We start from the raw sequence: 144179 nt of genomic DNA on the forward strand, positions 1-144179 counted from the left end.
ATGAGAAGCCCGCGCACCTCAACGAAGAGTAGCCCCCTCTCACCATAACTAGAGAAAAGCCTGTGCGCAGCAACGAAGACCCAATGCAGCCAAAAATAAATAAATAAATTTTAAAATATATATATTAAAACAGGACTAAAAGATATACACTGGGGCTTCCCTGGTGGCGCAGTGGTTGAGAGTCCGCCTGCCAATGTAGGGGACACGGGTTCGAGCCCTGGTCCAGGTGGATCCCACATGCCATGGAGCAACTAAGCCTGTGTGCCACAACTACTGAGCCTGTGCTCTGGAGCCCGCGAGCCACAACTACTGAGCCCACGTGCCACAACTACTGAAGCCTGCGTGCCTAGAGCCCATGCTCTACAACAAGAGAAGCCACTGCAAAGAGAAGCCTGTGCACCACAATGAAGAGTAGCCCCTGCTCGCTGCAGCTAGAGAAAGCCCGTGCGCAGCAACGAAGACCCAATGCAGCCAAAAATAAATAAATAAATAAATTTATAGAAAAAAATAGATATACACTGAAAAATTCTTCCTTGATTACCAGACCTTCTCCCCAGAGATAAACCATTGCTCAGAGCTTCTTGTGTACCATTCATTATTAGGTACAAATGGATACATAAGACTACAATGTTCTGTAGCTTGCTTTTTCCCTCATGTATACTGTGTATCTTGGAGACTCTCATATCAGCACACATTGATTTACTCCATTCTTTTTTAAGCTTCATAGTATTCCATTGTGTAGAGGTACCATAATTTGTTTACCCTGTCCCCAAATCAGGGTCATTTATGTTTATACGGAGTCTTCTGCTTTTACAAACAACGCTGCTGTGGCTTCTCTTATAGCTCAGATGCTGGAGTCAGATTGACTGGGTTTAAATCCCAGTGCTGTCACTTATTTACTCTGTGACCATGTCTTAGCTTCACCAGCCTTAATTTCCTCAAGTGTAAAATGGTGATAATAATAGTGCCAAACTCATAGGGTTCCTGTGAGGATTAAATGTAAAGCCCCTTAGTGCATAGTAAGCTCTCAACAAATGTAAAATGCTGCTATTTTTTATTTTCCAACTTTATTTACATTTAAGTTTCTCTGTAGGGTGAATTCTTAGAAGTTGAATGGCTAGATCCAAGGGTGTTTATTTAAAATTGATAGATAATGTCAACTTGTTTCTCTGTTGGATAGTCTCTTTCTCTTCTAAATATACACTGCCTTTCACCACTCTGCTTGGTACCCCAGGAGGCTTACCTCCATGAAAACTCTTATCAGCCAGTGTCTTTGCCCACCAACTTCCAATCAGGTTCCCTGTGAGAAACACTAGCACCAGATGGAAGGGCAGGAGAAAGGAGCTCCAGGCTTGTTTGGCAGTGGCTGCATTCCTTTTCCAGAAGCCTGTTTGGCAACTCCTCCGCAGTGGCCACCGCTCCCTCCACGCTTCAGTAAAAGCTCCCTCCTCTTACCAGTTCAGGCCTGGTGGCAACCACTTCCTGCAGCTGCCTGTCCTTGGGTGCTTCGCCAACCCTGACACGTTCCCTCGACCCTTACATCTCTATAAATAATCTTTTCGTTAATCTTCCTTCAGTTACCCTCTTAACATGCCATCTGACTGGTACACTAGCCAATTTACACTCTCTCTAATAAACTGAGAATACTTGTTTTCCCATACTTTTGGCAATACTGTCATGCCAAACGTTTTTTGAGGTTTTACTTAGCATTTACCCTTATTTCTTTATTTTTTCTGAGCACCGATGTTGTTATTTATCTTTTATCACAGATAGTTTTTCCTGTTGAACTTCAGTTTCTTAAAGGCCATTGCATAAGTATGATCTCAGTCCCTTCAGGCTGCTATAACAAAATACCATAGACTGGATGGCTTATAAATGATAGAAATTTATTTCCTACAGTTGTGGAGGCTGGGAAGCCCAAGATCAAGCCCAATCAGCTGGCAGATTCTGTATCTGGTGAGAACCAGCTTCCTGGTTCATGTGGGTCTTCACATGGTAGAAGGGGCGAGGGAGCCCTCTAGGGTCTCTCTCTCTCTTTTTAAAAAAAGTGAGGTATAGTTGATGTACAATAGTCTGTAAGTTTCAGGTGTACAACATAGTGATTCACAATTTTTAAAGGTTATACTCCATTTATAGTTATTATAAATTTTTGGCTATACTCCCTCTGTTGTATTATATATCCTTGTAGCTTATTTATTTTATCCATAGTAGTTTGTACCTCTTAATCCCTTACCTCTATCTTGCCCCTCCCCCCCTTTCATCTCCTCACTGGTAACCACTCATTTGTTCTCTGTATCTGTGAGTCTGTTTCTATTTTGTTGTATTCACTAGTTAGTTTATTTTTTAAATTCCACATATAAGTGGTATCGTACAGTATTTGTCTTACTCTGACTTATTTCACTTAGTATAATGCCCTCCAAATTCATCCATGTTGCTGCAAATGACAACATTTCATTCTTTTTTATGGCTAAGTAGTATTCCATTATGTATATATACCACTTCTTCTTTATCCGTTCATCTGTTCATGGACACTTAGTTTGCTTCCGTATCTTGGCAATTGTAAATAACGCTGCTGTTAACGTTGGAGTGCATGTATCTTTTTGACTTAGTATTTTTGTTTTTTTTGGATAAATACCCAAGAGTGGAATTACTGAGTGATATGGTAGTTCTATTTTTATCTTTTTGAGGAACCTCCATACTGTTTTCCATACTTGCTGTACCAATGTACATTCTTACCAACAGTGTACAAGGGTTCCCTTTTCTCCACATCCTCGCCAACATTTGTTATTTTTGGTCTTTTTGATGGTAGTCATTCTGACAGGTGTGAGGTGATATCAAATTGTGGTTTTGATTTGCATTTCTCTGATGATTAGTGAGATTGAGCTTCTTTTCATGTGCCTGTTGGCCATCTGTATGTCTTCTTTAGAGAAATGTCTGTTCAGGTCTTCTGCCCATTTTTTAATTGGTTTTTCTTTTGTTTTTTTTTAACTTTAGTTATATGAGCTGTTTATATATTTTGGATATTAACCTCTAGGGTCTCTTTTTTTAAAAATTTCTTTTATAAGGGCACTAATCCCATTAATGAGGGCTCCACCCTCATGACTTAATCACCTCCCAAAGGCCCCCACCTCCAAATATCATCATGTTGGGGGTTAGGTTTCAACATATGAATTTGGGGGGGGCTACAAACATTCAGTGTATAGGAAGATAAATATTTCCTCAATATTGTATTAGTTAAGTTTTCAGAAGGCCAATTAAGAATATCACGAAAGTCAACCAAAATTATTTTAAGAATTATTGGAGACTCTAATACTTTAAAATATTATATGCTATAAGGAATCGTTATAAATTCTGTTGGGTGTGATGATGACACTGTTGGTAGGTTAAAAATAAAAAGTCCTTATCTTGGGCTTCCCTGGTGGTGCAGTGGTTGAGAGTCCGCCTGCCGATGCAGGGGACGCGGGTTCGTGCCCTGGTCCAGGAAGATCCCACATGCCGCGGAGCGGCTGGGCCCGTGAGCCATGGCTGCTGAGCCTGCGCGTCTGGAGCCTGTGCTCCGCAACGGGAGAGGCCACAGCAGTGAGAGGCCTAGCGTACCGCAAAAAAAAAAAAAAAAAAAGGCCTTAAAACACTTATACGTGAGATGATATGATATCTATCTAGATTTTTTTAATTTTTATTTATTTATTTTTATTGGAGTATAATTGCTCCAGAATATTGTGTTAGTTTCTGCTGTATAGTGAAGTGGCTCAGCTATATGTATACCTATATCCCCTCCCTCTTGGACCTCTCTCCCACCTCCCCGCCCCCCTCCCCCCACAGATATCTAGATTTACTTTAAACTACTCCAGATAAATAAAAAATAGAGTGTGAGGAATACATGGACCAAGATTGGGAAAATGTTGGTAACTGTTGAAAGTAGGTGGTGTTTCATTATATACACTTTTATCCATTCTATACCCATTTATTATCCCCACTCCTATTTGTATGAAAATGTTCAAAATAAGAAGTAAACAAATGGGAATTCCCTGGTGGTCCAGTGGTTAGGACTCTGCACTTTCACTGCTGGGGGCTGGGGTTCGATCCCTGGTCCAGGAACTAAAATGCAAGCTGTGTGGTGAGGCAAAAAAAAAAAAAAAAGTAAACAAACAAGAAAAGCCCATAGCAATAACAAACAAAAGGTAACTAAGAAATTCAAATAGGGGAAAGGATGGCCAGCACAGTCCCCAGGAGAGGCTCTCTAGCCTGCCTCAGCCCCTGGCTCTCAGCATCCGCAGGACCAGCCCTGCTCAGCCCAGGCGAGATAAAGGCGATCCTCATTTTCAGCACCCATGGTGCTGGGCTGCACCCTGCAGGCCTACAAACCCTGTACTTGCCCATCCTTGAGAAGGAGCCGAGAGTCAGCGACAGAGGCATCAGTGGTTAATGGGTAGGGGGATCTCACACGATGCTGGAATGACACCCCAACTGTGTGTGGCGGACGGTGGGCAGGACTTGGCAGTAGTCTTCGTTCCGGGGGAAGAGAGAGGTTACCAGTTACAGGGGGAATTGACTTAGGGTTGGCTTACCAGTTACCGGGGAAACTAGCAGAGGGACATACCTCTCATTGCCCCTTTGATAAACTATCAAGGTGTAGATGTTCTGATTTAAGATAAGAACAGTCACTAGCTGGTCATGTGAGTAGGGTGTAGGTGAAGCAGGCGCCGGTGGAGCAGGGAATGTACAGAGAGCGAGAGAACAGCCAGCTTGAGTGGCCTAATCATACACATGGGAACTTTCCAAGTTCTACCAGCCCTATGGTAAAGATACGCAACAGCGAATCATCAGGAGACTGTCCATTTGGTACCTAAGAGAGATGAAAATGTAATTTCCTAGAAGGAGGATTATTAATTGTAGGATCTAATGACAAACTGACATGTAGACATTATATAACATTATATTTTGTCTTCCATGTGGATTCTTCAGAGAGTAAACTTGGCATTTTAGATCTAATTCAAGTATTTTGGAAACATTAGATAAGTGTTTTTGAAAGTGTCTGTGAACTGGTTTTAATTTTCCATGTAGACAGGAATAGAAATGGTGATGGGAGTAATGACATTAGAGACCAATATGAATGAGATTATTACATAAATTGATGCACAAAATAAGCTGAAGATCTCTGAGACTAGCATAGCAGGAGCTCCAAGCTGTACTGTATGTATCAGATGTAAAAAAATCTTCCTGTGATCCAAGAAATGTCAACGGTGGTGATATAAGTATAAAAGTGCCAAACCTGCCTTCTTTCAGATAAAAAATTTTAAAGGTTACTCCCAGGTAAAATCCAGAGGGAAAAGTCATCTAAGTTTACCATTCACTTGTTCACCCAAAATAGGGGAGAGTCTTAGCTTTTGCTCTTGGATTGAAGCCAAGGTACTACACACAAGTTGTGCAAAATTAGTATGTGGAGTTCAATGTTGCTTTCCTTGCTCGGTGATTTTAAAGAAATTGAGTAGTTCCTGTATGATTTTTTTTTCCTTTTCTAAACTGCATTTCTATGCCCACCAAAGGCATGCTCTAGTATTGACTACTGTAGTATTCAATATTTCAAAAAGTGTGAAACATTTCTGTAACTATCAAAACCCAAAACATTGGCGTTTGAATGGGTATCCAGTGCAGCATTCCTTAATTCTTTCTGCTATTTTTCACAATTGTTATTTAAAGAAACAAATATGTATTGCATGAAGACATTGTACCCTTTTTCCCTTAGTTAAAATAAATGCCAAGGTACCTGGAAAAATAATTCAAGTGAACAATTCGGTAAGTCCTTATCTCAGTATGATCTGCATTCCATTAGGTATGACTATGAACATTTAATCAAAACTTTGCAGTTGTAATTTTATGTTCACATTGTATTTGAATACCTCCCAATATTTTTGAAAGAAATCTTTCAAACACACATATATGGCCTGTCCACAGATTTCTCATGCTCTTTTTATTTTGAAAAATTTCAACTATACATGAAAATGGAAAGACTAGTACTGTGAAAGCCTGTATACCCTCTACCCAGATTTAACAGCCATGTTTTTTATCTCTCTGCATATAGTTTTTTTTAACTGAACAATTTGCAATTCTTTGTGACACTTTTGCTCCTTCTATTTCTTCCCTTTCCTCCTGAGCTTTTCATTGTCCCTGCTCAGAACCCTTCACCAATTCTGCTTGCTGCTTGCCCCTTGAACCAGGTTTTCTAAATGACTCCAGCTCCATCCTTTGTCTTTCAATTAAGCACTAAAACATTTTGTCGCTTATTAAAGGAATATCAGGCATCAGTAAGAAGATGGAGAAAATCTGCTTTGTGTGGGAGAACTCAAGAGAATGTTCTGGCCTTTGGGTGTTGACTGAAAAACCATACCCCGAAGCTATTCAGAGGAAGGAATGTAGGTAAAAAGCAAAAATGATTTTGCATGTTAGAGGCTTAGGGAAAAGATTTGATGGCAAATAAGGCAGAATATCATCTTTCTCAGTTATAAAGTTGTGGGATGTCATCTATCCATGGTAAAGACCCATCTCCCCCATCTCCACACATAAAGTGGACAATTGCAAACCCCACTAACACAGTATACATGGTAACCCCAAATACACACAGTGCACCTTGATCTCAGGTCTTAGTACTTCACGGGGTTAATCAATCTGTTTCACTTGAAAGGACTGCATCTAATCCTTTAAGTATTAGGGAATGGATTGCTAATCCATAAACAAAAGAGAAAAGCAAGTCCCTGTGCTACCTGAATGATAGGTAAATCTTCCATTCAGGAGTTCATTGCTGTTAAGGAGACAACACCTGTGCTGAGAATTAAGCCTAAACTGAGGTAAAGTGGACCTTGAAATTAGGAGAGAAAAAGAACCAGTACACAGTGCTGATGTGTCAGGTAAAGAACAAGGAAGGAGGCAAGCTGAGTCCTTTAGTAAGGTGTGTGTGTGTGTGTGTGTGTGTGTTTAAATAGAATAAGAAAACTGGATGTTTAAATCAACAAAATGCAGAAGATAAATTAGTGTGTAAGATGGGCATTAATAAGCATCTATTTTACTATTGGAAAAAAAAGTTTTAAAAAAAGGAACTAGTTTAAAGCAAGATAGTTTCCTTTTTAGTTTTCTTTTATTTACCAAATATGGTAAAACTGTAGCAGCTACAGATTTAACAGAAGTAAAACAGATGATGTTATTAGGAAGTCACAAATGCACTGGTTTTAGACTTTGTTGGCTTTTAAAAATAAAACAGGGACTTCCCTGGTGGTGCAGTGGTTGAGAGTCCACCTGCCAATGCAGGGGACACAGGTTCGAGCCCTGGTCTGGGAGAATCCCGCATGCTGCGGAGCAACTGGGCCCGTGCACCACAACTACTGAGCCTGCGCTCTAGAGCCCGCGAGCCACAACTGCTGGGCCCATGTGCCACGGCTACTGGGGACTGCACACCTGGAGCTCGTGCTCCGCAACCAGAGAAGCCATGACAGTGAGAAGCCCGCACACTGCAACGAGGGGTAGACCCCGCTCGCCGCAACTAGGGAAAGCCCGAGCGCAGCAGCGAGGACCCAACACAGCCAAAAATAAAATTAATTAATTAAAAATAAAATAAAACAGTTGCCCTTTTTATTTTCCATTCCATATTACATATTAAATACTCTCAAATATCTAAAGAACCAATCAGAATTTTTTAATAATAAAATAATCTTGACGTGACTTCTTTCTTATGAATTTACTAAAATACTTGAGAGGGAGAAAGAATAGTTAAAAAGACATATCCTGTGATTGTAATCTACTTTTAATGTAACTAGAGACTAAATTAATTACTAATTTTTATGCCTGCTTTATTATAAAATGGTAGCCCAGTTGTAAACACCTTACTCTGATTTTATGTCAAAAGACTAGCACAAGTGAAAACAGAAAGTCTAGAGTTTAGTTAATAGTAGTGCATTATACCAATGTTGGTTTCTTATTTTGGCAGCCGCAATACAGTAACATAAAATGTTAACATTGGTGGAAACTGGCTGAGAGTAATATGGGAACTCCCTGTAAATAAAAGAGTAAAAAGAGTCTTTGTGACTCTTCTGTAAATATAAAATTATTCTAAAAGAAAAAGGTTATGGTTTTCTAAAAAGCCTATCATGTGATGGTATTTATAACAATGGGTGTAAGGATGTAAGGATAATGGCTTGCTCAATATTATCCAGATGATTACTGTAATCATGAAAATTATACATAAAAAGCTTGTTAATTAATATTTTGGACTTTTCTAAGTAAAATCTGTGTTTAAAAATTCAGCTCAGACTATCAGTTCTAAACAAGTAACCTATAAAGCACAGTCAGACTACGAACAGTTCTCTAATTTGGGGGATATTAGAGTACCCAGAAATAGTCTTTCTTGAGACCAAAATAAGTTGGATGAGACCATTTGAACAAAAGAAAGTTATTGTCTGCCAGTTTCTCCTGCATTTCTGGTTAATTTGGAAGGAAAAATAAAGAACTGCAAGGAATCAGATGTCCATATATATCTTCTTTTTCCATTTTTTTCTGATATTCAGATATTTCTGAAATCAGGGCAGTTGGTAAGATCTAAAAACCCAGGAGACAGAGCTCTTTTAATAAGTAATTTTGTAGAGCTCATTAAAGATATCACATGCCTTCTTATTAAATAAACTAACTAACTAACCCAAAGAACCTGTGTCCAGTCCCGCCACAGTTCTTGGCATTTATTAGTCTTAGAGACCAGGCAGCTGGCAGACAGTAGCCCATAGGCCAAATCTGGCCTGTTGTTGTTCTTATTTTTAAAGCCCATGAATTAAGACTGGTTTTTACACTTTTATTTTTTTATTTTATTTTATTTTTGCGGTACGCGGGCCTCTCACCAATGTGACCTCTCCCGCCGTGGAGCACAGGCTCCGGACGCGCAGGCTCAGCGGCCATGGCTCCCGGGCCCAGCCGCTCCGCGGCATGTGGGATCTTCTCGGACCAGGGCACGAACCCGTGTGGCCTGCATCGGCAGGCGGACTCTCAACCACTGCGCCACCAGGGAAGCCCTGGTTTTTACACTTTTAAATAATTAAAGAAAAAAAGACCAAAAGGAGAATATTTCATGACACATGAAATGAAATTCAACTTTTAGCATCAGTAAATAAAGTTTTATTAGAACACACCAATATCTCTATGGCTGCTTTTCTGTTACAAAGGCAGAGCTGAATAGTTGTGACAGAGATGATAAAATCTAGCATATATACTGGCCCTTTAGAAAAAGAGTTTGTCAATTCTATTATAGACATCTTCCCCCATACACACACACCTCCCTCTTGGTTTTCAGAGCAGTGTTCTCATTTGACTTTCCAGCTAACTGCCACTCTGGGATGTAAGCAGCCATACGACAGGCTTGGTCTGGTGAGGACAGGACAAGGAGTATGGTTAGCTAGGAGGGGCCTGGCAGACACTAATACAAAGGTAAGGTGTCAAGTACTGGAAGAGCTAATATATGGCTGAAGAGGCTGGGCAGGTCCTGGTGATCTGATAGAAAGGTCCCATTTTAGGAAGTCAGCCGAGGAATGAGGAGACAGGAATAGGAGACATGATGTGAGCGGTCTAGGAAGAGCCTAGGAGGTCAGAGTTTGCAAGAGCTGCATGAACAAGCAGGGTGAAACCAAACCCACATTCTAATCTTGAGACAAAGTTCACTGCCCCATTTTACATTGCTATCTGGGGTTGGATGGCATTAGGTCCAAAACTACTAATGACATTCAGAAGAAAATCAAGGATGTAAGGGGAACCCTACCTTCTCATAGATTCAACTCCTGTGATGGATGCTGAAGAAAAACCGCTTATCTCTCGACCACTAGACTTTCCTTGATACTGGTCTTCCTCCACTTACAATGGTGTTTCGTCCCGATGAACCCATCGTAAACTGAACATATTGTAAGTCAAAAATGCATTTAATACACCCAACTTACAGAACCTCATAGCTTAGCCTGGCCCACCTTAAACGTGCTCAGACACTTAACATTAGCCTACAGTTGGGCAAAATCATCTAACACAAAGCCTAGTTCATAATAAAGTGTTGGATATCTCATGTTATTTATTGAATACTGTACTGAAAGTGAAAAACAGAATGGTTTACCCTTGTGCTTGAGTGGCTGACTGGGAGCAGTGGCTCGCCGGCCGCTGCCCAGCATCACAAGAAAGTATCATACTGTTTATCACTTGCCCAGGAAAAGATCAAAATTCAAAATTTGAAAGACGGCTTCCACTGAATGCATATCACTTTCACACCATTGTGGAGTTGAAAAATAAGTCAAACCATCATAAGTCAAACCATCGTAAGTTGGAGATGATCTGTATACAGTTCCACAAAATATTGATTACAAGATATCTTTACTTTTATATCTTTACCTTGGGGCAGAAGCTTGTCCTTCTTTCATGACTAGGCCAGATATCTAGTTCCATTATCAAAGTGAAAAGCTATCTTACCCATCTCCCAATCAAGCAAATCTCCCTCATACGTCACTAGAAGTCCCCAGTGCCTACATTCATCCCAATTCCCATCTGACTATACAGGAAGTATATACTGTAATGAACAATAGTTGGGCGATGAAAAGTGACAAAAAGAGGGAAGTCATTAAGTTGTGCTGATTCAATCATTTAATAGCCAGGAATAAAAATAGATAATTTTTTGATTTGATAAATCAAGTGTAGTGGAATAAGTATGTTTTAAAATGTAAAGATAAATACTAAAAAGAGCAGAAAGAAGGAAGAAGTGGTAATAATTTCATCCATGCTGATAGTATGGGGTCAATTGGTCCTGTCTAAGGAGTAGAGGATTAAATGTATTACATAAATTTACATTTATAAAGAACCATTACGTTAGGAGTTTGGGATTAACATATATACACTACTATATATAAAGTAGTTAACCAACAAGGACCTACTGTATACAACAGGGAACTATACTCAATATTTTCTAATAACCTATAAGGGAAAAGAATCTGAAAAAAAAATATGTATATATGTATGTATCTATCTATATATATATATCTGAAACTAATACAACATTGTAAATCAGCTATACTTCAATAAAAAAATAATTAAAAAAAAAAGTAACTGCTGGGGTAAAAATGCAAATATGTATTTCCTTATAACCCACACTCATACCCACAGAAGAAAATACAGTCTGAGTACTGAAAGATTTAAACAGTAACAAAACAAAACACCACAAACAAACAAAAAACAACCAATCCAGAAAACGTTCTACAAAATGTGATGAGAGTTAAGACCAAACGTATATGTATATGAGCTTAATTAACTCTGACAGGCACTGTTGCCTACCCAACAGCCATTGCCCTGCCTTTTGCCTGTTTTTTTGTACCCTGCTTTTGTTTGGAGCATGTACCCAGCCCTATGGGATGAGTCACTATTGGCTAAGCTGGGCATGGGTATTCTGTGTCCTTTTGTCAGCATCCCTTACATCTAAGAGTAGCCAGGAGTTGACTGAAGGAAAATGTACAACCTAAAAGTTTCAAGTTATGTTTTAATCGGGGACCTTACTGAAGACTGTATAGCCCAGGAGACAACCTCTCAGATAGCTCTGAGGAACTGTTCCAAAGAGGAAAGGGAGGAGCCAGGGTATACAGGACTTTTTGTTGGGAAACAAAAACACCCCCTCGCCCAGGAAAAAAAAAAACCCATGTCGTCAAACACCAAAAGATTACTGATAATCACAAAAAAACATCTCAAGTTAATGATTTTAGTGCCTGTCTGTGTATGGGAAGATGCAAGAGTCTGGACTCATTGAAATTATTCCTTAGATGTGTATCTTAACTATCTAGGGCCAGTATCCTGTTTTTCTCCATCCTGAATTCTCCTCAGGGTGCACCGTTGGGGTGACTGCAGTGGCTGATGGCTTGATTACAGGCAACATTCATTGTTTACTGGAATAGCAGGCAATTTCTTTTTTTTTTTTTTTTATACACTGGTATATGACCCGTTTTTATGGCCAATGAGACTTGAGGGGACATCTACTGCAGGGCACCGGAAAATATAGTTTTTTCCCCTGATAAGAGTAGCTCCAGGAGGATAGAACCTTTTACCCTGACGATCCTTTGTTTTCTGCCTTTGAATGTGCCTGTGATGTTAGGAGCTGTGGGAGCCATCTTGTGTTCATGAATCAACAAGAATAAGGGCTGGCAGAGCAGAGGGAAGGAGCCTGAGATCTGATGACTTTGCTGAATGAAGGCCAGCTACCGAGTTGCAGAGTGAGTCATATCTTTCCTTGCAACTTTCATTTCTGTCTTCAGGCCTATAGTACAAGGAGGTCATGATTAATCTTGCTTAGCAAAATATTCCCCTCCAAAGCTTTTAACCATTTGCCTTTGCAGACACTTAGGTATTTCACTTGCAGCAGAGAAGAGTTGACTTTGTACTAAAAATCTTCTAGCAGAGAATCTTCCCAGCTTCAGATTACATAAGTGACCTTTAGCTTGTGGCATAGAATTCCAGATCACTGGAAATGGCAATGCAATAACGGAAAATGATTCAGAAGGAGCTTCTTGAGGTCACACACTTGTGTTACATAAACTGCTTCAAACAGCCTTTAATTCTTTATTCTTATACATGCTTAAGCTCCTATTAGTTATTGGGTATTACTACTGCTTGGTATCTTTTACTGATTTCAACAATGACCTCTTTTTAGCTAAATCCATTATTCTTCTCCGGTTCTTCATTTTCTTGACCTCTCTATTGCATTTTTAGAAAACAATTACTCCTACCCTCAAATGCTCTCTTCCTTGACTTCCGTCCTATTTGCTAGCAGTTTCTTCTCATCTTATTGCCTTTGATTCCTCACACCACCCCTTCACGGGATATTCCCTTTCCCCAGTCCTTTGCTCCCTACTTTATTCTTTCACTCAAGGTCACATCATCTTCCCTACAGCCATTACCTCTGTGCTAACAAAGGCCTGTGCTACTTTCTCACTTAAATTGTAGCCCCCCACTGCTTCTTGCTATTCACTCTTGGATGTTGCACTGGTACTGCAATTTGAACGTATCTCCCTTCTCAGACTGGCTCCTTTTTCCATTTTCCTGCCTGTGGTCATGGCACGGTCATTTTCTTAGTCACTGCTGTTGTTTGGTAGAAACGAAAGAAATTTAAGTTGGCTCAAACAGCAGAAATTTATTTTCTTACAGCGCTGGAGGCTAGGAGTCCAAGATTAAGGCATTGACGAGTTTAGGCCTCTCTCCTTGGCTTGTTGATGGCTGCCTTCTTGCTGTGTCTTCATATGGTCTTTTCTCTATCCACACACATCCCTCGTGTCTCTCCCTCTCTTTTTTTTGTCTCTCCCTCTTTTTGTAAGGACACCAGTCATATTGGTTTAGCACTCACCCTAATGACCTCGTTTAACCTTAATTACATCTTTAGAGGATTTATCTCCTGATGCAGTCACACTCTGAGGTGTGCTGGGAATTCGGTGGGGAGGGGCATAATTTCATCCATTATAGTCACCCAGGCCATAAAACTTTGTTCTCCTGTTTACTTATCTCCATTATCTTCTATCCAGACATTTAGTCTTCTAGACTTTTCCTATTGTGTCTAAATCTGTTTCTTTACCACCATTCCCAGTGCCATTCTCAGACCTTAATCAATTCTAAATTTCCTTGCCTAGTCTTTATAAGGCCCTCTATAATGACTCACCTAATCTTTTCTTTTGGTATTTTTGTCAAAGCCATTCATGTTTGTAAGAAATATAAATGCTAATCATCAAAAGGAACAGTCCTCTGCCCTAATCCCAGGCCCATCGCCCAGATGTAGCCTCCATGTAGAGCCAAATACTGTGCCAGGAGTACATTTTTTCCTTAAGATCCACTGTTCTTAGAGACTAGAAGCAAGATAGTTTGTGACACATATGAGTTCCAAAAACTAGAATAGATTTTTACTGAACAGTGGTATAACTGATGGTATATGTTTCTTAAAGGTCCAAATGTAATTTTAAAAATGGAAAAGGAAAAAAAAGACCCACTGTTAACAATCCCTGGGCCATCCGAAATAAACTGCTCTTAACAACCATACAAATACATCCTCTTTTCTGTCACTCCACCAGTTGCTCAAAAATCTTGCCACATTTAGTTCATTTCATATTTGGACATTTTCTAATTATCTTTAGAGCTTCTAATTATTATTTTTTTCCTTATTGAAAGGTATATTAGTTTCCTAGGGCTGCCATAACAAATTACCACAAACTAGATGGCTTAAAACAATATACATTTATTCTCTCATAGTTCTGGAAGCCTGAAGTCAAGGTGTTGGGAAGGGGATGCTCTCTCGGGGCTCTAGGGAAGAAGCCTTTCTTGCTTCTTTCTAGCTTCTGTGGAACCAGCAATCTTTGACATTCCTTGACTTGTAGTTTCATTATTCAGTTTCTGCCTCCATCTTCACATGGCCTTCTTCCTTGTGATTCTGTGTATGTCTCCTCTTCTTGTAAGGACACCAGTCATTGGATTTAGGGACCACCCTAAATCCAGGATGTTTTCATCTTGAGATCCTTAACTAATTACATCTGCAAAATCCCTATGTCCAAATAAGGTCACTTTTTTTTTTTTAAGGATGTTGTTTTTCACTTTGTTTCACGAAAAGAAATATTTACCAGGTTACCAAGAAAATGCATAAGGCAACAATAAGTACCAGAAAAAAAAAGACAGAATGTGCATTTGAGTTCAGCTAAATCATAGTATCTAGCATGTTGACTGGTACAACTTCCAGATTTGCAATGTATTCTTGATTGAGGATCCAGATTCCACTCTTCTTTTTCTCCATTAACTCTCATTTTTTAGGGTTAGATCTGTATTCCCTTACAGGTTTTCTTCTCTTTCCACAAAGGGACAAAAATTCAGGTCAAAAACTGTAGTCACATCTGGGGCTTGAGAAAATAATTGGTAGTTAAATAATGAAAGCGGTTATTCCTCCCCTACACATTCCCAAAAGAGAACATGAAGGCTGGAGAATTATAATTGGCTTTTTGACCATCAACCCCCAACAGGATTTTTCCATCCTACCATTAAAGTGTTGAGTTCTCAACACTGTCCAAGAATCTGGAGTGAATGTTCTTGTCTTCTGCTGAACTTAAAGCTTCTGTTTGGAGTAACATAAACCAAGACTAGTTTCCCTTTCATGCAACAGCCCTTCATGTGTTTGAAGATGGCTACTCTGCTGCCACTGAGCCATCCTCCCATCAACTAAGAAATGCCCCAGTTCTTTCAATCATTCTTCGAATAACTTGATTTCTAGTACTCTACCCAGCTTATCTGTGCCTTCTAGACAGTGCACTTCTTCAATATGCCTAAGTGTGTACCTAAAACTAAACACAATCCCCCAAAGGTGACATCCTATCCTGCCCAGAGAGATGTGGTTACTTCCCATCAGCCACGCAGTGTTTCCTTTAATGCAAACTAAGTTTGGGGACTATTTTAAAGTATCTGCATCCACTATTGTACCAAGCTTGTGATGAACTAAAGTCTTTATCTTTTATTTTAAGACTTAATACCATTCTGAGTCTTTTTTTTTTTCTTTTTTTTGTGGTACGCAGGCCTCTCACTGCTGTGGCCTCTCCCATCGCGGAGCATAGGCTCCAGATGCGCAGGCTCAGCGGCCATGGCTCACGGGCCCAGCCGCTCCGCGGCATGTGGGATCTTCCCGGACCGGGGCACGAACCCGTGTCCCCTGCATCGGCAGGCAGACCCTCAACCACTGCGCCACCAGGGAAGCCCCATTCTGAGTCTTTAATTGCACTTATGCAATTGATTTTAAAAAACCTAAATATGAGATTTTACATTTATTCCTATTAAATATATCTTGAAGCTTCTAGCCCATGGAGGCCATGCTGATACTCTCATGAGCTCTGAGGGCCAGGTCACATTTTGAGGTTCCATGTGGACATGAAGTTTCAGGGGACACTATTCAACCCACTATAAGGGGAAAATATGACTTGCTCAGTATATCATTAATGTTTTTCCCACCCTAACTACTTTGAAGAAAGAGGGAATTATGGTCCAGAATGAACCCAGGAGCACAAACAATGTCATCACTGCCTTGTTTCTCTCCAACACTATGGCTTTGTTTTCCTCTATGTTGGCTTCATTCCCAAGCAAGCTTACCTCATGTGCCAGCAAAGATAGGTTCTAGCATCTCTCTAGGCTCATCCTCTTCATAGATTATGATCCAAGAAAAAATACAAATGACTTTGCCAATAGTTCCAGCAAAATACCTAAGGAAGTCTCAGATACACCTTGTTTGGCTCATCTCTGAACCAATCACTGTGGTCAGGGGAATGAACAAAGCTTGCTCGGCCTAACCTGGGTCACATGCCCACCCCTAGTATGAGAGGTGAAATGACCGTACCTAAACCACAGGGAATAAGAATGGGGAAGGATGGTGCCCTAAGAGATCCTTGGTAGATGAAAATCACATTATTCCTTGCAAAGCTGAAAATAGCTTTATCAATAGCTTGATTGATAGTTTAACTGTACATAAAATTCTAGGTTTATGATAATTTTCTTCCAAAATGTCTAAAGGAATATTTCATTGTTTTCTTTTTCCCCAGAATTTATTATGAAAAAGTTCAAAAGTACAGAAAAATTGAAAGCATTTTATGTGAACACCCATATGTCTATCACCTAGATTCTAGGATTGTTGCATTTACATTATCAAATATCTATCCCTTATTCATCCCTCTATTCATCTATTGATCCATCTTATTTCCTAGGCATTTCAAGAGCAGTTTCCGACATTATTACATTTTACTCCCAAACACTTTGGCATGCATATCATTACCTAGAGTTCAATATTTGTTTATAACTTTTTAATTTGAGTTAAAATTTGTATACAACAAAAGGCAAAAATTTTACGGGTACCATTCAGTGAGTTTTGACACTGCAACCCAAATCCATATCAAGATACAGAACGTGATGTTCCTTCATGTCCCTTTCCAGTAAACCCCTGTACCTGCCCCTCGCAGAGACAACCGTTATTCTGGGTTTTTTTTCAATCATAGGTTAATTATGCCTGTTTTAGGACTTCATGTAGATGGATTCGTACAGTATTCATTCTTTGTAAGAATTATTTTATTCTACATAATGTTTTTATTTATTTATTTTTACATAATGTTTTTGATGTTCATCTACATCATAGTCTGTATCTATTCCACTGTATGAATGAATATACCACAGTTTATCCATTCCCCTATCGATAGACACATGGGGGCTGTTTCCAATTTTCAGCTATTATAAATAAAGCTGTTATACACATTCTTGTACACATGTTTTTGTGGGCATAGTTTTCAACTTTCTTGGACAGACACTTAGTCATAAATAGACTGTAGGTCATAGTCTACAGTCATAGAATAGCTGTAGGTTTCATTTTATAAGGACCTGCCAGATCTTTATGCAAAGGGGTTGTACCGTTTTATAGTCTTCCAACAATATATGAGAGTTCTAGTTGCTCCACAATCCTTGCCAACATTTGTTGTTGTCAGTCTTTTCAATTTCAGCCATATTGATGAATATGTTGTGATGTTTCATGTTGATTTTAGTATTCATTTTCTAATGTCTAATGATTTTGAGCACTTTTTCATGTGCAATTCATGTATTTTCTTTTAGGTAGTGTCTAAGCAAATCTTTGAACTTGCATATTTACTAAGCCCGTGCGCCACAACTACTGAGCCTGTGTGCCACAATTACTCCCATATGAATATCCAGTAGTTTTAGCAATGTTTAAAAAAAGATTCTGTTGTTTTTCTGACGTCTGATAATTTCATATAGCCTGTTGCCAGTCTGATTTTTTTTTTCCTTTGAAGTTGACCTATTTTCTCTCATCTCTGAGTGCTTTCTGGATCTTCTCTTTTCCTTAGTACATCTAATATTATCTTGCTTATCTTTCAGTATACCCTTTGAATCTGAAGATTCATGGCTATCTTAGCTTTGGCATATTTTCTTCAATGATTTCTATAACATCTTCTATTGTTGCACTTTCTTTGAGCTTTCTTTCTGGAATTCCTATTGGTTAGATCTTGGACCTGGATTGGACCTCTAGGTCTTTTATATTTTTGCTTTATTTTTGGTCTTTTTCTGTTTTCTAATGTCATATTACCACCGTTCTAGAAAAAATTTCAGTTTGGCAAGCATATTTTTAATTTCCGAGTGGCTGTTCTTGACTTTCTTGTTTTCCAAGTGTCTCTTATTATAGCACCCTGTTTTTGTTTTTTGTTTTTTTGTGGTATGCGGGCCTCTCACTGTTGTGGCCTCTCCCGTTGCGGAGCACAGGCTCCGGATGCGCAGGCTCAGCGGCAATGGCTCACGGTCCCAGCCACTCCACGGCATGTAGGATCTTCCTGGACCGGGGCACGAACCCGTGTCCCCTGCATCGGCAGCCAGACTCTCAACCACTGCGCCACCAGCGAAGCCCCCAGCACCCTGTTTTTTACATTAGGTGTTCACTGTCTTATAGAATACCTCTGAGAATATTAATTAGAGGTTTGAAAAAATCTTTTTCTGTTACCCAAGTTGGTTCTTGTGAGGTCAGCTTTTATTTTTGCTTCTTCTGTTTTTTGGGTTTTATTTCTTTTCTGTTTTATGTAGCTGATTTCCCTTGTGTGTCCAGTGATGTGAGGGTGCTTTTTTTAACATTTGAAAAAGAGGAAATAGGCTGATTTTTTTCTTCAACTGTTACATATCAGGCTGTTTTCTGCTAGTTAATTTCCCGGAAAAACAGAAGAGATTTGACAGAAAATTCTGTGTTCATGAGCAGAGCTTGCTAAACAGGGAGGCTTCTAGTTACAAGGAAAGGCTAGGGAGCCAGAGAGAGGAGGGTTTACCTGGACGGCTACCACTCACCTTAGCATTAGTTCATCAGTATTTAATTAAAGTTATTGTCTGCTTATTGTCCTGTCCCCGTTACTCTTAGCTTTTATGGCTTTATTCATTTAAAAAATTCTTTACTGCTCTTTAAAATTGTGTATTGTAAGGGAGGGGAGACAAAAGTTTTTGCTTAGACTGCTGTTTTGAACCTAATCTCCTATCTTTTAAAAATTATTTCCCGCTCTTTCTAAATGGGCATCTTCCACTATATTTAGGTTGTTACGTTTACTGTCTCATGGATATACCAGACTAGTAGCTACCTTCTTGCCCTCAGTTATTGTGTTTCTTTTCCAGATATTTCCTTCTTCTCTTCGCCCTCTTCTTCCACCTAAGCCTAATGAAATTTTTTCCCAACTTTTGAAGCTAACTTGAGCACACTTCCTCCATGAATCCCATCTGTTTAATCCAGCTTTCATTGACATCCCTTTCATCTTACTACTATCCAACTCAGTACCTGTCATTCACAATTCAGCTCTTTTTTAAAAAAATATTTATTTATTTGGCCGGGCCAGGTCTTAGTTGCAGCACACAGGATCTTCACTGTGGCATGTGGGATCTAGTTCCCTGGCCAGGGATCGAACCCGGGCCCCCTGCATTGGGAGCTTGGAGTCTTAACCACTGGATCACCAGGGAAGTCCCCACAATTCAGCTCTTAATTATACAGGCTAGTATTGCTCATACTTGTTTCAGATATTTATTATTATGTTGATAACTATTAAAAACTCTTTGGGAAAAGGTATTTATTTTTTTTCTGTCCTTCAAAACACGTAGCATAGTATGCAAGTGTAGTAGATATTCAGTAAGTATTTGTAATAACTTCCCTACTATTTGCAAGAAAGGAGGCAGATGACAGCTTTTTTTTTCCTTTCTTTCTGGAAACAGTAGGAGACCTGTCTTTGAATTGGAAGCTGAAGTGGGGACACTGCATTCCGGGCAGAAGAAATGCTTATTCTTCTCCACTAAGGAAAAAACAAGTTACATAGCATAAATGTTTTCTGAAAGCAATGGAGATAGAATGATCCACCAGAGTTGAATCAACAGAGGCAAGAGTGGTTTGGAAAAAAACCAAAGTAACAAAATGTGATTTAAAAATACATTTTACAGGGCTTCCCTGATGGCGCAGTGGTTGAGAGTCCGCCTGCCGATGCAGGGGACACGGGTTCGTGCCCTGGCCCGGGAGGATCCCGCATGCCGCAGAGCGGCTGGGCCCGTGAGCCATGGCCGCTGAGCCTGCGCGTCCGGAGCCCGTGCTCCGCAGCGGGAGAGGCCGCAATGGTGAGAGGCCCGAGTACCGCAAAAAAAAAAAAAAAATAATACATTTTACAGTCTAGAATTCCACAACATTTCTAACAGTGGGTTCTCACAACATTGCTAACAGTGTCATTTTCAGTTAAAAAGGAAAGAGGTCTAGTGGTGGAACAAGAGCAAGAGGATTAGTTATAAGTGCTGTTCACCAAATATATCAGCTTCACCAACCTTCTGGGCACATGCTAGGTTTGTACTGCCTTGATCCCATGAAGTTAGGGGTAGCCATGCAACTTGTTTTGGCCAAAGAAATGAGAGTGGGAGTGATGTCACTTCCAGGTGGAAGCTTTAAAAGCCAGTGAGGGATTTGCCATATTCCTGTTTTCTGCTTCAGTGGTCATGGAAGCATGTGATGCTCCATAATTCTGAATTCTTAAAAGTCCATAATGAACAGTCTCTCTGAAGACCTGTGATGGAAACATAGTGTGACAGATAAACCTTTGTTGTTTAAAGCCATTGAGTATAAATTATTGCTGTCCAGGGTCAAGCAAACCACAGCCTGCAGGCCAGCTGTTTTGGTAAAATTCTATTGGAACACAGTGATGCACATTTGTTTATGTATTGTCTATGGCTGCTCTCATGTTACAACTGAGTTGAATAGTTGCAACAGAGACTGTGTGGCCTTCAAGTCAAAAATATTTACTATTACTCTTTAAGAAAAAGTTTGCTGACCTCTGACCTAGTCTGTCTTGCCTGTGAGAGAACTAGAGGTCTTTGATAAGTGCCCTTATCTGTTTTGTGCACAACGCAAATGGTGTTTATAATAGCCAGCCTCCAGGATAGCCCGGATGATCCCCATCTCTTGGTGTTCACGCCCTTGTGCATTTCCTTCTCACACTGAATAAGGGCTGACTTGTATGACCAATGTGAAAGTGATGCAGTGTAGCTTCCAAGCCTATGTCATGAAAGACACTGTCACCTCCATCTCCCCCTCTCTGAGATCACTCTGGCGGAGGCCAGCTACCACCATGTTCTGAGGACACTCAAGAAGCCCTATGGAGAAGCCCATGTGGTAAGAAACTGCGGCCTCCTGCCGAGTCATGTGAGTCAAGCCTTCAGATGACTGCAGCCTTGGCCAGCATCTTGACTGCAACCTCATGAGTGACTCTGAGCCCAGATCACCCAGTTAAGCTACTCCTGAATCCTGATCCATGGAAATTATGAGATAGTAAATGTGTTGTTTTAAACCACTAAGTTTGGGCATAATTGGTTATGAAGAAATAATTAATGCAAGGTTCAAATGAAAACGTGTATTGGTACTCTATATGCTTATATATATATTTGTACATAGAACTTTATATACACACAATATTTTATTTTATTACTAGACAAAGAATTTATGTACTTTAATAATTAGAGTATACTTGTGTGAATATAGATAGGTGGAGTTATCCTGTGAAGGAAATTATTATACATATATGTTATCTTCCCCATTTGCTTTTCAACACCTTAATCTTTGTGGAATAAAGCGTGAAATGTGTTCTGGGAAAGAAGGGAAAAAATTCCCCAAATATTTAAATTTTCCTTGATATGTTAACTGTTCAATTTGCTTTAAGTTCTTTGTAAAAGAATTGGGTAGAATGAATGGAGCAAACTTTTTTTTTTTATTGGAGTAAAATTGCTTTACAATGTTGTGTTAGTTTCTGCTGTACAGTAAAGTGAATCAGCTATATGTATACCTATATCCCCTCCCTCTTGGACCTCCCTCCCACCCCACCCCTTCATCCCACCCATCTAAGTTGTCACACAGCACCAGGCTGAGCTCCCTGTGCTATACAGCAGGTTTCCACTAGCTATCTATTTTACACATGGTAGTGTATTTGTGTCAAACCTAATCTCCCAATTCGTCCCACCCTCCCCTTCCCTCTGTGTCCACATGTCTGTTCTCTACATCTACGTCTCTATTCCTGCCCTACAAATAGGTTCATCTGTACCATTTTTCTAGATTCCACATATATGCATTAATATACAATATTTGTTCTTCTCTTTCTGGCTTACTTTACTCTGTATGGCAGACTCCAGGTCCATCCACATCTCTACAAATGACCCAATTTCGTTCCTTTTTATGACTGAGTAATATTCCATTGTATATATGTACCACATCTTCTTTATCCATTAATCTCTCGTTGGACATTTAGGTTGTTCCCATGTCCTGGCTATTGTAAATAGTGCTGCAATGAATATTGGGGTACATGTGTCCTTTTGAATTATGGTTTTCTCAGGGCAGGGTATATGCCCAGTAGTGGGATTGGAGCAAACTCTTTATAATACTTTATTTCTAATGGTGATCATGTATTTCTAACAAAAGTGTTAGAAGCCAGATTTTTCCAATTGACTGCTATAACCTTCCTATATACATTAAATGGAATAGTTAGTAATAGCATTTGGAATTTGGGGAGTGACAGGGAATCAAGAAAGATCTTTGAAGTGAAGTTAATAGTGAAGAAGCAAAAGTCAGTGGGAGCCAGGGTTCAAGGAAAACGAAATTAAAATGTTTCTGATGGCATTTACTTTTTCTTTCACAAATTGAGACTAACAGACAAAGATAATGGGTAAAAAATTCCTTCTCAAATAGTATCAGCAGATTCTTCTGGACAGCAGTCTGTACATCTTTAACCCAAAGTATAAACAGGAGGGCGTGAAGTAATATTTTTGGATAATACCTGTAGACATAAAGCACGAGAAGTAGAAAAGAAAAAAGGAAAGTTAGGAGAGAGAAAGAAAGGAAGTGGGGAAAGAAGAAGAGGTTAAACAATAAAGAAAAAACATAGTGCGGTGTAAGTGCTCCCCAGCTTATTCGTCTGGTTCCAAACTTAGGATAATGCTGGTTACCTGGCCAAATCTTATTTTCCAAGCCTGTAACTTGCTTTAGGCCTTCAGGAAATATTCAACTATCAGGCTGCAAATAAGTACTGACCTCCACAGTTCGGGCCTACATGAAAGTAGGGTAAGCCTAGAGGAGAAATTAACTATCTCCTTATGTTCCCCCCACACCCCAGAAAAGGCCCAGAAAACAAATATAATTTTTCCTTTTATATCATTTTTGTTTAGTAACCATGTGACTGCTGTGGATGGGAGGGCTGTATGTGCCAGAGTGTGTGCTGTGAATAAACTCTCTTGGACTGTGGAATTTTATTGCCCCATATTATCAGTTACCTTAGATGGTACACCTGTAAGGTTGAAATCTGGAGACCAGGCTCTGGTGCTGCTGCTTTTAGGATCAAACTGGAGAGTTTCAGAACTAGTTCTCTAGGCCTGGATTGACTTAAGCATAAACTTGTTCTGTATAGATGTTTATCATGGTTATTAAACTGTAAGTCATACATACGACCAAAATCAAGGCCCATGTCTGATAAACTTAACAGCATTAATGAAGGGAGACAAAATATTTGAGAATTCCTGAAACAGCTAGTATGCTTACTGGCTATAATTGTAGTTATAGAGAAAACTGAGCTAGAATTGTTTTCTTCCTCCAGGGAACATTGCTGCTATTCCTTGGCTCGTGTCACTGAGACCTGACACAGACGCACAGCACACAGTGTCTTAGGATTGGTTCAACTTGTGACCAGGTGTCTCCAATTCTATTTCACAGGAGCTGAAACTGAAAACTTCATTTTTTACCTCAACATCTGCTCCATCCTGCTTTTTCACGATTATTATAGCAGTGTAAAAAGTTTTCAGTGGTTTCATAGCTAAGGCACCAAAAGCACAAGTAACAAAAGAAAAAACAGATAAAATTGACTTGAACAAAATTTAAAACTTTGTGTTGCAAAGACCACCACCAAGAAAGGGAAAACCCACAACCCATAGAATGGGAGCGAATATTTGCAAATCATATATCTGATAAGGGACTTGTATCTAGAATAAGGAACTCCTGCATCTCAATAATAAAAAGACAAGTAAATCAACTCCAAAAGAATGGGCAAAATCTCTGAATAGAAATTTCTCCAAAGAAGATAGAACAGCCAAAAGCACATGAAAAGATGTTCAACACCATTAATCATTACGGAAAGACAAATCAAAACCAATGTCAGATACCCACTTCACACCCACTAGGATGACTGTAATCAAAAAGGCAGACAACAACAAGGATGTGGAGAAATTAGAGTCCTTATACACTTCTGACTAAAATGTAAAATGATGCCTACACTTTGTAAAAACAGTCTGGCAGTTTCTCAAATGGTTAAAGATAGAGTTAACATTTGCCCCGTAATTCCATCCAAGAGAACTGAAAACAGAAGTCTACACAAAAACATTTACAGAAATGCTCATAGCAGCATTATTCTTTTTATTTATGTATGTATGTATGTATGTATGTGTGTACGTTTTGGCTGTGCTGGGTCTTCGTTGCTGCACGCGGGCTTTCTCTAGTTGCGGCGAGCAGGGGCTACTCTTTATTTGCTGTGTGCGGGCTTCTCATTGCGGTGGCTTCTCTTGTTACAGAGCACGGGCTCTAGGCACACGGGCTGCAGTAGTTGTGGCATGCGGGCTCAGGCTCGTGGGCTCTAGAGTGCAGGCTCAGTAGTTGTGGCACACAGGCTTAGTTGCATGTGGGATCTTCCCGGACCAGGGTTTGAACCCGTGTCCTCTGCACTGGCAGGCGGATACTTAACCACTGTGCCACCAGGGAAGTCCCAGCAGCATTATTCTTACTAGCCAAAAAGCAGAAACAACCTAAAAGTCTATCAGCTGATGAATGGATCAACAAAATATGGCATAGCCATTCAATGGAATGTTATTCGGCAATAAAAGAGTTAAGTACTGAAACATGCTACAACACAGATGAACCTTGAAAACATTAGGCTAAGTAAAGGACCGTGCATTGTATGATTCCATTTATATGAAATGTCCAAAAAAGGAAAATCTATAGAGACAAAACATAGATTAGTGGTTGGGCTGGGAAGAGGCAGAAGTGGAGTGACTGCTACTGGGCATGGGGTTTCTTGTTTGGGTGTTGAAAATGTTCTCAAATTCTGGTGATGGTTGCACAACTCTGTGAATATACTAAAATCCATTGAATTGTACACTTTAAATAGGTAAATTCTGTGGTGTGTGAATTTTATTTCTAATAAAGCTACTTTAAAAAAAAACAACTCTTCCAAGGAGATGATCTTGGATACAAATTAGGGCCAGATCAAGAAGACGTGAACCATTACTATTTTTTTATATCTTTTTTTAAAAACCAATGTCCTAAACTACCTGAAATCCTCAGTTTTACCCTTTGAGTTTTCTGCACAGTTATCATTATGTGATTGTGAAAATCAATCAGGGAAGCACTAGGAAAATGCTAGATTTATCTTTCAAGGTTAACAATAATTTGGAAACCTCAGGAATCTCATCTTTTAGTTGTGAACAATTTATTTTGAAGGGTGGGTTGCAATTATTCTTTTAACTCATGGGTGAAAAATATGTCATTCCAGGTAATCTATTTTGATTTTACCAAGTGAAGAGCAGTAATTTGGGGACCCAATAGAGTTCTAAAATTTCATCACAGAGAGTAGCTCATAAAGGATTATGTAGGCTTTGCTTTTGTTGAGTGTTGGCCTTTGCTGATTACTTATTTATATAACTGAGTTTTTATAGGCACACTGGAGCTCTGAAAAGTGGGACTCATTGCTTTTTCATGCCAAAGACCTGTGATTTGGATGTGTGGGTCCGTCCCACAGTACCCTCTTCATATTTTGAGGAAGACAGAGAACCACCTAAGGGACAGGTCTTAGGTCTAAGGTCCTGATTGACGGATCGCCATAGAAATTGTGTTCTCCAAACGTATGGACACCAAGGGGGGAAAGCCGTGGGGATGTGTGTGTGATGAATTGGTCGATTGAGATTGACATGTATACGCTGATGTGTAGAAAATTGATGACTAATAAGAACCTGCTGTATAAAAAAATAAAATAAAGTTCAAAAACTCAAAAAAAAGAAATTGTGTTCTCAAAGTAGGGTTAAAATGATCCAAGGGGCAGGTTCGGCAGTTTTTGTGCTAAGCCACAGCAGCAACGCTCCAACGGCGGCGTCTCTCACCTTCTTCGGAGCTTGAGGGCCGTCCTCCCTCCCTGCGCACATGGCGAGGTGGGGACAGAGAGCCATGTGCGACCAACGTGAGCCACTTTCTGCTGCACGCTGTTTAAATTCCAGGTATTGGAAATGAATTTTCAGCTGCAAGATACCGCGGGGCAGACCAGAAGGACTACCAATCAGTGGTTTAGAAATAAAACCACAACGAACTGAAATGGGAGTCTCCGCCTCCTCTTCCGACACACATTTCCCTTTTCCTCCCTTACTCCGCCTCCTTCACCTTCGCTTACTCTCTGCCCACCGGCTCCGCCCCGTCCTGCGACCCGGCGGAGTCTGAGGCGGACCAGCGGAGGGAAGAGTGAATCCATCCTGGTGCTTCGTCTGGGAGGGCATAAGGGCGTGCCTTTTTGACGACAGAGGGGGAGGGGCGAGGGGCCAACTCTGGAGCCCGGGACCTCCCAACAGAGGGGGCGGAGGGAGAATGGGTCGGCCCTTTCCACGCCCTATGGAAACTCCATACTGGACAAGAGGGGAGTGTCTATTCTCAAACTTCCCTTTGAGGCGGAATGTTAACTAAGAAGCTTAAGCTCGAAGAGTCACCCTTTTAAAAGCTTACTCACACCCTCTGCTCCAGCTTTTCTTTCCTCCCTTCTTTGACAACCATGTAAACCTTCCCCTCTTCCAGTTTTTTCTCCCTCTTCGCTTCTACGCGGATGGTGGCGGCCCGCCGGGTGCGCAGCCGCAGAGAGTTCGGGGCGGTGCCGGTGAGGGGCGGGTGACGCAGTGGCCGTCGCTGCCATTTTAAGTTGTTTGTTCTCGCTTCTCTTCTCAAACGCGATTCTGCCCCGGACCCGGGAGGCGCCGAGGTCGCCGCCGCCGCTGCCGCTTCCGCAGCCACCGGTGGGGGGGATCCGAGCTGTGCCACCGCGGAAGCCCACCCTGCGCTTCAGCATCTCTCCCCTTCTGGTCTCCTCGACCTTCTTTCCGAGAGCCGGAACTCGACCCGTGCGGAGAAGAAAGACTCCAGAGCAGATGCTTGAACTGAAATAACTTTATTTTGGGGGGTTTACTTCGCTGACAGACCCCCCCCCTTAGCGCAGGGCTCCCCTCCCCTTCCTCCCTTCCCCCTCCGCCGCCAGTACAAATCCGACCCCCCTCTTCCTCCTCGTTTCTCCTTCTCTCTTTCTCTCGCCGTCGCCGCTGTACCCGCGTCCTTCCAGTCAGCCGCCGCCCGGGGCGCCGAGCCAGACTATGGGTCCCAGGTGGGGGCTGAGCGGCGGCAGCAGCGCGGGCGGCCCGGTCACAGTGCGCACTGCAGCGGGGATGGAGGGGCTCAGTTGGCTGGTGGTTTTCTCTTGACATGGCTCCTGCCCGTGCTGCGAGCAGCGCCCCCGCCGCCGCCTCCTCTTCCGCCGCCGCCACCGCTCCGCCCGCGGGCTGCGGCTAGAGGGCCCGAACCCCACCCGAGAGTCGGTCAGTGAGTCCCGGTCTCCGCGGGGACAGGGAGGGGACTTCCCCGTCACCCACCCCCGCCCCAGCTGCCTCGAGTCCACCCTCTACCCCTTTGGGAAACCAACTAACGACCCCGCCCTAAGCAATTCAAACTCGGGAAACATGGTCTGTTCAACGTGAGAGCGGAATCTGGGAACTTAATTTTTTTTTCTTGGGGGGGGGGTGGGGTGGACATACTTTAAAAAATAATATTAACGCAACTATTTTCTTTTCTTCCCACTGATCCTTCCCATTTACCCTCTCCCGCCTCCTCTACCCGGGCGGGGATTGTTTCCACGATGAAATGAGTGAAAACCCGAGTGATCCAGTGTCTCCCGTGGTGCGAGTGAGTCGCTGCCGCTGAAGGCAAAGGGTGGGGGTGGGACCTGGGGGGTGGAAGGCCGGTGGTCCCCAGGCACTGCCTGGGATTTGGGAGAAGAGCCCGCCACCTTTGCCTCAGCAATGCTCACAAGAAGATAAGTCGCACTCCCCACGGTCTTGCAAGGGGGCAGATTCATAGGGAAGGCTCCCTTGGGGAATGTAGGACTCATTGCAGGACTTGGGGTGTTGGGATCCCGGGCATTAATCAGGTCTAACCACAGAGCCGGAGTCATTACTGTATTCTGTACCCCCTTTCCCTGTGCCATCATGATTCTCCTTGGCAGCAGCATTAGCAGCCGCCTGAGGGTGAAAATGTGGGTGATGGGGAAGTTGGTAATGACTCCGCTGTTTTTTCTTATGGCTCCTTTGGGCAACAGCTGCCCGCCCCCGGTATACACTGTAGTTGATTGCAGGGAAGCCCTGTACCTCTCCCCTTCCTTCTCAACCGATTTTGCACTTTTCTCTTTGCTCACCACCAAGTGTAATCAATAACACGCACTGACAATATATAGCAATAGTGAAATCTGAAATAACTAAGAATTAATTAGGTACTACAGCCATGGATCTGGCTGGGTAAAATCCAATTGGGTATTTCAGTTTCATTCACCTACCCTGTTTTGGGGGGTTATTTTGGTGGCTTCTTTTTCCCCTTTCCTTTTTTTTTTTTTTTTTTGATATTCAGAAAGCAAGGATCACAGTCCCCCTCCCCATTCCTTTTCATTATCCCTTCTCTGAAAAGAGGGAAAAAAATCCGGATGGATTTTGAGGATTGGACTGATGTCAGCTGTGTTTTATTGCACACCTAAATCCTATTAATAGGTTTTTCAGTTCCCCCACCTTTATTTTGGCAGTTAAGCCAAATGTGTTTTCCAAAAAGTTAGTTCAAGTATTTTCTCCTCTTTCTTTCCTTCCTTCCCTTCCTTTTTCCCATCTGACCCCAAACGTTATTGTCCAAACATGACTGGACAGCAGCTTTTGTTTCTTGACCCTGTAATATGACAGTCTGCTAATATTGCCAGAAGGTGCAGTTTTTGGGTTACAGCCTTGATTTTAGCTATTCAATCATATTAGCAGGAAAAAAATGACTTGTTTCTGTTGTACTTGAGTCTTAAGAAAAAGTGCCCATAGTTTAGTGACAATTTCCAAAGGCTTTAGTACCACCTGTATTTCAAAATGGGGGACCCAAACTCCCGGAAGAAACAAGCTCTGAACAGACTACGTGCTCAGCTTAGAAAGAAAAAAGAATCTCTAGCTGACCAGTTTGACTTCAAGATGTATATTGCCTTTGTATTCAAGGAGAAGGTAATTTAAAGTTCTTAATGTGAATTAGCACAAGTGGTTTTTGTAAGTGTATATTAGGTTAAAGAGTCTACATTTGTGTGCTTTAACTTTGACCCTTGTGGGTGATTATCTCAATCAAAGGAGTTGCCGTATAACTATGAATGGAAGGCTTGAGTGCTCTTGGTTTGGTATTACTTAATTCTAAAGCTTCTTAGGATCCACTTTTAGTTAACATGGGGTGGGTAGCATTTGTAAAACTCATTTATGTTTTACAATGAATTTCATTTATGTGGAGTTACATAAAGAACTTGATAACTGAATTTAAAGATTGTTTAAAGTATACAGAATGTTTGAAAGTAGTAAATTAGAATCAAAATGTTTATATGCTGAAAGCGATCTGGTTCATCAACTCGTTACCTTTTCTCATGGTACATTTAACGAAATAGAATGCACTTTAATTCTTAGAGCAATTGATTACTGTAAAGGTTTAATTTGTGTTTAGAAGTGCAGTTGATTAAAATTCAGAATGACCAAAAGTTTAAATTTTTTTGTCTTAATCAGAATTAATTCACAGTTAAATAGCAAATAATAAGTTGTGAGGAGAACATGATAAAAGCAGTATTTTTTTGCAACTTAAAATAATGGACACTTTCTTAGATAATCGATCTCTCTTTGACATGAGGTCAGGTTACGAATATTAAGGAAATACTACTTTGATTTTGTGCTTAAATTATGAGCTAATTTTGTATCAGAAACATCATCTTAGCGTGGTATCCCTTTAATTTTCCCACGTTTTTACCCCACTATTGAAGATACTAGTATTCAATATTTAAGAATGCTCTTAGCTGCTAGAGTCTAGCATTTTAAAGTGGTTTCAAAAGTGGTTTGTTTTGAAATGATATCACGGATTTACTTCTTTTTTTTTTCTTTGTTAATTGCAGCATTGATAAGATGAGATTTTAGTTGAAGCCATTATAATGTAGGTTCACTAGAAATAAATACAAGATATAAGTAGTGAGACTAGATATTTGAATTTAATCTGTGAGATGCCCCAGATTATACCATCTAGCTCTTCTAACACCTATGAAAACCTGCTTTTATTCTTTGAATGGACAGTATCCAGGCAGTTGTCTGAGGAGTTGATAAATTTTATAACCTAAGTTGATGATGAGCCCTTGATCTTAACTACGTTTGAAGATTTGGCAGACTTTTTTTTTCTTGAATGTTGACGCTTGTAGTTACGTAATATCCAGAAGGAGTAATGGAAATTGACCCTTTTAAGGAGTGAAGCAGTTAATTGGTCTGAAGAGCTTTGATTTTAAACTGCTGAGATTTTAATTTGGCTGTCTATAGGACCAGTTAAGTGAATTTACATCAAGAGTAAATCACTGTTTTGTTTTTTTAACCTTAGGGGTATCTGGTGTTTGTTTCTCACAGCATTTAAGAAATATTGTCTAAAATAAGTACTTGCTATGGTTACCATAATGCTATAAAACCATGCAGTTAAAACATTCTGATAATAGCCTGTTTGTGTGTGGTAGAGGAGTAAGGGGGTTGGGAGAAGAACAGAAGGATCTACCTATTTGGAAATCTGTGTTTTCAGTACAAAAATTACATCAGTTAAGAATTTTGCTGGGTTAGAATAAAGGTACATGACATTGTAATATGAACTCTGGGTGTTAAGACAGTGTGCTCCCTGTGGGTTAATACACCTTTTTTTTTTTCTTTTAGAAGAAAAAATCAGCACTCTTTGAAGTGTCTGAGGTTATACCAGTCATGACAAATAATTATGAAGAAAATATCCTGAAAGGTGTGCGAGATTCCAGCTATTCCTTGGAAAGTTCCATAGAGCTTTTACAGAAGGATGTGGTACAGCTCCATGCTCCTCGATACCAGTCTATGAGAAGGGTAAATTCTGTTTTTCTCTTGGTTTTGGTAGGTTTTTGTGAGTTAAACTTGGGTTTTTCTTCCTCCTAAGAATGGGTAGTTAATTATGGTCATAAATCTCTTTAAAAGTGGAATTTAAATAAAGCATGGATAACTTTCTTATGTGTTATTATGTTGGTAATTGTATACATTGTTGCTGTGGTTCGTGGTTTATATTACTGTTCATTGGGATTTCCTTTTTCAGGGGAGAACATCATGCCCCTTGTAAGTAAGGAATTTTGCTAAACTTCGGCAGCTCATTGAAAGAAAGTTAGTCTGGGCAAACTTGAACAAGAGGTCCCCAGGATTAGTGGGCTTGTTGGGGAGGCTGGAGATAACCATACACTGGTCTGGAAGAGGTTAGTTGTCCTCAATAATCAGCATACAACAAAAATAGCATTTCACCTGTGATTAGAAGGTAGTGATTCATATTAGAAGTTCTGATTTTGAAGAGTGGAAATAATGGTACAAGGACTTTAAAAGAAAAGACAAAATTAGAGCTGCGGTTGGAGTTTTCACTATGCACTGAGTTAAGATCTTGATGTGGAAAACATTGGACTGAGTGATTATATGTGGACTCTATAAGATAAAAGTTAGAATTAGGTCATGAGCTGTTCAAATTGTATACAAACCTCATAAAAGACATAAAGTGATACATGGTTGACCCTTGAACAACACAGAGTTGCACCAACTGCCAGGATCCACTTATAAGCAGATTTTTTCAATAAATACATATACAATACTACTCAATCCACAGTTGGTTGAATTCACAGATGCAGGACTGTAGGTGTATGGGGGGCTGGCTATAAAGTTGTGTGCTGAAATTTCGACTCTGCTCAGTGCCCTTCATGCCCAGGCTGTTCAAGGGTCGGCTGTATAGTGGACCTTTTGCACTTGTAAAACGTTTCTGTAGTCAAACCCTGTAAGTTGTGACACTGCTTGTTCCGGCTTTGTTTCCTTGAAAGTAAATTTTTTTTTTTTTTTTTGCATTTTATAGGATGTAATTGGCTGTACTCAGGAGATGGATTTCATTCTTTGGCCTCGGAATGATATTGAAAAAATTGTCTGTCTCCTGTTCTCTCGGTGGAAAGAATCTGATGAGCCTTTTAGGCCTGTTCAGGTATTTTATTCTAAAATAAGTGTGGTGAACATGTAAACAAGTTGAAAACTCAGAATAGCGTCCAATTAAAGAAATTCTTTGGGAATATGCTCTCTAATAAGTTTTACTTTATGAGTCCCTCCTCGCCTTTTGACTGTTATAATGCAAGAATAGGAAGCGTTTGGATTAAAGAATCTCTTTGAGAATGAGGTGGTTCTAACTATCCAGTGTGTCCTTGAAATTATGGTCAGAGAAAATCTTTTAAGGTAGACATTTGTTTATTTATAGAGGAGCCCATAGATGAACTTCAGAAAATCTCTTCCCCTGTACCACACACTCTCATAAAATACTTTATACTTAACCCTGGTTGTCAAAGGAATCTAAGAAATGAATTAAACCCTTTTCTAGGAGTTGATTTGCATAAAAACTTTATAGGAGAAAAGTAAATGTAGTAGTGGTTCTTAATTAACTTTCCTTGACATCATGCTATGTTTTGACTTGTCATTTGATGTGCTTGACAATTCTAGTGCTTTATTTCAGGGCATTTACCTGGGTGTTGATGATTTTAATTTTATTTATAGTGTGTATATATATATATATATATATATATATATATATATATATATATATATATATATATGAATGGAAGGAAGTACAACAAGATCCACCAAAGTGTTAATTATGATTAGTTTTAGGTCAGATATAGCTGACTTTTCCTTTTTAAATATATGTATGTGTTTCAGTAAATTTCTATATGAGCATACTTATTTAACAATCAGAAAAACAAAGAATTTGTTTAATTCGCTACCCTGCACTGTGGAAAGCTCCGCGAATGATAAAATGTTAACTTACGGACTGAATATAAGCAGTAGGATATAGGTAATAGCTTTATAATTTTAGAATTCTACTGCAGTAAATAAGGTAACAATGTAAAAACAAATACACTTCTCTAAAGTAACTTAATATACATAAATATCCTGAAAAGCTTTAAATAAAAATAACATAGTTTTTTCTCAAGATAGATGAGAAAAGGAAAAGTAAACTTTAACTCACGCTTTTTTTTTTTTGACTCGAAGCAGTTTAAAATCTGAATACTTCAGTCGTGAGATTTAATAGGAACCAGAGTAAAGATTGTTTTAAAATATCCAGTTCTACTGTATTCATAGTGCTGTGAAGTACAGAGAAGTACTAGTAAAGTAGATCTCTTCTTTCCTCTTCATCCCTTATGCTGTTGCTTTAGGTTAGCTCTTCATCACACTATTAAAACATTCATTACTTTTCTTCCGGGAATTATTTCTTACATGGTACCTATGAGAGTTTTCTTTTCAGTGTGGACCACTTCTTCCCAAATCTTTGGATATTCAAATAGGATAGAATTGAAGTGCCATAGAAATACAGACAAGGCCTTTTCCAGTCTCACTCAAATCTCTTTTCAGTGTGATACTCTACTGGCCTCTTCCATCCACCCTGATATTTGCCATATTGAAACACTTCAGGCTTTCTTTCTTGAGCAGTGTCTTGATTTTGACACTTGTGTTTGTGTAGGTTCTGTTTCCTATAACGGCATTTTCCAAATTACTTACCATTACTATTTTCTCCAAGGAAGATTACTGTCATCTTTCAAGGCCCAATGCAAAATCACTTCCTAATATTGCACTCTTGTCTACTCTGTTAATTCTTTCTTCCCATAGCACTTTAACAGTAAGAACCCATTTTAGGTTTTTTACAAATAACCACATCTTATTCGGGGAAAGATCTGAAGCAGGTTAGGTTTTATATTTCTGTGTGCTTTTCCTCTTCAGCAGTATGTAAGTCCCTTAAGGTTGAGATAGTCTTATTCATATTTTTCAGTATCTGATAACATGCTTTTTGTATTCTGAGTTCAATAAACATTTGAATTGTGCAGAGGTACAATTCAGTATTACATTTTACATACAGTAGTACATAGGGGATACCATAACATCTTTTGCGTTATGGTTTATGAGAAAAACTACTGGGTAGTAAAATCCTAGATAGCAGGAACTGATGTTTTTTCCATGTTAGTATTTTCTGCTGTCTTTGACATAATAGGAGAATAAAGATTGTTTGAACTGAATGGACTAATAATCATTTTTACAGTTCACTATCTAAATATCAGATTAAAGTTTCCAGGTTTCTTGAATTCCCCGTTAGCCTGGTGTTTTCACCTAGCATTTGGCCTCTTCACAGACATTTTGTGGGAGGATTGTGTTAATCTTCCTCATGTTAAAAGATTAAAAGAATATTATGACTGACTTGATAACTGTTCTTCATAACAAAAAAAGTTTTTTTTTAATCATCTGAAAAAATACATATAAAAACATTTTTTAAAAATTTGAGGGGGGGCTTCCTGGTGGCACAGTGGTTGAGAGTCCGCCTGCCGATGCAGGGGACACGGGTTTGTGCCCTAGTCCAGGAAGATCCCACGTGCCACGGAGCGGCTGGGCCCGTGAGCCACGGCCGCTGAGCCTGCGCGTCCGGAGCCTGTGCTCTACAACAGGAGAGACCACAGCAGTGAGAGGCCCGTGTACTGCAAAAAAAAAAAAAAAAAACTTTGAGGGGTTCCTGTATCCTCAGGTGCTCATCCTTGTGAGGACTGGAAGCATATTTCAGGTGTGGGCTTTACATTTCATTTACTCCTCTTAACTGATGGGTTAGAGCCCTGTTTTAAGTCTTAAAAAGTTAAGGGATTTGCACAGGTCGTATAAGTAGTGAGATGTGCAGCTGGGATTGGAATTTGGAATATAAATAGATTTATTTCCAAGAACCATCTACAGTATTCCTTATATGTTATAATAGCAAGAAGGGATGTGTCATTGGGCTTAAAATACTAAGGTAGGGGTCTTGAGCTGAGTGGGTTTGAAAATCTGATTTTATGATATTTGGCTTAAAATCATTGAGTATTAGGATTTAGTCAGTTTGGTGTAGTTTTTCTTAAAGGTCAAACTATGAAGTGCTATCCAGTAGAACTTTCTGTGATGAAGGAAATCTTCTGTATCTCAAGAGACTAGTTAGAATGGAGGCCACAAGCCACATGTGACTTGATCATATTGATATGTGGCTAGTACTACTAAAGAACTGAATTTTAAATTGCAGTTAATTAATATAAATTTAAGTAGCCTCTGTTGGTTACCATACTGAACAGCACAACTCTATGCATATGAGTGCAGCTGATGTTTCAGGTGGTATATAACATGCTTGTGGTTACACATAAACGTTTATATTTCTTAATTAGGCCAAATTTGAGTTTCATCACGGTGACTATGAAAAACAGTTTCTGCACGTACTGAGCCGAAAGGACAAGACTGGAATTGTTGTCAACAATCCTAACCAGTCAGTGTTTCTCTTCATTGACAGACAGCACTTGCAGGTAAGCTGTTTTTTACTTTTCTTTTTTTTTTTTTAAACCACATAAGGGCTCATTTTAAAAGCTTATTGGCTATCAAACTGTTTTCTATATGTTACTTAATTCTGTTTTGCTCCTTCAACATGGCATTAATTTTGAAGTTACTTAAAAACCAAGAAACAGACGTCCTGACCTTAACCGAGAACAGTGGTTCCCAAAACTTTGCTGCATATTAGAACTACCTGGGGAGCTTTTAGAAGTCATGATTCCAGCGTGCAATAATCAAAATCTTTACTTTGAATAAAATCCTCAAGTGATAACACATTATGTTTTGAGAAGCACTGGCCTAGACCTTTTAAATAAATATCTGAAAGGATGAGGCACATCTGTTTTTAAAAGGTGCACATGTGTTTTAAATAAGTACTTCCAATTTAAGTAGCAATCCAGGTATTCCAAATTGATTTTTATTCTGTAAAGTGTTGTTTATTCTTACCAATCTAAGCCTAAATATCATCACTTAGAATTTATAGTAGATAATAGATACTTTGTTATTAACTTTTAAAAATGGCATCATTTCAATTTATTTAGCATTCATTCAACAAATGAGCGCTAAGTGCCAGGCACTGTACAGCAATGAACAAGTTAGAAATTCCTTTTGGGTTGACATTCCATTGTGGGAGACCTAGAAGTAGATAAGTAAAATATATAGTTAGATAGTGATAAGTGCTAAGAGAAAAGAGGGAATTACATAAACTGTTGGGTGTGAATTCTTAGATGGTGTCACCAGAGAAGGCCTCATTGAGAAGGTGATTTAAATTACGACTTATTTTAAAAGTACACTATTAATTACATTGTAGAACATTTTTGTTTTTACTTAAGAGGGAGTCTATGCAAGGTACTAGAAAAATACAAATGGGAATCATACTGCTACCTTCAAGGAGCTGATAGACTACTTGGGAAGATTGTACATTTTCCACTTTGTAAAAAGTTAAGTAATTATGGTGTAGGTACAAATAAAAAAACTGGGAATTAAGAAGATTAGGGGCTTCCCTGGTGGCGCAGTGGTTGAGAGTCTGCCTGCCGATTCAGGGGACACAGGTTCGTGCCCCGGTCCAGGAGGATCCCACATGCCGCACAGCGGCTGGGCCAGTGGGCCATGGCCGCTGAGCCTGCGCGTCCGGATCCGCGACAGGAGGGGCCCCGGCGGTGAGAGGCCTGCGTACCGCAAAAAAAAAAAAAAAAAAAAAAAAGAAGAAGATTAATTTCACTGGAAGCATCTGATAAAACTGATAAAGAACCATACAATTTAGGTGGGGTGTTTTTGGTTTGGGCCTTATTGTTTGTTCTCAGTTTCTTCTTTACCTCAGCTTTCCTTTGGTGAATACTTTTTTTTTTTTTTTTTTTTTTTTGCGGTACGTGGGCCTCTCACTGTTGTGGCCTCTCCCGTTGCGGGGCACAGGCTCCGGACGCGCAGGCCCAGCAGCCATGGCTCACAAGCCCAGCCGCTCTGCGGCATGTGGGATCTTCCTGGACCGGGGCACGAACCCGTGTCTCCTGCATCAGCAGGCGGACTCCCAACCACTGCGCCACCAGGGAAGCCCTTGGTGAATACTTTTTAGTTCACTCTTTTTTCCTTTTTAATTGCCTGTAGTGTACTTTCATTTGAGTTACTTGTTGAGAAAACTGTATAGCAGGGTATTGACTTATATTGTGGAATCCACAACAAAGATTTTTAGTCATAGATTTAATAATAACATACACTAGTGTAGCAACTTCATTTTCACGTGAATATATATGAGGTCAATAATACTATATAGAAATGACTAGTGAATTGAAGGAGTTTCTTGGCTAAATAAGTTAACAAATCATCTCTTTTTATGTATCGAGGTCAGGTGTTAATATTTTATGAAGCAAACAGCTTGAATCCTTTTAATGAAAAGAAAATTATAAGCTCATAAGCTAAATTTGGGTTGAAGGTAGGGTGTGACCAGTAGTCTCAGTTTGTCTGGAATGTCCTGGTTTTAATACTGGAAAGTCCCAAGTCCTAGAAACCCCTCAGTCAGTCCTGGGCACACTGGGATCACTGGTATCTGCTAGTTGTAGATGAATTTGTTCTTCAGTGCTTAGTCCCCTTCTTCCACTCAGGTTCTGTTCTCGATCTTCATAAGCTGGAGATGTGTTGCTGTATTGGCATTATATGGAAGAATCAACCTCCACTAGTTCATGAGGGAATTGATATAATAGTGGTGGCCACCACCTATAGTATACAGTTGATGCTTCAACAATTCAGGGGTTAAGGGTGCCAACCCCTGTACACTTTGCATATGACTTTTGACTCCTCATAAACTTAGTCTACTGTTGACTGGAAGCCTTACTAATAATGTAAATGGTCGATTAACACGTATTTTGTATGTTATGTGTGTTATATATTGTATTCTTAACAATAAAACTGAACAGAAGATGTTAAGAAAATCATAATAGAAAATACACTTACAGTACTATACTGTATTTATTGATACCTAAGTTTATGAATTTTATTTACAAGATGAATTGTAACTACAATATTGTTTTATATACAAAACACTAGGTGTTATATTAGTAACATCTACTAATTATATTAGTAACGTTAGACGTCAGAAAGATAATGTAAAAAAGAAATTCATATTTATTTACAGGTATAATGATCCATATATTGATACTGAAGAAGTGTAGTATAGTTGCTTTATGACAGCGTACTGTAATCGATACGATTGCTTCTTGGTAGCCTAGCTGTCCACTAACGAATGCTAATGAATGAATCATTATGAAAGTTTTATGGCATACAGTATTATAGGCATATTCATAATACAGTATTAGAAACATTGTAACATTTTTTTAAAAGCCACTTACAGGCTATGTTATTTCTCCAGTTGTGAGAGAGGCATACTATATGGTAATGTAATCCTTTGAAAGCAAAGCAATAAAACAGGTAGAAAGCTAACACGTTAATTATATATTAAATGTCACTCACCTTATGCCTATGTAAGAATAGACTAGGGTCTGCAGTTGACCCTTGAATGACACAGGTTAGAGCTGCGCTGATCCACTTAATACATGAAGTTTTTTCAATAAATACATACTACAGTACTGTACGATCTGCAGTTGGTTGAATTCGTGGTTGGTTGAATCTGCTGATCTGGAACCGAGTATATGGAGGGAAGACTGTAAACTCTATGCAGATTTTCAACTGCAGGTAGGGTCGGTGCCCCACCGCCTGTGTTGTTCAAGGGTCATCTGTACATACATTTTATGCATTCATGACACACTTAACTTTTTTTGAAATTTCTAGACTGCGTGGTTTGTCTATTTTTTCAAATTATCACAAATCTCCAAAATTTTCCCAGTATATTTATTGGAAAAAATTTGTGTATAAGTGGACCTGAGCAACCCAAATCCATGTTGTTCAAGGGTCAACTGTATTATGCACCAGACTCTATACTAAGAGCTTTACGTGTATGAGCTTATTTAATCGTCACAGCAGTCTTCTGAGGTGTAGATCTTACTACTACCATTTTATAGCTAAGGAAATCCAGAAATTAAGAAATTTGATAAAAATCATCTAGCAGAGATCTTCTGTCCTTTATATCCTAATATAATATATATGATAAGGGCTAGAGCAAAAAAGAATTTTGAATGCGCAGTGGCATAGAGGCATATGCCTAGAGTCTGAATAGTCATAGGTTGTTTTAAAAGTTAAAATGAAAAAATATATATGTATAGGTTCATTTACATATGTAGGTAGCTAGTCTGCTTCAGACATTGGCAAAGGCAGTCTTTCACCTTTTTTTTTTTAAGAGATGCTATAGTGAAAAGATGCAAAACTTTGAAGGCAGTTCTGGGTTCAGATTTCATCCTCGACTTACTAGCAGTGGTTATTTGTGAAAGCACCTACCATTTGTTTATCACATGTTAGATGTTAAAATAGTAACTGCTTTTTAAAAAATACTTAAGAGTTTGATTTAACTGTTAATTCATTGGCCTTCTAGTCCTTTCCCCCAGGATACACTTAAATCTTTTTTACCTATTTCTAATCTCTCTACCATCTACTCTCACCACATCTGCTGTCTTTCTGTATACAAATGTGATTGCAAACCTCTGTTCAAATCTATCTCCATGAAATGCTTTTAACCCTGATTTCTTTCAGCAAGTAGTCTGTGTTTGACTTTCCTAACTTTCAATTTTTTATTCTGCATAAACTCTGTAAACATTTAGTTTATAATCATGTTTACTCTGTTTTCTCTATATTTTGTATGGCATGGTTCTGTCCTATTTAGGCTAAGGTCCCTATGGATGGGAACCATAAATTCTTCCCTTACTCTGTATGCTTTGTTACTGTGTCCATTAAGTGCTTAATAAATTGTGGGAGATGGACTTCATGTGATAATCGGTCATTTATGTTAAAGTCTTTATTTATTAAGAATATTTAAAAAAATTTTCCCCTTCCAGACTCCAAAAAACAAAGCTACAATCTTCAAGTTATGCAGCATCTGCCTCTACCTGCCACAGGAGCAGCTTACCCACTGGGCAGTTGGCACCATAGAGGATCACCTCCATCCTTATATGCCAGAATAGAGTGCTGACCAGCAAAATGGAGAAGATCAGAGAGTGCAGCAGCAGTTTTTTTTCTTTTTTTCTTACCACTTTATTCTTTCAGAGTTTAAAGAAAATGGACTCATGCACAGAACACTATGCATTTTGAAACTTGTTCATCCTGGATTTTTTTTTTATCATTTGTATCTCAGAACTTAAATTAGATGTCTTCTGCACAGACTGTGTGAAAGAAGATGCTTTGCATATTTGCTGCACTGCATCAGCATCTTACTAAAAATGTGAAATGAAAGGACTGTTGTACACTGAAATGCTGAAACGTATCTGAAAGCACAAGGTGATACTCATTCTTGATAGTCTTTCCATTTGTGCTGGGTTTTGCCTCTTTGACATCTGTCATCAGTATTTGGAGGGTGAGAAGTGAATGTAACAGGTATAAATAACATTTTAAAAACTTAAAGCTTTGCTATAATCACATTGTTCCAGAGCACTGTCAGATTCATTCTAATGACCAGAAGTGGTTGTTTTAAAAAAAAAAAAGAAAAAAGAAAAAGAAAATACAACCATGGGAAAGAAATCTTAAATGAAAAAAGCATCTCATTGTAGGCATTCTTGCCTCATATATTACTGGGCCATGTTTGCTTCCTGGTACTCATAAATATGTGTATTTTATTTCCAGATCTCTCCCCAAGTTGCTGTTATGAAAGAGCATTCTGCTGAGTGTGGATTCAGTTATACACATTAAAGCAGATCTGGAGTCTGAAGTAGCTAAGCAGCTATAAAACTGAGAGATACATTCATAGCTGCAGAAACCATAATAGGTAGAGGACTTTCCTTTTGGTTTTTGTTTTTTGTTTTTAAAAAGAGATTTTTATTATAAAGGAAAAAATTCCAGTGAATTGTGCAGAAATACTGGTTTTTACACCACCCTAAAGGAAAACTTAGGGTTTTTTGAAGTAGACAAGTTACTAAAGTTGGATCTTAAATTGTGAAAACATACAAAAACACCATTGAGTGTCAAAGTTCTAAAAGGAGAACTCATTTTGTGCAATGAACATAAGGAAAGACTACTGTATAGTTTTTTTTTGGTTTTTGGTTTTATTTTTCTTTTAAATGAAGAAAAGCTTTGCTTAAGGGTTGCATACTTTTATCGGAGTAAATCTGAATGATCCTACTCCTTTGGAGTAAAACTTAGTGCTTACCAGTTTCCAATTGTATTTAGCTTCTGGTTGGAATTTGAATAAATGAAAACCTAAATAAAATAGGTGAAAGTTCCCTGACTATTCAGGTGAATACACAAAACTCGAAGTGGTAACTTTTCTTCTAAGTCGCTTGGGTACCCGTTATTGATGACCTTAGGAGGGTTTATAAACATGGCTAAACAGTAAACTCAAGAGAAGTTGGGTTTATAATTTCAACAGGTATGGGAATCAAGGACATTTTGTTAGCTTTTAACAATTATCATCCTGGCTTTATGCCTGGCTTCATGGAAAAGAAAAAAAATATTCTTAATTTTAGAATAATTTTTCACATGTTTTCTGATTAACTTAAAATTAGAATCTATTTGAAATTAACACTTTATCATGGCTGGGTACTGTTCTAAGCTCTTATCTTAACCTAACAACCTTGAGGGGATCTAGATGCAGAGGTTTAGGAACTTGTCCACACTCATTGTGAGTAGGGGAGGATTTAAAACCTGGCTGTCTGGCTCTGTAGAGTTAAAGTTTTTATTTTAGAATAATTTTAATTGGGAAAGTTATAAGTAATACAGAAAGCTCCTGTATAAACTTCACCCACAAAATAACTCTTGACATTTTGTCTTTCTCCATATATTTATATATATTTTCTGAATCGTTTGGGAGTTTGATCCCTTCCCCCTCGGTACTCCATATGTCCCAAGTACTCCATATATCCCAAGTACAAGTACCACAGTAAAATTATCAAACTCAAATGTAACAGTGATATACTTTAATTTACCATCCATATTTCACTTTTGTTGATTGTCCTCCTATCTTTGATTATGTGGGGTTTTTTTTATTTCCCTATAGTTAGTACAGGATCATTGCATTCAGTTGTCATGTTTCTAGTCTCCTTTAATCTTGAACAGTTCCTCAGCTTGTTTAATGACCTTGACAGTTTGAAGAGTACAGGCCAATTTTTTTAAACACAGAGTGTCCTTACTTTACATTTGAGTGATGTTCCTTCATGGTTAGATTTGGATTATGTATCCTGGCCAAAGCCCAATGTAAGTACGTTATGCCCCCTAGAAACACTGTCCGTGTACACTGTTGATTTTCATTTAATTGGTCAACGTGATGTCCTATTTCCCCATTTTATAGTTATTATTTTATATCTACCCCTCCACATTTACCAGCATTCTGTTAAAAGGAAGAGCTCTCCTGTCTCTGCTGTTTATTCAATATTATTACCTAAACAGTATGGACTCCCTTTTCAATGCTGTATAATTTTCATGCCTCTCATCATTTTCTTGAGCACTTCCTTACTTTCAAAGCACAAGATATGTTCATCTTGTAATTTCCCTATCTCAGCCCCCAGCTCTGAAATCAGGTATTTCTCCAAGAAGCCCAAGTTACTTTTAGTGGGAAATACTAGATCTGGGTTTCTTGTGTGCTCACTGCTACTATCAAGTCTGCTTCTGTCCTTTCAGCAGACAGATCAGCATGTATTCTAAGACAACCAAAGGACAATAAACCTTTAACTGTTGACTGTGTTTCGAGTTTCCAAAGTTGCTTTGGAACTTTATGATCTTCAGTCATGAAATGTTAACTAAGACCCCCTGATGGCAGAAACCAACTATTATGAATGCCATAGTCAGGAAAACTTCGAGAAATGGACTAAACAATTTGTGAACTTGGTCTTTCCAGTACTGCAGATTGGGAGATTCAAGATCTGCATGGTTTTATCCTAGGTACGAGAAAAGGGGCTAATAGTATGCTGCCCCCACCACTATAAAATATGCCAATCCTGTAATAAATTCTCAGAAAAGCAGTGCACCCACTGGACTATTTATCACTAATGTGCTTAGCCTTAAACTTGAGGACTACTCAGTCTACTTTATTTTCCAATGTGGCCTATGGTTCATCTATTTTGAAGTTCCATAATCTTGAAATTGGGTTAAAAAATGTAACATTTTAGAGCTGAGAAGGACCTACAGTTTGTTAAGGATTAATCGTTAATTTATATTTCTCCTTTATCTTGAATTTTAGTTTCAAGGTAATCTTATCTCAAAATGGTCCTGCTAGCTTTGCTTTACCTGTTTTCAAAACACTTTTGAGCTACGAACGTTTTCATCCAAGTATCATGTATGATTATAAACTAAAACTAAAGAGGCTTAGAATATAGACAACTCTATCCTATATTCCACTTGATCTCTATGGCATTTTCCCCAAAGAAAATATTTCTTAGCCACTTTTGGTTGTGCTAATTTATTTTGAAAATTATATTTGTTCAAGTCATATTTACTCTGGGCATTCATTGTTGAGTTTCTTTAGGTCACCCTGCTGTTCTCAGTTTCCCAGGTGTTTTGTGTGTCTGCCTTGTGCTATTAATTTTCCCGTGGCCTTGTTCATCAGATCCACAGAAACAAATGCAAGTGTTTTTCCTTGCTTCAGAACATGTGCTGTAATCACTATATCTTCTCCCATTTTAGCAGGTGACATGTACCTTGAAAAGAAACATTTAAATTTAGTTAACAGCAAATAGGTTTTAAAAGAGAAAGTTGTGTGCATCTCATAACAGCCTTATGTTACTTATTTACTCCTAAATAGTTTAAGAATAATATCCTTTCTAATTTGAATGGCTGGTCCTGACCAAGTAATATCTTACTGATTCCTTATGCACACGAATTTCTTTTCCCAAAAATATAGGAAGGGGTTTTCAACTGCCCCTGCCTCCCCACACTGCCCTATTTTTTTTTTTTTTTAGTTTCCCACTTAATATTTATTTGTGGCTAGAGGTTTCCTTGAGCTTTCACTTAATTGGCTTAACTTCCTAGGTGAAGTAACACTTGGTGTTAATATCTTGTCATATCAATATGCAGAACTCATTCAACTCTAAAATGACTTAATAAGAACTATAAGGAATTAATATGAGGCCCTTTTGAATCTCAGGCAGCTCTTGATGGTGGCCAATACTTTGGCAACACATACTTTGAAAGGCCAAAATTATGTTTAGCTTATTAAAAATCCTTTAGGATTGTAGCAGCAGTATCTTAGAAGATCAGGAAATGCAGTGCTAGGTTGGAAGATCTCTGGTTGTAGAGAGATCTTAAGGCAAAGGGTGGTAGAGGGTCTTGAGGCAAAGCAGAGTCATCAAGTGGTCTTACCCTTATCATGTGGAATAAGGTAAGGACTGCTGAATAGGCTCACCAGTGCCCAAGCAGATCCTTCTTTTTGTACGTCTTAATTTCAAAACACCATTTGCATCTTGTCCTGTGATTTGCTTACTGCACTCTCAGTTTATTTCCACAGTAGAGAGAGACTGAAAGTTAAGTTAGCCTAAGAAAAGATTTAGATTGTTTAAAAACCTGATACATTATTTCCATTGCCCTTGTGATATATCACATTGGCTTTCCCACCCTAACCCCTGCCTCCCCTTCCAACAAAAATCTTTCTTCTCTTGCTTAGGTGGAAAAATCAATTGTCTTGAAACTAAATCCCCGGGCCCTGCACTCTTTAGTGAACGGGACACTGGCAACAGTACTAGTTAATGTGGGAATTTAATTTTTTGCATCTGGAAGTGTTTGACCCCTGCAGGCATTTTCACAACAGTGAGTGACAAACCTGATATCTGGGGTTCTGCTTCCTTATCATGAGAGCATGTCTGTGCAGTTGCAGAAAAACATGAAGTATTGCAAAACTGGACATTTGTGTTCACCTTGTTACAAGGCAATGGCGATGTATACGTGAAGGTTTCCTCAACTTTTATTTTTATTCTAGCTTTTCTCTATAGGTACTCAGTACAACCTTCATGAGACATTTGTACAAGTGGCACTTTTAAGGATTGTATGAAAAACAGTTACAAACTGTGAGTTTGTGATGATTTTTTTCCCCACCAGTATGCATGTTAGAAGCTGAATGTTTGCCTTTTTGAGTGTTTAGATCATTCCCCATTTATTACTGGTTATATTACTGATTACTTATTATTACTGATATATATTGTACTTGGAAATTAATTCCTCTAGTTCTAGATTCGAAAACCATGGAATATTTTAAGGCAAATCTATAGCTGCATTTAAGGATGGCCAGCTAAGGGCACCTCATGCTTTATTTATGTTATGAATGTGTTTCGTCTCGGTTGTTTGAAATGAGTTACCACGTTGGAAAAAGTTATTTGGGGTACAGTTTGGATACATACGTTATGTTCATGTCGACACTGACTCCGGGTGCTCCCCTTTCTGTGCACAGCAGAGCGTATGTTGATACGACATCCACTAAAGTGGCTGTCATGCCACCATGGAGGGTGCCCATTTTATTGGTATGCTGCTCTTCTACTTTCACTTCACAAATCACTTTCCCAGGGACAGCAGAAACAACAGTCACCTAAGTGTAAAAAAAAAAAAGAATTTTGAATATTTGGTGGTATTAGAAAAGCCCAAACAGCCTAACAAGAACTATCATTGGATTAAACCAAGTCACCCCCAAAAAGTTGATTCAGAAATTGAAAATCAAGTTACCAATCTCTCTCTGATAGAAAATAACTCTGATGTAAACTGTTTTGAAATAAAAAGGAATACTTAGGGAAAAACAGGAGTAGTTTTTCTTAATCTCCACTCCTCTGCAGAAATCAAACATTCCATCTGAGCTTTTCAGCCTGTGTACAACAACCTGGCATCTCTTAATGTCTCCTTAGAAATTTTGCACCAACAAAGCCAGCTGGTCCTTGTGATCTGTTAATCCATTATAGTTTTAATTTGGATGTTCTTTAGTTTTTGCACAAAGTAGTTTTTTAGAATGACTTCATAATGAATGGTTTAAAACCATTTATTGGAATAAATTGAGTAATTCAATGCATTACTAGAATTAATAAGCTTATACCATAAACTTATTTTAATATGAAAAAAGTTTGATAGAATCCAGCAAAGGTAAATTGCTGCTTTTAAGGTCCTGCCCCATTTATGGTATCATAATGAAAAAATTATATGAAAGATAAAATGTGGAACAATGAATTTAAAATGTTATATCAAACATCTTTAGAAAGGAAACTTAAAGAAAAATAATAGAAGTGTTTCTTATATCCTATCTAAATTACTAGGAAAAAACATCATAGATAATATTTAGAAGCTGGAACTAAACTGTGAATGGAATGTGCTGCATCCAGCAACGTAATTCTCACCGTCACTAGAAGTGTTCAGGCAGAATATGGATGAATATTTGATGTGTCTGTTTTTAGATACAGGAAAGGATGTCTCAAGCATTAAATGGTTTAATTCTAGATAACTACCATTTATTGAGCACTTTCATGTCAGGCACTGTGCCAAAGTCTTTCCATATACTATATAACAAGGAAGGGATTATTTCCAGTTTGTGTAACTTAAATTCAGAGTGGTTTACTCTCAAGGTCACCCAGGATGTGACAGAACTGAGATTCAGATCTAGGTCTGTCCACCTCCAAGTCTCCCTAGTTGCTAACTATAGAATCTCTAGGTATTCAGCGGCCTTTATGCTCCCACCAGGCAGACATTTCAGCATTTCACAAACTATGACTTTAGTTGTTTGTTGTTGTTTATCCCCTAGAAGGCCCTGATGTAAAACAGAAACAGAACTATAAAATATGAACCATCCTAAATAATATGTTTTGCTTAATGGGTAAATCAATGGAAAAGTAAACGTTAGAACGGGATCAAGTCTATTTATACAATAAATGACCTAGCCACAAGATGTCCTCATAAACTAATAATACACACCAAGCAAGCCCAAGGTGTAAACTCACCTTATTGGGGGCATTTACCTGAGTCTGTCAAGCACTGCAGTCTAAAGATGAACGAGATCAAATCCCTGCTTTTAAGGGGTTCCCAGTCTAAAGGAATAGACACACATGCACACTGCAGTAGGCAAATTACTGCAGATAGGATAAATACAGGTTGCTGGAAGTAAGGATCTTACTTATCAAAGTATGTTTTCAGGTAAGAGACATTAGGAAAGGCATCCTGGGGAATTATTTGTGGATTGAAGGACGGGCAGGGGTTAGGCAGGTGAAGACAGAAAAAAGCCAGGCAGTTCAAGAAATAGAATCGAATAGGAAAGCATCATAGTCACAAAAGGTAGTTTAGTGTAATTTTAAGGTTTGGTGTGTTTAGTAGAGGTCAGTTCTTAAAGTTCCATTTTATTATCTAACTTTGGCTGGGATTACAAAAGGTAAAACAAATGTCAATTGGATTTTCTACTGCAGACTACTGATTTTGTTTTTTTGGTTTTTTTGGCTGCATCAGATCTTAATTGCAGCATGCAGGATCTTCGTTGCAGCGTGCAGGCTCAGTAGTTGCAGCACATGGCTTAGTTGCCCCACAGCATGTGCGATCTTAGTTCCTTGACCAGGGATCAAACCCATGTCCCCTGCGTTGGAAGGCGGATTCTTAACCACTGGACCACCAGGGAAGTCCGCCAAAATACTGATTTTAATATTTATCTTTTTCCACAACTTGAAAGGACAAAGGACATACTAAGATACAAAACTGGTTGAAAAGGTACGTTGGAATAGAGATACTTTTGTACTGGTCAGCCAGATATGGCAGAGACATGCTTTTATGTGTTGCCAATTCTTTTCGGTTTTTTTGGCTGGGCTGCATGGCTTGTGGGATCCTAGATCCCTGACCAGGGACCGAACCCGGGGCCCTCAGCAGTGAAAGTGTGGAGTCCTAACCACTGGACCGCCAGGGAATTCCCTGCGTTGCCAATTCTTGTCTCCCTCAGTAAAAATAAGTAAACCAATGGAAGAAGGGATGTCCAACATTGGGATGTCCATCCCAATGAAGGGATGTCCTACCCAACCTCCCAGAACTAAGAAACAGTCTTGCGGTGGAAAAAACAAATGGAGAGCTACCTGTCTGATGAAGAATGGGGCTGGGGGGGCTTCCCTGGTGGTGTAGTGGTTGAAAATCCACCTGCCGATGCAAGGGACACGGGTTCGTGCCCCGGTCTGGGAAGATCCCACATGCCGCGTAGCAGCTGGGCCCATGAGCCGTGGCCACTGGGCCTGCGCGTCCGGAGCCTGTGCTCCGAAACAGGAGAGGCCACAACAGTGAGAGGCCCGCGTACCACAAAAAAAAAGAATGGGGTTGGGGGGAGGACACTATTTAAAAAAAAAAAATCTCAGTTAAGATATAGGCTGTAGAGAGCACAGGTGTTTATTTGGTTAGTAACTATGGCTAACTTTGTGTTACAGACCATGCTCAGAAATGTACATGCATTGTCTTACAGGCATTGAGACCCTGTCTCGATCCTCACAAATCTTTGAAGTAGTGTTATCTCCATTGGACCCAGGTGTCTCTGGCTTAACCACTAATGCAAAACTGCCTCCCCTCACATCTCACCTGGACTGCTGCAGACAACTAGGACTTCATGCATCGGGAGGAAGATGGGCGTGTAGCCTTTTATGATGCCATGGGATCAGAAATATAGCTGCCATGGCCCCAATAATCCTGCAGGTTGGATGACTGCAATAGACTGGCAAGAACTTTTATGGCTCAGCCCAGTCTGACACAACAGACTTCTCAGTTTAGCATAAAAATGGTCTTAAAGGGACATGTGCTCATATAAACATCCGCCCCTTTTCTGTATGGCCTGCAGTGTACTGTCTCTTCCCTGCACCTCAGGCATTCACATGAGTTTATATGACTCATGCTACCACAGCATCCCCCACTGCCACCCCTGACCTGCAGGCTCAAATTCCATCACAGAGAGATATGCTTCAGGTGACGAACACAGTTTCTCCCTTCCTCACTTAGCTTTTCAGTAAAGACATTGAGAAGGGATCCCTAATAGTCAACAGCAATGAAGGAGACAGTCCCTAATAGGAAGCTCTGCCCAGAACCCAGAATTATTCTTAGGCCTTGAGGTTTCCAATCTTTCTGGTCTTTTAAGAGTCACCGCCTGATTGGGACTGCTGCTGATTGCTGAGCAGCACACACAGGGCCTCTGCTAATGGATAAAGAAACATATGTCTCTGGCTCTGTAAGGGTGTCTGTAACGGTCCTCAAGGAGTGTGGCACATGGCATGAGAAAACCTGCACGTATGTACAAACGTGAGTCAACCAAGGAGATGGAATGCGAAAGACCATATGTATGCACAAAAGCACAGAGAACAGGTAATACTGGTGGATGAGAATTTTGTGTATTTGTGAAGGAGGCTGTTTTCAAAGCAATTTGCCCTGATGATGGACACAGCTGATTTCACATGTGACACAGTACAGATACCAGAGGAAGTGTGTCTGAGGATGATGTAAAAATGCACCTGCATATAAGCAGGAAAAGAGGTAAAGAGTAAGATAGAAGGTGGCAGTGTGATGGGGTGGCAACGGCAAGAAAAATAGTTGGAAATTATGTTAAGGGGCCATAAAAGGGCATAAGCTATTCAAGAATTGTGGTTCAGCCATGCTGCTGTATCAGCCCAACATTTCAGTTTTATAATAAATGTATGTTTTAGTAGCTTAATTACACAGGTGACTAGACCAATAGTTAAGAGTACTAGCTCTGGAGCCAGACTTAGGCAAGATCCTTTTTTTTTTTTTTTTAATTATTTTTGGCTGCATTGGGTCTTTGTTGCTGTGCGGGCTTTCTCTAGTTGCAGGGAGCGTGAGCTACTCTTCCATTGAGGTGCGCGGGCTTCTCATAGCAGTGGCTTCTCTTGTTGCAGAGCACGGGCTGTAGACGTGTGGGCTCAGTAGTTGAGGCTCGCAGGCTCTAGAGCGCAGGCTCAGCAGTTGTGGCGCACGGGCTTAGTCGCTCTGTGGCATATGGGATCTTCCTGGACCACGTCCCCGGCATTAGCAGACAGATTCTTAACCACTGCACCACCAGGGAAGCCCCTTAGGCAAGATCCTTAACTGACGTTTCCTTAGCTGTAAAGTGGAGATGATAGCACTACCCTCCTAGTTATAAAGATTAAGATAAAATTCAAATTAAGTTAGAATGGGGCCTGGCATATCATAGGTGATTAAAACATTTTAATTCTCATCCTTATCAAAGTTGTGACTCAGACACAACCATCAAACTGAAAGTTGGTTTGAATAGTTTCACATTTGCTTAAATTTTTAAAATTTGCTTAAAATTTTTATTTTAAGCAATTTTAAGGTGCAGGGATTTGCTTAAAACTGCCCAGTTGGAACTGTTTCTGTTGCCAAGATCAAGGATGACTTAATTACTAAATTCAGTGGATGCTTTTCAGCCTGTCCCTTACTTGACCTCTCAGCATTCTGCAACATCTAAACTGTTTTCTGGCCTTTCCTGAACTCCCACGTTCACACCTCCGGATTCTTTTCCTCCTCCATTAGCCACTCCACATCCCCTTTGCTGGCTCTTATTCTGCAATGCCCGCCAGGAGTCAGAGGGTCAACTAATCATTCAGACTCACAAGCCCACCAAAGGCTCCAGTTGGTGCCAGTTTCACTCAGGATACAGGACAGTTTCTCTAAGGTTAGGTACTATAATACAATGTTAACACACAGGCAGGGAGCGGACAACTTGGGTTTAGATCCCCCTTACTAGTTGTGAGGCCTTAGAAAAGTTAAGCTTCTATTTTCTCATGTGTAAAATGGGGATAATAATAGTACCTGCCTCATCGGGTTGGCAAATGGCAGATTTTATCAAATTATTCTAGAATGCCTATAAAGGTGGATGCTATGAAGGCCTCTGTCACATCAATCACATTGGCAAGATTTCTCTCAAATACAGCTTCTCTGCTGCCTTGAACCTGGAAAAGAGGGGCTAATAGAGGAGGAACTTCCTCACCACCTACAGACTGAGGACTGGGGCTATCCACTGCTCCAGATCTCCTCTCAAGAGGGAAAGCACAAACTTGGGTAGAATTTTTGCAGCTGATCTAGTTTGGAATGTAGTACCTGAATACAGAGTCGTTCCCAGGAAGGAATTATGCCCTGCAGGAATGTAAATATGGTGAGCCAGTTATGATAAAGCCACAAGTCAAACAGCAACAAAGAAGTTTAAATAATCTCTGTTCACTGAGGAACAGTATTCCAGAAATATCTATTGGCATATCATGTTGATAAATTTTAAATAATATTACTGTCCTTTTGTGGTAGATCCAAAGCCTCAGTTTTTCTAGTTAAGTATAAGGTCAATTCTTACCTTCCTAATCATTTCTATAGTCTTCAAAGGCTGCTTATCTTTCTCAACCCTGTATGTCCTCAAGGTTCAGTCCTAAATCCTTAATGCTTCTCTCTAGTCTGTGTTCTTCCTCTTGAGACAGCTCATTCACCTACACATCTTCACCTCTCATGTCCACAAGGATGACTCTACACAATTTTACCTTGCTTCAGAACTGCCCTCCCTTATTTCTTTGTGTGTTGGATTCCACATGGTATTTCCAGATCTCACCTGAGATTCCAGATCTCACCTGAGATACGTCCTTCCACATGTGTTATTGTGGGGGAAAGAATTCCACTGGCAAGTAACTTAAACATAATAAGGTTAAACATGTTTATCACAGAACTAGTCAAAAGTTTTAAGATATAAAAGGGATATAATGGCTCCACTCAGAGGAGATACATAGTGTAGCCAAATTCAGAGAGACAGACTGTAGATGAGGGTTGCCAGGGCTGGGGAAAAAAGGGAATGCGAAGTTATTGTTTAATGGGTAGAGTTCCAGTTTTGCAAGATGGAACTCTGCTATGGACTTGCTCCCAAAGAGCTCTCAGTGAGGAGAGGGAAGACAGAAAAATCAACAGATATTTTCAATAATGAATAGTAAGCCCTATGATAAAAGTTATCATAGGAAAGTTCTGGAGATGGATGGTGGTGATGTTACAACCATGTGAATGCAATAATTACTATTGAATTGAATACTTCAATATGGTTAAGATGGTGAACTTTATGTTATGTGTATTTTACTACAATTTAAAAGGGGGTATACAACATCAATGTTTTCTGAAATTATTTATTCATAGAACTCTTTTTTCTCAGGGCACATCTGATGGGACTGTTCCTTGGAACCCACTTTTCTCTTCTCTGAGACGATAAACTCCTAGAGTGCGAGGCATTGTGATTGGCATTTCTTTATAACCTAGAGTATTTAGTTTGTTGACTGATTTAAAAGTGATCTTATAGCAAGAACAGGACACTTTCTTTTTTGGGCTTAAAACAAAGTCATTTATTAGATTTTGATTCTGTCAGTTGGCAATTTAGGCTGGGCTCAGCCAGCCAGTTCTTCTGTCGGGCTTGCCTGGACTCACTCTTGTTTCTACAGGCAGCTGGCAGATTGCTAGGAGCTGGTTGACTTAGATGGCATAATTCACATGTATGGTGCTTGGTGCTGGCAGTTGGCTGGAGTGATGGGAGTGACAGACCACATGTAGGACGTTTATTTTGCATGTTAGTTTTTCTGAATCAGTATTTTATAAAAGATAGGTTTTGTGGGTATTTATAAACACTGATAAAACAGAGGTTTTAAAAAGAGAACTGGCTTAAATAAAGAAGTTCTAATGTATGATCTCATGCACTGACTTGACATCTGTACCATAACTAATTTTGCAATTTGCCTTTTTCAACAGATCATTTTTAGAGGAACAGAAAGTCACCATCATTTATCAGATTCTATATGCCAGGTCAAAACATCTGCCCAAAAAACAAAATCCCCACTGGAATATTATCAGCCAAATTTTCAAGTGTTATTCTACTTGATTCATTGATTCTGTGGGAGTGGGTGATGGAGCAGACTTGACACAATAGTACTGTACATCTCACTTGCTTCTTACACCCAGAAACATTATTCCTTCTCACCTTTGCAAAAGCGATGAGGTATAGAGGACAAGTGTGTCTGAGAGACCATATACATCTTTACTCCAATTTAGTTTTACCAATATTCTTGCATTTTAAAATCCTGCACTTAAAAGTGAGCATTTCTTGCCTTGAAAAATCTCTGGTGTCATATTTAAATCACCAAATGGACAATTCTTTGACATAAAACAATTTTGTCAGTCAAGGTCCAGTGAGGCGCAAAAACCACACTAATTATATTAAGAGACTTTAAAGAATTGTTGGGACTTCCCTGGTGGCGCAGTGGTTAAGAATCTGCCTGCCAAAGCAGGGGACACGGGTTCGAGCCCTGGTCCGGGAAGATCCCACATGCCGCGGAGCAACTAAGTCCGTGCGCCACAACTACTGAGTCTGTGCTCTAGAGCCCGCGAGGCACAACTACGGAGCCTGCGTGCCACAACTACTGAAGCCCGCGCGCCTAGAGCCCGTGCTCCGCAACAAGAGAAGCCACTGCCATGAGAAACCCGTGCACCGCAAAACGAAGAGTAGCCCCTGCTCGCCGCAACTAGAGACCCAGTGCAGCCAAAAAATAAACTAATTAATTAAAAAAGAAGAATTATTGGGCTCCCCTGGTGGCGCAGTGGTTGGGAGTCCGCCTGCCGATGCAGTGGACGCGAGTTCGTGCCCCGGTCTGGGAAGATCCCACATGCCGCGGAGCGGCTGGGCCCGTGAGCCATGGCCACTGAGCCTGCGCATCCGGAGCCTGTGCTCCGCAACGGGAGAGGCCTGCCTACCGCAAAATAAAAAACAAAAACAAGAATTATTAACCAGAGATTTAGAGAAAGACCACATTCTGTTCCATGCCAACACATGTAGAAATCGCAAGATTTGAACAACCAACTGAAACTTCAGTGCAAAGACATGGTTTATATATTATAGAGAACAACAAAGTTGCAATTTATCTAGTTTTGACCTAGGACAAAATGAATGATAAGAGGATGGTTTAAGTCAAGTGTTCAAAACCTCAGCACTGTTGACGTTTGGAGTGGGTGATTCTCTGTCGTGGGGACGGGGGAGGGAACCTGTGCAGTGTGGGATGTTCAGCAGCATCCCTGGCCAATAGCCACTAGATGCCAGTCCCACCCCTCCCACCACACTCCAGTTGTGATGATCAAAAATGTCTCCAGACACTGTCAAATGTCCCATGGGGAGCAAAACCACCCTCAAATGAGAACCACTGGTCTAGATCACGTTACCTTAAAATTTATGGTAAAAGAAACCATGTTCACGACTGGATTTATACATCACTAAGCATAAACCTGTACTTTAGCCTGAGCAACTCTTCCCACACGAAAAGTAGACAACTACAAAATCCATTTTTGATAAAATTAACAAATACAGAGCACCTACTATGATACTGACCTGTGCAGTTAACATGGTAGCCACTAGTCACCTGTCAGTATTGAGCACTTGAAACATGGCTAGTATGAATTGAGATGTGCTGTAAGTGTAAAATTCACACGGGATTTCAAAGATTAAGTACAAAAAGTACTCTTTTCTACTGATTACATGTTAAATGTTTTGGATATAATGAGTTACTTAAAATATTTTACTAAAATTAGTTTCACTTCTTTTAAAAATGTTTATAATATTGTAATAACAATTATATAATGTTACAATTATAAAATTATTATTATAAAATACCTCATTCAAAATGGAGTTGGGAAGCCCTGAAGGGGGAACTCTCCCCCACTTACCACTCCTCCCAGCTTACTTTATAAACCCCAGAAGGAAAAAGGAAGATTTTCTCCTCCTCCAGCAACAACCCAGCTGCTGAGAAACCTCCGCAACTCAACCAATGAGACGACCACAGCCCCAGCTCTCCTCTTCTCCAGCGAACTTGTTCAAAACAGCTCCTCTCAACATTCTCTTTTCCTCGCTATAAAAGAACAGTTGAGGACTTGCCTATAGTTGGCCACAGTTTGCATGTCCCAAAGTGCAATTCCTCTGCTATTTTTGCTGGCTAAGCCATTTTGCTGGCCAAACCACTTACGTTTTCGTTTTAAAGGCTGACAGATCAATGTAGGCACACCTAGCACATAACTGTGCTCCATTAAAGTAGTAATTATTATTACTAAGGTGAATTTAGGGACGCAGTCCAACAGAATCTAGCCAGAGACAATTTATTCAGCGCTCACCACGAACCAAGCATGGTGTGTTCTTTCCCTTCATTAGAAACCGCGCCTTCGCCTCTAATACCTTTTCCAAATTTCTGTCAAAACCGAGAGCCTTTCCTGAGAACTTTATCGCCTCCAGCAGACTCTTCGCCTTACAGCTCATCGTGGACCGTTCGCCGGGTCCCAGGCCCCACTCAAGAATGATTCTTGGAAGAGCAGGGAAGCCCGGAAATTCGCAAAAGAACAAGGACAGAAAGGGCGAAGGGTTTGCAGCCTTCTGGGCCCGCGACGCGCTCCAAGTCCGCACTCGCGTGCACCGGCGGCCACGGTGCGACAGCGGCTCGCGCACTGACGTCCCGCGCCTCGTTGTGACCTCGCGCGCACGCGCTGTTCAGCCCTCGCCAGCCCGGGCCCGCTTTCCTGCTGCGCAGGCGCGCTGTCGTCCGCCGAAAGCGGAGCGCGTTTCCGCACGAGGAGGTTGATGGGCGAGCGCCGGGGCGCTGGGCGCCTGCGCAGAGGCCCAGGCGTCTCCCCGCTCGGCCCGGGTTAGAGGGAGGTGAGCTGGCGGGGATACCATGGAGCAGAAGAGCGGTCGGGACGGTGCACCGGAGGGTGAGCGGGAGGAGGGAGAGCCCGAGGTGAAGAAGCGGAGACTTCTGTGTGTGGAGTTTGCCTCGGTCGCGAGTTGCGACGCCGCCGTGGCTCAGTGCTACCTGGCCGAGAACGACTGGGAGATGGAAGTACGCTTTCGCTGCTTCTCTCTTTCCCGCTCTTTACTTTGGTCCGTGCAGCGCACACGTCCCATCCCTGTGTCTTTGTTTTGCAGAGAGCGCTGGACTCGTACTTCGAACCGGCAGTGGAGGAGAGCGCTTTAAAAAGCCATCTTGAGACCGCCTCTGAGCCCGAGTCCTGGTGAGTGATGAAGGGGCGGGGACGACTCTGGGCGGGGGCAGTTTGTACTGGGTTGCGTTGGGCGTCCTGGGACCTGCAGTCGAGTTGGACAGCCGGGTTTGAGTAGAGGCAAGTCTCGCCTCTGAATAGCCGGAGGCTGAGGGTTTTTGTTGGTGCGTAGGATGGAGACGCGTCCCAGCAGCGGAGCTGACGCTTCTCTCCCGAAGTCCAGGCTGTCACTTAGAAGGTACTTTGGAGTCGGGGGGTGGGGAGTGGGGGAATATCTGAAATGTAATTTTTTGACTCCAAGTTTAGGAAATATGTAAGCAAGAGTTTCAAAACAAATGAATGAGGCAAAATCCTCTACTGAGGAATGGTAACTTGGAAGTCTTCTTGCTTCTTATATTGTTGTTGTTTATTTACTCTTTGCCGCCCGGCCAGGATAGTAGTTTTTATAAGCTGCACATCCGCCTCTGTTATTCCAGTGCTCCCTCCCCAATTCATGCACTTCTGCTCTTAAAGTCCAGGTGCCTTACAGGTCCCTCCACGGTTTGACCATATTTCTGGGTTCGTTTCATTTCACACTCTCTTTCCCACCCTACAAAACTTTCAGGCATACCAAACTTTACCTTTCTCCAGTGGGCCATTTTTTCTTGCCTTTCAACTTTTGTAAAGATATTTATCATCTCTGCCTAGAACCCTTTTCTTCCTCCTTCCTTGCTAAGTAACATTTATCTTAAAAGTCCAGCTTAGACATTGTAAGGCCGGATCTTAACAAACGGCACCGCGAAACAGAGGAAAGCTTCAAGTGAGCTTTATTAGGGAGCCCTCCCGGGCGAGGTTCACTGGTCCGAGAGAAAGGGGCCAGAGAAGTCGCGCCCAGTCCTAGGCGTGGGAGATTTTTACTGGGGTGTAACGGAGGGGTGGTTTGCTATGCAGGGTGATTCCTTATTTGGTGAAGCTACGGCTGGGCTAGGTATTGACTAGCTTACTTTCAGGGGTTTGAGTCTCCCACCCCTCCCCCACCACCACCCCCCCCCCCATCCTTGGGGCAGGAAGTCGGGGGAGAGTCTCGATTCTCAGAATCCGTGAGAACCCTCTGCCTCAATGCTTCTTCTTCCTGGAACCGGCTGATGCTTCCTCTTCCTCGGGCCAGCTGGCCTTACAGACATGACTTGTCTTCAAGAAGCTTTCCCTGATTTCCCAAGTCTGGATAAGGTTCTCCTCTTAAGTAATTCTATATAGCATCATGCATGACAACTTAATTCATATTATAATCGCTATAATATTACAGCGATAGCTATAATATGTAGTCTATAATATGTGTAGGTACACATATTGGTGAAGACACACATTTGGTGAAGACAGTATCTGTTTCATACATTGTTGATTTCCCAAAGTCTCATACAATATTTGGCATGTAATAAGCTCTCAATAAGTATGAATTGAATATATAAAGTTCTCCCAGCTGTACGGGCAGCCTTTACAGTTAACTGTTCATAGTAGATACTCTTTTCTCCCTGTGATCTTTGCAGCTGCACTGTCTTTTAAATGTGATAAGATCGTTTCATTAGGCTCCTTTCTCCGTCTGCCTGGCCTGTTGTTGGGGAATTGTCTACCCATTCATAGTGACATATCTCTGGCTCCCATGTTGTATCCCATTACTGGCACAATTGGCAAAGTTTGAATAGATCTTTAAATTATATAATAACATTGTATCAATGATAATTTTCTGATTTTTGATAATTGTACTAGGGTATGTATGTATGTCCTTATTTTTAGGAAATGCATTCAAAAGTATTTATGCAAATGTTTCAGAATAAAAAGAGTAAAGCAAATAAATGTTAATTAAGTAAAACGTTAACATTTATCTGGATGAGTGGTGAGTAGAATTCTTTTTACTGTTTTCTAAGAGTCTAAAATTATTTCAAAAAATGTTTAAAAGTTAACTAGACTTATCATGGTGATCATTTTGCAGTATATACAAATATTTAATCATTATATTGTGTACCTGAAACTAGTATAACATTATCTGTTAATTATACCTCAGTAAAAAAAATTTTTCAGGAGTTCCCTGGTAGTCCAGTGATTAGGACTTGGCGCCTTCACTGCTGTGGCCCGGGTTCACTTCCTGGTTGGGGAACTAAGATCCCAAAAGCTGCGTGGCGTGGGCAAAAAAGTTTTTTCTAATTAAAAAATAAAAATTTTTTAAAGAAGTTAAAAATTGGCATTACATTTATTAAAATTATAAATACAAAACCCTAGTTCTTAAATTTATGTATATTTTATAAATGCTTAGCCGCCTTTAATAATGTTTGTCCCTCCACTCAAATGTCTGGGCCTTGGTGGGAAAGGTGGGGTCAGGCAGACCTGTGGGCTGGAGCCCATACACATGGTCTCTCCAGCATGATAGTCTCAGAGTAGTCAGATTTCTCATGTAGCAGCTCAGGGTTCTTGTTGGGCAGAGTGTTCCAAAAGGCTTGAGTGCAAGCTACAAGGCTTCTTATGGCCAAGCCTCAGAAATCCCAGAATAATCCTTCTCACTATATTCTATTGGTCAAGCAAGTCACTAAGGTCCAGATTCAAGGGGAAGGGTATTAGTTGGACTTCACCTCTCAGTGAGGGGAATAACAAAGAATTGCAGCCATTATTTATCTGGCACAATGAGATCTTATTTCGAATGTGATTTAAAGTGAATCCAGATAAATGTGGAAATCTTACATTACTCAGTCTGATTTGGGGTCATAATTTATCAAATCATTTTAGTGACCTATGTCATTGAGGGATATTGAGTTGGTTCTAAGTGAGCAGACATTTGGATAACACAGTAAGAATCTATTTTTCCTCACTCATCAGACTCTTGCTCTTCTATAGGCAGGTACTTTTAGGACTCTTAAAGTTTATTTACCTGTAGAATGAGGGCTACAGAGAGTCACAAAATAATTTTTAAATTAATCAGTTTATAGATTATTTGCAAAGTTGTATTTCATTCTTATCTTGCCAGTGTTGACCTAACCAAGGAAGAAACAAGTGATTCCACTAGTTCTAAAACCAGCACATCTGAAAATGTTCAGCAAGAAGATGGCAGCATGTTCTCTTTTATTACCTGGAATATTGATGGATTGGACCTAAACAATCTGCCAGAGAGGGCTCGAGGGGTGTGTTCCTATTTAACTTTGTAAGTATTATTACATCTGTGTCATTGGTAACGTGATAACATGTTTTACCTGCCTACAAGGAGGGTAACAGTTCTAGGTTATGGGCTTTGGAATCGGTCCTGACTTTAGAGTCCAGCTGTCAGAGGAAACATCTGAAGGAATTGGGAGTGACTGCCTCTGGGAGCAGGATAGTGGCTTGGGGTACAGAGGGAACGCTAATTTTTGTTCATAGCCTTCTAGTACTATTTTATTTACTAAACTGTGTGTATAATTATTACTATGAAAAGAAAATTACCAAAAGGATCCGTATCTGCCACACACTAGCTCTGTGACCTTGTGGAACCATTTGTAAGCCACTTCAGTTCTCCAGAGCTCAGTTTTCTTCATCATGGATAATAACTGTTTCAAGAGGATTTAAGAAAATAACACTTAAAGCATCTGTTAAGAGTGAGGACCGGGGCTTCCCTGGTGGCGCAGTGGTTGAGAGTCTGCCTGCCGATGCCGGGGACACGGATTCGTGACCCGGTCTGGGAAGATCCCACATGCCGTGAGCGGCTGGGCCCGTGAGCCATGGCCGCTGAGCCTGTGTGTCCAGAGCCTGTGCTCTGCAACAGGAGAGGCCACAACAGTGAGAGGCCCGCGTACCACAAAAAAAAAAAAAAAGAGTGAGGACCATTGTAGGCTCTTAATATTATTGGTTTCTAGTGTCAATGATTCCTGTTCTTCTAACTTTGAAGGGTTGTCATGTATATGTTTTTTTTTTAATTTTATCTTTACAGTATTATTTGTTAAATAGCACAGGTCTTTCTCATTTTATAGTTATCAAAGGTCAGCATAAATATTGAATATTAGGTGTCCTAGAGGACTATAATTTTGTGTTTCTTTTATGCTGTGGCATTTTCCTAATCTAGGTAGCTGCAAATGAAATGGTATACCTCATATTTTTCATAAATTGATGTGTTTAATTAGGTACAGCCCAGATGTGGTATTTCTACAGGAAGTTATTCCCCCATATTCTGCCTACCTAAAGAAGAAAGCAAGTAGTTATGAGATTATTACAGGTAACAGTTTTCCTGTTATTTAACTTGTCTTTTTCTTTGAAAAATGAGGAGAGAGATAAACCAAAGTTAGACAATTGGAACATAGACAGGAAAAAGCACAAATAAAGTAAGTTTGAGAAAAAGAAGGCAGACACAGGATACTAAAAAAATCATAGGAGAATATTACATATGTGGAAAAATGGTTGAAATGGATGATTTTTCAGGAAAATATAAATTGCCAAAATTTGAGGCACTAAGTAGCTTTTTGGTGAAATCAAATTGTTAGAAAATGTTTAAGTGTGGTGATTGTACTGTGGTTATGCTTTTTCAAAAAGTCTTTATTAATTTCTTTTTATTTATTTTGTTCTTTTTCTACCTTTTTGCCCTGAATATTTTAGTTTTTGATTTTTCATCTATTTTGTTTTTACTAAGTGCATTTTAATATACCACTTTGGCTTCATTTCGTGACTTTTGGCTAAATCTCATGTTTTCTTTGACTTTCACTTTTACCTAATGTATGATTTTAATTTTGATTTACTTTTTAATCCAAAATTGCTGAAGAGAGGGTTCTCTCTATCTGCCTTTCTCTCTCTCTGTGGGACAAATTTTCTGCATCCTCTGGGGATTCCTTTTGCCTGTCTTCTGTTTTGGTTATCTTGTTTTCTGAATCCCATGCTTTCTTCCTTGGTTTACTTCCTCATTTTATTGGAGCACATTCTCTGGTCACTTTCTAAGAAGTAGCACATGGGGAGTGAAGTTTTTGAATCCCAGCCTATTTGGAAATGCCAATGTTTTATTCTCATAGTTCCTTGATAGTTTGGCTGGACAAAGATTTCTAGGTAGAAAGTCATTTTCCCACAGAATTTTGAAGGCATGATTTCAGTGCTTCCTAGTTTCCATTATTGATGATTAGAAGTCTGATGCCATTCTAATTCTTGATCTTTCTTCCCCCCCTTCCCGCTCTGGAAGCTTTGAGGCTCTTCTTTTTTTTTTTTTTTTTTTTGCGGTATGTGGGCCTCTCACTGTTGCGGCCTCTCCCGTCGCGGAGCACAGGCTCCGGACGCGCAGGCTCAACAGCCACAGTTCACAGGCCCAGCTGCTCCACGACACGTGGGATCTTCCCGGACCAGGGCACGAACCCGCACCCCCTGCCTTGGCAGGCGGACTCCCAACCACTGCGCCACCAGGGAATCCCGAGGCTCTTCTTTTTAACTCCAGTGTTTTGGGGGTCTTTTTTTCATTTATTATGCCAAACACTTGGTAGGACCTTTCAGTCTGGAGGTTTGTGACCTTCAGTTCTGGAAAATTCTTTTTTCTGTCTCTCTCTTCTTTCCTCCCTCCCTCTCCCTCCTTCCCCTTTCTCTCCCTCTCCTCCTTTCCACCTGCTGGACTCTCCACGTGCCATCCTTCTAGTCTGCTGCCCTCCTCCCTGCCCCTCCCTTTCCCATTCTTCTCCTTTCTCTTCCTGTTCCTCTTTTCCTGGTTCCCCTCTGTTCTGATAAACCAGTTACCACTGCTCCACCTACTTTGTTCTCTGAAAAACTTGGAAGCTTTCATTCATTGCCCCTCCATTTCTGTTTCTTCTTGCAAGTTTATACCTTTCTAAATTTTTTATTCACTTACTGTGATTTTTCTGGTGCTTCCCGAGTGAAAAGTAACTGCATGTCAAGTTGCCTCAGTTTAAGTCTCATCTACTCTGCCTTTCAGAAATTTTTCAAATTTTTATGTTTGGTATTGGCACTGTTAACTGTTTTGGACACTTATGTAAATGCATTTTTATTTTTGTATTTCTTCCATACTTCCAGTTACACTTTTATATTTCTTCCATACTTACAGTTACAGAGGGACTTGGTTGACCATCTTCAACTATTTTGAAATAATAGTTTACTTTTAAGATTTATATCCGTTTAAATATCTATATCTGCTTGTTACAAAATTTTCAGTAGGGGAGCTTGGGATAAACTGCAGATACCCCTGATCTCTCAGCCTAAATTCTTTTCCGCACGCATTTGAAGGTCATGAAGAAGGATATTTCACAGCTATAATGTTGAAGAAATCGAGATTGAAATTTAAAAGCCAAGAGATTATTCCTTTTCCAAATACAAAAATGATGAGAAACCTTTTGTGTGTGCATGTAAGTAATTTTTTTTAATTGACTGGTTTTTTAAAAAAAAGAATGAACTTTTTTTCATAGTTCCATGATGGGGTCCTTTTTAAGAAACCATTGTCTTTAGAAAAATATTTACTCCTCACTTATAGGTTCTTTTAAATAGTCTTAAAGAACTTTTTAAATTAAATTTTTACGTACATTTCAAATATAGACAAATTGTAAAAATAAAATCCTTGATTCATTAGATGTTTTCTTAATGTATAAGAGTTTGCTAACATTCCACAGTTGCTTCCTAAAGTAGTTTTTTTTTCAATTTTTTAATATTTTTTATTAAATGCACTGGACTTGGTACTGTGTTGTACTCTGTGAGTCTTACAAAAATGAGTCAAATAGATCTTGGTCTCATAGAGCTCATAGATTAGCAGGGGAGAGATTGTATGTATAGTACCTAAAAGAAACGAAAGGCATAAATGCCATGGGAGAGGTATAATGATGTGCCATGGAAGTTTAGAGAAAGGAAAGATGATTTTCAGCTGCATTGTTCAGTGAAAGTTTCATGATGGAAGTTGTGTTTGAATTGGGCCCTGAAAAATATGTAAAATGTAGACATTAAGAACAGTGCAGGGCTTCCCTGGTGGCGCAGTGGTTGAGAGTCTGCCTGCTGATGCAGGGGACACGGGCTCATGCCCCAGTCCGGGAAGATCCCACATGCCTCGGAGCAGCTAGGCCTGTGAGCCATGGCCGCTGAGCCTGCGCGTCCAGAGCCTGTGCTCCGCAACGGGAGAGGCCACAACAGTGAAAGGCCCGCGAACCGCAAAAAAAAGAACAGTGCAGGTGGCAGAACCATCATGAGCAAACATTTGCAAATTGTACATAGCAGGGTATGTATATATGAAAGAGGGCATGTGTAGCTATAAACGAGCCTTCTACTCAGTTGGATGTAGAGGGCACAAAGGGGGTAGTGTGACGACAGGTTGGTGAAGTGGTTGGATCCAGGTTATAGGAGATCATGGATGCCCAATGTGAAGGAATTTGAACTGGACTCTGCAGGCAATTAGTTTAAATAATGAGAGATCTTACGTTGTTGGTATCTTAATTGCAAATGGTAAGTGATTCTCATTCATTCATTTAACTGACATTATTTTGAGTTACCTATGTGCCAGGCTCTCAGTAACATAGTAATAAATAAAAGAGCCATCTTTGCTTTCAAATGACTCAGGGCTTTGTAGGAGAGAGATAATTGTGCTGCAGTTCGATCTAGGGGACTTTATAAACAGTCTACACAGCGTGCTGTAGGAGGATAGGGGAGGGAGCCACTGATGCCTGGGATGCTGGGGAAGGGCTCCCAGTGGAGTTGACATTCGAGGGAGGTTTTGAAGTATTAGTGGGTACTTGCTCAGTATTCTTTGACCTTTAAGGATAAGCACAGTGCTGGTTATATAGTTTCAGTCTAGTAAATATTGATATATACCAATCAGTTGAATAATTACTGATTCTGTTAAAAAAGTTCAGTGTTAATTGTTAGTGGATCATTTTAACAACTCTAATTATTTATCTTGTTGCAGGTGAGTGTGTCAGGAAATGAACTTTGCCTTATGACTTCTCATTTGGAGAGCACCAGGGGGCATGCTGAGGAACGAATGAATCAGTTGAAAGTGGTTTTAAAGAAAATGCAAGAGGCTCCAGAGTCAGCTACAGTTATATTTGCAGGAGATACAAATTTAAGGGATCACGAAGTGAGTGATGAAGTCATTTCAGTGTTTATGGGCAGATTATTGCTGTGGAAACTAATTTAGGTTTCTTTTGACTAAAGCTATTAAAACTAGGACTTTGATGTGTTCATAATGTATAAGTGACCTTGCAGGTGCAATTCAGCAAATGATTATTTAGCCTGTGCTACTTGCCTAGCACAGGGGAAGCAGAGGCAGAAGGGGCTGTTACATTATTGGGTGAAAACGTATATATGGTATATGAAACAGACAACACAAAACAATATATATTGATTAACAAGAGGGGTTTAGAGAAAATAATGATTAGAAGAATTTAGAAAAGTTCGTTTATTTGCAGTTTCTTAGTTGTAAGGTAAGAACAGAAAGATTTGACCAGCATAGTTGTCCCTAACTCTTTTCCTTCTGGATTTTCTGTTTTCAACCTTTTTTACCTTCATGACATTGGATTTGGCAGTGATTTCTTGGATATGACACCAGAAGCACAGACAACAAAAGAAAAAATAGATAAGGTAGACTTCATCAAAATTAAAAACTGTTTTGCATCAAAGGGTATTATCAGTGGAGTGAAAGGGCAACCCGTGGAATGGTAGAAAATATTCGCAAATCATATATCTGATGAGATACTCAGAATATACAAAGACCTCCTACAATTAAAAAAAAAAAAACACACAGAAAAAAATAACCTCATTAAAAACTGGGCAGGGGACTTCCCTCGTGGTCCAGTGGTTAAGAATCTGCCTTCCAGTGCAGGGGACACAGGTTCCATCCCTGGTCGGGGAACTAAGATCCCACATGCAGCAGGGCAACTAAGCCCACACGCCGCAACTACTGAGCCCACATGCTGTGGAGCCCACACACCACAGCTAGAGAGCCCGTACGCCACAACTAGAGTGCCCACGTGCCACAGCTTTGGAGCCCACGTGCTCTGGAGCCCACGCACCACAACTAGAGAGAAGCCAGCACGCCGCAATGAAAGATCCCATGTGCCACAACTAAGACCCGACACAGCCAAAAATAAATAAATACAATTTAAAGCTATTTTCTTTTTCTTTTTCTTTTTTTTTTTTGCGGTACGCGGGCCTCTCACTGTTGTGGCCTCTCCCGTTGCGGAGCGCAGGCTCCGGACGCGCTGGCTCAGCGGCCGTGGCTCACGGGCCTAGCCGCTCCGCGGCATGTGGGATCTTCCCGGACCGGGGCACGAACCCGTGTCCCCTGCATCGGCAGGCGGACTCTCAACCACTGCACCACCAGGGAAGCCCTAAATACAATTTAAGAAAGAAGAAAATGGGCAAAAGATTTAGACATTTCTCGAAAGAAGATATACAAATGGCCAGTAAGTTCATGAAGAGATGTTTAACATCATTAGTCGTGAGAGAAATGCACATCAAAACCATGATGAGATACCACTTCACATCTATTAGTATGACTATTATAAAAAAACAACAGAAAATAACAAGTGTTGGCAAGGATATGGAGAAATTGGAACCCTTGTGCACCGCTTCTGGGAATGTAAAATGGTGCAGCTGCTGTGGAACATGGTGTAAGGATTCCTCCAAAAATTAAACAGACTTTCCATATGATCCAGCAAGTCCACTTCTGGGTGGATACAAGCAAGCAAAAGTAGAGCCTCAAAGAGATAGTTGTACACTTGTGTTGGTAGCATTATTCACAGTAGCTAAACTATGGAAGCAACCTAAGTGTAAGTGTCCATTGACAGATGAATAAACAAAATGCATATATTGATACATGAAATAGAATATTATTCAGCCTTAAAAAGGAAGGCAATATTGACACATGCTATAACGTGAATGAACCCTGAAGACATTATGCTAAGTGAAATAAGCCAGTAACAAAAGGACAGATGTTCATGATTTCTCTTATATGAGTTTCCTAAAGTAGTCAAATTCATACAGACCAGAAGGAGAATGGTGGTTGCCAGGGGCTGGGGGGAGAGTGGAATGGGGAGTCTGTGTTTAATGGGTAGAGTTTCAGTTTGGGACATTGAAAAGGTTCTGGAGCTGGATGGTGGTGATGCTTGCACAATCATGTGAATGTACTTAATGCCACTGAGCTGTAATGATAAGGTTGTAAATTTTATGTATACTTTACCACGCTAAAAGAAATATTTTAATCCTAGAGTGTGAATGGGAGGAAAAGTTAATGTTGTTAGTAAATTTCAAATAAAACTGAAGGCATTTGACATTATTGGATCATATAAATGGTATACTCAATTTATAGATTAGAGTAACAGTTTTGCCTTCTTTACACTTAATGTTCATTTTTTTAAAACTACTAATAGCAATAACTGAGACCATGGATTTTCAGTCTTCTGAGTTTTATCTGACTCCCAAAGTTAGGAAGCTACTTGTGGCAGAAGAGAGAAGGGGCAAATTTCAGACTCCTCTGTCTCTCTTGATATTTTTATATTACCTACTTATTATCATGCAGTAAAATAATTTTATAATATATCTAGTTGTATCTAGTTTTGCATTTGTGCATTAATAAATAATCTGTGGCATTCTGATTTGAAAAGTTGCACTTAGATGTGGTAACGGTAAAGACCTTTTTAATATAAGGGAAAAAAGACTGAAAAGAGTTTTCTTTCTTTTTCTTTTTAGGTTTCCAAATGTGGTGGTTTACCCAACAACATTTTGGATGTCTGGGAGTTTTTGGGCAAACCTAAGCATTGCCAGTATACATGGGATACACAGATGAACTCTAATCTTGGAATAGCTGCTACTTATAAGCTTCGTTTTGATCGAGTATTTTTTAGAGCAGCCGCAGAAGGCGGCCACATTATTCCCCGAAGTTTGGACCTCCTTGGGTTGGAAAAACTGGACTGTGGTAGATTTCCTAGTGATCACTGGGGTCTTCTGTGTACCTTAGATGTAATATTGTGAACTGCTTTTCAAATACGAGTTTTAAATGTTCTGAGCAATTTTTTTCTGTGTTTTTGCAAATATAATTGCTACCTGTCTGGAAAGGTAGTTTAATATGGAGGAATTAATATACTGGATCGTTGTAACAAAAGAAAAAACGACTGTGATTTTATTTTGTGGAGTGTGTCCTCAGATTTCAGAACTAAATCTTAGTGTTTATTTAAACGAAAGCATACCTGTGTTCGGAACATGAGGCCTCTTAATGAAAGGTCACAAAGGCTATCTTGTAATAGTGCTCACAGCTGCTGGCTAGATCTGCATTTAAATAGATTGCAGCTGTCTTACATCAGACTTTTTGTCAGCTAACAGTGCCTAATTGGTAAGCTAGAAATGAACTCATGATTTAAAATCCCTTAATTTTTTTTTTTGTTTGTTTTTGTTTTTTTTGTTTTGTTTTGTTTTTTTTTTTTTTTTGAGGTACGCGGGCCTCTCACTGTTGTGGCCTCTCCCGCTGCGGAGCACAGGCTCCAGACGTGCAGCCTCAGTGGCCATGGCTCAGGGGCCCAGCCGCTCCGCAGCATGTGGGATCCTCCCGGACCGGGGCACGAACCCGCGTCCCCTGCATCAGCAGGCGGACTCACAACCACTGCGCCACCAGGGAAGCCCTAAAATCCCTTAATTTTTAAAAATTCATGTTTGTAGTTATGTCACCAACAGAGGCAAAGTTAGGCTTGATAATGATTAAAGTCAGTTTTATAGAGGCATTGGACTTTTTTCTAAGAGAAAAATGTGTAAAAAGAATTAGCCTTGGGCTTCCCTGGTGGCGCAGTGGTTGGGAGTCCGCCTGCCGATGCAGGGGACACGGGTTCGTATCCCGATCCGGGAAGATCCCACATGCCGCGGAGCGGCTGGGCCCGTGAGCCATGGCCACTGAGCCTGCGCGTCCGGAGCCTGTGCTCCGCAACGGGAGAGGCCACAACAGTGAGAGGCCCATATACCGCAAAAAAAAAAAAAAAAAAAAGAATTAGCCTTTTAGTTTTGCTACTTGTAAAACTGAATTTTTTTCAAGACATGAATGAGGAGCACTTCTACATGCGCTTTAAGGAAACATTTTTTTTCCCCCACAAGAGAATGTACTTTAAATAAAGTATTCTGCTTGTTTATAGTTTGTTTCAGTATGTTTTTGTGCTCATGTTGAGATTGAAGTTTTTACCTGCTTCCTGTTTCTGGCTCCACTGCTACTGTTTCACCTTTGTGTGGAAGAAAACAGCTTTCCACGTTGCTTCTCACTCTGCCAAGTATTGCCAAGAATATATTGACTTCCTCAGTATATAAAAATGAAAGCTGGCGGTAATAATTAGAATGAGAAGTGGCAGAAACTTATTTTCATCAGAGGTGTCAAAATTAACAACTAAAACACCTAAAAAAAGATAAGCTGGGGCTTCCCTAGTGGCGCAGTGGTTGGGAGTCCGCCTGCCGATGCAGGGGACGTGGGTTCGTGCCCCGGTCCGGGAAGATCCCACATGCCGCGGAGCGGCTGGGCCCGTAAGCCATGGCCGTTGAGCCTGCGCGTCCGGAGCCTGTGCTCCGCAACGGGAGAGGCCACAACAGTGAGAGCCCCGCGTACCGCAAAAAAAAAAAAAGACAAGCTGAATTTATATATAACATATGCTTTGTCATATTGGAAAAGTTTTATATGTTAATCATAATTTTAATCATTTAAAATGAGTTTTTTTTTTTTTTTTTTTTTTTTGCAGTACGCGGGCCTCTTACTGCTGTGGTCTCTCCAGACGCACAGGCTCAGTGGCCATGGCTCACGGGCCCAGCCGCTCCGCGGCATGTGGGATCCTCCCGGACCGGGGCACGAACCCACGTCCCCTGCATTAGCAGGCAGACTCTCAATCACTGCGCCACCAGGGAAGCCCTAAAATGAGTATTAATGCTAATATTTTAGCATGTGTTATGGAAGCAATAGTTCATTTTTGTGGGAAAAGGATATTTTTGGCATAAATTGCTTATTCACTTGGAAGCATAATTAAATTAGAACTCTACCACACTTCAAATTACAAAAAAGAAAAAATCTAGATGAGTGAAAGGCTAAATATAAAACTTAAAATATGTAGTAGTGTGTATTAGATTAAATAATTATCAAATTGTTTTAAAAGTGGAAGGAGTATCATTTTATGACTCAGCATCCAAGTGAAATACCTTCCCATTTACTCCTTATAGTGACAAAATCTAAGAAACAAGTTATAAGTGAATAGGAACAAAACTACTTTTGGTCTGCTTTCGGCGGGCAATAGTTCTCAAATAATGCAAGAATTAAGAAACTACTAATATGCAGTATCGTGAACTTTTTACTTTGAATCTCAAGTTTTCTCAGTATAGTAGCTTTGTGTACCTTACCCCCCTTGGTGAAATTCCAACTCAGAATGTTATATATCAATATGCTAAAGCACCCTCTTTGCCGCTGATACGGAATGTACTTGAATCTTGCTAGGCCTGTTTCTCCCACCTTCAAAAAAAGATAGTTCCTTGTCTTTTCTTTTTGTTGTTGTTCCTTGTCTTTTCTTGTGCAGTGTAGTAAGAACACATGTCCCAACCAACAACATATAAAAAGCAGACGAAGTCAGAAAAGCTGTACTAAAAATACATCATTTTATCCTTAGTATTTACCATAGTGTGTGGCATGTAGCAGGAGCTCAATAAATGCTGAAATGAAATGAGACAGTGCCCTCACATTTGTGTCCTAGGGAGGCAGACTAACATTTTCATAAGTCAGTACCAAAATAGATATTATATGTATCAAAATAGGTATTCATTGTAATGGCTCTGAGTTTAGAAGTCTAGGCTAAGCTTATATATATGTATATATGTAAAGACTTTAAGCCCATGTATTAATGACTTAATTTTTATTTAAAGACTCCTGGGAACGGGCTTGTTGTCTGAGTACATCAGATTTATTGATGTGGTGAGAAAGGTCACTCTGGGGGTACAGTGGAATGCCACTGGTGAGAAGAGAAAGGATGGAAGTGTCTCGTAAGGTTTGGGTTCCCTTTGAAGGAGGGTCTTGGAATCAGATTGGTACTGTTGCTTACTCTTTCAGAGGCAGGTTAGGAGAAGCAGGGACTAACTATGGACTGGGTGCTGTCATGAGGCAAGGAGAATTCAGCAGTGGGGTATCACAAGTTACGGATGAAAATAGCAAAGCAAAGGGGGCGTCTGTGGTAGGAAAGCAGTAGTCATTCAAAGAGGGGGTTGTTATGTCATTTTACAGCTGCTGCACGACTTTGGGGGAAATATTTCCTGTTAATTTTGCTTCTGGCTTAATCTGTGCCTGTCCTCCTAGCCCGATAATCGGCAGGGTTGCCTTTTTCTTTTTAGTCCAAACTGATTTTGACTCTTTCAGTCCCAAGCAGTTTTTATTCTTTTTTTTTTTTTTTTTTGCGGTACGCGGGCCTCTCACTGTTGTGGCCTCTCCCACTGTCAGTGGCCTCAACCACTGCGCCACCAGGGAAGCCCAGTTTTTATTCTTTAAACGTGCATTTTCTTTTAATCCCCACAATCATCCTAAAGGAATGCTATTACCATCTCTATTTTATAACTGACAAAACAGGTTTAGCAAGTAACGCATCCAAGGCCCAGCCATAGCCAGGGAGTAGCTTAGTAGGGGCTTGTTCATCAGGTCTAAGCACTGTACTGTAGTCATGGGGATGTGCAAGGAATGCCCTGGCTTCCTTTTGAGCCCTATATTACCATACCTAGATGCATGGATCTTTCTTACAAGAAAACAGTATAAATACAAGGAAGAGTCTTCCACATGAGTTTTCTATTGTTCAGATGATCACCTTCCCATAGATGCAAATGTAATCTAAATACTTTGGGCATCTGGTTAACCTATAAAGCGTGGGGTTGATCTGGGCCCCTCCTAACACCTGCTTCCATCCTCATTCAGAAAGCAACACGTGCTCAAAACATAGTAGGGCCTAAAGAGGCTACCGCTGGAGGAGTGGGACTTGTGCGTGTGGGGTGAATTTGCTTCGGGGGAGATATTTGCAAAGGGTTTTTGACCGAAGTAGTGTGCTCGCGCCTCCCTAGAGCCACCCTGGCCCGCGGCATTTGGAAGAGGCACTCATCCCCCAAGCCGTTTAGGACCACGGTGTCCGTCAAAGTGTTGGTGAAGGAAAGGGGGTGGGGCATGCAGGCCGCCCTGCTGCCCGAAAGCCTTCTGCTTGGTCGCCTGCGGGGTGGGAGTCCGTCGCCTGGGTACCCATCTTTAGAGCCCAAGCTGGGAGTCCGGAGCTAGGCAAGAAGGACTGCTGCCCGCCCATCCCTGGTGGGGGGCGCGTGTGCGCGTGCGCGCGCGTCGCCGTGGTAACGGCGCAGCGGAAAGGCGCTGAATCACGGGCGCGCGCTTTCCCAGCTCTAGCAGAAGCTGATGCGGGGGGCGGGCGGGGGTGTCCTCCTGGTTGCATCCTGACTAGACCGGGGCTGACCCCGGCGGGCCTGGCTGGCCTGGCGCAGAGGAGCGGTGGCCAGAATCTCTGTCACTACTGGAGGTAAGAGCGCAGCAGTAGCCTCATCCTGTCTCCGGTTTGGGCAAGAGTCTGTCGTCGGGGGCTATATCCTGGGGAAGAGAAAGCGAGGGTTTGGCTTGGATGGGGCGGTACCTCCTCCCTGACAACAGATGCGCGTGCCAGTGTGTAAAAGTGTGTGTGTGTGTCTTTGTGTGTGTAGGGCCGGGAGACGAAGAAGAAGAGGAGCAGGTGGCACGGCAGGTGATGCTCCTAGCCAGCTGCACCGAATAGGGCTAGCTTTAGTGCGGCCAGCAGCGCCTCGATGCAGTATCCCACTTCGCAACCCGTCTGGCGATTGATGGGAAGGGAGGGCAGCAAGTAGGCAGGTTATGCCAAAGAAAAATAAAATCAAGAGGCCCTGAGTTAGGAGGTGACTTTCTTAAGGTTCTTCTGAACATCTAGGAAAGGGCTTTTCTTGATTGCTGCACCGATTGTTTCTTAGTAGGGTGGAGTCGAGGAAATTTGCATCTTTCCCCAATCTCATGAATTGAATTTCTTAGACCTGTAGAATCGGTTTTCTTTAAACTTCGTTTGGTAATATATATGTGATCTTTGCTATTATTTACTAAATTCATTTTGTCTCTGTATCTTACCATAATCTAAAGCTTGAAACCTTTGAATGGCTTTTTTTCTCTTTCCCTTTGAACTTCCTCCACAGAATAGATATGAATCACGATATTATTAATCAAGAGCATAAACCTAAGATTATGAAAGTCATCATTCTTTCGATCATTCATTCTCTTAAGTATATGGAGAGAGAAAAGAATATGATATACCCACTCATATCCATTTTTATCGTTAGATTTCTCATCTAAATATTTTTGTTTGTGGGTTAAATGTTAGTGTTTTTTCCAGCGCTTAAATAGAAAAAGTGAATGATATTTTTGATGATAATAATAGAAAAAGTAAATTTTAGACAACCCCCCCAAAAAGAACAAGAATTTTTGTTAGTGTTTATTTCTTTATTCCTGAAATGCATGTTCAATGCCCATATGTTTCAAATTGTTTATTATAAGAAGAACAAAATCATTGCGACTCCCGAGATTAGGCCAAATGTAAAATTTTATTTTATGCTTATCATTTTACATAATTTTTCGTACAGATGATTAAATCTGGAAATATCAGTTCAGCTGTAGACTTAGGTGTCATACAGAAACCTGAATTCCTCTGTAATTTGAAAAAGAAAAATATAATTATATATCAAGACTTCTTAAGAGCCACAGGTGATAGATTCATCACACCTTTGCCATATAAAATGCCAAGTCAGGGAATTAATTTCCTTTCAGAATAACAAAAATAATTCAGCCAAACTCTTTATGTATTAAAAATAGTCAAAAGAGAGCTTCAGTAATATATTAATGTACAAGAATGGATTTGCTGTTAAATTTTCTTGACTTAATTTTTTTCTAGCCAGACAGATAAGCAGCATTCTCTTTAAATAAATCTGTAGGACCAGGCATGACTGTTTCTGGGGCCGTGATGTATTAATAGATTGCCAGGTCAGATGGCCTGGGTTTGGTCATGGCTCTGCCACTTAATGGCTGTGTCACATTTGGCAAATTCCTTAATTCCTCTTAGCCTCAGTTTTTTCATCTGTAAAATAGGGATAATAATAGGACCAACTTAATGAAATTCCTATAAGAACTAAATGAAGCAATATGTATAAGAGCTCTTTGCTCATTGCCTGGTATGCAACTAACTTCAATAAAAGTTAGTTGTTATTGTTATTCATTTTTTAAAATAAATTTATTTATTTATTGGCTGCATTTGGTCTTCATTGCTGCAGGGGCTACTCTTCGTTCCCATGGGCAGGCTTCTCATTGCAGTGGCTTCTCTTATTGAGGAGCACGGGCTCTAGGCGTGTGCACTTCAGTAGTTGTGGCACACGGGCTCAGTAGTTGTGTCTCGTGGGCTCTAGAGCGCAGGCTCAGTAGTTGTGGTGCACGGGCTTAGTTGCTCCACAGCATGTGGGATCTTCCCGGAACAGGGATGGAACCTGTGTCCTTTGAATTGGCAGGCGGATTCTTAACCACTGCGCCACCAGAGAAGTCCCATTATTGTTATTCTTGACGTAAGTTTTCTTTTCAGGAAATATTTTCTATGTCTTCAAAATAATTTCTCACTAAAAATACAATTATTTTGATGTGATCAAAACTTGTTCTGGTTTGTAATGTCAAATCATCATAAAATGCATACATTTTTCCTTGCAGCATCTTTGCAACAACAATAATAAATATAATAATTACAATCTTAGAGACACGTCAATTCCAGGTAATTATATTTGATACCCTAAGGAAGGAGCTTTGCTTTAGTAGGCCTGGAATAATTGCTGGGTTATTGTTTTATTTGTTTTTCAGAATCTGTATTTTTAGATACTATTTATGTGAATTCCATAGTGAGAAACTTTCTTATTTATTTCTATTAAGCAGTAAATATGGTTGGACCAAAATAACATCTATTTTTGCATCATTTGACAGAGTCTTTTAACTAGAGGTGTTTGAATTTCAAAGTAAGTCTTCTTAAATGAGGCACAGGTAGATAAAGATATGGTATTGGAGTTTTAACTCGAATCCCTTCCAAATAACCTTGGTAGAATATGTTACCTGTTGGAAAGTGTTACTATGTCCAACCTGCTGTGCATTCTTTTCCTTAAGTTCAAATAAGCAAGGGATTCTAGTAAACATCTGTTTAAGCAATGTAGCTAGGGTAACAGGATAACTCCGACCTCAAAATGAATTTTCAAAGTTGGTTTTATTGCATGCTGTAATGTAAAGCACCAGAATTATTAAGTATCGAGGGCAGATTAACCCCAGTGTTGCCACCTACAAATTTTACTACACTTTTTTTAAAAATAAATTTATTTATTTATTTTTGGCTGCGTTGGGTCTTCATTGCTGTGTGCAGGCTTTCTCTAGTTGCAGCGAGCGGGGGCTACTCTTTGTTGTGGTGCGTGGGCTTCTCATTGCGGTGGCTTCTCTTGTTGTGGAGCATGGGCTCTAGGCACACGGGCTTCAGTAGTTGTGACTTGCGGGCTCTAGAGCGCAGGCTCAGTAGTTGTGGCGCACCAGCTTAGTTGCTCCATGGCATGTGGGATCTTCCTGGACCAGGGCTCGAGCCTGTGTGCCCTGCATTGGCAGGCAGATTCTTAACCACTGCGCCACCAGGGAAGTCCCGCCACCTGCAAATTTTAAATGTTACAGTGTGTAGAATGTTTTTTCATGTGGTGGTGGGGAAGTAGGGCTTGCTCTTCTCTAGGATAACAATCCTGTTATTCTAACATTGTGAGTATCAGCATATCTTACCTTTTTTTTTTTTCTATCCTCCTCATTAAAATGAAGTGTAGGATGTCTTCTTGTCAATATAACACAGTTGCCTGTCTTCAGAATTTTTTTAAAAGGATCTCTTAAGATGACTTATCTTCAATAAAATTATTGGCTTTACCATCTCTCTCAGTATATGTGTACTTATCAGGAGGTTGAAATCTTTTATTAATTTAGTATCTTCAGCCTCCTTGTCTTAAAGCTTCAAGACATTCAAATTCTAGGTGCCAAATGCTCAACACTTTATTGCTGTGTGGGAAAAGCTTCTTTCCAGACACACATGTGTTTAGGAGTATGCTACTAGCAGCTAACTAGTCTTCCCTCGTTTATATCAGGCTTTCCTAACTACTCCTATGCAGCAACTGCTCCTCCCCAAATCAGGAGAAACTTTTTCTGACCTCATTTTACTAGACCTCTTCCACCCAGTTGACCATTCTCACTTTCTTGAAACGAGAACCTCTCTTGGTTCACAAGTTCCATCCTTCAGTCCCCTCCTGGGGTTACTCTCTAAAGCAGATATATGAACATGTCACACCTCTGCTTCAAAGTCTTCAATGTCATGTCCATCAGTGGATGAATGGATAAACAAAATGTGGTCCTTACATACAATGGAATATCATTCAATCTGGAAAAGGAAGGACATTGTAACACATGCTACAACATGAATGAATCTTGAAGATGTTATGCTAAGTGACATAAGCCAAATAGAAAAGGACAGTATTGTATGACTCCACTTATATGAAGCATCTAGAATAGTCAAACTCATAAAGATAGAAAGTAGAATAGTGATTACCAGGAACTGCCAGAGCAGGTAATATTATGGTTCAGTGGGTACAGAGTTTCAGTTTGGAATGATGAAAAGTTCCGGAGATAAACAGTGGTGGTGATGGTTGTGCAAGAATGAATGTACTGAATGCCACTGAATTATACACTTAAACATGGTTAAAGTGGCAGATTTTATGTTATATATATTTTACCACAATAACAAAAAAAATTTTTTTAATCTTCAATGTCTCCCCACTGGCTACTAAATGAAGTGCCGACCTCTTAGTGTGACCTGGACAGTATTTACTATTTCTTCTTGGTTTACATTTTCATCCTCTTATCTCATCATTTCCCGCACATATTCTACATTCCAGCCATATGGAACCACTCAAAATATGCCATTCCTTGCACGATCCCATGCTTTCTCTCTGTAGTCAGTCCCTACAGCCTAGAATGCCTTTCTTTCTTCGAGAAGCAACCACTCATCCCTCAGGAATAGACCTTACATGTAACGTTTCTGAAGTCTTCCCTCGAGTCCTCAGTTCCTCTTGCTTTGATGATAGTCTAGCTTGTGGCTGTGCCTCCACAATGTCCCTTATCCCATTACTGTATCCTATGAGCTTCTATAGAACAGGGACATTTTATTTTAAAAATGCATATTTTCTTTAAAAAAAAACCTGAAGTTAATGTTTCCATTCTTCTCCAGAACTACATAAGATCTTAGTATACTTTAATCTGCCCCTCATCTTTCACTTCACTATTGTTTAGCATTTTTTTTGGATAACATTTTTATTATTATTTCCAACACTGTTAGTCAATTTCTACCTTATTGATGCTTCTTCTGTCCATCTGTGCAGTTTTCCTTTCATAGCTCTTTTAGTGAGGACTCTGTGTTTATGTAAAAAAAAATAGAAACCCTTATTTTATTGTTACTCTTGAATGACAGTTTAGTGAGTATAAAGTTCTAGGTTGGCAGTTTTTGTCCTTCAGGACTTTTGAAGATGCTATTTCTATTCTCTTCTGGCATCTACTTTTTGCTGATAAATCCTGTTGTCAGTCTAATTCTTGCCCCTGTTAAGATAATCTGTCTCGTCTCTGGTTCTTTTTAAGATGTAATCTTTGTCTGGAATTCTGCAGTTTCATTTCAGTGAGAATAGGAATAGAATTATTTTAACCTGCTCAGTACTTCTTGTACTTCCTGGATATGAAGATTTTTGTCTTTCATTGGTTCTGGAAACTTCTTGGCCATTATCTCTTTACATTTTGTCTCTTCCCAGTTCTTTTTATTCTTTCCTTTTGGAGTCGTCAGAAGATGTATATTGGACTAGTTTTTATTTCAGGACTCTTACTCTTGCCTTTGTATTTTCAATATTTTATTTCTTTGAATTGCATTTTGGGTTACTTCCTCATACAATATAGCTTTCATTTCAGTTCATTGAATTTTTTTTTCAAGTTCATTGAATTTTAAAATCCAGTGGCTTTATTTCTAACTACACAACTTCTGATTTGGATCTTTTAAACTATGCCCATAAAAAAAATCTTACTAGGGCTTACCTGGTGGTGCAGTGGTTAGGGATCGCCTGCCAATGCAGGAGACACGGGTTCGAGCCCTGGTCCGGGAAGATACCACATGCCGCAGAGCAGCTAAGCCCGTGAGCCACAACTGCTGAGCCTGCACTCTAGAGCTTGCAAGCCACAACTACTGAAGCCTGCACGCCTAGAGCCCGTGCTCTGCACCAAGAGCAGCCACTGCAATGAGAAGCACACCGCAACAAAGAGTAGCCCCTGCTCGCCGCAACTAGAGAAAAGCCCACGTGCAGCAAGGAAGACCCAACACAGCCATAAATAAATAAACAAATAATCTTACTGTACTGTTACTTTATTATGATTTTTGTCTCCTCTCTTCACCTAATGTGTTTCACCACTTCAAACATACTTATTTTGTAGTGTCTCTTAGGTGTACTTTTACTTCTTTTTCTTGCTCCAATTTGTTACGTCTGCCACCTCTCCTTTGTACTGGTCTGCTCCCTAGCTTGTATTACTTTTGTTTTTAGGGTGGTTCATCTTCAGTGGGGATTGTTTTTCTGGTGGAGTTCTATGTGCTCTGTGTTGAGGACTGTCCTTCTAGACAGATTTTGCATTGCTTCTGCATAGGAGCTTAGCTATGTGTTAATAAAAAAAGTTTTGTTGTTATATATACATATGCTTCATTTAGCCTGGAAATGGAAGTTATAAATTAGTTCTATAAGGGTTGTTAAAAGAAAGTCCCCGTAAAGAGGCACATCTTGGCAATCCTTCCTCGTTTTGCTTTCGGTCTCATCATGACATGCCTCTGGTTTCTTCTAGCCCCTATTCTAGGATGCATTAGTCCTTCTAGGCTGCAGTGGTCTTTGTGAGGCTCCTCATAATATTTTATAATGTCAGTAGATGTTCAGCTACTTTCCTGCTGCATTAGTCTTTGATAATATCTAATTCCTTAACTGACCCAAATTATTTTTGTCCCTGCGTTTGAAACTAATACTGTATTTTCCCTCCTTCTCTTTCTTTTTTATAACTATTCCCATTTGGTTTTTGTTTGTCTTTTGAACATTCAAGTAGATTTTCCTTCTAGTTAGGAATATATAGTTATCATAATGGCATTTCTTAAAAAGTAATTCCCATCCCTTTGTTTTGTTACTCCTAGTTTGTTACAGAGTAAGTCCTAATAAAAAGTCAATTTGTTACCGAGTCCAAGCTCACTCTGCTCGTTCACGGCAAGACAGGCCAATAAATCGGAGACAAGGTGCTAAAGCAAGGAATACGACTTTATTCGGAAAGCCGGCAGACTGAGAAATGGCCAACTAAAGTCTCAAAATAGCCATCTTATCGGGGTTTGGATGACAGTTACTTTTATAGCACAGAGATGGGGAGGAGATGAGGTAAAGTAAAAAGGCCATAAGTTTTGCAAATATCTCCTGGAATGGCCAGGTTCCTGGAGGGGATGTGTTAATTTCCTCTTTCTTGTAGCCATCCACAGGTGAACAGGGTCCGGATATTTCCCTGAACAAAGGCACTTTGGTTTAACATTCAAGCAGAGGGGCAGGGTTCCCCAGGCAGGCCATTATGTACAGACAGTATCCTTTTAGTGAACAAAAGCAGCGGAAAGCAAGTTAAAGTAAAAGAAACAGATCCAACATGTAGTCGGATTTGGTTCTTCCCTGTTACAATTTTAGTTTATATATTTTAGGTGATTTTTGCTTTATAATGAGTATGAGAATCTACCATTGTCTTTTCTTCTCATTCCCCAAATATCCTTGCATATTTTTACCTGTTTATTTTTTGCAGATGGATTTTGTTAAGTACTTTAAAGCATTCTGTTGAGTTTTAATTCGTTTTGTTTCTTTGTTAACCTAATATATTGTTATCTTTAATACCTATTGTCTTTCCAGGTTATACAAGGTTTCCCTCCCCAATTATTCGTATCTCCCATTATCTCTCCCAGTACAGTTTTATTATTGTATTTAAAGATATTCTCTGTCACATTGTAAGTCTTTTTGCATATTTGTAATGCTTCTGGCCATGCCTAGGAATGGGGTCTCTCTCATTAGTGCTCTTTCTATCTGTATACTCGTCTTTTTTATGCAGAGATGCTGTTGCTTCAAAGAACTTTGCTAATCTTCACCAGCCTGCTCGTATTAATCCTAGTGCTGATGTTTCTTTCATTAATTTGATGAGTTTAATGATAAAGAAACATCTTGTGTTACTCTTTCCACCATCTCCTTAATCATCTGATTCTTTTATTTATTTTTTGGCTGCACCACGCAACATGTAGGATCTTAGTTCCCTGACCAGGGATCGAACCCGTGCCCCCCTGCATTGGAAGCGCGGAGTCTTAACCACTGGACTGCAAGGGAAGTCCGACATAATCTGATTCTTAGGACATTATTAAAGGAGGGATTTGACACTTTTTTTTTTTTTTGGCTTGTATTTTCTCCTATTTGTTCCCTGGTCCGCCCTTTGGAGCTTCACAGAATCTGTTTGCTCCCCATTCCACATGAATGCCCTTCCTGTGTTTAAAAACCAATGCTGGATCATGTTTCCCTTAATGCTGCTTGATCTCCTAGTGGGAAGTCATCTTATACTGTAATTGTAAGGCATTATCTCTGATGCCAGTAAATTCCTGGGTAATCCTCTGTGTTGATTAGCACAGGCTTTCTAGAACTTATTTTACTTTATCAGCTTTCAGTGGAGAAATTCAGAGCATAGATTTCACTACTGAAAAATTGCCAAGTTTTTACCTTTTTGGCGAGGCACCTAACTACATGTACTGTCTGAGTTTCCTCTGCCTTACCTCCTTGTTTTTGTTGGTGAGGATTTGGGGGCTTGAGAGCCCCTTGTAGATGCAGGAGCGGTGGGTCTACACCTCTTCTACAGGTACTTTCTCAGCTGCTTTCTTTTCAACACTGCTCTCCAGGCTCAGGCAGGTCAGGGGTGAAGGAGTGTGACTCGTGAAGAGTTTATCAGTTGTCTTGGCAAGGGAAAGTGCTGCAAGTGAGAAAGACCAGGAGAAAGCAATCCTGACTCAGTTTTATCCTTTACGTTCCTTACCCGCTGAAACCTAGAGGCTCGTTTTGGAGAAACCGGAAACTAACTTCTGATTAGTGAGCCGCAGAATTTCAACTGATTCAACCAGAATATTCTGTGTACCTGTTGGGGATGACACATATCTATCTTACCTCTCTCAGATTCTTAATGGGAGCTTCAGATAATATGAAGTATGTAAAATTGCCTTGTGAATAAAAGGACTATTATAAATGGCTATTATGTTGATGATGAATATTATAAACCATTTAAAAAATGTTCTTGTTACTAATAGGATAGATTATTAACTGACAGTATTCTACCTTCTTTCATTTTATACTTTTTCTTTCATAGGGAATAAGTGAATAATTATTTCCTTAATGCCAGAAAGTTAAATTCTAAAGGCGAACTCTTTTTTTCTTAATTGAAGTATAGTTGATTTACAATATTGTGTTAGTTTAAGGTGTACAGCAAAGTGGTTCAGATCTTTTTTTTTCAGTTCTTTTCCATTATAGTTTAATACAAGATATTGAATGTAGTTCCCTGTGCTATACAGTAAATCTTTGTTGTTCAAAGGAGAACTCTTTGACCAGCTAATCATAGGCCTGCTGATAAATGGAATTGAAAGACTGAACAGTCTCAGAATTGATGAACAGTCTGCCTGATTCAGAAGTTTGGTAATCACCAGCTGTCTTCAGAATTTGATGCAAAGCAGATTCACTGTCATTGACACACAGGACGTCTGGCATCTGAACTTGGACATCACAGAGCACAAACTGGGTTTTCCCCCAAAGTCTCTGGCAGACGGTGTCTGCACTCTCTCTGGCCTTTCCCTGTGCATGTTTCCTAAAGGTGATGATTTAGTTATTAGAGCACAGGACAAAGCATTTATTTAGAGCACAGGACATAGCATATTATTTATTTAGTTGACCCCATTAGTAAGAATTAAATTTAAGGAGAAGGAAAAGTGCTGAGCCGGTTGAAAGCTAAGCTACTCCCATAATTAGGGAGACTGTTTAAAGCCCCATGATGTACACTTAAGGTTTCACCTTCTGAAAATTTTCCTCTTGGTTTAGGAACAGTATCTCCAGGAATATAAAACTCTGGTGTTATTTATAATACAAAGACCGTGAGACAGCGCGTTCATTTGCAGCAGTTTAGAAAAGATGGTAAAATGTATACCCTTGGAATCAGTACATAACAAAAAATAAATATAAATGTCTCTTACCTTTTCTTCCTCCTCACACACGACCTTTCACTGAACGCTATCCACCCGACCTTTGAGTTGTTCTCTTACCTGTTTCATCCAGTTACTTCCAGGAAATCACCACTTCCTTTCTCACGTTGCTTTGACTCTCGTTGAGTGCAGGATGCTCAGATGGTAACCCATGGCCTGCAGTCACCCCTGCGGTTAAAGGCTGCCTCAACAAAGACAGTTTTTGTCACAGTAGTGGCTGATAAAGCAAGGAATGAAGAATAATAAAAGACAAGAGAACATCTCCGGCAGCCCCCAGGGGCTAAGCTGAAATAGCAAAGTACAGCTCATCTTGTCTGAGTTCACTGGCTCTGAAAAGCAGGAGTTTACCAACCAAGTTTTGTTAGCCCATAAACCACAAACAGGACAAATTATAAACACAGTCTGTTCTGAGTAGCCTGCAGGAAAATGCTGTCCAGAAGATCCACTGGGATCTTTGAAATTAGGCCCCCTTTGAGCTGTTTTCATTTACCTCAGACAGGCAAGCTGCAACTTGCTTTTTTTCTGAGCCTGTAGAGGCGTTTCACTGCAGCATTATTGATAAAAAAAAAAAAAAAAAAGCCAAATATCACAAACAACCTAATGGCCTAGCAATTAGGAAATGGTGAAGTCAGTTATAATAATCACCTCAATGGGATGTTGCAAAATAACAAGAAAGAATAATGAAGAAGAAAGTATCAATAGCGATGAAGGATACTTTTGTGACAGAACGTTAAATGAAAATGAGACCGTGTTTCTCTAAGAGGGTAGCTTTGCTGAAGTATACTGGCTGGCTTACTGGCTGACAAAACCTGGTTGGAGAACTCCTGCCTTTCAGAGCCAGTGAACATGCTTTATAGCATGTTGCCACTAGCTATCTAGTATGATTTGATTGTCATGTTTTTAGTGTACATTTTTGATATTCTAGTTAAAGAACGAGTTATTTCATTCACTCAGCCTCCATCCGGCCAGTGTGCCAGAGCTTGGGGCACAGACAACAACCAATAAAAGGCAGTTCTTCTGGGGTTTTGCACTATATCATTTTAAAAATCATACTTTTCCCCTTGATCAGAAATGCTATCGCAGAAATAATGCAGCGCCTGAGGAACAGCAGAGTTTCATCACGAAGTTCATCTTTCATAGCTCATTCTGGCTTTTTATTTCAAAAACCAGCAGCAGCCACAATAAACCATTACCATTCAGCGTCTATAACTTCTGGCTACAACGTACCTTGTTCTGGACCGGAGGTTTCAAATATTCTGAAGTCCTTTGTCACTAATTCTACCTTGGTTCTGACTTGGCTGGTTTCCTTTGGGCAGAGATGAAAGAAAATCCCCAGTGTCTGAAGACCTGAGTTATTCTTTCTTCTCACTGTAAAATGGTTGGCTTTTTTTTTTTTTTTTTTCATCCTTAAACTTAGAGAATGCTCTCTGTTTTAGGTACCACGGAGTCAATAATGGGACAAGGTGGGAAAATTTCAGAAAGCCCTTCTGTTGAAAAATATAAAGGATGGTGTTATGGGTTGCATGTGTCCTCACCAAAAGATATGGTGAAGTCCTAGCTCCTGGTACCAGTGAATGGGACATTATTTGTAAATAGGGTCTTTGCAGGTGTAATTGAGTTAAGCTGAGGCCTTTAATCCAATATGACCAGTGTGCCCTCATAAGAAGAGGGAAAATTTGGACACACAGGCAGCCAGGGAGAATGTTATGTGACAACAGAGGCAGAGATTGGAGTGATGCAGCTGTAAGCCAAGGAATGCCGATGACCGAGGCAAAGAAGGATTCTGCCCGGAGTTTCAGGGGGAGCGTAGCCCTGCTGACACCTTGACTTCAGACATCTATCCTCTAGACCTGTGAGAGAATAAATCTCTAATGTTTTAAGCCACCCAGTTTGCTGTGCTTTGTTATAGCAGCCCTAGGAAACTAACACAGATGGTAAAAGCAAGGATTATATTCCATATTTTTTTAAATTTATTTTTATTTTTTAAGCTATTTCTATTTATTTATTTGGCTGCATCGGGTCTTAGTTGCAGCATACAGGCTCTTTGTTGTGGTGCGCGGGCTTCTCTCTTGTCATGCGGCTCGGGCTCCAGAATGCGTGGGCTCTTTAGTTTGCAGCACACAGTCTCAGTAGTTGTGGCGTGAGGGCTTAATAGCCCAGCGGCATGTGGGATCTTAGTTCCCCGACCGGGGATCAAACCCACGTCTTCTGCATTGGAAGGTGGATTCTTCACCCCTGGACCACCAGGGAAGTCCCCGGATTATATTCAATAAGAAAGCACTTTGATGAGCACCCGAGGGAGCATAGAGATGGATGAGGCATTGTGGACCTGTTCAGGCTTTTAAGACCCTAGGGGACAATGATGCTTCAGAACTTTTGTATGAGTCAAACACAGCGTATTAAAATTAAAACAATTTAAAGAAGAGAACTTACAGGCTGGAAAATAGGAACACATAAGGTTACTTAGAAAACTTTTTGCATTGAAAGCAAAAGAAGTTAAAAGTGGGAAAATTCAGAAGAGATGTGATGATTAAGTATGTTTGTACATTTTAAGTGCTAAAAACAACCTGGGCCTGGCACATAGGAAGCACTCAATATATATTACCTGCTGGTATCATCAGCTGTTATTTCACCTGTTCATTCAGTTTTTATTCTAGCAATCCTATCTGAACTTCCAAGAACTTTTTCTTCTCTGATTTTTTTCTCCTCTTTTGTAGCAACTATTTTTATTTTATGGAGGATATACCCTCTCAAGTCTTTCTGAGGATATTACTTACCATGTTTAAAGTTTTTCTTTGTCCTTTTAACTGACCTCCTATTTGTTTATCATGGTCCTTCTCTTCAATGCGTTGTTTTTCTGTTTCTCAAATGTAGGGCAATTTTTGATTGCCTAGTCTTGTTGATTTCTGAAGACTACTGACGCCGGTGTGGCTGCTTTCCTCCGGAGCTGTCCATTCACTGTCTGAGTGGGAGGTTAACTGTGGTGTCTGAGTATGTGGGTAGGCAGGGTCCCGGCAGGTTTCGCTCTGGTGTGGGTGGGTGGGGACTCCCCAGGTAGCCACAGGGAGGAGAGCTGTGCTCTAGAGGTGCAATGCTTTGGAATGGAGTATGTTTCTTTCCAGGACAGTCTTCAGATTCTCTTGGCTCTCCTTTTTTTTCAGAGGCCCGCTGCTGCCACTGAAGCCCTATGAGGACAAATCTCTATCTCTTAAGAGAGAAGTTTTCTGGAATAAGCTTGAGACCAGTCTTTTAGTGCACCACCCAAAGTGCTGTACGCTGGCCCATCCTGTTTCTACATTCCTGGGTTCAGGGCTTAGAGCTTCTCCAGTGACCCCTGAAGGTCCTGTGCGTTCTCAGTTTATAGGGAGTGGGTTTCTGCTCTCTCCATCAGTTCCATGCCATCTGCTTTCTATCTTCCAGGGAGTTTTTTGGAATTTCTGGTCTATTAGTAGTTCTCATTCTTATTTTTCTGCCGTTGTGTTGTATTTTCTTCCATCTGTTCATATGCCCCGCCTACCTTTCTCCTTTATTTATTTTATTTATTTATTTATTTTTAATATTTATTTATTCGGTTGCACCAGGTCTTAGTTGAGGCACGCGGGCTCTTTAATTGTGGCATGCAAACTCTTAGTTGCGGCATGCATGTGGGATCTAGTTCCCTGACCAGGGATCGAACCCAGCCCCCCTGAATTGGGAGCACGGAGTCTTATCCACTGCACCACCAGGGATGTCCCTCCCCTTTCTTTTTCAATGGGAACATAGGCAAGAGGGGAAACAGATGTATTGATATGTCCAGTCTGCCATCTTGAACTAGAAAGTTTCCTTTTTATTCTCAGTTTGCCAAAGTCCTATTAATGAAGCTCATTTCCCCCCAGGAAGATTAATGTGAACATATTTGCTGTGCAGCCTGGGTCTCTGGACAGTCCTTGGAATAATGGTGACCCTTGTCTCCAGGATCTGCCTGTTTAGAGAACTCAACCGCTTCGAACAGCAAGGGTGGAACCATCCCTCTTTAAGGAACACCTAGGGACTTGGTCTATTACTATAGCATCCTGCTTGTCTCAAGCTTTGACGATAAAGTAGGTGTGTTAAGTAGCTATGATTAGAGAACCATAAGACAAGCACCTACCCCAAAATATCTCCTATACTGCCATCTGTCAAAAGTACCGAAAATAGCCTTTGGTCATCAGGAATCTCTGTGTGACAATGCTAGCATTCTCATAAAGAATACGAGCTTAAGGCTTAAACAAGTGGAGCTTGGGTTTATAGAAACCTGAAGGGAGGGGATTGATGGACGGGAAGGGGAGAACCCGACCAAGACTCCCTAAAAGGGGAGAGAGGCATAATTATGTGCTTCTTCGTTGTCCTGTGTGCCCACGCTGGCTGCTATCATGTTGCTTCTGTTTCTTGCTTTGAAATGAAATACTAAAGAGAATTGGCAGCAGGAAGGTAAGGCCTTTGCCTGCACAGGCACAAGGGATAGCAGTTCTTTAGGGATAGGTTGAGGATAGACAAACACAATTATAGATTGTCAGCATTCCCTTTCAGGGCAAAAACCGAAGAGGCCCTCATGTTTGGAATCTTCCTAGCTAAGATTAAAGCCAAACTCTGAAAGGCTGCAGCCCTGCTTACAAAAATTGACTTATAAAAAATTTCTGAAGTAAAATTGCATATTTTTTCATGTCTCAATGTCAAGTTCAAGAAGCCTGACTCTCCTACTCACCTCCAGTGTTGATAAAATATATTGAAAATAAATTTCTAATTTTTTCCCCCAGTGGTAAATTATTAACCAAGGATATACAGAACAGGATTTTAAATCAATTAATCTGGTAGTGTTCAAATTAGCAGCAATCAGAATCCACTTAATTACAGTTTTTGTCAGTTGAGCCTTTTAATCAGCCCAGAGCTATATTTGGTTTGCCCTGGCTGAAGCAGCCAGGGAGTTGCTACCTTGTGATTTGCACCCCTGCTGACAGCAAAATGTGGCACTGTCAAGATCAGAAGACCTCCCTGTGGGTCCATCTGACTAGATGAGAGCTGTTGTTTATGGAACTGTTTGAAGATGGGCCAGTCCTTTCACATACACACATCTCCCTTCTCCTACCCAAGTCCACCACTCAGGCAGTTCTTCCCCCTCTTCTCTTTCCTTTATACTTCCTCCCTTGGTGTTTAAGCGGTTCTGTGGCTTTCAATACCAACTCTACAGCTCCCCATTTATGCCTCCAGCACCTCTCTCCTCTGAACTCCAGACATGTTTATCTGGTGCCCTGTTCAGCACTCCACTTGGATGTCTTGGGTTGGTGCCCATTTCAGGTCATGGCAACCCCATTCTTCCGGTTGCTCAGTCATCCTGATCACTTGTCTTTGTCTCATACCCTACATCCCATCCAACAGCAAATCCTCAGGCTCTCCCTGCAGAATAAATCAGGAATCTGACTCCTTCTCAAGACCTTCACTGTTACCAGCTTGGGGCAAGACGCCATGCCCCCACCCAGAAAACTTCACGGGCTTCTAACTTAGCTCTCTGCCTTCTACACGCTCATCAACACAGAAGCCAGCAGCTGAGGGAGCTAATCCTGCAACACTTCCCATCTCAGAGGCAAAGCCAAAGATCCCTCGTATTGACCTACAAACCAGTGTGGGCTCCATTGCCTCCGTAACATTGGCTCCTGGTGCCTTTCCATTTTCTAGCCATGCTGACCTTCTTGCTGTTCCTGGAATACAGGGCACATTCCCTCCTCCAAGCCTTTGCATTTCGTGTCCCCTCTGCCTGGAACTCTTCTTTCAGACAGCCACGTGTTTCATTCTCTCATCTCTTTTAAGACTTGGCTCAGATAGGACCTTCTAAGCTCATGAATTCTTCAGCAGTGTCTCATCTGCTCTTTAACACATCTGTTGAGCTTTTGATGAGCAAAAAATGTTATCTTGTTATTTTTACACCTGTGCTTGGTTATTTTTCAAATCTGCCAGGGTCTTTGTGTGTGTGTGCGTGCAAATCTTATACCTTACTTTTTCTTTTCTTTCTTTAAATATTTTAAGCATCTTATTTTATATTTGTATGCCATGATTTCATTATTTGAAAAGCTCAGGGACCTGATTCTCTTGTCTTCCTTTTCTTTTTTTAAAAAATTTTATTTATTTATTTATGGCTGTGTTGGGTCTTCGTTTCTGTGCATGGGCTTTCTCTAGTTGCAGAGAGTGGGGGCCACTCTTCATCACGACGGGCGGGCCTCTCACTGTCGCGGCCTCTCTTGTTGTGGAGCACAGGCTCCCGACGTGCAGGCTCAGTACTTGTGGCTCACGGGCCTAGTTGCTCCACGGTATGTGGGATTTTCCCAGACCGGGGCTCGAACCCATGTTCCCTGCATTGGCAGGCAGACTCTCAACCACTGCGCCACCAGGGAAGCCCTTGTCTTTCTTTTCTGTTACCTTTCTTCATGGTGCCTGTGTATTTTGTAATTTGGAATTCTAAGCTTATGTTTGTCTGGGTTCCCTTCAGGGGTTGAGGAGAGTTCTTCCAGAAAGGATTTATCATTGCCTCTGCCAGGTATGTGTGGGAATTACCAACCCAGGACCACTTAAAGGTAATTTCTCCCCTTGGGATTAATTGGACTAAACTTGTAATGAAAAATGGAGCAAACCTGTGGTTGTCAATTCTCAAAGGAGAATTATTTCTTTCCACAGAGCACAGTGGCCAGATTTTTTTTTTTTCCTAGTTCATCCTTTCACCCACAGGGATGCATCTCTTAAAGGTTCCTGGTTTTATGAGGCACCTTAGTTCCAACACCTCATCTCGAATGCACCAAAGGCTCTAACTTCTGTCTGTGTTGTAGCCATGAAACTCGCGTCTCTAGGTTCTAGAGATCAGCAGATATCTCATGCAGCTGCTGCCTCAGCATGCGCTTTCCAGCTTTCTGTTTATTTTCAGCCTTGGGGGATTTCGCTTATATTCTTGTGAATGCAGTTATATATTTAAAAGGTGTCTGTTATATTTTCCCCAGTAATTTCAATATTTTGCTGTGTTGCCATTTTGCTAGACACAGAAATCCAGACTTTCCCCATGCATGTGTAATACTGTTTTCTTTTTAAAATCTGCATCTTGCATGTAGTACTGGACCATAGACGTCATAGTAATAATACAAGGATGTTATACATCCATGGGTTATACAATAATATTTAAATATACCCTCATATTGGATATTATTGCTTTTATAAATTAGAAGAAAACCCAATTAGCTTTTTTTTTTTCTTTTAATGGAGAGAGACACATAAGGCAGTACAGAATAGTGGAAAGAACATGTTCTCTGGTGTCAGACATACCTGGATTGGGTTCCAGTTCTTGGACATTTTAGATTTTCTGAGCCTCAGTTTCATATTCTATAAAATGGGATAATAATATGCAATTGCAGGGGTTATAGAGGATTAAAATGAGTGCATGTAAAGTGCCAGGGACATTATGAAATAAATGGAATTTTTACAAATGTTAATGTACTTCTCATACAATGTTATATTTGTGGTGATAATGTAGCCTTGATGTGTCCCGAGGGGACGGAGCAATGACTGAAGCTTGGAGGTTATGTTTGGGAAGCTGAGGAAGGCTTCTTAGAACTAGCTTTTGAGCTGGCTATAGGCAGGGTAGGGGAGGCTGGTCGATGCTGGAAAGAAGACTGGGAAGAGGGGGACATGAAGAGTTGTGTGATGAGTTTGCTCTCCTTTCTCAAGGTGTCTGTTCTGGCATATTTCAGGGATTTGTAATACTGTCTCCAGTCGTCATCTGAACTGTCTGTGTAAGATGTACGCAGTCACCGTAGTCCCAGGAGGCCTGCCTGGGGCCACGGGATGCTTCCTACTTGGTTGACCTGAGTTTATTGGTCACAGCTACTACAGTGACTTTTTCTTTATTTTTTTTTTGTGGTACGCGGGCCTCTTACTACTGTGGCCTCTCCCGTTGTGGAGCACAGGCTCCGGACGCGCAGGCTCAGCGGCCATGGTTCACGGGCCCAGCCGCTCCGCGGCATGTGGGATCTTCCCGGACCGGGGCACGAACCCTTGTCCTCTTCATCGGCAGGCGGACTCTCAACCACTGCGCCACCAGGGAAGCCCTCTTTCTTTTTTTTTAATAAATTTATTTTTTTATTTTTGGCTGCACTGGGTCTTCGTTGCTGTGCGCGGGCTTTCTCTAGCTGCGGTGAGCGGGGGCTCCTCTTTGTTGTGGTGCGCAGCTTTCTCATTGCGGTGACTTCTCCTGTTGCAGAGCACGGGCTCTAGGCGTGCCGGCTCAGTAATTGTGGCTCACGGGCGCTAGAACACAGGCTCAGTAGCTGTGGCGCACAGGCTTATTTGCTCCGTGGCTTGTGGGATCTTCCCGAACTTAACCATATGACCTCACTATGCTGCAGGGGGTGTTGGGAAATGTAGTCTTTTAGCTAAGTACCCTGGTGCCCCAAATAATTATCTGAATCTTATTACTAAGGAATAAGGGGAGGACATTTACTGAATAGACACCAGCAGTCTTTGAGCCTCGCTTTTCCTGCATCCTTGACCCTCATCCCTTTCTTGTCCAGGACAAGATGTGTGCCATCATTACTTGTTGAACACATTTCTGTGCTTTGCTCTTCTCTGAGCTCAGCCCATTTCTAGGACTCATTCACTCTCTAACACCATCCCTGAGCCTTATGTCATCTCTGAGTCAGTGATGTCATCACCATTATCCAAAGAGAAAGAACAGTTGGGGTGAGGCTTCCAGGATGGTCACGGATGACAGGAAGCTCAGAGATGGGGTGATGTTCAAGAACAAGATTAGGCCAGAAATATAAGGAATCAGAAATAACCGTTTTACATACGGCTTGGTAATTTTTTTTTTTTAAATGCTATGTTAGAACAACCATGGCAAAATACCTAAGCCTTCTTTAAAAATGAAAATATAATTGTATTTTATTAATACAAAGGTAAGATGTATTCATTGTATTAAAAAAATAGAAAATACAGATAAGAGAGGAAGGAAAAAAGGAAGAGAAAAAAACATCAGAAGGGAGAAAAAAATTACTTTCACCTTGGAAGGGGTATTTCTTTCAGAACTTCACATGTATAAAGTTGATCCATGCAGAGTTTATGTAAGGATCTATGCATCTGTACTATTTATAACGTTTTGAACTTGTTAAACCTTATTTTAAAAGCCCTATTTTACTGCTCAGATTCAGCTCTATCTTTGACTGAAATTTTTAGGAAGTTAGTGAGGCTTTCTATGTGAATTCTTTAAGATTTTTCTTTCCCTTTAATGAGAACATGAAACAACGGGAAGGTAGGCAGAGGCAAGCAGCAGGAGAGGGCATGATTCTCTTGATAGAATCAGGCAATTCAGAGATTGAATAATAAGGAAAGAGGGGAGGTCTTCTTAAGTAACCCGGAGCAGAATGTTCTTACTTCCGAGACCCATAGAGGAGGACTGGGGCAGCTACAGGGCAAGTCTGAGGTCCAGAGTCTCAAGACTGACTCTAAAACTCAGTTTCCTTTTGTGTAAAATGGGAATAAGAACTCCTACCTCAGAGAGAGTTATTATCAGGATCAGAAGGGAAAATATATGTGAAAACATGATTTAACTCATGAGGTACTCTATATCAGCGATCCCCAACCTTTTCCGCACCAGGGACTGGTTTTGTGGAAGACGGTTTTTCCATGGATGGGCGGGGGATGGTGGATGGTTCAGGAGGTAATGCGAGTGATGGGGGGTGACGGGAACCGGCAGATGAAGCTTCCCTCGCTCACCACCGCTCACCACCTGCTGTGCGGCCCTGTTCCTAACAGGCTGCGGACCGCCACCAGTCCACGGCCTGGGGTTTGAGGACCCCTGCTCTATATGTATAAAAAAAACCCCAAAACCTAGGGACTTCCCTGGTGGTCCTGTGGTTGGGACTTTGCCTTCCAGTGCCGGGGGTGTGGGTTCGACCCCTGGTCGGGGAGCTGGGATCCCACATGCCTCGCGGCCAAAGAGCCAAAACATAAAGCAGAGGCAATGTTGTGAAAAATTCGATAAACACTCGGAACATGGTCCACATCAAAAAAATCTTAAAAAAAAAAAAAGCCCCGGGCTTCCCTGGTGTTGCAGTGGTTGAAAGTCCGCCTGCCAATGCAGGGAACACGGGTTCGTGCCCCGGTCCGGGAAGATCCCACATGCCGCGGAGCGGCTGCGCCCGTGAGCCATGGCCGCTGAGCCTGCGCGTCCGGAGCCTGTTCTCCGTGACGGGAGAGGCCACAACAGTGAGAGGCCCGCATCCCGCAAAAAAAAAAAAAAAAAAAAGCGTCTGTAAACTTAGAGCTAAAAAGATTTTTGATAACATGAAGTCCATACGCCTTTTAATGTTGAGGAAATGCAGATCCATTGTTTGCTTATATTAATGTACTGAATAAAGGCACCTTACAGATGATGTTGAGAATAGGAAATGCTTTTGTTGCTGAGCACTGTAAAGGTCAAGGGTTTGGAAATCTGGCCCACAGCCCATTTACCAGGCTGTGTGCCTTTGGAGCAGTGTCTGCCCACAGATGCACCTTTTATTAATTCGGCTTAAGGTACCCTATGGTATGGCAGGGGCCCAGTCTTTATCCGTGGGGTTCCTGACCAACTGCCCCCGACTGACAGCACCTTTGCTACTGTGGGCAGCGTCTTGGCAGCTGGCATCACGGGAGGGCCAGTTGCTCTTCTCCTGCCTTTTAGGTAGGGCGTGGTCAATTACTGCAGACGGGAGATGGCCAATCTTTTCTTCTATCCACTTCCCGTCCCAAACCACACTTTCCTTGCTGCAGGGCAAGGAAGTTCTTAGTGGCAAACTGTTGGCACCAGCAGGCCGTCTCTCTCTGGGTTGTTAGGCATGAAGCTTATGGGACGCTTACGGAACGTTCACATTCTCCCCTTTACCTTATTGGAAGCTCGTGTTCTGATGGCCTCTGTTATCCTGACACAGAGAAACGTTATACCTGCCTCCTGAACTTACCTTCGGTCACCTGCACTCTGGTTCCTTTCGTCTCTTGACCTAACTCGGCTCAATAACACAGAACCCCTGGAGGCCTCTTTTGAACTCCGCCGGGCACTGGCCAGTGATGCTTGCAGGCTGGGCAGCAACCTTGCTCCAAGTGGTCAACGACAGAGCCGTCAGCGCGGTTCAGTGGGAGGCCTTCTTGTGATTTGAGTTGTTTCTTGAGGAAGAGTCAAAGCGAGGTCCAGCAGTTTCCACGCCCTCCTTCTATAGGATGCTGGGTTTGACTGTTTTAATAGGCTCCTTGTTCTTTCTGGTTGCCTCTGATAAAGCTAATTCACATATCAGTACCTTCAAAGTGGAAGCTGTCCCGGTGGCCCGGTCCACATCACAAATCTAAACCACAGTCAGCCTGATCTCAGGTGGCCTTGGCCAGCAGCGGCTTGAAGCAGGATCTCAGTTCCCCGACCAGAGATTGAAGCCAGGCTGTGGCAGTGAGAGCGCTGAATCCTAGCCACTAGACCATGAGACCATGAGGCCACAAGGCTCTGGCTTGTCTACTTTGTAGAAATGAATTTCAACAAAGAGATGGAAAGTAGTGAAACAAGTAAAGTGTTTATTAGGAGGGAAAAAAGAAAAGTGCATGTGAATAGACACACATGGGCGGGCTCAGAGAGAAAGTTGTGCCTTCGTGGTAGTTTAAATCACTTATATGGGGCATTTCTTCTGGGTTTCCTCTGGCTGGTCACCTTGCTTTGCCTGGCTCTGAGTCCATATTTGGTATAACTCAGGGTCCTCCCCTGTGTGTGTCTGCATCTCTTAGCCAAGATGGATTCCAGCTCAGAGGCCTGTGGAAAGGTTGACATCACCTGTTATGGGGTGGCAACCCCTCCCTTTTGGCCCCCCCAGGAGCCTTTCTGCACAGGTATAGTCAGGAAGGTCTTCTTGACCTCCAGAATGAGGAATATGTGGTCTCCTTATCTCTTATCTGGGCAGGACTCAGCTCCTCTCTGCTCCAGCTATTATCTTTGTCTTGGAGTATCTGTCCACAGGTGACAAACTCCAGCTGCTCAGCCTGGGCCCATCTATCTCCTGCCTCAAGCTGCATTTATGGGAAACGCCTGTCAAGGAACCCTCAGATACACCAGTCGCAATCCTCCAGCTCAGCTTAGCTAGCTCACCTTACCCTAGAAAGTAGGACCTGCTTGCCTCGTAAGGAAATCCCCGACCTCCTAGCCAGTCATGTCCTGTTTCCACGTTGCCACTTCTAACGTTCTACAAAACTCACTCTTGCCCACACTCCCTCAGGAAGAGTGGTCCACTGCTTATGACATCCTGTTCTCTCCCAATCCGTGGATTGTTTTCCCTTGAATAAAGGACAGCCAACTCATCACTAAATTGTTTGTTTTGTCATTTGATACCCCTCACCTCCCCGAGATTACCACATCATTTTCCCCCCAAATTTTGTGTATTTTAATAACATATATAAAGAAAAATACACAATATATTGGTAAAGAGGGAAGAAAATCACCCAAACTTCAATGTATGAACCTAAGTACTGTTCAGTGTGTGAACCCAAGACTGAGTTCCTTCCAGTCTTTCTCCAGTGATAATAGTTTTTCTGGTTGTAACCGTAGCAAAATGTAAATTTGTGTCTCTGGTGGATCTTTGTCATTGTGTTTGAACACAGAGTATCCAAAAAAAAAAAAAAAAAAACTCTGGCTAATTTCTGCAATATAAGGAATTTATTTAAACAACATTAGTTTCTGGGGAACTGGGAAAACAAGGCTGGAAGATACACAGCCAGGAATGTGACAGACCTAGTCCAGGGAAGATGCTACGCTGTTGTCACTGGGCACAGACATCTCACCTGCAGGGCCAGCAGTGCTAATGCTGGGGTCTCAACACAAGCCTGGAATCACTTCTGCTGCTCCTCTGGAGATTAAATGTTACTGTATGACACTTCCACCACCACCCCACTGGGTGGAATCTTGCACTCCCTGTAACCTCAAGTCACCAGTTTCTGAGGGTGTCTGTCTGGTCGTTGCAGGACAGCACTTTGGGTTCAGAGGACGTCATGAAAGCAAGGATGTGGCATTTTCAACTACTATAATGGGAGGAAGACCCTGTCTGTTATGGAATTCTCCATGTCATTCTTAAATGACTAACCGGGAGGCCTCTGCTGGGGTGTCCCACTCTTTGTCATCCCTAGTTCACACGTAAATTTCTAAATGTGCTGAGATGCTTCTGGAAAGGGGGCGGGAAGAGGGAAGGTGATGAGTCTTGTTCTTTCCTAAAAGAACAAGTGTAAGCTGTGTGGGTGGGGAGGGAACAAGGAAAGGGCGGGGAGAGAGTGGTGTGCACTGGGATTAAACTCTAGTTTACCATAACATACCAACTAGTAACTCACAGCAAGGCTCTGGCACGCTCTAGGAAGCCCTTATCTAGGTGTGCTTACTCCTGGAAGCCTTGTTACGTATTTGAAATAACAAATACTTGGAGTCCAGACCTCCTCCTACTGGTTCTTCTTCAGCCTTGAGCAAATCAGTGAATTTTTTGAGCGTCAATTTCATCACCTTCGTACTCTCGAAAGCATAGATTATAATATTGCCTGGGTTGTTGTGAAGATCACATTGAAGAAAGTGCCAGGCGAAAATAAAATGCTAAAATTACTCTAGTTCATTGAATCTAAGATGCTCATGATTGGAAGAGCCATCATTATTTTAAATACCTTGAAGGAAGAAAGAAATCCTGTCAGTTATACCATAGCACATCACTTTCCTATCCTGTAAACTATTTCTACACATTGAAAGAGATTTTGGGGGGTTGCTTCGGCAGATTTTTATCCTGAGTCTTTCTTGTGTATACATAAAAAGGAAATATAAGTGAATATACATTAAGGTATTTTTTAATTTCCTGACAATATTTGTCCATTTCTGCTGAATCACTTGTCAAAGCATTTAGTGAGGTCTGTGTTTTTTCTGCACAATTTTGCCTCTCTGTCGTCATGAGCACCGGGGATGCAGCACTTCTGAAGAGTGCTTCACGTTGCCTTATTTCAAGCCTCTGACACCAGTCCTGCAGAGTCCACGTGTGTGTACAAGCAATGGCATTATCTTCTGCCCAGTGTTTGGCCAACTTAAGACATCCCAGTTTCAGAGATGGTAAAGCATGAAAATATTTACACGTTAGAACTGATGAAATATAATAGTATGATTGACTCTATTTCGTTCCCTAGGTTTGGCTTATAAAGGGAGAAAGCATGAGAAACCCTTTGCCCCTTCTTAGGAACTGTACTTGCTATTTGAACAAACTTCAGTGGATGGTTTGCCTGAGATATGGTTGTCAGGATGGGGAAAATTTCCCCCTTCCGCTCTTGGTCCTTTTGCCTGGTCAAATAATTAAAATGACATAAGGCAGATTAACAAGAGAAAACCAAATTTAATTGCTTACGTACAGGAAATCCACATAATGTGAGAGATTCCAGGTAAAATGAGAGTCAGTAAAATGAGGTATATATGTCATCCTGGACCAAGGAGAAGGGGGTAGGGGTCTGGGACTTCAAAGGGAAGGAAGGCAATTCACAGGAAGATGAAAAAGAGCACATGTTTGGTAAACAAATGTTTGCTGCATCATACAGAGACAGAAGAACACAGAGAGGAATTTTAACAAACAGACTTTGCTAGGTTCCTCCCTGTCTACCACACCTAGTTCACATTATACTGTATTTATTTATGGTGAGAGGTCCCTTCCTGGAACAGGTCTTCTATCTAAATCCTTTTGGGCAGTTAGGGTGAAGGTCAAAGATTCTTCCTGAATCCTTTAGACCTTGACTGAAATAATCCACATGCCAAAGTGGCACATCTTGGCGTGTCCTGCCCTGAACCTCACTATGGCCCTGGGATGTAAACAAGACAGGCTTCCCATTGCCATGAATAAATAATATAAGTAACATTGTATGTTTCTGCGTTTACCTGTTTCTTCCTTCCTGTCTCTTTTCTGTTTTTCCTTTGAAGTTCTTGAGGCCGAATCTGGCTCCTAAGAAACATCAAAGGAAGCCTGCACCAAAGACCCCTCAGGGCCATCTCTGAAGCCTGCTTCCACCCACCGTGTGAGTCAACATGGCTCCCCCCACAGGTGCGCTCTCTTCATTGCTGCTGCTGGTGACCCTTACAGGTAGGAAACCGTTACCCTGGAGACACCACCAGACATCACACTTGGACTTCCTATCTTTGGCTTAAGTAACTCAGATCAACCTGAGGAGGTGAAGGTGCTGTGTGTTTGCTTTCCAATAGACTTATTTCACATATAAAAAGGCAGACCTGGGGCTTCCCTGGTGGCTTAGTGGTTGAGAGTCCGCCTGCCGATGCAGCGGACGCGGGTTCGTGCCCCGGTCTGGGAAGATCCCACATGCCGCGGAGCGGCTGGGCCCGTGAGCCATGGCCGCTGAGCCTGCGCGTCCGGAGCCTGTGCTCCGCAACAGGAGAGGCCACAACAGGGAGAGGCCCGCGTACCGCAAAAAAAAAAAAAAAAAAGGCAGACCTCATGCATAAGTGGTTTCTGGAAACAGGCATTTAAATTTTTTATCATGACTATTTTGGGGAAATAAAATCACATTTCATATATACCAGGAAAACTTCATGTATTTATTTAAAAGAATTGCATAGTAGATCTTTTTTGGAAAGCAAATGACAGACTTTTTTTTTATCGTAAATCTTTATTTTCATATAGTCTGTTTGCTTCTTGTCGACACACCACGGCGTAAAATCATTGGTGAGCATCAATTCTGATGATTCATGCCCCAACTAGGCCAGCCAAGCCAGCCGAGCCCCTTTGAACTTACCAAAGATTGAGGATGGAGATATGGCCAGGGAAACTGGTTTTATATCCGGGGTTTGTCCAAGTATGGTAAAACCAGGCTGAGGCTTCCCTGAGAGCGACCCTGGTTAAAATGTGGTTTCCTGGGCCCCATCCAGACCTACTGAATCAGAACTTCTAGTGGGTGTGACTCAGGAGTCTGAAGCATCTGAATTTTTATAAGCACAGTTTTAGATCATACAAGGGCCGCTTCAGGAAACACTACAATCGGGAAAGCCCTATCGTTTCCTGAAGTTTACTCTCCCCACGCCATCCGTCCATCTTATTAAATTCACCACTGCTTAGTATGCAAGGCAAGATGTTCCTTTATTCCATACTCAGTGTACTCTTTACTCTGGAGAATGCTGTCGTTCATGTTTGAGCCCTCTTTCTCTCTCTCTCTCTCTCTCTCAAATCCCCACTTTTTCACTGCTTTTCTTTTTCTTATGAGGTGTTTTTCATTATTTCAAAGTTCCTGAGTTACTGAGCCCAAATAATGTTATTTAGGGTTTGTCTGTCTTTTCTCTCTCTCCTCTTTACCTTTGATAAGATGCTAACTGATGATTTTATTGACCTGTCAACAATCATGGAGTGCCTAGTGTGTTCATGGATTGGGCTGGTAATTTGTAGAGGGGACAAACATGTGAGTGCTTCCGGTCTCTTCAAGAACGTTCTTGAGTGAGTCTAATAGATTCTAAAGTAATTACGGCAGCTTGGCCCAAAGGGAGAATGGTTTAGTTGTTGGGAAACCCACCTTTTCAAACTTCTTTCTTTAGCGTTCAGATCTCTGCTTAAGGTATGTATATCTAAACAGCCCATTCAGGTGATTTTTTGCAGAACAAAATGATGATCTGTCCCAGAGGTATTGGGTTGGCCAAAAAGTTCCTCTGGGTTTTAAGTAAAAATAAAAGACACATTTTTCATTTTCACCAAGAACTTTATTGAACAACGTATTCACCATTTTGTTCCACTACCTTTTGCCATTTTTCAGGCAACTTCATAATTCCGTCTTCCCAAAACTTTTTATTTTTTTGAGCAAAGAACTGTTCCAGGTACCTTTTACAGTCTTCCAGGGAATTCAAATTTTTTCTGTTAAGAGAATTTTGTAAAGAATGAAATAAATGGAAATCTGAAGTTGCAATGTCTGGTGAATATGGTGGATGAATCAGAACTTCCCAGGTAAGCTGTAACAGTTTTTTCCTGGTCATCCAAGAAACATGCGGTCTTGTGTTACCCTCATGGAAGATTATGCGTTTTCTGTTGACTAATTCCAGACTCTTTCATGGAGTGCTGCTTTCAATTGGTCTAATTGGGAGCAGTACTTGTTGGAATTAATCGTGTGGTTTTCCGGAAGGAGCTCATAATAGAGGACTCCCTTCCAATCCTACCATATACACAACATCACCTACTTTGGATGAAGACCGGCCTTTGGTGGGGTTGGCGGTGGTTCATTTCGCTTGCCCCATGATCTCTTCTGTTCCACATTATTGTACAGTATCCACTTCGTCCATCACAATTTGTTTTAAAAATGGAACGTTTTCATTATGTTTCAGTAGAGAATCACGTGCAGAAATACAGTCAAGAAGGTTTCTTTCACTTAACTTCTGTGGAACCCAAACATCAAAGCAATGAACATAACCAAGCTGGTACAAATGATTTTCAACACTTGATTTGGATATTTTGAGTATGTCGGCTATGTCCCGCGTGATATAACATTGATTGTTCTCAATTAATATCTTAATTTGATTGCTATCAACTTCAACTGGTCTACTGGACCATGGAGCATTGTTCAGTGAGAAATCTCCAGCACAAAACTTCCCAAACCACTTTTGACATGCTCGATCAGTCACAGTACCTTCTCCATACACTGCACCAATCATTTTTTGTGTTTCAGTTGCATTTTTACCTTTCTTGAAATAATAAAGCATAATATGCTGAAAACGTTGCTTTTTTCTTCCATCTTCAGTATTAAAATGGCTACACAAAAATTCACCAATTTTGATAAGATTTTTTTAAATGCACGCTGATGTGACAGCTGTCACAACCGAATCTAACAGAATTGTTTCCAATGAAGTTAAAGACAACTAAGTGCTACTACAGCCATCTTATGGCAAAAAACCAAACGAACTTTTTGGCCAACCCAATAAATGGCGATCTCCACCTTCAACCTGATGGAAAACTGCTTTAAGCTTTGTGTTGAAGGTTCCTGCCGTGCTTCTTACCCACGTGTAACAATTTGCTTATTCCAGGATCACAGCCTTTTCCCTGTATAATGGTTTCTGTGACAGTTTTATAAGTTGGCTTTTAAGCTTCTGGTGGCCACAGCCAGAAATGAAACATGGTAGTTCTTATGCACCATATTGCCCAAAAGGAGAGGACCCAACAGTTGTTCAAGGGAAATAAAATGTATCCTGCCATTTGTGTTTGAAAGAAATTTCTAGTTTGAGTCTTCATTTAAAGCCCCCTTCATTTAAAGGAATGTAGTGATATCTTTACAAATAAGGACACTATTTTTGAGAGTAGAACTGGGAGTTGGAGATTACCTGCCTATTTTATATGCTTCATCGTCTCTTGACCTTAATTAGTAATGCTATTTTTTTATGTTCAGCAGAATTATTTTTTTTCCTCCTCTCCATATCTGAGACTAAGCTTTCCTTTAGAAAATAGAAGGCTAAAACTATTAAGGTGATTTTTTTTAAAAAGTAGATTTGGTTTGAGAAAATGTCATTTCAGTTGAATTAGTTTGTTGGGCTTTCTTGGTGGCGCAGTGGTTGAGAGTCCGCCTGCCGATGCAGGGGACGCGGGTTCGTGCCCCGGTCCGGGAAGATCCCACATGCCGCGGAGTGGCTGGGCCCGTGAGCCGTGGCCGCTGAGCCTGCGCGTCCGGAGCCTGTGCTCCGCAACGGGAGAGGCCACAACAGTGAGAGGCCCGCATACCACAAAAAAAAAAAAAAAAAAAGTGGTTTGTTGCTAGCTTATTCATTGGGAAAGATGTATATTTATTATATCTAATTCTTATTGAATTGGACCAATTAGACTTTCCTGTAGAGTCAGTGTTAGTCATTGAATGATTCTTAAAAATTTATAACGATGATATGTATACAGGTAAAAAAAATAGGCTGATTCTCATACTGTATTTAACCACTTCTCTTACCTCCAGTTAGAAGTGATCTCTGACTGTCATTATGAAAAATGTAACAGTTATTAAGAGAATGATCAGTGATGAGCCCTCACTGGAAAAGAAATCCTTTGCTGTTCTGAGTTCTGCAGCAGAACTCATCAAACTATATGTGCTGAGGGACCAATTCGTTTTTATTTCCAATCTACCACCGACAGATTCTTTGGTAAGAAAATCAACACACAGTTTCTACTGAAAGAAAAATGCACAGGGTAAAAGTTGTGGGTTTCCGTTTTATTCAGGGACCTTCCTGAAGACTATAGCCCAGGAAACAGTCTCTCGGTAGCTCTAAGGGAACTGCTCTGAAGAGACAGGAGGAGAAGCCCATATATATACGATTTGGGGCTAGAGAATTCGTGCGGTCAAGCACACATTTTAGTAAACGATTACTGCTAGTCACAAGGAACAGATATCTCAGCTGATGATTTTAGTGCTTTTCTATGTAAGGGAAGATACAAGAATCTGGGCTCATTAAAATTCTTCCTAAGATACGCATCTAAGTATCTACGGGGCCTGTTTGTCCAAAGCACAGAGCGCCTTATCCTGTGTCTCACCCTGAATTCATTTCTGGGTGCACTGTCAGTGACTGCAGTGGGTAATGACTTTATCCTTGTAGAACTGGGTGGTGGGCAGCATTCTTTGTTTTACAAAATAAAAAAGCAGGAAAGTGATTTTTGTCCTTGGAAGTCAGGGAATGACAAATTGCCGCAGAGCTTTGTAAAAGCCCCAGTTGCCCTTATTCTTTATGGACTGGTCACAGCGTTTGTGGCCTGCAGGTCACACTTACGTAGCACCGCTCTCCTGCCTGCTGTATTTGCCAACTGGCACAATTTGTAGTTCACGGTTTAGAATGTGCTTAAAGCTAGTTGTTATAGACCTGTATTTAGGACAAGTTTTTCTCTCCTTTGATATGTCATCAGAATTGATCTATCATCAGAATAACCTGAGATGTTTAAAAATTCAATTAACAGCATGACATTGTTCCTAAAGCAAACCTTTATAGCTGGGTTTTGGGTGAGGAGCAAAATATTATAGTGTAAAAGCAAATACGCACGTAGAAGAGAACACCTCTCTTCGCTGAGTGGAGTAACATCATATAAAGAGAGAGGGTGGGCGGTTAGATGGACAGGTGGGAGCATCTATGGATGGATGGATGGGGGTGAAAGGATAGGAGGACAGATGTACGGATGGGGCTGTTGATGGATGGGCTCTAAAGCCGTGGACTTTCTATAGGAGATGCTGGTGGTTTATTTGCTTGCCAGAAGTGATATGCCTCGCTTCCTTATTGGAGACCGCGTGTTTGTAGGTTGTGCCTGTACGCAGTGCAGTGAGGGGAGGACGTATTCCAATGCCATCATTTCTCCTAACTTGGAAACTAGCAAAATTATGCCAGTGCCTCAAACCACGCCCGTGGCAGACTGCACATCTGCCTGCTGTGACCTGTACAGCTGTGACCTGGCCTGGTGGTTTGAGGGCCGCTGCTACCTGGTGAGCTGCCCTCACAAGGAGAACTGCGAGCCCAGAAAGATGGGCTCCATCAGGTCTTACCTGACCTTTGTGCTCAGGCCCGCCCAGAGGCCCGCACAGCTGCTGGACTCCGGGGAGCTGATGCTGAACAGGGGTTCCCCGTCAGGAATCTGGGGGGACTCACCTGAGGATATCAGAAAGGACTTGGCCTTCCTGGGCAAAGATCGGGGCCTGGAGGAGATGTCTGAGCACTCACATGGGGAGCTGGAGCAGAGCCTCTTCCGGCCCATCGGCAAGCAGGAGCCCCGAGGGAGCTCCGGGTACACGGATTGGGGCTTGCCGGCCCGTGGCAAGGGAGGTTCCAACTCCTCTGCTGGAGGCAGCCCAGCAACATCGGCGGAGAAGCAGAAGGAGGGCCCAGAGCACCGTGAGCTGAACGAGTCGGCGTGGACCCCGGCCCCGAATGCCTCCGCCGGGGGAAGGTTTTTGCTTCCCTTGGTCACTACTCCACCTTCCGGAAAGGAACTGGAGAAAGAGACTTTTCAGCTCCAGGAGCAATCCAGCAACAGCTCTGGAAAAGAGGTGGGTGTGGCTGGCGTGTGTAGGAGAGGGTGGGAGGGGCTGAGTTCCCTTTCAGAGCCCGGCCCTCATTAGGACATACGTCACGCAAAGCTTCCTTTTGGGGGCACCTATTAAGGTATCGTCTAAAAAATGACTCTCAGAACCTTCCAAACAAAACATCCTCTTCCTCTGTTGTGCACTCATGACCAGACTGTTTAAAAGAGCAAATATTTATTCTGCCTTCACAAGTCAGCCCCCTAATGATGATTTAGTGCTTCTCCTTAGAGATGCCTCTACCGGTATCTCAGATGAATGAGGTTTTGTAGAAGCTTCTGGAGCCAGCCCATATACACAGCGAGTGTAGCCAGAGGCTTTGCAAATCTCTCGTGGTAGGTTTTGTAGGAGCAGAAAAAAATTTTCTCCTTTCCAAGTTTTTTGGTTGGGGTAATAATTAAATTGACGTAAGATAGATTAACAGGAGAAAAACAAATTTACTTTGGTATGTATTGGAGCCCCCATAAAAATATGAGAGGTGACCAAAGCAGGAAGGCTTTGTATCTTTTAAACAAAGAAACAATCAGTCTGTGAAGATTGACAAGCCAAAGAGGATTAGGCTTGGGGTAATAAATTGGTGACAAAGTATCTGTTAAAGATAAGTATCTGAAGCATATTAACATTTTTAAGAGTTTGAGCAAAAATGCATTCAAATCAGGCAGCATCCAGTATAGCAGGTATAAAGGAGCTCCGAGGAGCTGTACAAAATGAAAAACTTTTCTAGGCAGGAGTGGAAACAAGGAATATAAGGCAAAAAAGTGGGTTGGTTATTACAAGGTTACTTTCTTTTAAGGGGTAGTAGGGGTTTATCAAGCAGATTACCTCAAAATTATTCCTGATTGACTGGTTTAAGATTCCATTTCTGGGAGAGCTGAAACTGTAATTAAGTCTTGGTTTGGGGGCCTAATATAAAGGACTCTATTTGGGGCCTGTTGCTTTAACACGAGGTTTGTTTCTACAGCCTTCTCAGCCCTAAATTTCCCTCTATGGTGATAAGGATACCTTCTATCCTCCTGGTACAGTGTTTTATTTTCCACGAAAGTACATATTTTCCCCTATAGTCAATTAAATTTTTTTGAGCTGCATTAAGTTGTAGATAATCCTTGAAAAGAAGGGTACCTTTTGCATGGGAGATTTGTCTCTTGCTTTCAGGGGGGACAAAGGAGGGTCAGAGTGTCCTTCTTGCACTGGCTGTTTCTCAAGTACCTTTCATTCAGAATAATCAGCTATATTTTAGAGTGACACTCTGACCCGCTACAGTTTCTTCAAGACCCAACAAGGTTCTGAGGTTGCTTGAAACTCACCAGTGAAGAATCAGTTGGATAGGAGGAACAAGATACTAAGGAGAGAACATAAGCTGTACAGAACGTTCCATGAAAAACACAGGTGAAAAGAATGGGAACCTTTGGGAGAGCAGACATACCCAAAACAGAGGGAAGGTTCAAGTGCTAACGGCAGAAGGTCAGGGAGATAGAGAAGGAGGCTGCACTGTGGGGAGAGTAGTTGGGAGCTCAGAGACTGCTCATTTGGGAAATACCAGGACAAGGTGAGGATATAGTGGGTGTGTCGATCAGGAGAAGCCGAATGCAGTTGGCAGTAAAGTGACAAAAGGACAGGTCATGGGAGAATTTAGTGTACTTCGAGATACAAGAGAGCAAATCAGAATGTAAAGGGGCATAAACCAATTAAGATTTTTTTTAAAAAAAAGGAAAATATTATTTAAGATATCAGTGCTTAGGTTAGAATAAGTGAAGAAAGCTGGATTGAATTGACTAGACATTATAATCTCAACCATTAAAACTTGCTAAACATTCTTTTAAGCAGTGAGATTATCAGCTTTTTTCCTGCCTTGATGTATTTTTCATTTCAAAGTTTTCATATTTTTCTGTCCTTGTAATTATCTTAAACATTCTTAAGACTTTCAATTAAAAAATAAAGTATCAAAGATTAACGGTGTTCTTTTCCCCCATCCCTGAGTATTAACACATTTTACCTTCTTTTATGTGGCTAAGTGAACTGCAAAAAAGAGTAGCTGTGTTTTCAATAAATACCAACGCCCCCCCCTCTAGTTAACATTTGAGTTACAGCTTTGCTTTCTGTGGATCTCACACTCAGCCACCCCTTTGGGTCTCCTGTCTTCTTAGCCTGAGTTTTACTTATCTGGCTCCATACAGGCACTGGCAGTTGGAGCTCAGAAGAGCATTTTATTATCATGTTGTGAGCTTTACCACCTGCACATAATATTTAATTTAAAACTTTAAGTTGGATAACCCTATAACCATAATCTTAAATTATAAATTATATACAGTGGGTGATGTGAATAGAGATCATTCACTCTGGAAACCTGTTCATTGTTGAATTATCTGATTGTCTTCAATTATTGCTACTCTAAGTATTTTCTCTCTTTTTATCTTGAATGTTTTCTGTATGTGTATGTTTGCCTATAATAATTCTCCAACCCAGAGTTGCCTTACATTTTTAGCAGGTAGCAGAGAATATTTAAAAGAGATGGTCTAGAGTTCCAGTGGTTTGCAATGTTAGACATGGTATATCAAATGCTACTGAGTCTAATTTTTGAAAAAGTCAATGACATGGTGTTGTCTTGAAGAGTTCAACCTTTGTTTTTCCCCCATAACAACTTATGCTTGTAATTGATCTCCTAGGTCCTAATGCCTTCCCATAATCCTTCTCCAGCCAGCCTGGAGTTCAGCCCAGCCACCATGGAGAAAAGCCCAGCTCTCACAGTCACCCCATGGAGCACAGAGCATAGCATTTCAACCCTTCCTGCTAGCACCCTCCCCACTGAGTCTGCCCCATCTCGGCAACCTGTATCTGCTCCTACTGCCCCCAGGACAGGTAATTTTAAAAATATAACTGGAAGAAATGTACTGAAGACACGCTGTAGAATATAGTAGTGACAACTTCGAAAGTTTACTCATTCCCTCCGGGCACGTTTTTGAGCATCTATCGTGTGCCAGAAAGGATGCTAGGCGCTGGGAATAAAAAGATGAATAGATATTGTCTTTTCCCTCCTTGACTCTATAGTCTAGAGGATGAGGCTGACAGACAAATAGATGGTTTGATACAATACGGTAAGTGCTCTGAGAGGCTGCTATGGGAGCAGAAAAGGAGCAGCCCGGCTGACTGGCTCAGAGAGGCCACAGAAGCCTTTCCAGAGGTGGTAATGCTAGGATAGATGAGCCAGCAAAAATGGAGTCAGCATGCTGTTCAGGTCGAGGGAGCGACATGTGTAATAACAATAATGATAATTACATTTACTGAGCACTTACCCAGGGCCAGGCACCACGCTCGGCATTTCCTGCCCATCCTCTCATTCACTGCCTGTGCCAGGGAACAGAGGGACAAGAGCTCAAGGGGCATTTTGGGAAGAGCTATAAGGGGTTCAGTATGGCTGACACTGATCATGTAAATGGAGTGGAAATGGCAAGGTCTGAGTCTAGAGTATTTTGAAGGATCCTGTGTTCTGTGCTAAGGCATTTGTGCTTTATTGGATGAGTAGAGAGAATCCCTGAATGATTTAAAGCAGGAAAGTGAAATGATCAGACTGATATCAAGAAAATAGTATGGGGTTGACCTGAGGCAAGAGGATCCATTAAAAAAACTGTAGTGAGTGGTTGCAGGGATGGAGGGAAGGAACCAGATTCAAGCGATATTAGAAGGGCAGAATCATTAGAACTTGGTAAGTGGTTGAAGGTCACGATGAAGGTAAAAGGACTCTAAGATATATGAACACATGGAACTGAAAATTAGATGAGTGGTTGGGCTGAAGATAAAGGACTAGGTGTCTTCGGTGTAGAGGCGATTTTTGAAGGCCCTCCAGGGAGAGCCACGGGGTGGGCTGGGGAGAGGCCTGAGGGGTGGAACTTTGGAGCCATCATTGTATTAGGAGCCGGGACAGCAGAAGGAGCCTATAGAGCTGACTGAGTGGCTGTGACAGAGAGGTAGAGAAAGAGGAGAGCGTGGACTGAGAGAAGGAGAGAGGAGAGGTTTCCACGTTGGAAGAAGTGATGAAGGGGCTGGGTGTTACAGGATTGAAAAGCTCCCATTGGATTTAATACTAAAGAAGTTACTAGAGACTTTTGTCATGTTTCCTGAGCCTTTCTGTGGGTAATGTACTTTGAGGGTTACCCTCTTTTCTTTGGTTATTTACTTTGATCCTGAGCTTCAGTAGAGAGAAGGATAATGGTGGAAGAGCTGTGCAGTATATGGAAAAGGAAACTGGCCTGGGAGTTAGCATCCTTGAGTTCTAGTAGCACCTATTGCATAGAGTAGTTAGAGGATGAAATGAATTGATAATCTTCAAGTCCTTGGAACAGAGCCTATCAGAGTTCACTCTCGTAGATAAGTGGCTGTTGACATAAATACAGTTTAAATTAGTTAGATATTGGTGGATCTATTGCTAATGATCCACATAGCCTCAAGCAACTTATATTGCCTCTCCAGGGCTCAAGTTCTTTATCTGTCAAATGATGGGTTTGGACCAATATCCCTTTTAGGTCCACAATGGCTGATTTTTCTTGGAAAGAGTCAGTGACAGGAAGAAGAGCCAGAGACGGCAGCGAAGCCTCTGCAGCTGGTCTAGGAAGGCACTCGAGGGACTGAGTACAGACTGAGAGAAGTAGATTTAAACGAGCCATATCTCCATCTAACATCTCCAAGCAGCTAGGACCTCTAGAGAGCACTCAGCTTTTCTCTAAATCTTTGCTTTTCTCTATGTGATATCTTGACGATCTCAATTGTATTTTACAAAGGGAGACTAATGTCCAGTTGAGTCAAGCCAATTAAACGTTATCAGTATAATCCTGGTTATGGAGCAAGGAAACAAGCCTTGTTCTGAATATGCTGATTTAGTGACTAAGCGCTTCTGGTGAGAGTGGATGTGCTTTTGCTGCTTGAGTTAAAATAGCTTTTTTATATTGAGGTTGACAGGCTTTTCTCTTGGAAAGGTTCCAAGAGCAAGACCGTTGCAGTAATTCATGGGGTTACTATCAGAACTGAGTGGCGCGTGATTAATGCTACAGAAACACTTATGATTGCACTCCCTCTTTTTAAGACTAAAAATAGCACGTACCAGGGGGTCAAGCAAAGCTGGAAGCAAGAGAGAAAATAGACCCAGTCCGCAGTACGCTACCTGTTTTCACGCAACTCTTGTCACCGACACCTTGCTCAGTCGATCTGAAGCATTATTTTCTCCACAGTGCCTACTCACGTTGACAGTTTTAAATTTATGAAATCTACCCTGCAACATAATATAGGGCACAGTTCAGTTACTAGCCAGAGGGAAAAAGTGTCTTACATAAAATCGCATGAAGAACTATTACAAAAATATGGGTTATCTTATGGATACTAAAAACTAATCTATCATAGGGCAGTAATTTAACATCATTGAAGTATATGATGAAATGTACTATTTCTAATTAACTTTTAGTGAAAGAACTCACGGTGTCTGCTGGTGATAACCTAATAATAACTTTGCCGGAAAATGAAGTTGAACTGAAGGCGTCTGTTGTGCCAGCGCCACCTGCAGGTGAGAGTTTGACTTTCCTCTGGGACCAGTAGGGGCCCATTAGCTGGTGTGTCCTTTAGGTGTCTTTACTGGTTATTTACAACTTTGATTCATTTTCACAACATAGTGAATGTCACTCTCGAGTGGATGACAAGGCTTTGATGATCATAAGCTTTAAAGTTTACTGAAAGTGTTTAAAATGGAGTGAGAGGATAGGAATTAAATACAGAACATTTCCTTTAATTGGTCAGGATAAGAAGTCATACATTTCTGATGATGCAAAGCAGAGTGATACCTTAGAACAGGAGAGGTTTCCATATGCCAGCTTTTGACTTGTAATAACCCACAGAGCCTGGGAAAGTTCCACTGTCAGGTGAGGGAGGGAGCACATGCACAAAGGTTGTTTGCAGATATTGTAGTGGCAACACGTCTCAGGTTCTCAGGATCCTCACACCAGGTGTTCAAAAAATGTTTAAAATACTCTTTCTTCTGCTGATCCAGCACTCTGCTCTTCAGCAAACATTTGACCTATTCCTGTGACCTGTCAAATGCATTCTTTCTTAAAAGTATATTCATTTTTAAGGTGTTTGAATATTTCTCATTCAGGTTAGTTCCTTTATTCATTTTTCCCTATCACACATGGATCAAAATTTAAGCATAGATGTTAATATTTGGCATTTGTCATTTACTCCTTTCAGCTGAGGTAACTCGTGCTTTACTAGAATCACAAGGTGGAAGACAGCTTCATCTTAATATAAAGAGATTTAATCTGTTCTTATGGCCTTATATAAACCCCTACGACAGATGGAATGAATTTAAATCTCCTTGCCTTTTATTAAAAGGAGAAAAGTACAGTGGATTATACTATGTTAAAATTTATATGTATAGTCAGGTGTAGTAGTCTGGAAGGAAAGTCATCAAATGCCAACAATGAAATTAGGGCAATTTTTTAAAAACTTTCTATATTTTCTAAATTTTTATAAGTTGTATGTTCTTATAATAACAAAGAAATTTTACATTAAAAAGATATAGAGGGCTTCCCTGGTGGCTCAGTGGTTGGGAGTCCGCCTGCTGATGCAGGGGACACGGGTTCGTGCCCTGGTCCGGGAAGATCCCACGTGCCGCGTAGCGGCTGGGCCCGTGAGCCATGGCTGCTGAGCTTGCGCGTCTGGAGCTTGTGCTCCGCGGCGGGGGAGGCCACAACAGTGAGAGGCCCGCGTACCGCAAAAAATATATATATAATAAAATAATAATAATAATTAAAAAATTAAAAGATATAGATACCTTACTGTTCCTTACCTGAATGATAGTTGAAAGTTGAGTGCAGTTTATCTAAATTAATTTCTGCTAGTAGATTGAAGACTGTCATTTTCCTCCATCTGCCCAGATTACAGTGACTTCTAAGAGTTTATAACTACTCATATTTTTCTTTGCCCTCAGAAACAACCTACAACTATGAATGGAGTTTAATAAGCCACCCTGAATACTACCAAGGTGAAATAAAACAAAGACACACGCAAACTCTTAATGTCTCTCAGGTAAGTGGTAACCGGTGGTAACTGACAGCATACCTTAGAATTCAGGTAACGCCTTCTTAGCTGTTGAATCTAGAAGTCTCTCTTACGACTAAGGTTAAAAGAAGAATATAAATGAATCAAGTTTCAAGCATGTAGGTAGACAGGTAGATTTAAATAAAGGGGCTTGCGGGATCTTTTCTTTATTTGACTTACTTGGCATATCAGCCCAGGGAAGAGAGGCTGGCCCAGGCTGCTGTGGGTCTCTGTAGTGAGGTTAAAGCCTGTGTTCCAACTCTTGATCCCTTTGCAGTGTTAGAGACATTCTGGTCATCTCTGATTCTTAGTCAGGCACATTTCTAGGATTGCCAAAAATTCCATTCCAGTTCACATATGGTTTGACTACCAAATATTGCTCCTAGATATAAGCCCTCACAAGAAGAAATGTTCCCTCTTCTTGGCCCATAGATGATTATGTTCTCTTCATTTCTGATATTGCACAGCTACTGGTGCAACATGAGTTAGTATCACCCCCATGCCACTGAGCGCTGTTTCTCGAAGTCTGGCACCCAGACCATTGACAGCTGACCCACAAGTGCTACTTGGTAAAAATGCAAGATTCCCATACACTCAAGTTTGAGAACTGCCGCCCTCGGTTGGTCCATGTCACATATGCCTCTGTAAGCCCCGTGAACATCTGTAACTAAGCTGAAGGCCTTCCTGGGTGATCTTCAGTGTTCCAGCATATAGGCTTCAGACATGTGGCAGTGTGTCCACAGGTCCCGAGCCCCTTCTCTATGCTGATTCCAGGAGAACGGCTTCTGGAATATTTAAGGATTTTCTAGGTAGTGGACCCATCCTGTTGTTTGCATGTTTATCAGTATAACTTTTCTTTATCTTGCAGTTGTCAGTAGGACTTTATGCCTTCAAAGTAGCAGTTTCTAGTGAAAATGCCTTTGGAGAGGGATTTGTAAATGTCACCGTTAAGCCAGGTAAGCCTGTGTAAGAGGACAGCCTCCTGTTTAATCTCAATTTTTGGTGCCTGAATAACACGGTAATATATTTTTTTAGTTTTACATTAGGCTCCATTGTAGAGAAAACATGCGAAGATTGTACGGTTTTTTTCATTCTTCTTTCTGTATAATTCTTAGTACTTGCTTGACACTGCTGTGTAAGGTTGCAAGGTTATTGCTTGCTGTTCTTAGGTGTGGCAATAGCCTCCTCCCTCTGACATTTGCTGAGTTCACCCTTCTACCTCCATTCCCCGTGACTCAGCTTGTCCTTAGGTGAAGGGAGCAACTCAGGGGTCAAGGGAAATGTATGCCAGGGGCTTTCAAGCCCCCTGGTCCTTTCAGGCCACCACTAGTCCATAGGTCAGTGCACTGGTGTGAATTAGAAATAGTGGCCCTTTGTCTGGGTGGGCACAGCCCTGGCTCAGTGCATGGAGCATGGGCCTTGAGCCTCTGCCACCCCCTCCTCTGGGCACAAGGGATGTGGGCCAGCTCAGTGCCAACCTCACCTCCAGCCTCTTCCCCAGGGGCTGACAGCTCCCCATTTTGCACATTCTGCCTGGTTATTCTTAGAGCTAAACGTGGTTGGCGGGGGCGGGCCCGGGGGGCGGGGCTTCAAAGAGTCAAGAGCCAGCTAATCGTAGGAGCTGGAACCCTACTCCATTGCTCCTCTCTTGCAGTTGCTGCTCAGGTTCTGTGACCAACCCCTTGCTTGTTATTACATGTGTTCATTGAGCCTGGGCTTTCATACAAAAATCTAAACCTGCAGACGTGCTCCTAAAGTGTATAGGGGGGTTCCAAAACATTACAAGTACTTTCCATAGTTGAGGCCTGCAGGATAAACACTTTCCGGACAGGATATTTATAACCAATTTTTGAAAATCAGATGGTTTATTTGGGTGGTGACAACTTGGGCTCAGCCCGTGTCCTTTTTTCTGTCACAGCCGGAAGAGTAAACCTGCCTCCCGTGGCAGTTGTTTCTCCCGAGAGACAGGAGCTCACTCTGCCTCTGACGTCGGCCCTCATCGATGGCAGCCGTGGGTATCCAGCCATACTTCAGGGGATTTTGCCCTCTGCACTATGAGACGTAATGGGAGGCCTCTATTGAGGCTGTGAGGACTTATGGGCTAACTCACCAATAGATGAGCATCTATCTGTGTCTTCAAGTCCTTCAGCTCCTTTAGCACAACTTCTCTGTCTTAGGCTGAATTTCCCTTCAGTTATGTCTCATTTGTCTATGAAAAAATTCTTTAGGGTCTAGCTATTTGATCAGAATTAAACCAATTATTAAAGAATCTCCTTTCGATGTAGTATACGTGATGAGCAGTTGGAAATCACTTTTTTTAAAATTATTTTATCTATTTTTTTTTTTTAGCTGCGTTGGGTCTTTGTTGCTGTGCACAGGCTTTCTCTAGTTGTGGCGAGCGGGGGCTACTCTTTGTTGCAGTGCACAGGCTTCTCATTGCGGTGGCTTCTCTTGTTGTGGAGCCCAGGCTCCAGGCATGCAGCCTTCAGTAGTTGTGGCACGAGGGCTCAGTAGTTGTGGCTCACGGGCTCTAGAGTGCAGGCTCAGTAGTTGTGGCGCACGGGCTTAGTTGCTCTGCGGCATGTGGGATCTTCCTGGACCATGTGCCCTGCACTGGCAGGAGGATTCTCAACCACTGCACCACCAGGAAAGTCCCTAAAGCCTGTTTTAAATGAAAATATTTACATGAGAAAATATATTACATTTTGATTCCTCTAATTCAGTGCGATTTAGTTACAGGAAACTGTTCAGGATTATTAATCTGTTGCATGAACTTTTCTTTCCTTAAATGAATTAGATGAAACTGGCTCCCTTCCAGGTCTAAGCTTCTGTGATTCTACTTAGTACATTTTGTTTGCTGTCTTTTAAAGTAGAAATAGGAGGTTTTCATGTAGGATACTACCTTTATCTGGATTTACACTTAATAATTAGGGTAGTAAAAGGTGTTTTGTAATTATATAGAAGCATCTCGATTCTTTATGAATCTGTCAGTTCAGATACCTATTTGAATTATCAGTAAGATATCGTGTGCTGTAGTTGAAGTGAGTTAAAAAAAAAAGCAGTAGTGCCTGTCACTTTGCTTTTTAAATTCACAACTGAGTCGAAACACCCTCACTCAAATCTGGTGGAAACCCAGGAGAAAAATCATGATGATAATTTAGAAAGAAGTAATCCTCCTTCTAACACATAATATATGGCCATTGAAATCTGTGCAATTATATGATTTCATATAAAATCAAATGTAAACCCCAATAATGTAAATTACAAAATTTTAATATTCTTGTATTTAATTCTAGTTTTTGTTTATTTGTCCATCTTTCTAGACAGTACAGATGATACTAAAATAGTGAGTTATCACTGGGAAGAAGTTAATGGGCCCTTCCAAGAGGAGAAGACCTCAGCTGATACCCCCGTCTTACATCTGTCTAACCTTGTTCCTGGAAACTATACTTTCAGGCAAGTGGGTTCGCTTTCCAGTACTGACAATTTGACTAGTTCTGATAGATGCCGATAGAACATTGTGCTTCTTTTCATTTTGACCAGGAGACAGGGCAGATTTGGTTTCCTCTGGGCTTTTGGTTGTCAGCCACTTTACACTCTGATACCATCATCAATAATATAAATTACAAGTGTGTATTTATTAGAAACCTTTGGATTTGGTTGTCAGGAATAGTATGGGATGGCATCTATTTTGCTGTGTTGAGATACGTGAAAGAAAGTTTCTATCTTCAGAGTGAAAGTGAGGCAGGTTTATATGATTTACCTGTTTCTTTATCTTTTTACAACTTTTAAAGATATAACTGAAATGTAATAAACTGAACATATTTAAGGTATAAAACTTGATGAGTTTGGACATTTGCATACATCCATCAGACCATTGTCACATTCAAGATAATAAACATTTCCATCATCCCCAAAAGTTTTTTCATGCCTCTTTGCAATCCAAACCTCTCTCTATTCCTGTCCTTGGGCAACCACTGACCTGCTTTCCCCCCACTTTAAATTATCTTGCACTTCCTAGAATTTCACATAAATGGAATTGTACAGTAGGTGCTCCTTTTTGCCTGGCTTCTTTCACTCAGCAAATGATTTTTGAGGTTCATTCATGGTGTTGTCTCTATTGATAGTGTGTTCCTTTTTGTTGCTGAGTACTATTCCAATGTATGGATATGCCACAATTTATCCTTTCATCTAGTATGGACATTGGCTTGTTTACAACTTTGAACTATTACAAATAAAGCTGCCATGAACATTTGTGTACAAGTCTGTGTGGACATGTATTTTCATTTTTGTGGAGTAAATACCCAAGAGTGGAAAGGCTAGGTTCTATGGTGAGCTTATGTTTAACATTGTAAGAAATTGCCAAGCTCTTTTCCAAAGTGGGTGTATTAATTAATATTCCCAGCTGTAGTGGATGAGAGTTCCAGAATCCACATCCTCACCAACACTTGGTGTAATCAGTCTTTTTAATTGTATCTAATTTGATGGGTGGTTGTATCTCATTACGGTTTTAACTTGCATTTTCCTGTTGACTAATGCTATTAAGCGTATTTTAGGTGTTTACTGACCATTCATATAACTTCTTTTGTGAAGTGTCCATTCAGATCTTTTTCCTGTTTTAAAAATTACATCTTACTTAGTTGTAAGATTTTTATACATTCTGAAACAAGTTCTTTATTTTATATATGTGTTGTGGATATTTCCCAGTATATGACATTTTGTTCTCTTAATGGTATCTTTTAAAGAGCAAAAGTTTTAAATTTTGATTGTCTAATTTATCAATTGTTTCTTTTATGTTTCATGCTTTTTGTGTTCTATCTAAGTAACTTTTGTTTAATCACAAGATTGCAAAGATCCTGTTTTCTTTCTAAGTTTTATAGGTCTAGGTTTTATTTTTAGATCTGTGATCTGTTTTGAGTTATTTTTATGTATTGTGTGAGATTTTTGAATGTTAAATCAAACTTGCATTCATGGGATAAAACCTATTTGATCATGATATTCTTTTTGTTTGTTTGTTTGTTTGTGGTACGCGGGCCTCTCACTGTTGTGACCTCTCCCGTTGCGGAGCACAGGCTCCAGACACGCAGGCTCAGCGGCCATGGCTCACAGGCCCAGCCGCTCCATGGCATGTGGGATCTTCCCGGACCGGGGCATGAACCCGTGTCCCCCGCATCGGCAGGCAGACTTTCAACCACTGCGCCACCAGGGAAGCCCCCATGATATTCTTTTTATGTAGCATGGGATTCAACTTGATAATATTTTTGTCAGGATTTTTATGTCTGTCTTCATGAAAGATTTGGTCTGTGCCTTCTTCTCTCTCTCTCTCTCTCTCTGCAATTGTCATAAGGTTTTGATATGAGGATTATACTGGCCTAATAAAACAAGTTGACCAGTGATCCATCCTCCTTTATTTTCTGAAATACTTATGAACAACTGGTGGTATTTCTTCCTTGAACGTTTTATAGAATTCACCAGTAAAATCATCTGGGCCTGGAATTTTCTTTTGGGGAAAGTTTTGATAACAAATTCAATTTCTTTAATAGATGTACGCCTATTTAGATTTTCTGTTTTTTTTTAATTTTTCTTTTTTATTTTATTTTATTTTATTTTTATTTTATATTGGAGTATAGTTGATTAACGATGACGTGTTATCTGTTTTTTTCTTGTGTCAGTTTTTAGTAAGTTGTATTTTTCAAGAAATTCATCCATTCCTTCTAAATTATCATATTTTTTGGCATAAAGTTGTTCATAGTATTTTCATATTATCCTTTCATGTCTGTAGGATCTGTACTGATAACTTCTTTTTCATTTCCAATATTGGTGATTTGTGTTCTTTTTCTCTTGATAAGTCTAATTAAGGGGTTTGTTAATTTTACCTTCTCAAGGAACCCTAACTAGAACTGTTTTAATTATATTTGCCTGTTTTCTAATTTGTTCTTTTCTGCTCTTTACTGCTTCCTTACTTCTGTTTGCTTTTGATTTACTTTGTTCTTTTTCTTCTAACTTCTTAGAGTAGAATCTTGGTTCGTTCATATTAGAGCTTCCTTAAAAGCTTATAAATCTTTCACAGGTATAATTTTCCTCTAAGTGCTGCTTAGCTGCATCCCACACATTTTAGCTTATTATATTTTTAAGACCTCATATACTGCTTTAAGAATCTGATGATTTCAGAGAAGGAGCCCGTACATATGTATTTATGAATCGTCAGAAGTCTAGCCAGCTTAAGAAACTCTCAAGCATCTGACTGGATTCATCTTTGACTAAAAAGTCCACAGAGGTGCTCTAAAGTGCTTTAGATTTTACACATGTTGTAAAAACTTCTGTTTGGGTTTATTGGAAATCTCAGCTTACGAAGCAGTTTACTCTATTAGGATAGCTATCATTTAAAAAATGGAAAATAGCAAGTGTCGGTGAGGCTGTGGAGAAATGGGAATCCTTGTGCATTGCTGGTAGGGATGGAAAATGGTAGAGCTGCTGTGGAAAACAGCTCGGCAATTCCTCAAGAAGTTAAACATAGAATTGCCGTATCTGCAATCTCACTTTAGATATATACCTCAAAGAACTGAGAGCAGAGACTCAAATAGATGCTTGTACACTATCTTCGTCCATTCAGGCTACTATAACAAAAATAACCATAGACTGGGTGGCTTTTAAATGACAGAAATTTATTTCTCATACCTCTGGAAGCTGGGAAGTCCAAGATCAAGGTGCTGGTAGATTTGGTGTCTGGTGAAGGCCCTCTTCACATGGTTTATAGACAGCCATCTTTTCACTGTGTCCTCACATGGTAGAAGGGGTAAGGGAGCTCTCTGAGGTCTCTTTTGTTAGAGTACAAATCCCATTCAGGAGGCCTCTGCCCTCATGACCTAATCACCCGGAAGGTCCCACCTCCAAATACCAGTCGCATTAGGGATTAGGTTTCAATATATGAGTTTTGGGGGAACAGAAAACATTCAGTCTATAGCATCCTCCAATGTTAATAGAACAACACAAATGTCCATCAACCGATGAATGAGTAAACAAAATGAGGTATGTACATACAAAGAAATATTATTCAGCCTTAAAAAAATGAACTACTGAGACGTGCTACAGCATGGATGAACTTTGAAGACATTTGGTTAACTGAATAAAGCCACTCACAAAAGGACAAATATTGTATGATTCCACTTAGTTAAGGTGCCTAGAGTAGTCAAATTCATAGAGATAGAAAGCAGAATAGTGATTGCCGTGGGGTGGTGATAGAGGAGAAATGGTGAGTTAGTGTTTAATGGATACAAAGTTTATGTTTGGGATGATGAAAAAGCTCTGGAGATGGATAGTGGTAATGGTTATACAATAATGTGAATGTACTTAATGCCACTGAATGGTGCACTTAAAAATGGTTAAAATGGTAAGTTATATGTACTTTACCCCAATAAAAGAAAAAGAAATTTACCTAGCTCTGAAAGCTTCTTTTATTATTGAGTGGATTTCTGGGAATCTATAGGCCTTGTAGGGGTAGAGTGAGTAGCCACATGGGGCATCCAGTGCTCATGGATGTTTTTTAAACTTTATTTAAACTTTAAAGTTTTTTAAACTTTATTTTTTTAAGAGCAGTTTTAGGTTTACAATAAAATTGGAAGATACGGAAATTTCCCATATGTCCCCTGCTCCCCACGCGCTCAGTCTCCCTGTTATCAACATCACTCACCAGAATGGTTCACTTTTTACCAAGGATTAACCCACATTGACACATCATAACCACCAAAAGTCTATAGTTTACCTTAGGGTTCATTCTTGGTGTACATTCTATATGTTTGGGCAAATGTATCATGACGGATATCTATCATTATAGTATCATACAGAGTATTTTCACTGCCCTAAAAATCCTCTGTGCTCTGCCTGTTCATCCCTGTCCTTTTCCCCCTCCTCTGGTAACAACTGACCTTTTTACTGTCTTCATAGTTTTGCCTCTTTCAGAGTATCATACAGTTGGAAGTATATAGTAAGTGGCCTTCTCAGATTGGCTTCTTTCATGTAGTAATATGCATTTAAGATTTTTCCGTGCCTTTTTATGGCTTGATAGCTCATTTCTTTATAGTGGTGAGTAATATTTCATTGTCTGGATGCACCAAAGTTTATTTATTCATTCACGTACTGAGGGACCATCTTGCTTGCTTCCAAGTTTTGGCAATTGTCCATAAAGCTGCCATAAACATTCATGTGCAGATTTTTGTGTGGACAGAAGTTTTCAACCCCTTTGGGTAAATACCAAGAAGCATGATCGTATGGTAAGAGTATGCTTGGTTTTTTGTTTTTTTGTTTTTTTGTGTTTTTTTTGGTGGCCTGTTTTGTGGCTTATTAAACATACATTGTACCTTTGGTTTGGCCATTGAGGAGGAGAATGCATTTAAAAATCAAAATAGAGTAGCTTTTGTTTGTTTATCCAAGGTAAAACTAGGTGGCCATTGTGCACGTGATTTCAGACATGTTTGTGTATTGCTGAGAACTTGAATTTTCTGAACTGTATGGGATCTAAGGACACCACCAGTCATTCTCAAAACAATATCTGCGGGCTTCCCTGGTGGCGCAGTGGTTGGGAGTCCGCCTGCCGATGCAGGGGACACGGGTTCGTGCCCCGGTCTGGGAAGATCCCACATGCCGCGGAGCGGCTGGGCCCGTGAGCCATGGCCGCTGAGCCTGCGCGTCCGGAGCCTGTCCTCCGCAACGGGAGAGGCCACAGCAGTGAGAGGCCCGCGTAACGCATAAAAAAAAAAAAAAAAAAAAAAAAACAATATCTGCTAGTAGCTTCCAGCTGCAACCTTATTGTCTGAAAGTCATCACCTCTTATAGAGTATGTTTAGTTTTGTAAGAAATTGTCAAACTGTCTTCCAAAGTGGCCGTGCCATTCTGCACTCCCACCAGCAGTGAATGAGAGTTCCTGTTGCTCCACATCCTCTCCAGCATTTGGTGTTGCCAGAGTTTCAGATTTTGGCCATAGTATAGGTGCGTAGTGGTATCTCATTGTTGTTTTAATTTGCATTTCCCTGATACTGTATGATGTGGAGCATCTTTTCATATGCTTATCTGCCATATTCTTTGCTGAGTAGGTATTTATGCTAGTTTGATCCCTGGTTGGGGAACTAATAAAAACATGTCGTGTATTTATTTTTAGTTTACCACACTGGCTGCCACAGCTTGATCCAGAAGAAATAATAGGTTTCGAGAGACAAGTAACAATGCAGGTGTTTCAAAAAATGATATTTTCTTCTTATAATAAGAATAATGCATGTTTGCTATAAAAATAAAAAACAGAATGTATCTAGAAGCAGAAAGAAGGAAATTAAACACCTCCCATAATTCCACTACCTAGGAATAAACATCCTTAAGAGTGTAGTACTAGGGAGACGCAAGAGGGAAGAGATATGGGAACATATGCATATGTATAACTGATTCACTTTGTTATAAAGCAGAAACTAACACACCATTGTAAAGCAATTATACCCCAATAAAGATGTTAAAAAAAAAAAATTAACATGAGCACATGGCAAATAAAGAAAACAACATAAAAGAAAAAAAAAGAGTATAGTACTTACATTTATGGTCCTTTTTCTATACACATAAACTTAAAACTTTTCTTACTTGGATCAAAATGTATAAGATGTTTTACAAGCTACTTTCTATATTTTCTTCTAAAATTAAAAATTTTGTCTTCCATGTTTACATTTTATCCATCTAGAATTGACCGCATGTCTACCGTGGTTGGATCCAATTTTATTTGTTCCCACATGGATAATCAGCCTATTGTCCCATTACTGTTTATTGTCTAGTCTGTCCTTTCTCAATCTGCAAGACCACGTCTCTTCTATATCAAATTGTCATATATGAGTGGATCTGATTTTGGATTCCCATTAATTATGGATATCTATGTCATTAAATATTCTGCAACATCATGTTTGATGCTGATACATTTCAGAAAATTAATTTAGCCCCATTATTCAATGTTTGGGGGAACATTCTTATAGTTAAATTTTGGAGTGCAAGTAAAATTTCTGGGTCAGAGGCCTGTGTGTTTTTAAGGAGTTTGATATATGTTGCCAAATTATTGTCTACTTCTTATCTGAGGGTTTTGCTAAGGTAAACTTGTGGAAACTTTATGACATAAAAGTCTAAGGGGACTTCAGAAAAGTTATTTTTAAAAGTCTTTCTATAACACTTTACTTATTTATTGGGGTAAAATTTATATACAGTGAAATGCCACTTTATGAGGTTCTTTTGATTAATTTTAATTTAATGACTCTTTACCCATCTCATTGGGACAGGCCTACTTCGTTTTTATGTTGTTGTTTGTTTGTTTGTTTGTTTTAACTCCCCAACCAGGGATCGAACCTGTGCCCCCTGCATTGGGAGCACAGAGTCTTAACCACTGGACCGCCAGGGAAGTCCCAAGGCAGGCCTACTGCTAACCCCATTTCACTAGGAAGAAATTCCCTTAGGGGCCCAGAATGTGTCCTGACTCAGCCTGGTTGAGGAGGAAGGACCTTAGGTGTTTGGTTTGCCGTCAGAGCGAGAACTGGAGTTTGGACCCTGGGTTGTATAGAGTATGTGGGATAGAGGCCCAGAATATGGGGGCCCCCTGTACAGGTACCTTACCTACAAATAAGGCCTGTGTTTCTTCCAGAGCTTCATTCTCATATTCCTATTTACACCTGTTACACATGCATTGCTGCTCCAAACTAAATCTTGGCCCCAGAAGAATAAAGTGACCTTATTTCACTGATCCAGTTGCCACATCACCGATGAGTTTACTACAGGAGGGTCAGTGCAGCTCTCTGTGTTGTTTGTGTAGGCAGAGTATCGTTTGTATTTCAAAGTGCTTAATCCTAAAATTGCTTTGCAAGGAGTGTCCTGAAAACACTTAATATTAAGTCCTCTAGAAAAGAATGAGAAAATTAAAAAGCTTTGTAGCTGAAAATTCAGGAGTGATTTGCTGTCTCTACATGCTCAGGCCTGCAGGCAGGACTTAAAGCTGATACATTTTGAGTCTCAGGTGGTAGAGAGAGGCTTCTGTGTTGGCTGAGGATGGTTTCTTCATCCAGCATCTCAAAGAATGAGAAACCCATATAAAATAAAACTCTATCATGTGAATATATTACTAGCTAAAAATAAAGTAAATCAACAGAAACAAAGAGAAAGTATAGCCTCAGGTCTCTGTTCTTTCCTCAGCTTCATCCTCAAATTTCTATTTACACCTGCTCTCGGTTGTTCTGAGAAATGTACCATAGGCAGACTAAATTGACCACTTGCCTTGAGATTTGGCATATTCATGCAGTGTAATAGCTTCCTCTCCTTTTCATAGACTGACTGTTACAGACTCAGATGGAGCCATTAGCTCCACAACAGCAGCCCTACTAGTCAACAGTGCTGTGGACCATCCACCAGTTGCCAATGCGGGACCAAATCAGACCATAACTTTGCCCCAAAACTCCATCACTTTGAATGGAAACGAGAGCAGTGATGATCACCAGATTGTCCTCTATGAGTGGTCCCTGGGGCCCGGGAGTGAAAGTAAAGAGGTGGCCATGCAGGTGAGTTCTCCATCCTGCCTTCAGACTTTTGTCTATCTGTGTGTTCATCTGTCCGTCCGTCCATCCATCTATCTATCTAAAATATTGGTACAAGGGGGCAGCTAAATTCAGAAAATGTTTTATAAAGTTGTCTGATATATTACAACTAATAGAAGAACAGCTAAACTCACAAATCTTCCAAATTTATGTCACTTTCCTTCAACCACTCTATATAAGCCCAGGATAGCAACTAAGCAGCTCCTATACAGACAACTTGACCTTGAGGTTAGTTTAGGAAAAGTCTGACCTAACATTTGCTACAGAAATATTATTTTAGTATTAGGATAAACCTTAGGAATAATCTAATCTAAACCTCATTATCAGAAAATTCCTTTTTATTTTGTTTCTCCTATTTTTAGAAACTGCACGTTACCTTTTCTGGATCCAGTGGGCTCTTGTTAAGATCTTTTTGTATTTACCTTTTGATTTGTTCAGATTGCGAATATATCTGTCTAAAGTCATAAAAACCTTGAAACATTGCTGTATTTGTATGCGTGAGTATGTGTGAGCTGTTTGCTACTTCTGGTGATGGCCAGCTTGGTGTTTTTTTGTTTTTTTGGTTTTTTTTGCGGTTCGCGGGCCTCTCACTGTTGTGGCCCCTCCCATTGCGGAGCACAGGCTCTGGACGCACAGGCTCAGCGGCCATGGCTCACGGGCCCAGCCGCTCCGCGGCATGTGGCATCTTCCCGGACCAGGGCACGAACCCGTGTCCTCTGCATCGGCAGGCAGATTCTCAACCACTGCGCCACCAGGGAAGCCAAGCTTGGTATTTTTGAAGTTATGTTATTATTTAAGAGTTTAATGGAAGAAAGATAGTACCTTACATTACCACCTTCCTCTTCTCCTTCAAACTCCATCTCACCAGTTCAAGACAAATTTCTCATTAGTGTTTATGGTGAAGTCAGACATTCCATGAAAACTGACCTACTTTACTTTTTGATATTTCTGGAAAGTGCTTTGTGATTATGATGAATTAAAAATGACTGGTTGGATGCATGAGTCTTGAAAGAGCCGTGAGTCCTCTAGATACCCTTGGAGAGCACTTGGTATAGAGTTCATCTCTACCTAAGAGTTGTGGCAAATGCTATGTTTGCTTCTGTTAGGTTAAGAATTCGCATTTGGTGGGGTTTGGATACAAACAGGAAGATGGGTATTTTGTATTTTCTCAGTTAAAAAATATTCCAAATTTTCTTTCCCTAATTACGGCGAAGTATGTGCCCAGAGCTAATGCCCCAGTACATCCAAGTCTAATGAACATGTATCCAAAGGAAGTCACTAGTGCTGGGCTGCAGACCTAGCCTCGCTGCTCTGAGCACCTGCCCATCTGCTGCAGACACTCTTAGACTATCCACAGTAACAATGTCACTGCCTTGTGATTGACTGATAAGATGTCAAAAGGGGTGATGCTTTTTATGAATTGGGGCAATCGCAAAGATCAGCTCTTAAACCAGCCTCTCTTACACTAGTCTAAAAATCGCCAAGGCAAGCTGCAGGGGCTATGCTTTGTGCTGGGGAGGTCACTGAAGGTCACCGAAGCCTGTGCAGCTACCTGAATCATATGGCTGCTTTGAGGGCTCTCAGTGAATTAGTCTGCTCACTTCGCATTTGCCACAAGATTCCTTTTTATTGTGTGCATAAGCATTCATGTAACCATATTAATTTTGAGGCACATATTACTAGGAAATTATACTTTATAGAGCTCTTCAGAAAAAAAGTACTTTGCTCTACTGAGTCATAGTAGGGAAAAGCCCTTTTTTTAAGTTCTTAAAATAATGCATTTCAAATTTCAGAAGTTCCCCTTGTGATAACACACTTGATTTTCTATCCATTTTTTTCCCATTTTTCCACTAAAACTCTAAAACACACACACAGGGATTTCCCAGGTGACACAGTGGTTAAGAATCTGCCTGCCAATGCAGGGGACACGGGTTCGAGCCCTGGTCCGGGAAGATCCCACATGCCGCGGAGCAACTAAGCCCATGAGCCACAACTACTGAGCCTGCGCTCTGGAGCCCGCGAGCCACAACAACTGAAGCCTGTGCGCCTAGAGCCCCTGCTCCACAACAAGAGAAGCCACCGCAATGAGAAACCTGTGCACGGCAACAAAGAGTAGCCCCCACTCACCACAACTAGAGAAAGCCTGCGCGCAGCAACGAAGACCCAACGCAGCCAAAAATAAATAAATAAATAAATGAATAAAACAGATACATTTATCTTTAGACAATCTTGTGATCTGTGAAAATAAATAAATTATAATAGGACTTAAAGTTAAAAATCCTTTTCAGGATGCCATGAACTTCAAACATAGGCAATAACTGGAAATATTACCAACAACACAGCAGCAACAAAATGAAAGGGTATTAACCTGTAGGCAATAAGTAGCTAGCTACTATATACTCAATTGAAAAAATGCCTTATTGAAGTTTTGTTGTCCTAGCATTTAAAAAATTTATATTTACAGCAAGGACTTACTGTATAGCACAGGGAACTATATTCAATATCTTGTAATAACCTATAATGGAAAAGAATCTGAAAAAGAATATATATATATATATACACATATATATAACTTAATCACTTTGCTCTACACCTGAAACATTTTAAATCAGCTATACTTCAGTAAACATTTTTAGAAAAGAAATACATGCAGGGCTTCCTTGGTGGCACAGTGGTTGAGAGTCCGCCAGCTGATGCAGGGGACACAGGTTCGTGCCCTGGTCCGGGAAGATGCCACATGCCGTGGAGTGGCTGGGCCCGTGTGCCATGGCCACTGAGCCTACACATCTGGAGCCTGTGATCCACAACGGGAGAGGCCACAAGAGTGAGAGGCCTGCGTACCACAAAAAAAAAAAAAGAAATACATGCAAAAAATTCAATTCAAAAGATAACAATAAATGGAGAAAAATAACAAAATTTATTTATTTAGGGCTTCCCTGGTGGCGCAGTGGTTGAGAGTCCGCCTGCCAATGCAGGGGCACGGGTTTGTGCCCCGGTCCGGGAAGATCCCACATGCCACGGAGTGGCTGGGCCCGTGAGCCATGGCCGCTGAGCCTGCGCATCCGGAGCCTGTGCTCCGCAAGGGAAGAGGCTGCGACAGTGAGAGGCCCACGTACCGCCAAAAAAAAAATATATATATATATATATATATATATTTTATTATTATTAAATTTATTTTTGGCTGCACTGGGTCTTTGTTGCTGCACGCGGGCTTTCTCTAGTTGCGGCGAGCGGGGGCTACTCTTCGTTGCGGTGCACGGGCTTCTCATTGCGGTGGCTTCTCTTGTTGCAGAGCACCGGCTCTAGGCACGCGGGCTTCAGTAGTTGTGGTACGTGGGCTCAGTAGTTGTAGCTTGCGGGCTCTAGAGCACAGGCTCAGTAGTTGTGGCTCACGGGCTTAGTTGCTCCGTGGCATGTGGGATCTTCCCAGACCAGGGCTCAAACCCGTGTCCCCTGCATTGGCAGGCGGATTCTTAACCATTGCGCCACCAAGGAAGCCCACAAAATTTATTTTTGATTATAAAAGTAATACATTAATTACTTCCTGTGGTTAAAAACAAACAGGGCCTCCCTGGTGGCACAGTGGTTGAGAGTCCGCCTGCCGATGCAGGGGACGTGGGTTCGTGCCCCGGTCCTGGAGGATCCCATGTACCGCGGAGCGGCTGGGCCCGTGAGCCATGGCTGCTGGGCCTGCGCGTCCAGAGCCTGTGCTCTGCAAGGGGAGAGGCCACGGCAGTGAGAGGCCCGCGTACCACAAAAAAACCCCACAAAAAACAAAAAAACAAAAAAACCCAAACAAACTCAAATTCTGATAAAGTGAAAATACACCTTGACCTCTTCCAAGTCCCTTTACTCAAGATAATTACTTTTATGAGTTTAATGTGTGTGCATACCAAATCTCCTCTATGTGTTTGCATACATGTATATGTGCATGTAGCAAATATCTATCATGCTGTATCCATTGTTTCACAGCTTTCTTTTTTTGCTTCGTAATATGTCTTTGACATCTTTCTACTTTATTCTTTATAAATCTACTTTATTCTTTTAAACTTCTTTTTTTTCAACTAGCATCCCACAGTGTATTGTGGTGGGTTTGGCCATTTCACTGTTGATGATTGTTTAGATTGTTTCCATTTTTTTTTTTTGGTGTCATAGGCAATGCCTCAGTCAGCACCTATGGGCGAGTCTCCATAATTACACACGTGGGCGTTTCTCTAGTGTAGATACTCAGTAGAAATGCTGGGTTGAAGAGCATGTTCTTTTAACATTTGAATGGATGCTGCCAGATTGGCTTCCAAAAAGGCCATATTAATTTATATTCTTTCAATAGCATCTGAGGATATACAATGGACTTTAGCTCCCATTTTCCTGGGACATGCACATTTTTTTTTAAAGCAGGATCTCCACATTTAGTAAAAACACTAATTTTTCATTATGTCATGCTAATTACTTGTGCTTCTTTAATATTATTTTTTCTTTTTCATTTTTGTATTTGCTGTTACTTAGGGAGTAGAGACACCGTACCTTCATTTGTCTGCAATGAAGGAAGGAGATTATACATTTCAGCTGATGGTAACAGATTCTTCAAGGCAGCAATCCACAGCTGTGGTCACTGTGATTGTCCAGCCTGGTAGGTGAGATGGGAAAGGGATTTAGCCCCAGAGATTAAAACAGAAATGACATCTGGGCTTCTGGGCTTCAGACCAGCCAAATTTGGTACAAATTCTCTAAATCTTTGAACTATCAAGAAATCAGGGCTGCAGAGCTGAATCTTAATATCAAGGCAATTTGCTTTTGTGGTTCTGAATTATGTCCTGGCTGTGTCTCCAAACCATGGCATGAAGGACAAAATGAGAGCTATCTCCAGAGTCACTTTGGGCTCTGATGCCATGCCCCACTCTGCTGCAAAGCTCTAGGGCATTCTTGAAGAGGCTGGTAGTTATGTGTGGCTTGATACTCAGATGGCTTGTGGCCAGACATTGGGGAATTAACTACAGTTCCACTCCATGACTTTTAAGGTATTTTAAAGAAACCAAAGACGTACATATTAGGGAACAGTATTTCTTGCTGCCTGTAACCCCCATCTCAAACTTAGAATGTTTAACTCCTGGGTCAGCTAGGAGACTGCAGTGTTTCACCCCAGGATTCCCAAAGGACAGGGCATGCTCTAGTAGCTGCCTGAGCTGAATATGAGTAATTTGCTCAAATAAAGAAATCAGGGGATGGCAGACTTAATGCAAAGAGATAATATTTCTTCACACCGTTTCTATAATTCTAGAAGACAACAGGCCTCCGAAGGCTGTCGCCGGCCCGGATCAGGAGCTGGTCTTCCCGGTGGAAAGCACCACCCTGGATGGGAGCAGAAGCAGTGATGACCATGGCATTGTTTTCTACCACTGGGAGCATGTCAGGTAGTCAGCCCATCTCATCATTGAGTGCTGGGTTCACTCCCTGGATGAGAGCTAATATTTCCCCTGCTCTGGAGAGTCTACACTAAACACTCAGCTTGAGAGTGTTGAGGAGTCAGTATTTAAGCACATTTCTAGAAGTGGCCAGGGAACTATTGATTGGATTCTGTATCAGGTGTGGATGGACAAGATGGACATTCCTTGACAGTGGAGAGAGGTGGAGCTGGGGCAGGTGGACAGGGCAGTCTTGGTGTGAGGTGAGCTTCATGACAGAAGTGGTGCAGGGGAACCTGGGTGGGGTCCTCACGAGGCCCCCCAGTCTGCACTCACTCAAACCACGTGCAGTGACTATAGACAACAGAAGTGCAGAGTTCAAGGGGATTCCTTTATCCTCCAGCATTTTCTGTGCTGTACATGCTTAATCTCATGGAATCCTAGGTCATTTCTTAAGAGGTAAATGATAATATTATTCCCATTTTAAAGATGAAGAAACTGAGGCTTGCAGAGATGAGTCAGTCACAGGGTCTCTGGTCGCCCAGATAGTAAGAGCAAGAGCTGAGGCTCAATCGTGGGTCTTCCTGACTACAAAGCCCACGATCTTCACGACTCCACTGTATTGAATAATTCCTCTTGAGCCAGGAGATCAATTACCTGGCTTGCTCTCTCCTCCTCCACACTCTCTCGAAAGATAACTGAGGATTTCAGCTTATTTTATTCAAAGGAGAAACAGGAATAGTTTATAAGGTTCCATTCTGATCATTTCACTGACAGTTCAATTTAAAAAAACAGAAGACTCCAAAATCCTCTTCCCAGGAATCCAGCAGCCTCTGTCTGAAATAGGCTTTAACTTGTGACTCTTACACAGAACTAGAGAATCTAAATGAAGACAAAATTATCTTAGAATTCTCTAGATGGTATATATTATTGCTGTGAAAAGAAGCATTTATAAGGACACAAGCAACATACCTGCTGTCGTCAGAATCCCATGCCCCCTGCCTTTTGTTAATGACTGTCCTGTTTCACAGAGGCCCCAGCGCAGTGGAGATGGAAAACGTCGACAAAGCTATAGCCACAGTAAGCGGTCTTCAGGTGGGTACCTACCACTTCCGTTTAGCGGTGAAAGACCAGCAGGGACTAAGCAGCACGACCACCCTCAGCGTGACCGTGAGGAAGGGTGAGTCAAGGCAGAGGGCAGGTGGATCTGCCAGTGGAGGAGGTTGGGCCCCTTCTGCTTTTCAGTCTCACAGACCCTAAGCCAGGCCATGGTTATCTGGAAACGTTAGTGTTTGCTTATTAGCTATAGCAGATACTGAACTCTGCTTGGCCAAGCAAAGGTCACTCTTCTTCCGTCCAGATGCACAGCATTTCCTTTTGTTTGTGGAGTGTGTGTCCTAATAGCTTCATTCTCCTTCTGTGACTACTGGCACCTAAAGCCCCATGTCCTAGCGACCCCATGATGCTTTGCTTTCCCTCTTCCTTGGAAATCTAAGATGGTTTCAAACTCCATGTTGTTTCTTAATATGAAATGTGTGGTCCAATCTATGACATCCTGCTTTATGTACTTGTCTCTTTCTTCTTTTCCATTTGACCATGAGCTGGTTGAAGACCTTTGTTTCAGATATTTCTCTCTCTTCCACGTGGCACAGTGCTAGACTCATGGCCAATCAAAGATGTTGGTTACTTCAGTGAATGAATAAATGATTATGATGTATTGAAGATCAGAGGTGTAAAAGAGCATGGCTGGATGGTAAAATCCATTCACCAGTATTATGGACCAGCAAGAGTGTCAGTTCATTGGGGAGGGTGGCTGAGACAAAGGCAGAAGCTCAGCCTTGAGGTATCGTATGTGTCAAGTGTCATGCTGAGGAATTTGGACTTTATTTGCTGGGCAGTTGGGAAAGGATAAAACAATTTTATCAGCAAAGTGACATAGATTTGAGTTTTTTTCAAACGTTTTATTATGGAAGTTTTCAGCCATATATAATAGTAGAGAAAGTATGGGGACATGTGCATAAAAGGGGGTGGTTGTCTTAAGTTCCAGTTTTGAAGCTCGATAGGGTCTAGATATTGTTTTTTATAGAAGGATTTTTGGGCTTACTCAATTTACTGCCAGTCTATTTCTATTCTTTCTAGCCTTTCCCTGTATGGACAATGGAATTAAGCCTCCTCAATGCCAGATTCTCCCCACTGCCCTGAATCCTCCCTCTTCAATTTACTTAGACAAGCAAGATTTGGTACTGTTAGAAACAAAAATATTTCTGTGGCCAGATAGTGTGGACCAGCACAAAATAATCCATAGCATATTTTAAACCAAAATATTTTCATTTTCCAGACCCCAAACATTAAGTAAGATCATGATTTCTCTTTTTTAAAAAGAGAAAAAACTGTAATGATAATAGAAAACTGTCCAGCATATAGGCTGCCAAATTACAACTAGCTAAGTGCAAAAAGAACTTTAAGAAAGTCTGTATGGGGGCTTCTCTGGTGGCGCAGTGGTTGAGAGTCTGCCTGCCGATGCAGGGGACACGGGTTCGTGCCCCGGTCCGGGAAGATCCCACATGCGGTGGAGCGGCTGGGCCCGTGAGCCGTGGCCGCTGAGCCTGTGCGTCCGGAGCCTGTGCTCCGCAACGGGAGAGGCCACACAGTGAGAGGCCCGCATACCGCAAAAAAAAAAAAAAAAAAAAAAGAAAGTCTGTATGTTATCTAATGGGTATTTGGGGCAGGAAATGATGCTTTTTGGATATTTTAAATCTACATATCTGCAATATGGAATAGTCAGGATAGTTTGTGATACACTTCTATCACAAGTGTTTTAAATCAATTTCTTTGCTTTCATTTTTGCTATATTTGACTTAGAAAATAATAGTCCTCCCAGAGCCCAGGCTGGTGGCAGACATGTTCTTGTGCTTCCCAATAACTCCATTACTTTGGATGGTTCAAGGTCTACTGATGACCAAGGAATTGTGTCCTATCTGTGGATCCGGGACGGCCAGAGTCCAGCAGCTGGAGTGAGTACTTGAAGAGAATTGCCCCTGGACCACTAATCATTACGTCTGTATTAGTTTGCTAGGGCTGCATAACAAAATAGCATAGACGGGGTGACTTAAACAACAGATATTTGTGCTCTTCCAGTTCTGGAGGCTGCGAAGTCCAAGATCAAGGTGCTAGCCAGTTTGGTTCCAGATGAGAGCTCTCTTCCTGGTTCTCAGACAGCTGCCTTCTTGCTTTGTCCTCACAGGGGTGGGGCGGGGGTTGGGGGTGGCAGGAGAGAGAGAGGAGAGAGGGGAGGGGAGGGGGAGAGAGAGGGCTCTTAATAGACCTTATCTCAAATAGAGCCACACTGGGGGATTAGGGCTTCAGCAGATGGGGGAACACAGTTAACTCCATAGCAGTGTCTCTGTTATGACCTCATCTCCCTTTCCATGGTCCCCACTAAGGTGTTTATGCTTCTAGGTTTCTTCTGAGGGCTGGAGGCAGCAGGCTGCTGTTCAGTTTAAACAAATCTGAAGTCCCTTCCGACTTTTTCCTTGCCCGGACCTTGCGTAGGGTCAGAAACCATAGCCTGGAGGGACTTTGAAACCATGTCTTCTCATGGGACTCATTTTGCTCCTTAGCTTCCCCATTGTTCCTATTTTGGTCCAAATGGATTCTTTCCTTTTCCTCAACATTGTACCAGATAGGTCAATAGATCGAGGATTGCTATTCCCATTTCCTAAGTACAGAGAATGAGATGCAGGGATGGAAAGAGACTTGGCCAAGGTCAACTAACTCATCCTTAGTCAAACCAGATAGACTTAGGTTTTTAGCTCCTGGCAGGCCTTTTTCCCCATTAGATCACTCTGCCTCTTAGGCTGTAAATTTAGGTAAATCTTCATTCCTCCTGTTGCTAAGGACTTGAGAGATGCACATTTACTCTTGGAGATGTACTGAAGGAGTGGTCCCAGGGAAAGAACTGAAAATGCTTTATAATTTCTAAAGTAACTCTGGAATGAATACTGTTCAGCCAGATGGTGGGTTAGCCTCTAAGTGTAATTATAACAGCTCTCTGATCAGAGCCCTTGTTACCACCCTCTTCTGTTAGCAAGTTCAGAGAGAGGGTCTGGGAGAGTCTTCTCGAATTCTTTGAGCAGAGATGTTGCTACTCAGGCTCTTGGGTCATTTGAGAAGGTGAACCTGATACACCATGAGGAAACCCGAGATGAGAGCATTGTAAAACTATCTTTAAAAATAAGACCCAGAAGGCTCTTCAAAGAGTGCTTCACCCTCCAGGTCTCTGCCCTAATTTCGGTGGTTTCCCCCTCTGTAGGGTGGAATTTGGTAATTCCTAGAGAGCCCTTGGGAAGCAGCTCAGCCCACAAAGTCCTGTCTAAGGATTGTGCCTCCTGGTGCTTTAAAAGTGGGAGAGACGCTGAGGATTACCCGGACCTTCACTAACCCACCACCTTGCTTCCTGTTCACCCTGCCCCTTAGAATCATGCATGTGTGACAAAGACGGGCCCCCGAGGTTTGGGATCAACAGAGGCCCAGGTTGGGAGCTGACTATTGAATCATGAACTGGGTTATTTCTCAGGATGTCATGGATGGCTCTGACCACAGCACGGCCCTGCAGCTCACCAACCTGGTGGAGGGGGTCTACACTTTCCACCTGCGAGTCTCTGACAGTCAGGGCGCCTCGGACATGGACACTGCCACCGTGGAAGTGCGGCCAGGTGCGCTCACAGGCTTCCGGGCCTGGGTTTGTGGGGCTGGTCCGTGAGCGGAGGCTGCGGGGAGAGGTCAGCCTTTGGGGCTCCTTGCAGATGACAGTGGAACCTGGTGTGGGAAGCTGGGTCCACTTGGAGGTTTCCTCTGCCTGTGGTTATCTATCCCCAAACAGATCCAGCCTCCTAACTCATTAGGGAGAATTGGGTCCGGCAGCAGGACTCCCTGGTCACTTTGGTTTTCCTGCCAGAAGACAAAGACCTAATGTGAGGTGGACATGAGGTCTTCATTCCTGGGAGCGCGGAGAGGGCAGCTCCAGCAAGGTGGCCACACCGACCCCCGGCATAAACTGGGCCGGGCCCGCAGCGCTCGGAGACATAGTTCTCTTACCAGGCCCGAGGAGGTGTGTGAGGTCCCAGAATTTCACATGAGCCCAGAGGCAGATTAGTCACACCTCCTTATCATCTGGAGAAAAATGAATAGACAGCAAGCTGATATAAAAGAAGGAAGAAGTACTCTCGGATAGTGGCCCCCGTGGTACTTGGAAGAATTGACCTGAGCCCTAGAACCTAAGCGTAGAAATTACACAGGGGTCATTTAAAGCTCTTTAACTATTACACAGGCCTTGCTCCTCCTATTATCAAGCCTGGGGTTTCCAGGTGGAAAGCCCATGTCTTCTCATTTCCCCAGACCCGAAGAAGAGCGGCCTGGTGGAGCTGATCCTGCAGGTTGGCGTTGGGCAGCTGACGGAACAGCAGAAGGACACCCTTGTGAGGCAGCTGGCGGTGCTGCTGCATGTGCTGGACTCAGACATCAAGGTTCAGAAGATTCAGGCCCTCTCGGATCTCAGGTAAGAACTGCACCGTCCAGCCTGGAGCGCGTCATTTCCTCTCGTTCTGTGTCTTTGCACGCATGTTTATCCCATTCATATTCTTTTTTTTTCCTCAAAGGGAAGCAGTAAGGACAACATCATTATAGGTCCTTCCCACAAGTCTCGGTAAATGTTTGTTGATTGAGAATGTTCTGAATGAAGGCATAGGGAACGTCAGAGGGAGCTGGGTTTTAGTTCTGGTATCATCGGAGGGCATGCGCATGGTCTGGGGCACGCACGGGGGATGCCTCACAGCCAGGCTTCATCCCTGCCCCGTGTTTAGGGGCTGAGACTTCTCTCAGTGTGAGAGGATTATGGGTTACCATTGCTGTCTTCTGAGGGTCTATAAGCTTCAACCTCTTCCTTGATTTCTTATAAGATTTACAATTTTAATTGAGTTTTTAAAAAACTCTTATCCAACTTATGAACAGGGAAGTGGGATGGGGAGAGAGAGAGAGAGAGAGAGACAGAATATGGGAATAAAAACCTACTATTCATAGTAAATCCATCTGCCAGTTATTGTCAGCTATTCTGTTTAGGTTTGCTTTACAGATAACTGAAATTTACTTAGAAAAATAATAAATTTAAAATGCTCGTTATTTTTTTACGGAACTCTTTCAAAAATAGATCATACATTTCCCTTTCTTATATCAAACACTGAACCAAACACATCTGAAAATCAATTAAACCAAAAGTTGTTTCTTTTTTTTTTTTTTTTTATAAATTTATTTATTTATTTTTGGCTGTGTTGGGTCTTCGTTTCTGTGCGAGGGCTTTCTCTAGTTGTGGCAAGCGGGGGCCACTCTTCATCGCGGTGCATGGGCCTCTTCCGTTGCGGAGCACAGGCTCCAGATGCGCAGGCTCAGTAGTTGTGGCTCACGGGCCCAGTTGCTCCGCGGCACGTGGGATCTTCCCAGACCAGGGCTCGAACTTGTGTCCCCTGCACTGGCAGGCAGATTCTCAACCACTGCACCACCAGGGAAGCCCCAAAAGTTGTTTCTTTGAAAGATCAACAAAATCGATAAAGCTTTAGCTAGAATGACCAAGAAAAAGAGAGAAGACTCAAACTGCTGAAATCTGGAATGAAAAGGGATATCACTACCAACCTTATAGAAATGAAAAGGATTATAAATGAAAAGGAATTAGTTAAGATGAGGTCATACTGGAGTAGGGTGGACCCTTAATCCAACATGACTGTGTCCTTATAAGAAAAGAGACACAGAGACAGACACACAGAGAACCTGCCATGTGATACTGGAGGTAGAGATTGGAGTGATGTGTCTACAAGCCACAGAACGCCAAGGATTGCCAGCAACAGCAGAAGCTAAGAGAAGGCATGGAGTATATTCTCCCCTAGAGCCTTCAGAGAGGATGGTCCTACCAACACCTTGATTTTGGAATTCTAGCCTCTAACACTGTGGGAGAATAAATTTCTGTTGTGTTAAGCCACCCAGTTTGTGGTACATTTTTATGGCAACATTTGGAAACTAATACAGGTTTGAATAAAATCTCTCCAAAGAAAATATACAAATGCCAATAAGCACGTGAAAAGATGCTCAGCATCACTAGCTATTAGGGAAATGCAAATCAAAATCACATTGAGATACCACTTCACACCCACCAGGATGGCTGTAATCCAGAAGACAGACCATAACAAATGTTGGCAAGTATATGGAAAAATTGGAACACTCATACGTAGCTGGTGGGAATGTAAATGGTGTAGCCACTGCGGAAAACAGTTTGTCAGTTCCTCAAAGTGCTAAATGTAGAGCTACCATACGACCCAGTAATTCTGCTCCTGGGTATATACCCAAGAGAAATGATAAACATATGTCCATACAAGATCTGGCACATGGGAGACTCAAGAGGGAGGAGATATGGGGATATATGTATATGTATAGCTGATTCACTTTGTGATACAGCAGAAACTAACACACCATTGTAAAGCAATTATACTCCAATAAAGATGTTAAAAAAAAAAAAAAGAAATCTGGCACGTGAACATTCACAGCGGCGTTATTCATATAGCCCAAAAGTAGATACAATCCAAATGTCATCGACTGATGAGTGGATAAATAAAATGAATAGATATAGATATATTCATATATCTATATCTATATATATATATATATGATATATATAGATATAGATATAGATATAGATATATGATATATATATATATATATGATATATATATATCATATATATATATATATATATATATATATGAATAGATATATTCATACAATGGAATAATATTGGCAATTCAAAGGAGGGGGAAATGCTGATATATGCTGCAACCTGGATGAGCTTTGAAAACATTATGCTAAATGAAAGAAGCCAGACGTGAAATGCCTCATATGTATTCCATTTATATCAAAAGCCCAGAATAATTAAACCTACAGAGACAGAAAAGTAGATTAGTGTTTGGCAGGAGCTGAGGGGCGGCGTGGGAGCGGCTCTTAATGGGTGTGGAGTTTCTGTGATGATGGAAACGTTCTGGAATTATTTATTTAATTTTATACTTATTTTTGCCTGTGTTGGGTCTTTGTTTCAGTGCTAGGGCTTTCTCTAGTTGCTGCAAGTGGGGGCCACTCTTCATCGCGGTGCGCGGGTCTCTTCACTATCGCGGCCTCTCTTGTTGCGGAGCACAGGCTCCAGACGCGCAGGCTCAGTAGTTGTGGCTCATGGGCCTAGTTGCTCCGCGACATGTGGGATCCTCCCAGACCAGGGCTCGAACCCGTGTCCCCTGCATTGGCAGGCAGATTCTCAACCACTGCGCCACCAGGGAAGCCCATGTTCTGGAATTAGATGGTGGTGTTGGTTGCACAACTTTGTGAATATGCCAAAGGCCACTGAATTGTACACTTCAGAAGGGTGACTTTTGCGAGTTCCCTGGTGGCCTAGTGGTTAGGATTCTGGGCTTTCACTGCCTTGGCCCCAGGTTCAATCACTGGTCTGGGAACTGAGATCCTGCAAGCTGCACAGCACCACCAAAAAAAAAAAAAAAAGGTGACTTTTTATTGTAAGTGTATTATATCTCAACAAAAAGGTAAAAATGAAGATGTGTCTGAAAGTTCTCATTCTGTATGTGGTTATGTCTGTTTGCACACACACATACATTGCTCCTTTTATCCAAAGGTCTATCTATCATCAGCTGAACTCTGGGACCAAAGAGCCTTTATTTGTGAATAGAAACCAATCAATCCCTTGACCCTCAGAATACACCCCTATGTCCTTGCCAAGTGGCAGAGTTGTGGCCGTCTTCTCAGCACCACAGGTCAGATGGCTGGAGTGGATATGTCACATTGGTCACTGCATAACCGTGTGGCTCGCCTCTCTCTCTGTCTCCTCTGCAGCACCGTGATTGTGTTTTATGTACAGACTGGGCCACCTTTCAAGGTCCTCAAAGCTGCGGAAGTGGCCCGAAATCTGCACAGGCGGCTCTCAAAGGAAAAGGCTGATTTCTTGCTTTTCAAAGTCTTGAGGATTGACACAGCAGGTATGTCCCCATCAGAAATATTCTTTTTTATTTTTAGTTTTAAAGTTCAAGTAATGTAATACCTAATTGTTGTATATTCAGAATTGGATTCCACTGGACTAGACATCCCATCCAATTAAATGCAATGGGAGTCTTATAGAAACATAATTACCCAGGTTAAAGGAAAAGATTTTTCGGAGAAGGTGAAATATGATTTGGTTCCTATATGGTGGGACAGTAGCCAGGTCTCATAGTCTGTTTTTCGTTTTTTGTGGGTTTTTTTGGCAGTACGCGGGCCTCTCACTGCATCGGTAGGCGGACTCTCAACCACTGCACCACCAGGAAAGCCCTCATAGTCTTTTTTGACTTAAATAGGAATGAACTTCAATATTTCATTATCTTTCCAATTTCTCCATGTCAACCCCTACGGGAATATTCTAAAAGAATCAGATTTGCTGATCGTGGCTATGTTTTACTGGCACAGAAAGAGGACATGTGGACATCTTTGCTTTAGCATCCAGAGATTTGTTTTGCATTTATGTCTCCAGCTGGTTTCCTGCAACATACATTTGCCAACCATGCTTTGTCTTTGAGGGAAACTGGAGACCAACAACAGTTATGGTCTGTTTTTAAAACCATACTCTTTCATACTGGTCATGGTCAGAGATTTCATACTTAGATGGTCAGAACAGTATTAAAAGACAGATACGTGTTATAGGTTGGAAAAGCCATGTTTATATAATTTATTGACCTGGGACATCTCGTGCCTTAGGTTGTGAACATGGTGTTATGTAGACTCTTGGAAATTTAAGATAGATTTTTTTTTTTTTTTTTTTTTTTTTTTTTTGGCGGTATGTGGGCCTCTCACTGCCGTGGCCTCTCCCGTTGCGGAGCACAGGCTCCGGACGCGCAGGCTCAGCGACCATGGCTCACGGGCCCAGCCGCTCCACGGCATGTGGGATCTTCCCGGACCGGGGCACGAGCCCGTGTCCCCTGCATCAGCAGGCGGACTCTCAACCACTGCGCCACCAGGGAAGCCCTAAGATAGCTTTTAAGTGCCTTCCAGTGGTACCTCTTTTCTTAGTGGCTTGCCTGACGCCTCTTCCTGGCACCAAACTCATTCATATGTGTGGATGGAAATGTGGTCTTTATCCCAGGTCATTTCAATAAACACTGGGGACTGTGATACCATTTGGGGAGTAAAATTTAATTTGTTTCAGATGTATACCTATCCACAATTGACTTTCTTTGTAATATGGAGTAAATTAATTTTTTTAAGAACTCCTTTTTTTCTAGCTACAAAAGTAGTATTTATTTATTGTAGGAAATTTAGAATACCCAAGAAGGCAAAAAAAATTAGAATAATCCTTTAGATTCTAGAGTCTAGAATTCCCACCATCCAAAGATAACTTTTGTTAATATTTTGATGTTTTTCCTTCCAGTTCCCCCGTCTCTAGAAACACGTTAATACAATCAGGATAATTTGATATATAATTTTTTAATCTGGTATTTAACTTCAAATCATATTATGACCATTTTCTCAAATCTTTTAAAATTCATCCCTCAATAACATATTCATGACCTCACAGTACTCCATCCTAGATATGTTCCACAACTTATACAACCAATCCTCTACTCACAGACCGTCAGGTTGATTTTAAATAATGCTGCAATGTAGATAAGTTTTTGTGCACATCCCCAGTCATTTTCACTGGATAAATTCTTAGAATTTCTCTTTCTTAAGCCAAAGGGTGCTACGTTTCTGCTACATGATTAAGGCTTTTGTTTCACAGTTCAGGTGTTGGCATATTTCTGCCATTTGCTTCCAGATGAGATTGTCGATTCGAGAGACTTTCCCTGGGACCCCTGTTCATAGCGTAAGAGTCTCTTGATTCAACGAGATGCCTCTGTTCAGGGTCTATGCTATGAAAAGACACAGCTGAAGCCAGGGAGCCCCTTTTCTCCATGGTGACCTCTGTCCCACTCGCCTCCTTGCAGGGTGCCTCCTGAAGTGTTCTGGCCATGGTCACTGTGACCCCATCACAAAGCGCTGCATTTGCTCTCAGTTGTGGATGGAGAACCTGATCCAGCGTTATATTCAGGATGGGGAAAGCAACTGTGGTGAGTCCTGGTGTGGTGGCTTTGGGTGAGGAGCCTTCAGACAAATCATTCTGAACTGTCAGAAAGATCTGCCTAGCTTTGCAGCTGTAAACTCAACCCTTTTCTCACCCGAAGCCAAGCGAACGAGCTCACGTGGTGATGGGTTAAGATCCTCCCACAGTTCACCTTGGGGGTGTGTTTAAGGCTTTTCGTAAAACTTCCCGATGAGGAGATTCACCTTGGCAGAGCAGATTTGGCTAACCATCGCTGGCGTTGCTGAGAAGGCTGCTTTGGGCTACATGGTCCCCATTTCCACATTGCACCTGCCTTGACTTGAGCTGAGTGTGACCTTCTGGTGAAGTGGTCCCTGGTGTGGACCTGGCTGGAATCAGATGAACAAGAAAATTGGCCCATTCTTCCAGGCTGTCTGCCCAAGGAGGCACCAAAAATTGGAACTACCACCTCAGCTGGCCAAGCTGGTGCCCTTAAGTCTCTTCTGAGGAGGGAACTGTATTTCAATGCCAGTCTATTCCTAAGAGTAATTTTGTTTTCTTGGGGATGTAGATGGACATAATTGGCCAAAAAATTAGGATGAGCTGACTGCCAAATTATGTTCCCACTCTCTACTACATAAATATTTGAAAATAGCCAGCCCTTGGATTGTTATTCCAAGGAGCATATATAACATCTAATAGAGGTAAACCTTTTGTTTTTGTTCCATTGGTTTCTCTCTTCCTGAGTTGCTGGTGCAGAACTTTTTACCCTGGATTTCCACAAGATGTGGGGGAAGTGAAGATCAGGTAGCTTCTGAGTGGCTGTCTGGCTCTGTGAAAAGCATCTTCATGTCATAGGTGACCATACACTTTATTTGCTTTATTCAAACCAGGCCAGAACTAGTTTTGAGGTTCTGTGATTCTGGAATGAATATATTTTTTGTTTGTTTGTTTGTTTGTTTGTTTTGCGGTATGTGGGCCTCTCACTGCTGTGGCCTCTCCCGTTGTGGAGCACAGGCTCCGGACGCACAGGCTCAGCGGCCATGGCTCACAGGCCCAGCCACTCCGCAGCATGTGGGATCTTCCCGGACCGGGGCACGAACCCATGTCCCCTGCACCAGCAGGCAGACTCTCAACCACTGCGCCACCAGGGAAGCCAATGGAATGAATATTTTGATGTGACTTTCATGGGTGTTTAAGAGGCCTTACTTTTTAACTGATGAATTTATTTTTTTCTGATTATTCTGTTCTCAGGTCAGTGTGAAATATGTGCTCCATGAGGTCCCTGAACCAGCTGGATGAAAGTGGGGTGGTTTTAAGTTGTTCTTGATTTATTTGTGTTTCACCTTGCTTAGGCTCTCGACCAGCCTGGCGAGGTGGTAGCAGCACCACAGATGGCTTTGCTTGTGAGGACTCAGAAATATTCATTGTGAGTCATTGAAATAAAGCTGTTTTGCAAATGGTATGTAACATGTCCACTCTGGTTTTCTTGTTTTTCAGAGTGGAGTGTGTTCTATGTGACAACATTGGCTCTAACTCTTGTCGTGCTAACAGGGGGTTTAACTTGGCTTTGTATCTGCTGCTGCAAGAGGTACCTGGCACGCTTACTTATGTCTTTGAAATAAAGACGCAACATTGAAGGTGATATGACAGTTCTAGCGGCTTTTGCTCGGGTTTGTGAAGCTGCTAAACTGTTTGAGTCACTCATTTTATGAAGAGAAACTTGACTTTAAAAGTACTTTATAATGCATCCTCCCCCACGAAGCTTATGTGCCTGGTTAAATAGAATAATACTAGAGACAGCTTTTTTTCATTGCAGCTCTCATATTTTCTAGAAGAGTCAGTGCTTCTGTATCAAATCTAATGCTCTTTTCTATCAGTCTCGCATTATGTTCACTAGAATAGTACCTAAGTGGCCTGACTAATCCACCCTCGGTAGAGAAAGGCGTTGTAGAAGTAGACTGATCTAAATGCTAGATTTATATTATTTTACGTATGTGAAGCAACAGTCTAATCTACCTGAATTCTATTTCATAAATGCAAAACTTTAAGCGAACTGAATACTATCACCAAAGAGAGGTTTTGCTTTAGATTTTTCCTTCTTTTTTCCCATGGAGCTGACCGCTGAGAAGCCCCAGAGCTGCCTAATTGTCCGAACCTTCCATAACCCCATGCTTGACCCTCTATAAGGAGATTTGTAGGAACAGTGATTACTCAAGTCCTTAGAAGACAGCATTGGGTCCGCTTTCCTATATGGAACTCTATAAATGCTCTCCAAAGAAGACGTGATAAAAAGAAATAATGGTTATACCAAAATAATAGTTATTTTTCAGAGATCACTTATCAGTTTTTTTAGTTTTATTTGTGGTTATTTTCCCAAAGGTAGGACTGGTGAAAGAGAGCACAGGCACTTAGAGGCCTCCACCCCATTAAGTTTTCCCAGAACCATCTGGGATGATGGTCACCCTGCTGTGCTTGGCTTTAAGAATTCTGCAGCTTTGTGACATTTGTATCAAGTAGATGAGCACGATGATGACGAGAGTGATTGACTGTGAACGTTTATTAAGTGTTTGCCATTGTGATGAATGGTTCTAAGTGCTTTCTGTGTATTATCTTATTTAGACCTCCCATCAACCATATGAGAAAGGGACTATTCTTACTCCCATTTTACAGGTGGGAACATGGAATCACAGAGGTAACAAAAAATGATGTCAAAGTCACCCCGATAGTAAACCCAGGGTTAGAGGCCCATGCTGTTAATCACCAAGCTATCAGAAAACTGCCTTTGTTTGTTCTCTACATATCTTAACCATAGTGTTGATGTGTATTTTCAAATTATCCCCTGAAGCATAGGATGAGCTCCATAGGATCAGCCCAGTTGTTTTTATGTGTTGACTGAGTTATTGCTTATTCCTTTGGGGGAATTTATTATCATTTCTGTTGGTTTTTTTTTTTTCTGACTGCCAGTTACATCATCTTTTCATTCCTGCATCTTTGGACATCTCAGGATAGTATAGGTTCAGGGGAAAACTTGCTATATCCAGGTTTTTATGAGGAAGGAATGACTCATGGAGAAAAGCTTGCTAGGCCAACACACAGGTATTGAGAGTTTCTGGAAAGGTCCCTGGCACCTCAGCCTGAGGACTGGGTGAGAGCCTGCAGTTAGGAGGGTGATAGCAGTATGGCCCTTCTTACTCTGACATGTGTTTCTTCAAGATGCACGATGTACCTCAGACTCACCAAACTCAGATCTGGCCGTGTATGCATGTCCTTAATAAAAGATGCCAATTAATAGAATGTAATAAATTCTAAAGGCAAAACATTTCCTTTGGTGTCCTCCATGTGTTTGAAATCCTGGATCCTAGTTACCATTTCTGAGAATCTGGGTTGACCTTTTCTTTGTTCTTTTCAGACGAAAAAGGACTAAAATAAGGAAAAAAACAAAGTACACAATCCTGGATAACATGGATGACCAGGAAAGAATGGAGCTGAGGCCCAAATATGGTAAGGCAGCCTCCCAGATGATTTCCTGGTGCCTTTCCATTATTTGATCCAGGTGTCTGAGTGTCACCGTAGGTGAAGGGAGAACAGCAGGCCGGAGTGGGCGCTTTAACCGGGGAGGAAGAGCGAGACTGGGATTCTGTGAAGAAAATCAACCTACTTCAATCCCGGGGATATGCTACCTGGGAGGCGATAGTTGTATTATACACGTAATGAAATCTTGGCAAAGTGCTTTGAGGCATGAATGGGTGGGGGATAGGAAATGCCTATTATGGGTAGAACCAAATGACCCCAGGAATAAGACTGCTTTTCAAACAGGTGTCCCCAGTGCCTGGCTTTTCTCTACTCATGGTTGGAGGGTGGGGCCTGTGATGCTGTTTCACCCTGGCTCATCTCTGAATGCTGTTCCTTTTAGGTCTGCCACACACAGAATGCCCCAAAATAACACTTGGACTTCAAGACCAAACATTTTTCAGTGTCTGCATTAGCTAATCAGCCATGTGTATAGATGGACACAAAAGCTTTTACAAACAATTGACTTTGTTCACGGCATGAATTGATCCCCATGCTGAGAACTACCTCTTGACCACCTCAGTTAACGCTCTGGTTCTCACTTATTAACCCTTGGAGACTAAAAGAACCTTCTCTGGCCCCCTGCGGCTGCTGAGCACTGATTCTGTGGGCTTGTCATAATTCTGGATTGATGACGAAATTGACTCTTACAGAGGGCTGTAATCACTTTCGAAGTTGTGAGATGCAGAACGTTGTCCACGGCAAATGTCATGTATCTACCCATGTATCTGTCATGTACTTTTACCCAGGTACATTTACCCATGTAAATGTCATGTATCTGCACAGACCCTGAGTTAGGCCCTGGAGATGGGGAGGAGAATGAAGCATAGGGCCCGCCTTGGGGCACTCAGAGCCCAGAGGAGGATAATTACACCAGAGTCAGAGTCCTACAGAAGCCGGATGATGCCCTGTAGGAACATAGAGGCCAGAATGACTGAGCGTTTATGGAGAACGTGGTTCGGGCCTTTGGCAGGGGAAGCGTCTCAGGAAATCCACATAATAGCGTGCATTTATCAGGTGCTCACCATCTGTATTACATAACTAATATCGGAGGTGTCATAAAGAGACTTTGTACCTAAGAGCTCAAAGTGCTTTTGGGCGCATTGTCTCACCCACCTGCCTCCTAAAATACACTCCTCCTTCTGGCAGTCCTGTTTCTACTCACAGCCCCGCTGTGTTCCTCATTACCAGGCTCCAAACCTCAGACACCGGTGCTTGGTCCAGGATGCCTTGTCCCCACTCCGGCCACTCCATCCTGCCTAATCTCTTGCCCTCTTTCCTCATCGTTCTCACCACCACCCTAGTTCAGACCCTTGTGATCTCACCTGTGGACTAATAGTAGCAACAGTAATAGTTAGCAGGTACTTAATGTTTAATATGTAGGAGGTACAATTCTATGCACTTTACCACTGAATTCCAATCCTGCCAACAGCTCTATGATTATCCCCATTTTACAGAAAGGGAAACTGAGGCACAGAAAAGTTTAGCAACTTGCCCAAGTAACAGAGCTAGTAGGCGCCAAAGGCAGGCGGGACAGGCCGTCTGCTCTAGAGCCTGGGCTCCCTTCCTCCATGCTGCGCTGCTCCGTGTGTGTGGCTGGCTCTCCAGCTATTCCTCTCTCTTCCTTCTGTCCTGCCACTGGGTTTTAGTAATATCTTAAAACAACATTTTAATCGTGTCACTCCTTTGCTAGTAGGACAAAATCCAAGCTTCATGGCTTGCCTTGGATTCATGTGCTTTTCTATGAGATCCCAGCCTCTTTTTGTGTTTCTTTTTTTTGCATTTCCTACGTGAATCATTTGCTCCAGACTGCTTTCTGCAAATATTTCTGGATGTCTCCGCATACTCTGTGCTCCTCCACTGTCCTCCTGTCCAAACCCTTCACTCTCTTCAAATCCCATCCTGTGTGAACGATCCCTGAAGCTTCTAAGTGCGCACTTGTCTCTTCTTGATTCATGTAAAATTTATTTTTAAAACTTTCTTGCCTGTCATGAACCCTCATCTCGTCTTTGTCTTACATCCTTAGCTAGACACTATAAATTCTTTGAGAACAGGGGTCACGTACCTGTCCCTTCTCTTATTTTAACTCCCAGCAATCAAATATTCTACTAAAAATATTTGATGGGAACAAGTGGTAAAATCATAATGGTTTTCATTTATTGAGTGCTTACTAAGTGGTAAATGCTGGCAGGAGCTTTACATGCACGAGTTCACTTAACCCTCACCATAAACCCATGGAATAGATGCCTTGTTATCTCCTAATTTAATAGATGAGGAGACTGAAAGCCCAGAGAGGTTAGGTACCTTGCCCAGGGTCACACAGCTGGTGAGTGACAAAGCTTGGGCTCAAGCTCAGCAGTGATTCCAAAGCCCCTGTTAATACTCACTAGGAAACCCCAACCGCCTGCTGCGTTGTGAGTGATCGTTTCGCATGTGCAGAGCGCATGACTCCGTGCATGGGACCAGAATGATGGGCAGCTGAGAGGGAAAATGCCCTTCCCCCCAAGATGCACCTGTCTGCTTCTCC

At 41.3% G+C, this 144179-nt stretch overlaps 4 protein-coding genes and 1 pseudogene across 7 annotated transcripts in view; 4 read left to right on the top strand and 1 right to left on the bottom strand.

Moving 5' to 3' along the window:
* The first annotated feature begins 4768 nt into the window (after positions 1–4768).
* LOC136129690 (AP-3 complex subunit sigma-1 pseudogene) lies at positions 4769–5290 on the top strand (annotated as a pseudogene).
* Positions 5291–27920: 22630 nt separating this feature from the next.
* C10H6orf62 (chromosome 10 C6orf62 homolog) lies at positions 27921–41666 on the top strand. Of its 2 annotated transcripts, none has more exons than XM_065885693.1 (5): positions 27921–29409; positions 31120–31296; positions 32312–32434; positions 35667–35801; positions 40263–41666. In XM_065885693.1, exons 1-5 carry the CDS (start codon positions 29281–29283, stop codon positions 40386–40388), a joined length of 690 nt encoding a protein of 229 aa, XP_065741765.1. In that variant the 5' UTR covers positions 27921–29280; the 3' UTR covers positions 40389–41666. The 2 variants fall into 2 exon arrangements, with proteins under 2 accessions (XP_065741765.1, XP_065741766.1); XM_065885694.1 differs by having other exon boundaries at positions 28031–28072; positions 40263–40388.
* Positions 41667–43891: 2225 nt separating this feature from the next.
* On the bottom strand, positions 43892–51700 carry ACOT13 (acyl-CoA thioesterase 13). Its single transcript, XM_065886309.1, has 3 exons — positions 51689–51700; positions 45741–45925; positions 43892–44048 (listed from the first exon to the last, which is right to left on the bottom strand). The coding sequence occupies exons 1-3, from the start codon at positions 51698–51700 to the stop codon at positions 43892–43894; spliced, it is 354 nt and encodes a 117-aa protein (XP_065742381.1).
* A 4329-nt stretch (positions 51701–56029) lies between these two features.
* On the top strand, positions 56030–67354 carry TDP2 (tyrosyl-DNA phosphodiesterase 2). Its single transcript, XM_065886090.1, has 7 exons — positions 56030–56231; positions 56318–56403; positions 59387–59560; positions 60510–60601; positions 62596–62714; positions 64256–64426; positions 67039–67354. The coding sequence occupies exons 1-7, from the start codon at positions 56067–56069 to the stop codon at positions 67318–67320; spliced, it is 1089 nt and encodes a 362-aa protein (XP_065742162.1). The 5' UTR covers positions 56030–56066; the 3' UTR covers positions 67321–67354.
* A 29495-nt stretch (positions 67355–96849) lies between these two features.
* KIAA0319 (KIAA0319 ortholog) overlaps positions 96850–144179 on the top strand; it is a 47513-nt gene continuing 183 nt past the window's right edge. Inside the window, exons 1-19 of one of the 3 annotated variants that reach the window (XM_065884628.1) lie at positions 96850–96904; positions 102070–102812; positions 105509–105701; positions 108295–108393; positions 109813–109910; positions 110791–110878; positions 111841–111933; positions 113246–113378; positions 121261–121489; positions 126032–126155; positions 126804–126936; positions 127959–128107; positions 129790–129941; positions 131504–131642; positions 132325–132484; positions 135865–136007; positions 137985–138107; positions 139580–139670; positions 141492–141583. In XM_065884628.1, coding sequence (XP_065740700.1) covers positions 96850–96904; positions 102070–102812; positions 105509–105701; positions 108295–108393; positions 109813–109910; positions 110791–110878; positions 111841–111933; positions 113246–113378; positions 121261–121489; positions 126032–126155; positions 126804–126936; positions 127959–128107; positions 129790–129941; positions 131504–131642; positions 132325–132484; positions 135865–136007; positions 137985–138107; positions 139580–139670; positions 141492–141583 — 3037 coding nt within the window. Of the gene's footprint in view, positions 96905–102069; positions 102813–105508; positions 105702–108294; positions 108394–109812; positions 109911–110790; positions 110879–111840; positions 111934–113245; positions 113379–121260; positions 121490–126031; positions 126156–126803; positions 126937–127958; positions 128108–129789; positions 129942–131503; positions 131643–132324; positions 132485–135864; positions 136008–137984; positions 138108–139579; positions 139671–141491; positions 141584–144179 lie in introns of those variants that run through there. The other 2 variants (XM_065884629.1, XM_065884630.1) reach the window with 2 other exon arrangements.

Source organism: Phocoena phocoena, chromosome 10, assembly GCF_963924675.1.
Source record: "Phocoena phocoena chromosome 10, mPhoPho1.1, whole genome shotgun sequence".
Lineage (NCBI taxonomy): Eukaryota > Metazoa > Chordata > Mammalia > Artiodactyla > Phocoenidae > Phocoena > Phocoena phocoena.

Coding starts and splice junctions, on each gene's coding strand:
- C10H6orf62 (XM_065885693.1), top strand. CDS start 29,281: ATGGGGGACCCAAACTCCCGGAAGAAACAAGCTCTGAACAGACTACGT. Junction 31,297..32,311: donor GATACCAGTCTATGAGAAGG/GTAAATTCTGTT, acceptor TGCATTTTATAG/GATGTAATTGGCTGTACTCA. Junction 32,435..35,666: donor AGCCTTTTAGGCCTGTTCAG/GTATTTTATTCT, acceptor TTTCTTAATTAG/GCCAAATTTGAGTTTCATCA.
- ACOT13 (XM_065886309.1), bottom strand. Junction 44,049..45,740: donor AGTGTCGACATGAACATAAC/GTATGTATCCAA, acceptor TTTCTTTTCAAG/GTACATGTCACCTGCTAAAA.
- TDP2 (XM_065886090.1), top strand. CDS start 56,067: ATGGAGCAGAAGAGCGGTCGGGACGGTGCACCGGAGGGTGAGCGGGAG. Junction 56,404..59,386: donor GCCTCTGAGCCCGAGTCCTG/GTGAGTGATGAA, acceptor TTATCTTGCCAG/TGTTGACCTAACCAAGGAAG. Junction 59,561..60,509: donor GTGTGTTCCTATTTAACTTT/GTAAGTATTATT, acceptor GTGTTTAATTAG/GTACAGCCCAGATGTGGTAT.